Source organism: Argentina silus, assembly GCF_951799395.1.
Source record: "Argentina silus genome assembly, chromosome: 19".
In the NCBI taxonomy this organism is placed as follows: Eukaryota; Metazoa; Chordata; class Actinopteri; order Argentiniformes; family Argentinidae; genus Argentina; species Argentina silus.
The window spans coordinates 3,714,989-3,829,988 of record NC_139673.1 but is presented as its reverse complement, the minus strand read 5'-3'; the positions used below and the strand labels follow the sequence as shown (position 1 = coordinate 3,829,988).

The window sequence follows — 115,000 nt, the reverse complement described above, 5'->3', positions numbered from 1 at the left end:
CTGACGGAGCCAATACAACGACGGGTGAGGTTGTGTAACAGGAATAGCGAGCTTGCCACACACACACACACACACACTCACTCTGGTACAGCACATTACACACACACACACACACACTGGTACAGCACAGTACACACACTAACACAGTCATGAATCACTCAAGCATTTGCATCCCTCAAAAATCACGCTGGCATCCAACCAGGGGCAAACAAAGCGGGGGAAGTGAGTGTGTATGCAGGCCAGGCGGGCAGTATAGACGTTGTGTGTGTGTGTGTGTGTGTGCGCGCGCACCCCCCTTCATGCTACTCCCTCCTGCTATGACTATGCGCTGTGCGGTACCAGTCACTCTAGGCACACGCGCACACACACACACACACACACACACACACACACACACACACACACACACACACACACTTTGGCCTGATTTACCCAGGGCCTGGGAGCTGCTAACAGTAAGTGACAGGTCTGCTGAGCTGGGGAGAGGCTACAGCAGATGCACTTTTGTTCCTCTGCAGCCCATGTGAATGGAGATACGAGCTCGCTGCAGTGCATTCTGGACCTCATAGTTTTGAGAGAGACAGGACAACTGTTACCTCGCGTCGTGCTCAAATGACTTCGCCCATTTCACAACGTAGGGGGAATCCCTTCCGCCTGCACGTCCACAAGCTGACACACAAATCACAACGTGATCAAACGTCACCGTAAATCAACCTCAACCGCACCGACTTCAACTGACATCGCGAGTCTCAAACGTTTCCCCTTATCGGACAATCCGACTGCTGTCTGTGACGACCGCAAACCTTCTCTGACAAGAGACAGAACCCCCCCCCCCCCCCCCCTCCCTCCTACCGTGGCCAGGTCAGAGTCTGCACTGGATGTCTGCAGTGCTCTTAGTCGTACTGCATTGTCTGCAGGCTGCAGAAGGGCTGAGCAGAGAGCAGAGAGCAGAGCTCTGATTCTACACACCTAATGTATTTACATAGCAGCGCTGCCTCTGACCCCATATCCTGCTCTCTGTGCTTCCGGCCCTATGGATCCCCCCCCCCCTCCTGCCTTGCCATACGCCGCCATACTGCAGTGGGAGAGTGGCTTTCCACTAAAGTGAAAAACAGGAAATTGGATGACATTGTTCGGTGCGCGGACGTCAGCAGAGAGATACAGAAAGAGTAAACAGCTTCCTCCACCCCAGAGCTGGGACCAGGATGCAGGGAATCTTGGGATTGCTTCTCTGGCTCTGTTCAGCTTTCTTGTGGAAATGACTTCAGTTACAACTTACAATCCCCCCTGATCCATGGACGTAGCTCTCTCTCTCTCTTTTTCCCTCTCTCCCTCTCCAGTGAATGTGTTGTGAAATATGCCATCAATTCAGTTTCTCCTGCGTCGGGATAAACGTAAACATTCACAATCTGCAAGCGGAACGTGACCGACAACAAGTCGGAACATCACACCATTCCTCCCCCCCCCCCTCTCCCCCCTCTCCCCCGCCCCCCATTCCACATGGGCATCTCTCCTTCTGTCTGTGGAGCAGGGGAAGGAGACCACGGAGGGAGCCATGTGTTTGTTTGTGTTGAGGGAGAGAGAGAGAGGGAGAGAGAGAGAGAGAGAGAGAGGGGGCGCGCTGTGGCGGCGGTGTGTGTCTGTGTGCATGGCCGTCCATCCGTGTGGTCCAAATGGAGATGAATCAATGTTCCTCATTAGGGCTGATTAGGGATCAGTCCCAGCCTCAGGTGTGGGATGAACACTGTGTACCAGACGGCAGGGGAACCCTCCACCGGCTCCTGCGGTTCAGGAGGAAACAACCCGGGCGAACCTCCAGTCACACGGCCGCCGCCGTACGGCGCTACACCAGGGGAGGCTGGCGGAGGCCGGAAATCGGAGGATGGCCTCATGGGACGTGTGTTTGACACCATTCCTCATGCCGCTCCACGCATTACGATGAGCCTGTCGTCCGATTTCTACCTCCACCAGCCTCTCCTCTTGCTGTACACACACACACACACACACACACACACACACACACACACACACACACACACACACACACACACACACACACACACACACACACACACACACACACACACACACACACACACACACACACACACACACACACACACACACACACACACTAGAGGCCGGTATCTCAGTCAGTCCATCATGGGAGAAGCCATTTGTTCTTCGACAACACATTTTTACTTAAAAGGGCATTCTAAATGGGTTGTAAAGGCTATAAATGGCAGCCAGTGACACTCTGACAACGACAGGCAGAGACGGTCGGGCAGCGTAACCATCCAGGTACCGGCTGTGTGTTCAGCTCAAAGAGAATAATTCACATTGATATGTGGCTGCTCACATCTACTGCCTTCAGAGGCTCGCTACAGCAATCAATCAATCACCAAAGTCTACAGTGAGACTGTTGTTTCTTCCCCCCCCCCCAACATGATGGAGCCCCATCCCCTCCTTGTGTGAATTGGTGACAATTCGTCACGTATGTTTCGTGGATTAATGAGAAAGAGAATAGAAACGATTTCAGTTTTGAATTTCAGTTGTTGCCATAGCATCCCCCCTTGGGCCAATCAGTGTAGTTTTGGAATTTCAGTAGTTTACTATAGCATCCCCCCTTGGGCCAATCAGTGTATTTTCGTAAATGCCGGATCTCTACGGCAACACGCATCATTCATCCAAGTTTGGTAAATATTGTCCCAGTGGTGTCTGAGATATCGCGTGTGACATAAGAACATCTGAACGGACGAAGGCGGTTCCTCAGTCCCCTCTCTGACATCATGGCGGGGGACAACAGTGTGGCTCCCAGCCTCTACCCAGGGTCCCTCGCCAGCTGCCATCCAATCACTGACCGGCCACTGCCAAGTAACCAACCAGGGATCACAAAAAACATCTGGCCCTCACTATGACCAAGAACCACACAGGATCCCAGTTTGGCAGTTGCTTAGCTGTCGTTGTTCCTACGTTCTAGTCAACTACGGTCACTCTACCTTACAGTGGAGTTATCGGTGTTGTGAAAGTTAAACATGGGTAAATACTGATGAGATCACACAGATAATCTGCAGATGCTGAGAGCCAATCCACCATGTTGTTCTCTGACGCCGCCATAGCAACTCCACTATGGTTTACTGCTCTGCAAACAGACCCATTCAACTGAGAACATATTCCAAACTAACACCACCCCCCCACCCCATACCCCCCACTCCCACCACCACAAACACACACACACACAGTCAAATTACATAACACGTGAAACGGCGGCTTTTCTAGCGTGTTAACATAATTACTGCAGTTTAGAGAAATAACGGGAGCGCAGGTAAGGGCAGAGAAACGTCATGCGCACATGAACATCCTCGTCCCGTCCAGATGCGTTACCCACGGTGACCAAGTCTACAGCCAGCGGAGCAGAAGACTTTAGGTGAGTCACCACTGAGGAAACTAGGCCACCGTGGGTCTGTGCGCACCCACAGAGAAACGTCACGTTATAGACCGCGGCTGGGGAATCACTACCAAACAGCCACGTTTAAGGTCTCAATGTGTTTTCTGAATATCATATGTTGGCAAACATGACAAAAGGTAATATATGAAATCTGAAGATTGTGAAGAACGGAATGCTTTAAATGTTGAAGTATTTCATTTGTGAAGATTGTTTTACTAGGCCTAGTGTTCAGCTGAAAGAAACCTAGGGTGACAGTACAGCTGAATCTCACACTCTAGACACAAACTCCTTTTGACCATGTTAGGTTTCTTTTTAGAGAGAGCTAGCTGACCTGGTCCCCTGTGTAGGGCTAAGTAAGGTCTGGGCTAGGCTAGGCTAGGCCAGGGCTGGGCTAGGCAAGGCTAGGTAAGGGCTGGGCTAGGCTAGGTAAGGACTAGGCTAGGTAAAGGCTGGGCTGGTCTAGGCTAGGTAAGGGCTAGGCTAGGCTAGGTAAGGGCTGGGCAAGGGCTGGGCTAGGCTAGGTAAGGGCTGGGCTAAGCTAGGGCTAGGTAAGGGCTGGGCTAGGCTAGGTAAGAGCTAGGCTAGGCAAGGGCTGGGCTAAGCTAGGCTAGGGCTAGGCTAGGTAAGGGCTGGGCTAGGCTAGGCTAGGCAAGGGCTGGGCTAGGCAAGGGCTGGGCTAGGCTAGGCAAGGGCTGGGCTAAGCTAGGTAAGAGCTAGGCTAGGCTAGAGAAGGGCTGAGCTAGGCTAGGCGTTTGATACCGTTCCTCATTCCGTTCCATGCATTACAATGAGCCCATCCTCCGATTTCAACCTCCACCAGCCTCCCTGGATTTACATGGCTTAGCGCTGGGACAGCTAGATGGATGTTCTGCAAACACTGTGTTCCAAAACGGATGAGACACTTAAGAAACTATTCACTGAACCATTCATCAATTCGACCATGAAAGAAAAAAACTTTTTCAGTCCCAAATAAATGACATTATTTGAAATTGTCGTAGCTAACTGCATGTTCCGATTAGGTGCACGCTGTCAGAACAGTTCCCTGCTGTTGCATTTAACAGAAGTCCACTGGAAGCAAAATCAGTAGACTATTCCTCAATCGTTTTTTGGGGGGGGAGTGAGTCCATTAAACATTTTCCCTGAATTGCTTTAGGCTACATTGGCTTAACAGCTATTGGATGACCAAAGCAGCCCATGCCATGGCTGAACAAGGTAGAAAGCCTGGTTTAACCCATTGTGTAATATGCATGGCTTCCTGTTTGGTCACGATGACACACACACACACACACACACACACACACACACACACACACACACACACACACACACACACACACACACACACACACACACACACACACACACACACACACACACACACACACACACACACACACACACACACACACACTTTATTTCATGCTGTGCCTGGTTATAGAACGGGGGGGGCTGTGAGAGAACACCCTGACCCTCATTCTGTCTGCCGTGCTATCTCTCTGACTCTCTGATACACAGCAACGCAAGCATACTGGGACGCTGATAGATACACACACTCGAGCGCACGCAAACACACACACATACACACACTCACACACTGGAGGAAGACACTACATAACTCAGGGGAGAGTGAACACATCATTGTCCTGGAATTTTAGTAACGAATGCGCTTGAGTGATGTTGTCTAAAAATAAGTTAGCAGAAGACTACCGGTTCATCTCCTCTGAATGGAGGCCGGTGCCTAGTTCTCCCATTCCGTGCATCACAATGAGCCCGTCCTCTGATTTCTGCCTCCACCGGCCTCCACAGATGACACCGTGCTCAAGGCTCACACTGCTTCTCATGAGAGGGATACACACGACACGGATGACCGAAGCCTGGATGACATCAGCAGTGATTGTTCCCATCAGCAGTTGCTCTGCTTGCCCTGTGTAAGTGTGTGCAAGTGTGTGTAAGTGTGTGTGTGTGTGTGTGTGTGTGGTCAGAGGACAAGTAGTGTTCCCATCAGTAGTGACTCTGCCTGGATGTGTGTGTGTGTGTGTGTGTGTGTGTGTGTGTGTGTGTGTGTGTGTGTGCGTGTGCGTGTGTGTGTGGTCTGTGCGTCACTGCGCCGTGGAGAGTAGCTCTGAGGCCTTGCTTTGGTGCATTTCCTGCCGACAGATCATGTGATGAGGGTTAGAGACTGGGAAAGAGAGCACTCAGAGCCCTGAGCTGTCTACAGGGACAGGAGAGGGAGAAGGAGAGAGAGAGAGAGAGAGAGGGGGAGAGAGAGAGAGAGAGAGAGGGAGAGAGAGAGAGGGGGAGAAAATGAATATCACTCACACACTCAGAAAACACAGACGCAAACACTATTTGACTTCTAGAATTTCAACAATCAACCATGACAGCAGCAACGGTTTCAGGATAATTGCGTTCTAGTTAGTTGGATAGTTTAGCTGTCACTGTGGCTACGGCTGGTGCTGCAAGCTGAAGCAGGGAAATACCCCCACCGATGCATGAAATCCGAAAAAGAAAAACGCCAAAAATTAGATAAAAAAAGAAAAAAAAATGTCACGTCAAAAACCCTCTCTAACATCACTGCTAAAAAATTATACATTTCAGAAACACTGCCACCGGCCCATTCCCACACCAGTCTGACGAGAGCATCTGCCATCTGCAAACAAAATCAATAGACATCCAACAAACCATCTCCAATCAATCGCAGACGTCTAAAATGTCATCGCTGACATCACAGCGAGCAGACAGGCCACCTCGAGACGCAGTCAGGTGACCGCGGTTGCACAACCCTCTCAGGGACGGTGGTATCAGCAGCGGGGTGGGGGGGGGGGGGGGCGGACCTCAACGCTGGTGATAACAACACTACTCTGGGGGGGGGGAGTGGCCCAGAGGACAGGTCTAGGATCAGCTCTCCCTTCCCCAGTCCTAACCAGAGCCACAGGGGAACATTGAATGCACAACTGATCCTAGATCAGTGTCTATCGGGGGGCAGCGTCCTCCTACCACCATCAGCTCACACTAACCCACCGTGTCGCGGCCTGAGACCGTGTGTCCTTCCGGAACAAAGGCAATATTGGACCGAGAGCAAACGGTACTCGGTCTGTTTAGACCTGGTTTTCAACGAGCAGCGTTTTGATACCGTTTATTGTCATCTTTACAGAAGCAAAGCGGCGCTCTTGACCCTTTCTTCTCTACAAAGGCAATATTGGACTTCAAAAGGCAGAATACCTGTAGACCATAATGATGTGAAGGATTATGATCGCACAGGTTTCTTAGTATAAGTAGGAGGTAGGTACAGTGGGTAATGCTCGCGTCGGATAGGGGTGCCACTTTGAGTGCAACAATACAGGGGGTTAACTTATCCACTTTGCTTCCAATCAATCAATGTGGGTCATTGTGAAATATGGAGGGCAGTCAGTCAATTTAATAAGAGCAGAAGTCAACAAGTAAACATGTCGTCTCCCGCGAATGATGTAGCGCTCCTCCTCGTGTGAATTGGTGACAATTATACAAACGTATGACCGGAACGTTACCGGAATGTGTCGTGCTTATTTCATTCATTAGGCCGTCAGTTTTGCTTCTTACAGCCAATTGCTTTTATTTGACGGCAGTCCGTGGATTTGAGGTGGGCTGAAAAGTTACCGGCGCTTGTCGAGCTTATTTGATTCATCTTCAAGGATTTGACTGAAGTATTATTTGAAAACAGTCAGTTGGCCATAAAGGTGCAGTCTGAGGTGCTCTCTCCTCTTTACACGCTATTGTGACGTTTTTAATGATAACAACTTATCAACCTTTAGCTGCACCGTCACCAAATTAATCGACGTCACCTCGAAACTCCTAAATAATCTCTATGGCAAGACACATCTTTCACCATAGTCGTTTTGTCAAAATCGAGCCAATCAATGTCGGAGATAAAACTTGTAAACGAATGGACAGAGACCGAATCATAGTCCCCTCCCCGATTTCATCGGTGAGGGACAATTAAATGAATGGATCAAGTGTAAACACATCCCTGGTAAGCATGGCCCTCTCTTCGCTGTTCACCTTCAAGGTATTTTTGGCCTTATCCAGATTACCCAGAAATCCCCCTAATGCGGGGCCAATCCTAAGCCTCCCACAGAGGACCCAGGACTCAGGGGCAGCCCTGCACTCAAACCTGCTCCACTCTCCATATCTCTCCCTTATTCATCTGAGAGACATGGATTAGTAATAGTGTGTGTTGTTCTCTCTCTCTCTCTGTCTCATATCACACAGTCAATAGGAATGCCCATTGAAGATGCTCTTTAAATCCAGGACTAAGGCACCAATCTGAGTTCAGGAAACCAGCCCTAAAAGTCTTAAATGACTTCCTTTCTTCCCTCCTTTCTCTCATGAGACAAAAAGTCTCATGATGACTCATTCAGGTCAGGTCAGCAGGTTCTGAAGGGAAGGAGATGAGGAAAGGGAGAGTCATCTATTTTAGGACTATTTGGGACTATTTGGGACACAGCCCAGCCCAGATATCCAGGCATGGCCCAGGGACACCACCACAGCAGCATGATCTTACCAGAGACGGAGAGCCCTCCACCCCACTCCTCCAACCCTCCTCTTCCTCCTCCTCCTCCTCCTCCTCAGGCCTGGGACAGGCATCCAAACAGTGGGACCTCAATAAGAAATAATAAGGCTCCATTCAAACCGAGCAGCTCCGAATCTAACCTCTACCCATAACCTCTGCGCCGTAGCCTAGCCAAAAAGTTTAGTATTAGCAAAATGCTAATAGCTCCGAGCCCTCAAGAGTTGAGGGCACCGGTTGAGTGTATGAGCGGGCATTAGAAGCCCTTAGCCTAGCCTAGCGTTCCCCTCCTCCACACCTGCTATAAGTGGAGCAGTGATGTCACCGTCGCATGAGGGATCATGGAGTGACACCAGCGTTAGCACGAGGCTAGGCAGGCCCAGGTTTGGCTGGCACACACATACTGTACAGTCACACACACACACACAGGCACGTACGCACGCAAGCGCCTGCCTCCCTCCCTGCCTGCCTCCCTCCCTGCCTGCCTGCCTGCCTGCCTGCCTGCCTGCCTGCCTGCCTGCCTGCCCCACAAACCCTCCTAGGAGGGATTCCTGCACTTCTAAAGGAACCACAACATGGGACACAAAAGAGAGTTGAAAGTTTGACATGTCAAAATTGAGAGAAAAAAAAAAAAACCTGTATGTGATAATGATATGAGGCTAAGAAAAAGTAAAAAAATAAAGTAAAAAAATAAAATAAAATAAAAAAATTGCCATACAAGTGTGCGATTGTCCATGGGTCAACTAGGTGCACCTCTGCGTCCTGAATGGTCAGGTCACTCAAGTCCATCAGAGCAGCTAACTGCCTGTTAGCTTCAAACGAAGCTACCCTTCACTCTCCAAGTGAAGGACCCGGACCCGGACCAATACCACTTACTGCTTGTCAAACAAACATCAGTACAATCTGGGCCACGACCCTCAGCGTCTGACTGATTTAATTCCCCCCCCTTCTAGCCGTCTCATACCACAGAGGTTGTGCTCTCGTACGTTTGATCCCGCTCAGCGCGTCGCCACGCCGTCGTCCTCCTGGGTGTTCTGCTCCGACTGTATGGGAACCATTGTGTGCCGAGGTGTGAAAACAGGCAAAGTACTCCGGTGACCGGCGGCTGTTACGGAGGGTTAAAACGGCGTGTCACGCACTGTTACAGCAGGCCTGGCAGCCAGCAAGGCTCGCAACACAAGGCCTAGCTCTGCTGTTGCTCCCTGGAAGAAGAGAAGAGAAGAAGAAGAACACGTGGACATTTCAACTTCTGGACATTTCAGGAACAGCATCGTAGACGCTGTATTGGAGACGGTGTACCGCTGTATAACCGCTGTATAACCGCTTCATAGCAAATTGTTATTAATTGACATGTAGGCCGCATAATAGTGCTGCAAGTAAGGTTGGTGTAAATAAAATCGCTTTCCACGAACACAGTATTGTACAACGGGTAACCATACCCAAAAGCATAGCACAGACCACAGAGACCACGCTTCACAAAACTGTCACTATACATCATGTGTTTTACTGTGCGCAGACTGCTGCACTTTCACTCTCGTTCTCGCTCTCTTCGGTTCTCTCTCTCTCCCTGTCCTAAGCTAAGTCTGACCTGTGGTGTGTGGTGTGTGTGTGTGTGTGTGTGCGGCTTCTGACTGTTGAGTGACAAAGGCAAATGTACAGGACATCTTTAAGTCGATGCATCCAAATGACCAGGACAAGAAAACACGTATTACGGGAAGAGAGAAACCCCATTTAACTCATGTGTCGGCTCAGACCTTGGATTAGCGTTTTGACAAAGGTTGGGAGTCCTCACTGCAATCAGCAGACACAGACAGGACAGTAGGACTAAAGCCTCATTGGCCTTTGACACGCCACGGCTTCCTTCCAGCACTGACATTGGGCGCCTTCGTAAATCCTCTCTGGCACTCAGCTCCCAGATCAGAGCACTCTGGTTCGAGCGTCACGGAGCACAGAATAATCAATGCATTCACCGAAAATCGAAATCTCTTTTGCTCTAAATCTCTTTGCTCATACACCCCTTCTGATACAGACGTCATCTCTCTAGCTAAACACCATTTAAACCGGACCAGATATATATAAACGATGCACAACTGTCAGACCTGAAGGTCACCAGCGGGCCTGGTGTCAAGTCAGATCCACATTCCTGGGGGCTTCTGAAACAGAACAGAGAGTCTGGCTACAAAGTAAACACTTGTGGTGCCTTGTTTTGGAAGAATAGCGTTTCTACAATCTTATGCAGCTATCACATGCCGCCCTTATGATTCAAAGTTCCTAACCTTGAGGGGGGGAAAGCACAAGCCTCTGAATGCAGCCTTATTTGTGAAGACTATTTCAAAAACAATGGGAAGGTCTGTTCCTAAAGTACACTCACCTTAGCTGACACCTCGCGAGTGAACCAACACTCTGAGCTAAAAAGAGACGGTTTGAACATATCCAGCATCCAAACTCTTGAATGCGTACTTCACCTTCTAAAAAGGCATGCGTCATACTATGCCCCTAATAATCACTTCAAGTTCTCCGACTTCACAACCAGGGACTAGTTAGTTAAGTTAAAACAAACGAACAACCGACCAAACACACAAAGAGTTGAACGCCAAAAGAGAGATCCGTTTCTCTGTGGGTAGAACAGCTGTAGCAAGTGAAGGCCTACAGTCCACTCGGCCCCCATCAACAGGTCTCGGATCAGAGCTCCCCACCCTAGCATCGCTAGCCTGTTCCATTGGACTTCCACTCCTAGCTCGACGAGTCTGGCCTAGTCTGTGTTCTTTGGACCTCCACTCCTAGCTCGACTGGTCTAGCCTAGACCATCACTGTGTGTTCTGTGGACCTCCACTCCTAGCTCAACTAGTCTAGCCTAGACCATCACCCTGTGTTCTTTTGGACCTCCACTCCTAGCTCGTCTAGTCTGGCCTAGTTTGTGTTCTTTGGACCTCCTCTCCTAGCTCAACTAGTCTAGCCTAGTCTGTGTTCTTTGGGCCCCATCTCGCTTCCTCTCCTCACGTCCTTCAGTTTATGTGCCAGCAGAGATAAAGAGCCAAGTATGACACGGCAAAAATACCCACACACACATGTCCATGTACTGCCACGGAAGATACCCCAGACAGGAAGGGTAGCACTGGGGCCACCGAGAGAAAACACGCAGGTTATTCTGTGTCATTCTTTTAGTCAGGTGCCAATACTTAACACTTTGGCTAGATGCAATACAGCATGGACACTTACTTTTGTGTGTGTGTGTGTGTGTGTGTGTGTGTGTGTGTGTGTGTGTGTGTGTGTGTCAAATGGTGACTCTCAGGCCTCATGAATGGAAACCAATTTCACACCTCTAATGACAGTAAGGCCAAACGCAGTGTGCAACACACTGGCAGTAACTGAAATAGAACAGGGACCACTATTTTCCCAGTGTGTACATAAATACGACACACTCTACGTACACACAACAAGCACTTCCTGCCCCCTGTTATGACACAAACGTGCAGGAACACCAAGGCACCAGCGACAGCATTCACTTCTGGTTGGTGGGAATTTTTCAGAATTTTTGTTTCACGGCTTGTTGCCGACGTGCGTCAGTTTCTGTGATGCTTCGGCGTCTGCGATGGTGATAACGCGCGGTGTCACTCACTCACTGACAGCAGTGTCAATATGAGGAGGAAAGCGCCATCAACACTGTTCAACAGGAAACAGCAAGGAAACAAACCCAGCGTTATGGCTGAGGGAGGACATCACAAAGACAGGCAGGAGAGAGAAGAGACAGAGAGAGAGTGTGTGTGTGTGTGTGTGTGAGAGAGAGAGAAGAAAAGAGTGTGAGAAAGACAGAAAGAGCGTGAGGACAGTGTGTGTGTGTGTGTGTGTGTGTGTGTGTGTGTGTGTGTGTGTGTGTGTGTGTGTGTGTGTGTGAGAGAGAGAGAGGGAGAGACAGTAAGAGAGTTAAAGAGAGAGGGATTGAGAAAGTCAGAGAGAGCGAGTGTTCAAGAGAGAGAGCCAATAAGGCCCGATCAGTCTCTCCTCTCCTCTCCTCTCCTCTCCTCTCCTCTCCTCTCCTCATTCCCCTCTGCTCTGAGAGCAGAAACAGCACAGTGGATTAATTCATCACCATGCTAAGCCTTTGCCCTCCTCTGGAATAAATTACCCAATGGCTCTCAACTTAGACTTGACACACACACACACACACACACACACACACACGCTCTATTCCACTGGCTAGAGAAGGCCCGAAAGAGCGCAAACTAGGAAGGGACGAACTATAAACTTCCCCTAAGCACTGGTCCAGGGTCAGATATATTTTCATCCCACTGATGGTTCAGGTTAGGACTGAAGGTGGGTTCATCTGTTCCAAGGTCTGTTGTTAACAGCCACGTCTACCTCGCGAGACGCCTTTGTAATACGAGGGTCTGCACCCCGGAGAAGAAAACTCATCCGAAAAAGTTCTGCGACGCAAAAAAAAAAAAAAAAAAAGTCACATTTATCAGAATTCCTTTTTATTTTACTAAAATAATGTTTGGTGCATAATGGTTACAGTACTTCTGTTAAAAGTGTGAATGGTGGGTTCACATGACAGACTGAAGTGACAGTGATTCCATAACTAATGGGTAAAATACACTGAACTGAGCTAGGAGTGAGGGGGGGGGGGGGGGGTTGGAGAAGTAAGATGAAATCACACTCAGACACTGATCTAAAGTCAGTTTTGCGTGCTGACCTCCTAATTGTTATGGTTAGGGTAAGCTGATCAGTATCAGTATCTACGAGCAACTTCTACTCAGAGCAGGGCAGTCAGGCAGTGTAGACCAAGGCTAGATAAACTCTGCTGTGTTAGGCTGAGCCCTCTGTCTGTCTGTCTGTCTGTCTGTCTGTCTGTGTCTCCAAACTGGGCTCTGTGCAAAGCCAGGAACGCCCACATACACACACACACACACACACACACGCGCACACACAGCTATCACTAGACCTTGTACTTGAGCCTTATCATCGCCAGAGCAGCCCAGATGGTAACTTACCCTTGACACAGCCTCACATCACTCTCACTGCTTCCATTACCGCTCCATGTTTAGGACAGTAGGGCTGCGGCATAGCCATAGAGAACCCAGCGCACACACACACACACACACACACACACACACACAGCTTAGAGATATAATTTCGTTCACAGGGACAGTCTTCTGAGGCATGATCATAGTGTAGTCCTTGTTGCGGAGAGAGACTTCAAACTACCTCACTGACACATTTACAACCTCCCAGTCCCAACTGAAACAGACCAGAGACCAGCGGTGGTCCAGAAGACATGAGACGTGTTCAAGACACCAGTGACGAGCAACCCTGACGTACATCTCTGTGAAGGAGGTGTACCTCAGTCAGACCTCAGCCTCAACCAGGCCTCAGCTTCAACCAGACCTCAGCCTCAACCAGGCCTCAGCTTCAACCAGACCTCAGCCTCAACATCAGACCTCAGCCTCAACCAGGCCTCAGCTTCAACCAGACCTCAGCCTCAACCAGACCTCAGCCACTACATCAGACCTCAGCCTCAACCAGACCCAAGCCACTACATCAGACCTCAGCCTCAACCAGACCCCAGCCTCAACCAGACCCCAGCCTCAACCAGACCTCAGCTACTACATCAGACCTCAACCAGACCTCAGCCTCAACCAGACCTCAGCTACTACATCAGACCTCAACCAGACCTCAGCCTCAACCAGACCTCAGCCACTACATCAGACCTCAGCCTCAACATCAGACCTCAGCCTCAACCAGACCCCAGCCTCAACCAGACCCCAGCCTCAACATCAGACCTCAGCCTCAACCAGGCCTCAGCTTCAACCAGACCTCAGCCTCAACCAGACCTCAGCCACTACATCAGACCTCAGCCTCAACCAGACCCCAGCTTCAACCAGACCTCAGCCACTACATCAGACCTCAGCCTCAACCAGACCCCAGCCTCAACCAGACCCCAGCCTCAACCAGACCCCAGCCTCAACCAGACCTCAGCTACTACATCAGACCTCAGCCTCAACCAGACCTCAGCCTCAACCAGACCCCAGCCTCAACCAGACCTCAGCCTCAACCAGACCTCAGCCTCAACCAGACCTCAGTGACTACATCAGACCTCAGCCTCAACCAGACCTCAGCCGCTACATCACCAACAAGCTGGTGACGAAACACAACTGATTCATGCAAAAATAGTTTGTGTTTACTTCTAGAAAAAAAAAAAAAGTACTGTACTGGTAATATTAAAAGCTGTTGTGACGTAAATGTAATAGGTTTCATGATGGTCCAGTGAGAGGGTAAGAGTCCAAGAGTAGGTACAGTACGCTGGAGAGTGGTAATGACACCTCAATGAACAAGGCTTAACCATTTCCAATTCTAGTAGATTTCCATGCCATTAGTCTAACTCAATCAGAAGACTAACGCAATCAGAGGCGTGGTTGGCGTCCTGGCGAGGCGACATCTGTCACACTGACTTCTCACTGGATACTGTGGTGACATTTGGCCACAACATTCGTCTTGACAGAGGCCCTCAAATAGCCTGCAGTCTGTCAAACAAACACACACATGCAGTGGAAGGGAAGGAGGCACGACTCCCGCACAATTCAGATTATTCATAGTTTTAGCGTCGAGAGACAAAATCGTGACGTTTCTGTCATCGCAGGCCTTCATCAGAACGGGTGCTGCGCTTCATGTTATTCTGATGAAGGCCTTTGATGGTCGAAACGTCATACTTTGATCTCAATAGCATAACAAGGGTATGAATTTTTTACTTTGAGCGAGAGTCACGCCTTCTTCCTTCAACGTTCCTGTCATTTTTGGATACATCTCGTCTCAGCGTTGGTTTAAGTGCTATCTCTCCCTCATACACACACACACACACACACACACACACACACACACGCACTTAATCAAATGTTCCTGTATGCGTCACTGAAGAAACACACATCGGAGAGATCTGACACATGAAATATTTCAGAAATAACATTTTCTGGGGCCAGCTAAAGGCTAACAGATGTTGGTCACTGACAATGATGTCCAGTGTTTACAAATAAACAGCCCTGTGAAGTCTCAACAATAAACAACAACAGATCCATGTGGCGGAGCCAGAGTGACCTGACCCACAGCCTGGCATCCTAACATCAACCGTTCTGGGTGAGCCAGGAGGGACTGTAGCCCCTGAAGGCTAGCAATATCACCCCAAACAAGCTAATTCCCTTGGCTCATAGGCTCCATTCCATGTCTATTTCAGTCAATTCAGGCATGGTTCGGGATTCAATCTTTCACTTGAAAATTGCGCACAACATTGTGGATAAAGAATTTTTCCAACTCATTCTATAGCGTGTTTCCTATCTGGGGGGGTTGTAATGTTGACCGTGTGCTGCCTCCGTGCCGTGAAGGTCTGATAGAGCCAAGACACTGGGCGGCAGAGCAGTTAGAGAGCGATCAATGACTAATATTGATCCCCGACAGCAGGTAGATATGGAAATCACATCCCTCTCATCTGACTCGGCTGCCTAAAATAAACACACAGACATTCATGCCGCTGATCTGAAAGGGCCCGCTGATGACGGGAGCAGACACGTACCTCTGAAATGACACTTCACACTTTTACGCATTCCAAATGTCGTTCGACAAAGGCCCCTAAATAAATATGAATGAATAGCTAAGCAATATGGATTTAAGCCCTTTTACAAAGGGATGAAATGGCAGCTGTACATTTCTCTCTTTCCCCCTTATTTGAATCATCATTTCATACAGCAGACCACCCTGGATCCAGTGCTGCATGTGGGGGGGGGGTGTACTGTATCCTAGATGTGTACCTACTCTTTGCCGCCCCCCCCAAGAAACTACTAGGGAATCTTCCCCCAAACGTCTAAGATCATCTGCTACGCATGTCCCCATGTGAGACGAAATAATTAAAAGATATGATAATTATAGATTCAAAAGAGCACATTACGTCACGTCTCGTGGTCCGACGCACAGATAAGGCTCGTCTTTGACTCTTAACAATAATTAAGTCGTATTTAGAGAAACAAGAGCATGTCAATTCACTCCCCTCCGACAGCCCAACAGCCACATCCAGTAGAATTAATGTCTCTGAAGATGATGTCCCATTGATATGACTAGGGGCCGGATTCTGTCAAATCTGATATGGCAACGTAATGCAGTATTGATATAGCCCACCTTTATTCTGACGATAGCTAGGCCCTATCCACAAATCTGTTTCACAAAGGGGGAAAGTGGATGTAGGCCATCAGCGATAGGTGTCACAGTACTGGGGTAGGCTGGGCGCAGGGCCTCTGCTATTTTCACAAAACCTCCAGTTCTACAATTCCATTTGACTACAGGAAAATGCTATGGCATTAACACTGGCGTACCGCAACGCGGGTTTGATTGAATTGCGACTTCAAAATCCTGACACACCCACACACAGAGTTGGCACAACCGAACGAAACGTCTCCAATGTATGCAACCAACAACCACAAGCTGTAAACAAATGCAGTCTATTCATTTTAGAAAATTGCCGGGAAACTGTGACGTGTTGAGAGATATGTTGCTCCTCAGTGCTGGCTGACGTCAGCTAGGCCTGTATGGTCTATTTAGCCTATAGAACAGTCAACAATACACAAGTTCAGAGGTTATGACCCCCCCGCTGTAGGGAGACGTCTGTGTGTCACTGGTGATCAGTTTTACTGTAATCCACTATATATATATATATCTCACATTGAGGATACATGAATGATATGAAAATATTGAATGGCACAGGCTTTGGACAATCTCTCTCTTTCACCTCTGTCTTTATCTCTCACACACTCACTCTTTCTCTCTCTCACACACACACACACACACACACACACAGACACACAGACAGACAGACACAGACAGACAGACACACACTCTCCTCCAAGCTTGTGTTGGTCCCTCACCTTGCAACTGGCGGGTTTTATCGGTAGTCCCGAGGCAGGATTTCCTTGCTGAGTGGTGTTGGTCTGTTGGGGTGAGTGGGAATCCTCGGACTCTTTTCCACTTTGGTAGACCACCCTATCAGAGATATGAATGCTTGAAGCACAGCCCATGCTTCAACCCCACTTCAGCCTATTTCTTTTGCTCAAGTTCGTTACTTATAGCCTACCCGGTGTCATTCGTTTGTCCTTAGTTATCTTGAGGTCCTCTTTCTTTTACGTTTTTTTTTTCTTTCGTTTAATCTTAATGCAAAACGCTCTCTCCAGTTTCCCTAACACAAACCATGAATAATAAAGCCTGTCTATCCTCTTCCCCCCACCCCCCGACCAGGAAGCTGATTTCCTCTCTCTGGCTTTTACATGAAGTCAATTAGAGATATTTTGTCAAATCGTTTTATTCTCGCAAACATGAATCCCGTTATTCTTCAATTCGGCTGTTCATTTCCATGGGCGATTTATCCATTGACACTGGTTCTTCTCCTGGCCTTCGTACCACATCATCATTTGCTCATTTTCAACTTTACTCTTTTCAAGTATACCTCAGTCCTCGCCAGTTCAAGCAATGGTTTTATCCATTTTTGTCCAAGGCTTCTACTGATGCCGTCCTCCCCACCCAAACACATCCAATTTCATGGGGAGTCCTCTATTCCTTTAACAATCTGGTTACCCACTTCAATTCAAGACATTGGCCACAAACCGCTTCTCACGACAGTTTGCTCCAGTCCTGAGCCGTTCATCATCAACAGGCTAAAATATTCACACAGCATAATATTCCTTTTGTCAGTCGCTCCGATGTCAAGACTCCTCCATGTAACAAAATTCGATTCAGTCCGACAAAACATTCCATTTATCTGACAAAAATGAACAAGTAGGCAAAATAGAAATCTTTGGGTAAAATCTCCATTCAGACACCCGTTGTCAGGTTGAAGAGGGATCGGCACGGACACAAAACCGGGTAAATTGGGTTACAATGTATCAAAGGCCCACGATTTTTTCCTCTTTCTGAAAAAAAAAGATGTAGAGGCTGTCAAATTATCTGTGGAGGTACCACCTCTGGATAATCGCTTAAAAACAAGACCGCTCCGCGTCCCCAAGTTTCGCGTTTCAAAAAGGAAGGCGGTCGGGTTGTTATTTATAAACACAAAGGCAGAAATTAGCTACATAATGGTGATTTCTATTAGTCTTTTCTCTGCCTTGCTAGCGTTTGCCCTTCCAATTCTTCAGCACTGCTTGACAGCGGCACATCCAATAAAAGCACCCGCAAGGATTGACCTACAGCCTTTACTGACGTTAATGCAAATGAGCTCTACTTGGCTAATCAGCGTCGTCCTGGGCGCAGCTGGGAGGACCCCGCTTTCAGAGGGAACTTTGAAAACGAACAGGGGACATCGGATGCCGCTCGGTTCGGATGGGTTTCGTGCGTATGGCACTGCGAAACAGGCTGCGAATGATCATCTGTGAAAATGCACATCTGTGAGGGATGCTTTTATTCTAAAATAAATAGAAATAGAATTCAGTTACGCGGACGTACCCTATCCTCGCGATGACAAATCATTCCAGGAGAAGTCTGTTTATTTCTCAAACACGCACACAACACACGGCACGCACAGACAGAGCGCGCCTGCGTGCGAATTTCTGGGAATGGTTTTGCTATTCATGGATGCATCTTTCTTATTATAATCAGCATTAATAACCTCCTAAACCACGTGTGACATTTAGGCTACCTCTTAACTTCAACATCAACAGAATCCTCAAATTAAGCTGAATGAAAATAACAAAGATGAGCCCACATGGCACTTATTACATACTCATTTATGATACGCATGACATAATGTATATATTATATTATCTTTACATTTGTCAATGTACTCAATATATTTGTCTCTGTCAAACTGTATTCGTATTTTATATTTTCTATGATAATGATATTTCCCCAGGTTACAGTAGCCTACAGTATATAAGCCCACCTAGCCTAAGTAAAAACAATTATTGCTTGTAGTGTAGGCCTATTATAATATATTGTAATGATGGTCCTTCAACCATGGCAGAGTGAGTCCCTGTGTAAATGCAACCTGTGATATTGGTGGTTAGGAGAGCAGCAAGCCCGGCCCTAAGGCACCACCTGATTGTTTTCCCTAGCCCCTACCCCTTGTTAGCAGATCTTAAGGGACTGGACAGGTGTAAGTAGTATGGCGATCAGCTCCACCTACTGTAGCCTTCCACTATGCTTATTGGAGCTGCCCCTATATTGCTCAGAGTTATACGAGGGTTAGAAATTGGGGGAAGGGGTTAGAGTTGTATTTTGCTCGGGTCTGTGGTAGGATATATTATCAACAGGTAACAAACCTGGATTGTCTGAATGACTCAAGACCGTGTGAGCCCAGTGAGTCTAAACGCTTAGGCGTGAAAAACTTTAGCAACCCTCTGCTCCCCTCGTGATTGAACCAGTGGGCTACCCTCTGGTGGACTGTAGTACTGCACTGACATGCTGAGATCACTACGTTGGAAAAAAAAAGTTGGCCAACCGGCCATTCCAGCAGTGAACTTAACGGTCTATTCTGATATCCTTTTACGCTCTTCTGGCTCCGCACTTTCCAAGATTTGGTATTCCCATTTTAAAAAGGTGCGCGCCTATTTCGCCAAACTGGCGTTCCAGACTTTACGCACTTGGAAAATCACACCCTCTGCCTCAAAATCATACCCCTGTGGTGGCCAAGAGTAATCATCTATGAGTTCAATTAAAGATAGATTTGTCTGAGGAATTCATATGTCATATGGCTATATGGCTATAAAGGGTTAGGGTTAACTAACCTAATCCTAACCCCCCCCCCCCCCCCCCCCCCATTAGCCTACTGCTGAATCAACAGTCATCCATAAAATACTGATAGCAAAACTGCAATTTAGAACCTTGCCAATAGTGTTGCTGGACGTGAGAAAGCGCCTATCTATGATATTCATGAGACACACCCCTCAAATGTCAGTTTCTCCGCCCCAAACGCGCAGTTGGCACCGTGGTACTTACTGGGCTGACATTAGAATATGCAATGCAGTTCCGCACGCACATTTGGCTTGTAAAACACATATCCAGGTGCTTAAGGTGTTGCTCACATCTGTGAAGAGAAAGGCCTACAATTATCATTGCGTTATGGTTTCAAATGAAAGGTAGTGCATACTTAAGTGAAGTCGCTATGCCCTTGCATAATAATAACCATTCAGGCAGTATTTTCCCCTCAAACATAAATAATTTGAAATGCACTAAAGACGATCAGTCTTCATATTATTACATCTAAACACTTGACCTGTACTGTGAATATAACATGTCATATAGCTAACATGTCACCTAACGTCCAAAGTAAGTAGAAGAGTGACATATTACATTAAAAAGTAAACCACAATTTACACCTCAGTCACCTACAGTGCCAACAAATAAAAAACGCTTATTTTATTGAGTGTTGAGGGAGTTGGGACAGAGCATACCACACGTACAGAACACAGAGAACATATCTATCTATCCAGTTTCTTGAACACATACACAGGCTACAACTGTAACTATAGATTTGTTTCCACATTTGCACTGCATATACTGTCATGTTCTGAATACGATTTGAATAGTGTATCGTCAACATTATCATCATATTCAAATATTTAGTCGTGCTTCAATGCAGAAATACAAAGGTATTATGCAAGTTTTATTTTTGGGTATCATGAATATACACCACAAGGTGGCAGCAGAGTACAAGCAGTAGGATAGGTCTCGCTGACTAAAGGCAGGAGAGCCAGGCACAAATACAGGGCTTTAGTTCTCTGTATTGGCCTTTTACAAGTAACAAAGTGATATAATCAAAAACAAAAACATGTAGACCCACTTACTTGTTGGTCAGCATTGTTCAGCAGTGAGCCTTGCATGAGTTTTAGGATTCAACAACTGAAGACATCAACTCAACTGAACAAGACATTTACATTTACATTTATGGCATTTATGGCAACATGGAATCTAAAGACAAGAGGACTTAACATAAAAGGCTCAGAAATTATGAAGTGACCAGGATTAACAATCCTGAGAGACTTTGTCCCCCACAGGCGCCTCAATCTGCCCCAGATTAAGAAAATCCACCATGGGTAAATGTACGTCTGGATTAAAGCCTGTTATGAGGAAAATGCCCTCATAACATGAGTCTTGGAGGTCGTCTATGCATGTTGAGGTCTGAAAGATGTCAGACAGGTGTGATGTTGAGGTCTGAAAGATGTCAGGCAGGTGTGGTGTTGAGGTCTGAAAGACGTCAGACAGGTGTGGTGTTGAGGTCTGAAAGATGTCAGGCAGGTGTGGTGTTGAGGTCTGAAAGATGTCAGGCAGGTGTGGTGTTGAGGTCTGAAAGATGTCAGGCAGGTGTGGTGTTGAGGTCTGAAAGATGTCAGACAGGTGTGGTGTTGAGGTCTGAAAGATGTCAGCTCAGTAAGCTCAGATGAAACAATGGAAGAGTTCAATGCATGATGAATTTCGACAAAAGTTTACAGAGCATTATCGTCACACAAACATGCTATTTCCATCCCACACGTTCAAAAGTGTTGCACACACGTTCAAAAGTGTTGCACACACGTTCAGTAAACTTGCACAAGTGCAACAAATATTACCACAGTGTGAATAAAATAAAGGGGAAGCCACTGACTGTTTGAATGCACAAACACAAAAAATACAAGTATTTGTATTTAGTGCTTTAGACAGGCTGTTGGGCTTCAATCACCCTCAGGTTTAGTTAAACTTAAAGATTGACTGACCAACTATGACTTGATTGATTAAGTTATGACTCTAACAGTTATGCACCAATGCTATCAGTGTATGCAGATTATTAATATCCCATCTCTTTACTTATCTGTACAGTACAGAGCAAAATATGATACCTCACGTCACATGCGTTAATAATTGACTACTGATATCAGGAGTTAAATATGGTTGCGCACACGGTAATATCATTCACAGGCTTTGCTGAAAATAGACCTTCATCATTATAACACCACCTACGTCAGGCCGCACGATCACCAGTGACCTAATAATTTAATGTGACTGACGCGGTGCATATGTAACCGACGACCTGCTATCGACCCTGAGCCGTCTGTGTTAGCCCACTTACTTAAAGCCTCCGCATCAGGTGGAGGAGCTTACTGGGATGGTACACTTTTGTAACATAATTTCCTTGTTTTTAGCCTGACCTTGGCTGTATAGTAGTTGATTAGCCCAGTGTTTAGTTACAGTGTAGTGTGTATTTTGCTTCCTTAGATACCGAGCAGCAGTCATATTTTGTTTCGGCAACATGGCCATAGTGCCCCATTCATTCTGGAAATGACGTCCAAAACACCTTGCAGACACGTCCAACCCATTTGACGACAGAAGCCTCCTTACTAAGGCTTTGTCTGCATTCGGTCTACTGTTGTGAAAATGTTTACGCTTCAATTTATTTACGCTTATTACGCTTCAATCCAATTGTGTCTGTTGTTGTTATGGTTCATAAAAACATCAAACATTCTAAAGTGAATAATAGTATAATAAAGTGAATAAAATGGTAAGGCTGAAGACTGTGTGTTTGTGTGTGTGCGTGCGTGTGCGTGTGCGTGTGCGTGTGGGTGTGGGTGTGCGTGTGTGTGTATACATCATTTACATATGCTTTTATCATAATTTTCCATGAGAACACATTCAAATAGCCAACTTCAACCCTAATTGCACTGGGTAAAACAAAGCAGTAGGTCTATATGCAATAGATTTGCCTTAACAATACACACAGTGAACTATTGCTTACATTCTCCTCCCAACCTTCATAAATCATGTAGTCATTTCAAGTGGGAAATAAGCTGTTCCATCGTCATAATATTGAACATCATCATGTGGAGGACATACTGTGGGTTTAGGTGAAGTCTCATTTTAAATGGATGCTCTCCCTTTAAATCCAATAACTTTTACTGCAAATCGCATTACAGTGACAGCCAACTGCTTCTTATTCTCGAAGACGAAAGCGTCCCCTCTGCCATCTGTCAACTTTAACTGCAATGTCATCTAGAGCACTATTATAGCGAGGTACGTTTGTTTTTACAAACCTCGAGTCGCGGTCCATTCTCCAACTCTTCTCCTTTATTACCTTGCAGTTTCCGACTTTCCATTTCGAAGTCCCCAAATCCTATTTAGCGTAGTGGTACATCCATCAAGAAAGACGGCTGAAGGGACGGATGAAGGGATTGCTCTTACCTGCACAGTTAACTTACCTGTCTAAACTGTCTATCTACTGAGCACCGTAATGTGGTCTCAATAACAACTTTTGTTTGAGTAAGATGATGCTATTGAAATCAGTTCACGCAATTAACCACTCCGTGAGCCGGTTCAGTAATTACTTTTCTATGCAAACGAGTTTATAATTCATATTTGCCCCTGCGCAGAAACCGATCAAAGTTTTCCTTTTTTTTGCACGACTGTACTTCCCAAGCACCGCCCCTAGAGGGCGATGTAGTGAAGGCTTCAGCCTACAGTCCCAGATCTGCAATGAAAGAAAAACCCCACTATGAATGGGTCCACACCGTATTATGAATGGTCCACACTCAATGATACAAATGAAACCATTTTCACACGTTATACGTATTTTATTTCATTTTAAGTTTCAAACACATTGCATCCTTGAGCTATCCCACTCAAAACAGTCATTTAACAATTATCACATTAGCATTAGTTCTACCATTTCACCTTGTACTGTGTCAAGCTCTTGTGAAACACCTCCAAGATCACATTGTATGTGCATCGAGGAAACTATTGAACAAAACCCAGATCAAAAATTAACAGAAATATCGAAGCAGCAAAGCAGTTCAGTGAGAATAACTAGCATATAACTGGCTCAGAATTGCCATTGTAGAAGACAGCTGAGGCAAAAGGCATACATACAGTATCTGATATGGACCTCATACTCCTTTTAAGCAAAGATACAAAAATGGTAATTGATGGGAAACAACGAAAAATATATAAGCCCAATAAAATTGATGATATAAAATATAAATATACATTTGTTTCTCGTGACTAATTATTTTCTTTACAAAATAGAACACCTGAGATAAGAAAACCAATATTGTTTATTGACCTACGATAATAACTTTTACACATCTTTTAGATAAAAAAGAAAAAAAAACTTTTAGAAAAATAATGGTACCATCAATTGAATGTGAATACACACACAGTGAATATTTGATCTTTTTTGAGTTCTCAAAAGGAGGAAACTAGTATAAAAAGCATCTCCTCTGTCCACGTCTGATGACATCATACCCTATGTACCCTGCGCTCTGGTACTGGTGACTAGTAGGTGTCGCACAAGTCACTTTGATGGTTCACAGTTCGCAATAACCAAGCCAGAAATGCAGTAATTATTGAGATTATTGAGTCTTCTTGTTTTCAAAATATTGTTCTCTTTCGATGTTGTTGAGCGTAAAAATCCCTGAACAGAGCTTTTCACAAAGGCACTGCTGTCATGCATAGCATTGTTAAAATCAACACAGTTCATTTCATACATTAATTGGTGGGAGAGATCAACAACGTGTTGTTGATTGGACTAAACCTTAGAAGCTCAATAAAAACTGCCTATTTCTGGCAAGGCTAGTGGAAGTAGGACTGCAGGGTACCGCGGCGGCGGACGTCAGTCGTCCAGCAGTGGAAGCCGCCACCCAGGGAGTTGGCATGACGGATATTCACTTTGATGGGTTTGATGCCTGGAGAAGGGGACATGACGCGTCAAACACCAATAGAACTGGGTTGAGGACAACTGCCATTGTTACGGGGTGCGTTTTTGAGATGGGTAAGATTGATAAGTTAGATAACCTGTTTCAGGTCATACATAGAGACTAAACTTGATAGATTAAGCTTTAACAAAACACAGTGGAGTGATTCTGAGAGGGAGGGAGTGTTGGGGCATTTTCAACAATCATTACACTAGAGTGCGCCGAGTGGCAGTAAGCAGTGATTCATGAACTCACCAAGACGCTCAAACATTTTGTGAATGGTGGATTCATTGGCGTCAACCATAACCCGTTTCTCATCCAGCATTAAGACATTCATAGACAGCCACTTGGAGGACATCCACAGAGGGTGATCTGAGAGGGCAACATATACACTATGTCACTTATACTAATCACGCTAATGACAGACACGTATAGTGTTAGATCAAATGCATGAAATGTTTGTAATGGAGCCTGACTTGATGTGAATGTTATTCTAGTATTAATTCACTTCAATATCCTGATTGAATAACTCGTCTTTTTGGAAACATACCATCAGGAATCAGGGGAGTTGGAGGCTTCACTATTGTCCAACCGGCTTTCTCAAACATCTCGATCTAGGAGAAACCAGAGAGAGCTCGGGTGAGACAAATTATTGTGCAACTGTAACATGCGGTTACAGAATTATTCCACAAGGGGGCAGTGCATGACAGCGTACAGCAAAGAAAATTGGCAAAGTGAGTTCAATTGAAAGAGGGAAGGTGAGGTGAAAGATTGTGATGTATTTGATACAGCGACACGTTCTGCATCTGAAATAAATGTGACCCTAAACCACTAGAGCATCGTATACGGTGGTATAGTTCTGTCCGTCTCACCTGACGGCAGGGGCGGTCAGGGTTGGACAGCACCAGACCCGGCCCGATAATGTTAAAGGTGGCATCGATGTGCATGGGGTTGGGGTCCTTGAACGAGATGATGTGGACTTTGTAGTCGGGGGCAAGGTGGCGACGCATCCACTCGATCCCCATGTAGTTTGTAACCTGAAAATGGAGACATAACATTGACATCAACAATGAACCCTTCACCACACGATCTGACGCTATGCTCTGCTGGACAGCAGCAGCGGAGGCTCCCAGGCCTTTAAGTAATTGTGGTAATTACGTGCAACAAATGACTGTGTTGATACAACTGGACCTTGAGTCATTAGGAAGGACGAGGGGCCTCACCGGAGCACAAAGAGAGCAGTGAACCACTACCCCAAAGACCAGTTCTTTGTTCCCGCGTGGGGCTTGCTTCTGTGCCATCAGCGGTTGATATAATTGTTGCTTTCTCCACTGAGTGTAGCTAGCCGTCTCAGCTGACCGTTTCAGAGCTCATGTGAACAGCATGGTCTTAGTCTTTAATAATGGGGGAGTTTTCCCCTGTGTCTCACACACAGATATAGACTGTTACCTTACCGGCTAGTCTGTAGCTGTGTTATCTGATACTAGAATATTGTGTTATGGGGAAACTGGGAAGTACCTGACTCCTCTGGACGAACAGGTCCCTGCCAGCCCTGATGAAGTCAGCAGCGTCGAAGCAGGGTTCGTGCTCCGTGGTCACAAACTTCCCCTGGGCAGCCAGCTTATGTCTGTCCTCCACGGTGCGGATGGGGTAGTCCTTCAAGATAAGAGGTCAAAGAGACAGGTGACGCTAAGGGCGGGTTTCCCAGACCATGAGTAAGCCTAGTTCTCGACTAAAACATTTTTTTACAGTAGAGAATGTCCATTGATAGTGTTATCTTCAAGGCAAGAGGTTGTACTTCATGACCCCATTACTGCCCCGGAGGGCTTAAAATAGTCCAGAGCTATTAGGTAATCATGTACAAATGATGTACTTGCCAAGTATGAATTGGATATCGGTCATAAAATCACTGTACTCATAATGTACCTAAGACGTCTGGCGGAATAAGAACCCACCTCAAGTGCACACATACGTGCATTAAAAATGCAAAGTGGGACACTGACAACAAAGTGAACATCAAGTCTTGCAGTAGGAAACACTTATTCCTAATTCGGTTGGTTTGCAATGCACTTTTCTGCAGAATGAGAGCTCACCTGATCGTACAGGTTATCACTCATGGTGGGTTTGGGAGCAGTGGTCCATTTGGCGCCTTTTCTGAAGTACTCCTTGATCAGAGGCCTGTAGGCTCGGTATTCAAAGAAGCGAGACCTCCAGGCCATGGGAGCCTCGATAATCTCATTGCCCACCACCATGAGGATGTCCCTGGGCATGGCTGCATACATGCCTGGGGGGGGGGATCCAGAGGAACACACACACACACACAGCGGGCCGTTGGTGCATTTCTACAGCAGATTCTCATTGTTAGAAATGATGACAAACAATATGTTCATGGTTCATTTTAATTCAACCAGTTTAGTCACTGGAGAACCAATCACCAATACATCAGTGGACTTCCTCCCTCTGCCTACCTGTTGATTTGAAGTCTGGAGTATTGTATTCAAAGGACCAGTCCATGGGCTCGGGCCTCTGAACAGTAACTCCCTCCAGACGCAGAATATTGCACATTTCCTCAATCTCAGCAACAGCTTTCTTCAAGTGGTCCTTAGGAAAGGTTTGGCCCCCATACTCCTGGTAGAAGGGCCAGTGCTTCTCATAGGTGTTGGCCTGCCAAAAGATTTTTACACTGTCAGAATAAGCCCATCATCGATATGTAACACTGGGTACGTTGGTTAATTTTATTTATTTATCCCTCATTCAACTAAGCAGATCACTTAGAGATAGAAATGTATCTTGCAAGGTTATCATGCTTTAATTCCATATGCAAATATATCATAATACATGCATTAATTTCAGTATTTTGAAAATACATATTTTGTTTTCATTATTTTGTAATTGTAGACTTCAGATTTGGCTTACCTTGACCTCCACAGTGAAGGGAGGCACGCGGGCGTCCTCGGCGCGTCCGACGATCACCTCCTCGAGCGGGTCCCATTCATTGTAGGCGCAGACGGGGCATTCCTGCGGCGCCTGCTCAGTAACAACGTCCTCCTCCACGGCGCAGCGCGGCTGTGCCGCTGCAACGGCAGCTGAACTCGAGGTGCTCTGGAACGCGCCCTGCACCCACCCAGTCACAGCGCGGCCAAGCTGCGGGGAACAACGTTTTTACCCACGCATCACAGTGACCTACAGAGCACAACATACTGTTCCGGTGTAAAGTATACAGTCAGTTTTTTTAATGGTATTGACGTAGAAATTAGGCTACCCTACACAGTAAAAAACATACAATACATTCTGATTTAATTCATTGAAAGTCATTGATTTGAGTCATTGAAACAGTTAGGCCTTAACTTAATTATTAAACAAATTACACTACTAATGCATTACAGCATTATATTGTACCATAGCTACCCCTCAGCCTTATAGTGGGCAGTCTGGCCATTGGTAACACATCATATCGGATAAATACATATGCCTCGAAGTCCAGCCTGAAAGCCTAGCAATTCGTTAAGTTAATTCAACGTGCGCTAGAAAGAGTCGCTATCTCGGGTCGAAGACAGACAGTAATTTCAAGGTTTCTGCAGCCGCTGCCTCAGCTCTCCTTGTCAGCTGCCCCAAACAGCTGTCCACTGTCACTCAAGGAGGCAAACTTAAGCTGGTTGACACATTCCAAAATTTTTTTTTACTCATTTCCAAAATATGCAAATAAATACATTGCAATATACTTTAATAGTTTTCCATGTGTAGACTTTTTGTAGGTCTACTTGGAGAAGCATTTAGACCAACTCCAATAGCATTTTGAGGAAAAAAATGTTTTATGGCATTCATAATTCTGCTCTCTTTTGTCTCGTCCGGGTGAACTCGATGGAAAAATGAAAACATGTTCTGTAGGCTATAAGAAAAATAAATGAAAGAAAAATAAATGTGTCCAGCAGCTCATTTTTGCAACTGACTGATAGTGAACAGCTGCTCCTCGCAGCTGCACTCCCTGAGCTCACCCTCTGATTTATTTTGCAGTACATGTGTGAATGAAAACAAAACAGCAAACTAAATACCAACCATTGCTCCGATCAGATGAGCAGCCTCGGCCCCTCTACTACCTCCTCTCAGACATCTTACTCGCAGCATTGTCCGATCTGATAATTAGGGATATGTGGGAAATTCTAGCGGCAGCTTCGTGGTAGCACAAGATCCACCTGTCACTTCTGAGAATGAATGAAGAAGCCTCCTCAGCACGACCAAGGCTTTATAGGCGTACGTGCGCCTCAAGGCATTGGTAGCTATTACAAGTTGTGGGGCAACGTGACTTGAGGGAAAAAAAGCACCCTGAAACAGTACCCCCGACGCAGCACATTCTTATCAGCTGGACAGTCAATCTCACGAAAAGGAATGAAGTGACGCAAGCAGCCGGTGTCCTTATGGTCGATTTTCATATCTGAACTGGTGCAATCGAGGCTTCCTGATCTCATTAAATGTCAAAGTGTAGTAGCTAATAACTAACACTTTTTTTACATTAGGACTTGACATTACATTTATAACAGGTAAGTAGGCTGTGAAATGTAAATGTAAATGTTGTTTTTTACGCCCCGCCTTGTGTATTACATATGTGTCAGTTTAAAAGGCCAATACACAAGTCTAATTAACAGTAAGACAGAAATACTTAGTTTTTGTTGCAGCACCGCATATAGCCTACTATTTTTGGGTCTGGACAGCGGAGCATAGGAATCTAACATATTTATGGTAGAAATTATTATGCAATGAATTTAAGTGGATACTTTTACCTCTACTCAAAGACTCTCTTTAGAGTAACAATACTTTCACTGAGGTAATATCGTAGGCTATATATGGTACTCTTGGTATGGTATTCTTTCCACCACAGGACACTGAAATTAACTCATGTATACAAGGTACAGTTAAGTTAATTTAAAGGTGTAACCTCACGTGAACACTGTGAGAAATTGACAGATTGAGGTTGCAGCAAGTAGGTTAGTAGCTGTCACCATGGAGCTGATAGTGAGTGCAGGGGACGTGAACTAATCGGAGAGATAACGCAAGCTGTCTTGTATAGGCTATCACCACACATTTCACTGGACTGTGCTCGTGGCGTTTCACAACCCAACAACCTCTGTGACCGCTGGCGTTGGCCTGCCAAGCTGCAACGGTTACAGAACGTAAAAAGTGTTGAACATGTTCAAGCATCCCATGGATCCCCCGGACAGACACCCTGTAAAACTGCCACAGTTGGTGCTGAGAGGACCATGTACAGTAGTAGTTTGTTTATAACGATATTAAATTAACACACGCTGGATTGTTCACTGTCTGTCTTCTTTTGGTCCCACTGATCCGTTCATCTGCAGGGCTTTTATTTATTTAAATATATTTTAGGGCATTTCTGTTTAATTGGGATAGAGACAGTAGAGATTGACAGGAGGAGTGGGTGAGAGGGAGGAGGGATGACATGCAGGACATGTCGATGGCCGGAATCGAACCAGGGACCTTGCATGCGCATATGGCATGCGCCTTAATGTGCTACGCCACTGAGCACCCCGTCTGCAGGGCTGTTGAGTGTGAGCTCAGAGCCTGAGCACAGCATATACGTAGACAGGTACTGACATATAGACATGCACACTGATATGCCCACACAATATACCCACAGAGAGAGTGACAGACACTGATAAAGAGACCCATTAAAACAGAGAAACGCTGACATAGACAAATAAAGAGATAAAGAGACAAACTGAATAGGTTCCATAAAACAGTGATGAAAGCCAAGGGATTGGCCCTGTTTAATTTCAAGGAATCCGGTCATACGTGGTTTTTGTAATGTCGTTATTTGAGGTTAATGTTTTGCACACCTCCACTCACATGCCATCTTCTGGCATGTTCTGTAGAGTTCAATCGCTCAAACTCCTGATCAGCTCTCCTGCCAGAGAACCGCCTCTAAAGCCGTGTGATGAGTGTTTGGAGGGTGGCAAGGACAGCATTCTCAAATATTTGCGAGGTGTGAACAGATGATGGCACTTTTGTGACATTAGGACTTTACATTATAGTGTAACAGGCAAGTAGGCTGTCACAGGGAAATGTTAATGTTATCCTTAGCAACATGTTGTGCATTACATTTGTGTCCGTTTTAAATGGAAATATACGAGGCCACATAACAGTGAGACGGAAATACTTATTTTTTTCTTGCAGCTCAAAACAAGGATGTTGTCAGCTCTAATAAAGTGCAAGATTTGGGCATTTAGCCATGATAAAACCAGATTTATTTGGTCGTTCCCGAACGAGACGGATCTACGTGTGTCACGTAGCGGTGAAAATGAAAGAGTAGCTTACACTTATGACACTTGGTCCTCCAAAGCAGTTTCATGATGATTAATTACGGTTATTGATGATACCATAAATATTGACTTTATCTTACCCAACCTTTGTAGTTACTGATAATAATTACTGATTCAGTGGTTGTCAATCATATTTTACCCATGTTCATCACATCTTTGTAAATATTATAACAGTGATTTTTATATTTCCATGCACTTTAGATCGGCTGTATGAATATAATTATGTATTCAAAATATGCAAATGTTTCATGTATTCTTCTGTAAGATGTTGCTGATGCTTGCAGATGACATATTATTGATTGCATCTATAATCGTAGGTCATTCAACTAATAATAATAATTGTGATTATTGTTGGTGTTAAATTGACAATTTAAACTAAAAATGCATGAAAACACTTGGAATGCTATGGTGACATGTAAGTAACCCATCATCAATTAAGTTTAGCCTTAGATATTTCTTAAAACCACAAGTAATAGAGGGAGGACACTATCTGACAAGGGAACGCATATTGACATATCGCATATCGACACCGGCTCACTGAAAAGACTCGGTATGCCTTTACTGTTCCCTCCTGCTTCTCCACTCTGAAAAACGCGGCCTTCTGCACTATTTTAAAGTTAGTGCCCCGCCCTTACTGCGATTTTGAGGCATTCCACGGTCCTGACCAACGCTTGTGCAATTTGATCCTTGTCGCGTATTGATCTGATGGTTTGGCCTATCTTTCGTTGCTAAAACCTCGGATTCAATCAAAAGCCTTGGAGCTGAACGTGGGCAACATGTACCTCATTTCAATACTCTTGGCTAGTCTGGCCATCATTCCGTTTGTCCTTAGAACTTTTTTCCCTTATTTTTGGAAAGATGTCCTCTACCTTGCAGACTTGGTTCGGATTTTGGTGACGTTCGTTTCGCGGCGGAGAAGGAAACCGTTGTTTCTAGTGTTGGACCGGTTTTTGGAACAGGCTGCTGCACACCCCGATAGGTCGTTTATTGTGTTTGAAAGTAAAACGTATTCGTATCGGGACACCGACAAAAGGAGCAACAAAATTGCCAATGCTTTACAAACTCACTCCCAGCTGAGAGCTGGGGACACCGTTGCACTGTTTATGGGGAACGAACCTGGGTTCATATTTACCTGGCTCGCCTTGGCCAAGCTCGGATGCCCTGTGGCACTTTTGAATCACAATATCAGATCTAAATCTTTGCTTCACTGCTTTAGTTGTTGCGGCGCGAAGGTGTTGATAGCAGCCGCAGGTATGTAACCTTCTCTGCAGTGTGTGCGCTTCCAAGATCAACCACTAGGGCGACATTGGGCGGTTTTAGTGAAAGGGGAAAAATGCATGGAGCTCACCCAATCTGATTTTACTCTTTGTTATTTTTCCTTACAATAGACTAAATGAGCAGACGTTGGACATCAGTGAAGCCATACAGCAGGCCTATGCAATAATGTTATAATGTCATTTTTGACCACATGCCTTCATATATAAGAGGTGGAAGAGTAGCTTTACTACTACGCTATAGCAACGTAGTAAAGATAGAGCTTTCTTATAAGATTGAGCTTAGAACTATCTATCATAACCCCAACGTCTATGGATATATTTAAAAATGTTGTATGTTTTTGTGATTTTGGAGTTTGTAAACAAACAATGTATAGCCTCAATATTAAAGAAGTAGAATCTCGTGGAATGTCACCCCTTATGGTTTTTGGGGTAGTTATTTCCCCTTGCCCCAACCATCAGTTTCCCAGACAATGGGCTCAGGCTGCCAAAAACACCCTTGTTTTTACACGTTGAATCAGGCTGTCAGAAGAACACCAATCATGTTTTTCTTCCACTATTGATTTGATGCTATTCAACCAAAACGGATATGTGCATTGAAGGCCAAAGTAACATCCCCCCACTAAGTTTCCACAACACAGCATTTATGCATGCAGCTGTTCCCAGCTGTGATTGAATGGCGTCCCTGTGTGTTTCTCAGAGCTGAGGGAGGTGGTGGAGGATGTGCTGCCCTCACTGAAGGAGCAGAGTGTGAGGGTCTACTTGATGGATAAAGACTGTGACACCCCAGGAGTGGAGAGTTTCTCTGATAAGGTGGAGGAGGCCTCAGACTCACCCCTGTCGTTGTCCCTCCGCTCCCACGTCACCTTCAAAAGCCCTGCTGTCTACATCTACACCTCAGGGACTACAGGTAGGGAGGGAGGGAGGGAGGGGCGGGGGAGAGGGGGAGGTGGGACCACGGGTAGGGAGGGAGGGGTGGGGGAGAGGGGGAGGTGGGACCACAGGGGGGGGGCACAGGTAGATAGGGAGAGAGGACTACAGATGTGGGAGACGGAAGGAGGTGAGGCCACCTGTGTGTGTGTGTGGGGGGGGGGGGGAGTGGAGAGAGGGACGCAGAGTTTTGGGGCAGAAAACAGTGAGCAGACATTCTCTTTTTCTTCATAGTTACTTACAGTTTGTCCAGCTAATGGCCAATAGCATGAATACATGTAATGTTTGACAGCAGTAGACAGTAAGAGGACATTTACTTTGCTAGTAAGTAAATGTCGTAGTTTAGATAGATAGTAGATAGTAGTCTCTATCGATGAGCATCACTCTGCTTGACATGGATGTGTACTACTGTGCGTATCTGACTCCTCTGTGTGTTGTTGTAGGTCTCCCCAAAGCTGCCTTGGTGAACCAGACTCGTCTCCTGGCAGCTCTGGCCGTGCTGTCGTCTAACGGGGTCACTGACGGTGATGTCATCTACCTTAACCTGCCCCTCTACCACACCGCCGGCTTCATCATCGGCTTCATCGGCTCCATTGAGACAGGTGAGATGTCATAGGTGAGGCTTCACATTGTTGATTGAGACAGGTAACTCCTCATAGGTGAGACAGGTAACTCATAGGTGAGACAGGTAACTCATAGATAAGACAGGTAACTCCTCAAACGTGAGACAGGTAACCGATAGGTGAGACAGGTAACTCCTCATAGGTGAGACAGGTAACTCCTCATAGGTGAGACAGGTAACTCCCCAAAGGTGAGACAGGTAACTCCCCAAAGGTGAAAGCCAGCTGTCACACATCTCATCTGCTCTGATGATCCCCCTGGTGGGATGGTACCTGTGACATCATAGGCTCCATCTAGACGTGGTAGGCGAGTAGATTGATCAAAATAGCACCCTGTTCTAAGTGCCTCAGATTATGATTATGTACTTAAAGCCATAACTAGGTCCTGTGTGAGAGGGTATTACTGAGGGCCTGCTGGCTGAGTCCGTGTCTTACTCACCCCACACAGCAGCTATGCCCCCGCAACCTTGAAGTTTGCTTCTCATCCACCGCCTCCCCCAGGAAAACCAAATGAAAGAGACCTTTGTGAATGTAAACCAGTAAGCTCAACAGAGGCAAGCCACCAATACTGGTCCTCCACTGCTTTGTAAAGGCATTCTCCAAGTGGACTAAAGTTCACAACATTGTTTGTAAGCAAAAGAAGAAGGCCACGGACATCTTTGTTACATATTAATAGGGGATATTCAACAGAGCAGTGAGAACAAAAACAATCAGTAAGGGATTTTAAAGGCATATCTCAGACAACAACAAATACAAAACAGGCTCTGGGTCATGACATGTGCCTCATTGGTCTAAGAACAGTGTTTCCTATGCCTGTGCCTGAGCTTGTACATACATGTATGCCAGTGGAGGCTGATGGAGGTAGAAATCGGAGGACGGCTCATTGTAATGCATGGGACAGGTTGAGGAATGGTATCAAACACCTTTCCTCATTCCATTCCATGCATTACAATAAGCCCGTCCTCCGATTTCTGCCTCCCCTTATGTCTGCCCACCTGTACGGGTTGTCTGTGATGATAGCTTTTAAGAACTTGCCTAAAAGGTGTATCTACTATACAGGTAAACCATTCTGTTATGCGAAACCATTTCCACAGGTAGATAGGGAGAGAGGACTACAGGTATGGGGGACGGAAGGAGGTGAGGCCACCTGTGTGTGTGTGTGTGGGGGGGGGGGGGGGTGGAGAGAGGGACGCAGAGTTTTGGGGCAGAAAACAGTGAGCAGACATTCTCTTTTTCTTCATAGTTACTTACAGTTTGTCCAGCAAACGGTATTCAAACGGTGTTTTTCATGTCTCCTCCGTGAAAGGCTCAACTATCCTACTAAGACGGAAGTTCTCTGCCTCTCAGTTCTGGGACGAATGCAGGAAATACAACGTGACGGTAGTCCAGTACATAGGAGAGGTGTTACGCTACCTCTGCAACACACCCAAGGTAACTATCCCCACATAAAGGCATGTTTCAAGTTTCAAGTTTCAAGTTTATTGTTACGTCTCGTGCACGAGTGCAGGGAGTAAAATTCGTAGGCTCGGTTCCATGACAATGCAGCATACAAAAATACAAGTAATACAAATGATACAAATATGCAGTAGTGCAATGGAATAAGGACCAGACAATAAGTGGCATAGTACAGATAAGTGTGACAGTTGGACAGTGACGATGTGCTGAGTAACCTGTTTTAACGTCTAAGAGCTAGTAAATACAGTAGATTGAAACTTGATATCAACCGGTGTCAACCGGTGTCAACCGGTGTCAACCGGTGTCAACTTGTTCACAGGCCTTGTTCTTCCACATTGCCATAGTATGTAAGCACCATACTAACAAACCAAACTGCAACATTTTACAATATCGTTCTAATCCAGGGTCACTATGAGAGAATAGCATATGTTATTACCATGTAACTAGTATGTAACTACAGACAAGTAGTGGGCTTCATCGTTTGTAGTAGAATACAAAAGGTGAGAACTAAATTGGGGGGGGGGGGAAATCATCCGGGGAGGGTCTTCTACAGAGACACTCTCCTGACAAATCATGAGTTTTGGGCAGGTGGGGTTCAGAATGACAGGGAAGAATCAGAGGAATAACGATAGCTGAATTTCCCGCGCGTGCACATCCTTCCCATTCCGTCTATAGGACGCGGAAGCCAATCGTTGAGCAGCCGGTTAGCCGGGAGCAGGTGTCATTTGTGGGAGGCAACACGTCTGATTTAGGAGGCTAGTCATTTAGCAGATGATTAGCCGAAGCAACTTTTAGTTAACACATAGATATTCAGTGTGTGGCCCATGTGGGAATCAAACCCACAACTCTTGTGTTTCAAGCATCGTGCTCCAACCGACTGTGCCATTCTGGTCCTAGACCAGTGTTGGCTTGATTGCCTAAGTCAAGTGATCTTCTTCTTCGTGACAAGACAGCTGCGCTGGAGCCACATGGAGTGGACAGCCTTTAATGTGCAGCCATTCAGACGGATCCACTCCCTCTTCCAAATATGTCAATTCAGACAGCTGGCACACTGAAATAGATACAATCATTAAGGTTTAGGATCTCAGGTTTGGGCCATCAATATCACAACCTGGAATGTTTTGAATTAAGTTGATTGAGTTCAAATCATATTGTATTTCAGTATCAGTGTTTTGATTTTGTGTGTGTGTTTTTTTTTTGTCTTCATAGAATCGCATAAAAGAACCCTTTTCCAAAATTGATTACCCCCATATTTCTGGGTTATCTGGGGCGTGGTTTGGAGCAATGTAAATATTCTGTCTTGGCCATTGAAACAGTATCTGCCTGCGTCACACGGAGTCATGTCTCAGGCTGCCATGTGATTCGCCGTCAGGCAGAGATGGTGGATCTGACTGGTCCGGATCTGGTCTCCTCTTGAAATAGCTAGTGGCCTTTACTTCCAAAGACCACGAGGTTCCTAGAAACTGTATCTCTCATATGATGGAATGTACTAGAGTCCCTGAGGTCGATCGACATTTCAGACAAAGTTATGTCCATCCCCCTTCTGCTCATAACTGCTTTTTACTCAACAGCAAAATCATTGTTGTACTCAGGTTATTGTATAAAAGGTATTAATACATTTCTGATTATAAAAAACACTGTCATTCTGAAAATGATTTATGACTCTACTCGGGCATGTTTAAGTCACATGATTTCCATTTCAGTTCAGCATACATATGGCCAGGAATTCAAACAACTTTGACACTTCAAGTTATTTATTCCAACACTCAGATCTCATACAGTATGGATTTATGTTTAATATTATATATATTAAATATTCTTGATAACTAGTTCACATATTCACATTTTCAAGCTTTAAAGCTTTAAAGAAAGAATTTTACAGGTCATACAGTAGTCAACATGATTTTTGTTATTAATCATGATTCTTGTTATTCAATGATTTTTTAATTAATCTCAGACTCTGCAGTGGTCAATAAGATAAATTGTGTTTTCATCATGTCCATCCAGAGAGACAATGACAAGGAGCACAAAGTGAGACTGGCCATTGGGAATGGTGTGAGAGCAGAGATATGGAAGGATTTCCTCAACCGGTTTGGGAACATTGAGGTCCGAGAGTTTTATGCTTCTACAGAGGGAAATGTGGGCTTTGTCAACTACACAGGGAAAATCGGAGCCATTGGACGAGTCAACTTTCTACATCGGGTAAGTACTGAATACAATATAAATACAGGTAAAGTATCAAATATCCACATTGGTTTCAACCAGTATAGTTCCTGTAATGATTAATGTATTAGTGTTTCTACGACTGTGTATATGGGGTCTTCCATCAGAACTTTGCCATTGTAATCTCTGGGCTCCAGTGTGCTAAAAAGTGCCAAAGGATTTGCAAAGTCGGCCATCTTAACCGTAATATTTCTAACACGTCAGGAGTTTCGAATTCTGCAACTGGTGTTTGCATGATACTGTATGCAGTGCACTTGCAGACTGTTTACTAAAACTCTGGTTGAATAATTTTAACTGTTTTCTTTGACAAGGTACATTAAAAAATCATGCTGTAGTAGAGTATTCTGAGTTGATTTTTTTGCTCTGCTCAGCACTATTTTCTCAAGCAAATTGAGGGCCTGTGTCTCTTGTCCTGTAGAAACTGTTCCCATACGCCCTGGTTAGATACGACACAGAGAGAGAGGAACCAATCAGAGACTCTAGAGGCTTGTGTGTGGAAGCGCCCAAAGGTGAGATCCTCCATCATTCAAAAACATCTTTATGAATACAAACGGATTGCACTATTCTTACCCTATAGTATTACTGTGGTATTAGTATTAGTATAGTATTAGTATAGTATTACTGTGTATAAACTGTACATACTGCATCCTCACTTGTACACACTGCTCTTATACTACATACTACTGCTCTTCTGTACACATCTGTCTATACTGTTCATAATGCACATATCCTTATTTTTTTAATGCTACTGTTAATACACTGCACATCTGTACATACTGTACATATCTGTTTATACTGTTCATACTGCATTCCATATTTATTCTGTTTATTTACTTTGCTTTAATGTTACTGTTAATACATATATACTGCTTATACTGCACTGCCTATACAGCTCATATGCTGCTTATACTGTTCATACTGCATTCTATTTATTCTGCTTATAATGTTACTGCTAACACATATACTGCTACACTGCACTACTTACACTTATACTGCACTACTTATACTGCTCATCTACTGCACTACCTGTATATATTGTTCACACTGCACTTTTCTGCTTTTTTGCACTTCTGGTTAGACGCTAACTGCATGTCGTTGTCTCTGTACTTGTACTCTGCACAATGACAATAAAGTTTAATCTAATCTAATCTAATAAGTACACAATATACAGCACATGGATCTCTGTTTGGACTTTTGTTTTTAAGGAGAGACGGGACTGTTGGTATCGAAGATCACAGATATCGCTCCTTTTGTTGGATATGCACAAAATGAAAAGCAGACAGAGAAGAAGAGGCTGCGTGACGTCTTCCAGAAAGGAGATCTGTACTTCAACAGCGGAGACCTCATGAAGATTGACAAGGACAACTTCATCTACTTCCAAGACCGCGTAGGGGACACATTCAGGTACATTGTTCCAAATGTTTTCTCCCAAGTTCCACAAGGAAATTGTGTTCTGTTGTTATATATCCTGTGAACGGTTGAGAGTTTTTTCTAACCTTTTTGTTTTTAGTTTTCTGTCACTCCCATCATTCATCTGTGCACAAAACATTCAGTAAAGACAAAAACCGCCCAACCGCCCTGATTCGTTGGTCTGTGAACTTCAACCACAGTTGTGTGACTCTGAAGCTCTGTCACATCTCACAGATGGAAAGGAGAGAATGTAGCCACGACAGAAGTAGCTGACATCCTCACCATGGTTCACTTTGTTGAAGAGGCCAACGTCTACGGAGTCCAAGTACCAGGTGATGTACGACTTCATCAGTGGAGGCTGGTGGAGGTAGAAGTCGGTGGATGGGCACATTGTAATGCCTGGAACATGATGAGGAATGTGGACACACAACAATGTTGTTTACCATTTTAATGACTGGAACATAATGACGAATGAGGACACACAACAATGTTGTTTACCATTTTAATGACTGGAACATGATGACGAATGAGGACACACAACAATGTTTGATCTTTGATACTATTCCTCATTCCATTCCATGCACTAAAATGAGCCTGTTTTCTGATTTCTACCTCCACCAGCCTCCCCTGGATTTCATGAATAATAATAATAATAATAATAATAATAATACATGCCATTTAGCTGACGGTTTTTTCATTACATCATTACATTTTATCTTACATTGCAGTGAGTGCGTACATTTCAGTATATATATAGGCTTACAGAGTTTGTTTACAGAAGTTAACATCTGTTTGTGGATAAATCTGAAAGCCTCATATGAATAGAAAACATTGGCACCATTTCAATTCTATAATAAGTAATCAGAGGGTACCAATATTTTCTATTCACTTTACTGACATTTCCAGATTTAATATAGTGCATACAGCAGAATTCACACAAAAGATGGCAAGGAATATGGCATGGAATATGGCTGACATGTACAACATATTTGATTTTGGGTGAATTGTGCCTTTAAGATGTATTTTCTGTTCTGGCCTGGTTCTCCTGTGGTCTGCTGGGCTTTGTTGGAAAGTCAGAATTTTGCGTTTTTGTCTCCCAAGGCCACGAGGGGAGGATAGGCATGGCTGCCCTCACTGTGAAAGAAGACACTCAGTTTGACGGCTACAAGACATTCCGTCACGTCGCCAGCTACCTACCAGCTTACGCAAGGCCACGTTTCATAAGGATTCAGGTAACTAACCCTAACCCTAACTACCTGTGAGATTCTACTGTTGAACAGTCTGGACCACGAATGTCAGGGAGAGAAGTCTTGATCTTTATTGTAGTATGACAGAAAACAGTACAGTCAACATATACATGTTCTTACTAGCTCTACGGCTAGGCTTCTCTGATTATCACTCTCAAAAGTGGCCTTTTTATACAGGAACATACAGAACCACCCCCCTGGTATTCTAGTTAGGGGAGAGGGAATAGGAGACAACCCCAGCTGTATCAGAATCAGAATCAAAATCAAAATCAAAATCAGAATCAGAATCAGAATTCTTTTATTTGGCCAGTATATTTGCACATACAGGAAATTGCCTTGGTGAGGTTGGCGCATGGGACATAAATAATAAATTACTAGTTGTGACTGACCCCCCACCCCCCCCCCCCCCCCCCCCCTGTGATCTGCAAACAATTCCAAGTCACGGTTCTATAAAGTCAGGAGGAAGCAGTAATGCAGTCCCTCGCTCAATACTAATATTAGGACCCTCTAACACAGTACACCATTTATTCCACCGAGCAGTAGTGACCTCTGCAGCTCTGTTCATTGTAAGCAGCATGTGTACAGCATGGGAACTTTTGATGATGAGCCATTGGTCCAAAACCAGTGGTAAAACCATGAGAATAGCTGAATAGGTAGCTTGCATTGCCCTGAAACATGGCCTCCAGCCGAGGGCCCCCTGATCTAGTGTCTGTGAATACGGTAATAACCAACAGGCCTATTTCTATCACCATGTTCTTGGGTTAAGACTGCCATTATATACCCTTCTCTTTCAGCCACATACAATGTGTACAGCTGAGTTGTGTCAGGAATGCCTAATGCAGGCACAATAGACAGTTTCTGATTTAACTTGTTAAAAGCTTATCTTTGTTCATTAGTGAGTATGACAGGTGTTTTTGACTCAGGGTCTCCCTTTTGTGTGTCTATTGTGTACAATTGAGTAATTGCTTGTGTGTGTGTGTGTGTGTGCCTTCCCAGAATGCAGTGGAGGTGACAGGGACCTTCAAGCAGATGAAGATGAGGTTGGTAGAGGAAGGCTTCGACCCCGCCTGCGTCCGGGATCCTCTGTTCATTCTGGACGACAGAGAGAAGAGCTACACCCCAATGAGCCCCCAGCTGTACAGCTCCATAGTGTCAGGGAGCTTCAAGCTGTGAAGAGGAGGAGGAGGAGGAGGAGGAGGAGGAGGAGGAGGAGGGCTAGTGCAGGGGTCAGGGGTCAGGGGTCAGCCACTGTCTGTCTGCTGGGTCTCACCTGTCTCTGTGGCACCTCATTGGTCCATGCATGTCACTGGTTGGACATGGAGAGAACCAACCTCTTTTCACAGCTCCAAATAAGTCGTTGAAAAAAAATAGGAAAACTATCAGACATTGTGGCTCCTAGGGACTGTTGTTGCCATTCAATGAGTTAAATCAACTTTTAGTTGGACTGATCTGGTATGAATAAGGACCTATTCAAGTGCATTAATCAATTTGTTTTTGAGACACATACAGTAGTGTGTCGGTTGTCCATCCAGCTCAGGGATACTAGATTTTAGATGGTTTACTTTTCATGGTAATCATTCTGATGAACATTGTTTCATTTGTTTTGGTAGGAAAAACAGACAATCATATAAAAAATGTTTTAAATGTGTACTGTAATGTGTTAAGTGCAACCAATATAGGCAACTGTTGAAAGCAAGTTTGTAGGTCAAACTCAGTGACTTTTAAAAGAAATACCTTTTAAAATGTAGTAGTTTAATTGCTGTCTTCACATGTCTAGCGTTAGGGGCTGGCTACAGAGGTGTAATTTCAAAACACATTTTTTTAGTTACTAGTTACTTTTAAAATATTTGCTGAAAATAGTTATAGTATAGTTTTTTTTTTTTAAAGAAACAGCAGGTCGAGAATTCATTCATCCACACATAAGACACGGATGGCTTTTCATTACAATTTGTACTTTTAGAAATGACTGAATATTATGTCCGGTAGAGCATAGACGAGTATAATGTAAGAAGCTGTTTTAAGGGCTGAAGGAAAATATTGACCAGAGACATTATAGAAAGGGATCAAATAAATAAAGATTCATATTTATGTGTAATTGTGCATGAAAGTAACCTCAATAAAATACTTTGTCACATTGCTCTGTCACATTGTATGGGAGTAGGAGGTCATGTAAACAAGCCAACAAGTCCAACTTTCAAAGACACATTACATTTTACATTTATGGCATTTAGCAGACGCCTTTATCCAAAGCGACTTGCAACAAATACATTTGTCTAAGGGAGTGAATCATCTATCCATCAGTCATAAGAAAATAAGTAATCTATGCAAGGACCACCTTTTTTTAAGACACGACTTGCAGCGGAGGTTTGGACTTTGTGACAGAATAGATTTGTGCCTCAACGGAAACGTAAGCTTGTCCACAATGCAAACTTTATTCAACATATTGTCTGGGGCTGTTATACTGCTCATCTTTCTGTATATTCAGTTCCCTTACTTTGTGCATGATTGCCGGTACATTCTCAAACTTACTGGCATCAAGTCTCAGAGAGTGGAGTTCCTAAAGAAAACACCTTTATACACTCTTCTGGATCGGTTCCTGGATCATGTGAGGACACAGCCTGACAAACCGTTCATCGTATTTGAGAACGAAGTGTATACTTACGTGCTTCGTCTGGTTATCACTGGGACTGTCTGAACTGGGATGTGCTGCAGCAATGCTAAAGTACGGGATCAGGTCCAGATCTCTGCTCCACTGCTTCTCATGCAGCGGGGCCAAAATCCTCATCGCTGCTGCAGGTAAATAGAACCGAACAGGGCATACGTTCAATTCTAAATTCTAATTCTAATTCATTCTAAATTCTAATTCAGTTCATTTAGAAGATTGAATTATTGGATTGAATTATTGGAGATTAATTGAATTATTGGAGATTCCAATAAGATTGGAATTACCCGACACACCACACACACACTGCTATTCTTGATTTCATGTTTTTTTCAATGGTTGCAATTTTCCATCTTTAAATTGTTGTTTTAATGATTATGGTTGAATATGTACATTTTTGATAAATGTCAACAGTTAGTAGTCTGGACCCCATGGACTTGCCTTACAGCCTAGTTTGATACAGCTCAGGGCAGAGGTCACCACGGCCGGCATCCATGCATGCTACTTTTACACCTCAGGCACAACCGGTAACGTAGCTCCTTGAAGCATCACCCAAACACCACACAATATGCTACATGGCTGTACTATTCTAGTAAAATAGATCATGGTCTGCACACTCAAATACTCAAATATAACACACTGTAACTTTGTTGTACTGAGAAGGCAATGTTTTGACCCAAATAGATGTCCGTCAGGACTACAACTACTGTATTGGGCAACTACACCCATACAGAGAGACATGGTGGTCTATTTCATCTGTGTGACTGGCTGCATATGATAATGTTGTAGCAACCTCGGAACGCACAGCACCGCCAATCTTCACATTGATACCTGAAGCAGAAGCACACAGTGAAACGGGAACGTTAACTCCTACATAACGTTACTGTGTCTTCTGTGTCCCAAGGTCTCCCCAAGGCATCTCACTCCATCTTGTGCTCTAGAGAATCTGTCCCTACGCGCTCGTCCAGTATAACACAGAGGAAGAAGAGCCGGTGAGAGACTCTAACGGACTGTGTGTGGAAGTTCCTACAGGTGAGTCTTAACGACACCTCGTTATGACAAAATGTTCCACTTAAGAGTGACCAGGTGACACCGTTAACGACCTCCATTAAAACAGCGTTTTGTGTTCAAGGTGAAACTGGGCTGTTTGTGTCAAAGGTCACTGATGGCAATCCCTTTAGGGGGCTACGAGGGGAACCCAGAGCAGACAGAGAAGAAGAGGCTGAGAGACGTCTTCCAGGAAGGAGACGTGTACCTCAATAGTGGAGACCTGCTGCGGATCGACAAGGATGGTTTCATCTACTTCCAGGATCGTATAGGGGACACGTTCAGGTGCTTGATAACTCACTTGTACTAAGGCAATGACATGGACATCCATCAGGCACTAACCACCACCTCAGTATTTATAATACCATCATTTTGATGTCTTGGAGACTGTTGAAAACAAGTGGCACTATGCACCATTTGGTACCATGTAGAACCAGGATGAAGCCACTGTTACCAAATAAAAACAGCTGAAGCATAGAAGATAGTGTAGAAAATATCTATTGTCGTGCAGAATTTAACCATAAGTGTTTAACTGTTGTAGGTCATGAGTGGAGGATTGGGATGGCAGCTGTAATATTGAAGGAGGGAGAACAATTTGACTGCACTGAGGCATTCATCCATACTGCCAATTACCTGCCCACATATGCCCGGCCATGTTTTGTAAGGATTCAGGTAATACTTAAACTCACCCCATTAAAGGGCTAGTTCACCATTTTACAATGTATAGTCAGATGGTTTCTTACTTTAAAAGTAGTCTATGGGCCAGGAGAAACAGTTATCCATGGTTCAGAGTTGTTTAAATAGCCACGGCTAATAAAATAACATGGTACATGGTGATTGGGGAACAAACAGAAAAAAGTTTAACATTTTGGGCCAACTCAAAGTCAGAGAGTTCATTTGAGGTGATTTGGCCACAACATTTTGAACTTTATTTGTGTTCCTCAATCACTCCCATTGTTTTTTGTTAGCAGTGGTAGCTGCAGGTAGCTGAAGTTAGTGGTGGCTATTTAACCAACTCTGAGCCATGGATTACAGTTTCTCCTGGCCCCATAGACTACTTTCAAGGTAAGGAACCATCTGACTATAAAGTTGTAAAAAACTATCCCTTTAAGCATCTTAAGAGTTGAATTAGTTGACTATTGATGATGTATCATGTAACAAGACACACTGTTCATGTTCATGTTTCCTACTGTGTCCTGCTTTAAATTTCAGAATTCTCTGGAAGTCACTGGGACGTTCAAGCAGATCAAAGTAAAGTTCGTGAAGGAAGGTTTCGATCCTGACAAATTCCAAGACCCTCTGTTCATTCTCGATGAGAGAGAAAAGAGCTACACACAGATGACACAAGACATCTACAGCTCCATCATCTCTGGGAGTGTTCAATTGTAAACGGTTGGGGCATGAAAAATGTCTGAGTCTTTATGTTTAAATACACATTTGTATACATATGTGTTGCCCACTGAGATACATGTGCTATGCCATTTTATGATCACACTTCGACATTGTAAAGTAGTTCACATAGTTTACAAATAGTTCACATAGTTTACAAACACAAAAAAAATGTTACAATGAATGATCTCACTCACTGAAATACTTGCTTTAGTCATCAGAAAAGGTGGATGACCACTGCTGTATATGGGTTAGAAGTATTTGTGTGCAACACTGTCTGATCGTCCTTGTGGCCGTAAGGATCATTTCAGGGTTGCGTTCCGATTCTCTACCCTTCATCCATATTAAGTATACACTCATTCTACACGCTTCCTCCCCCATGCATTTACAGTAAGAGCATTGGATTAATGGCAGGATGGCTGGAGAGAAAGAGCCGCATATTCCTTACACCAACTCCAAATGTACTTGTAAGTCGCTTTGAATAAAGGCGTCTGCAAAATGTCAAAAATGTAAATTTCATTCCTTGTAAATCCACGAGGGGGAGTGAGTGCACAGCAAAAATGATGGTTGAGAGTTGGACCGCAGCCTAGGACGCCGTGAATCTTTCACTTCAGTCACATGCTTTGTCCAATAGGAAAGAGCTCTTTAGGACTGATGCCACTGTCGGTTGACTGACACAGGCAACAGGAGAGGACATGATATTGACCAATGAAAGTATGATAGTGACAATGGCCAAAAAATGTCACAAACATGGAGCAAAAGCAATAACAATGCACAGAGGTCATTCTTTTAGTTCAGGCTGTCATGAAACTTCCTGATCAAAACTTCCAAAGATTGGCTGTTGGGATTCTGACGCGCACTTTGAGCGAAGGTCGCGGAGCGTAGTTCTTCTCAATAGAGTACTGTAATCTATTATTTTCTTTAAAAGCACGATCTAAAACATTTGAAGGCCCGAAGATTGTATAGATCTTTTAAAATATGTACTTATATACATTACTATCAGGATTGGCTGTTTTGCCACTTTTTCTTTACTTTAGAAATCCTTACTTTTTGCAGGACTTGCGATACGCAATCACTTGTCTCGTTCTCGCGGTTCGGCTAGGCAAATTCAAACATAGTAAACCTTTCTACAGTATTTTGGACTCATTTCTCGACAAAGTAAAGAAACATCCGAACAAACCGTTCATCGTCTTCGAAAAGAGTTCCTACACTTACAAGGATGCCGACAAAGAGAGCAACAAAGTGGCCTGGGCGCTGTGGGAGCATGTCAAATTGAACGAGGGAGACACAGTCGCGATCTTCATGGGTAATGAGCCATTATACGTGTGGACCTGGCTGGGTCTGTCCAAGTTGGGATGTACCGCTGCTCTCCTGAACTACAACATAAGGTCCAAATCCTTGATGCACTGTTTCTCCTGCTGCGAGGCCAAAGTGCTCATAGCTGCACCTGGTGAGTTGGGAAGCATTTAATGTTTTTTTTTCTTCTTTTTTAAAATATTTGCATTTTTCCATGTCTAAATTGTTGTTTTAATGATTATGGTTGAATATGTACATTTTTGATAAATGTCAACAGTTAGTAGTGTAGACCCCATGGACTTGCCTTACAGCCTAGTTTGAGGCTGTTGGCTACTACTTCTCTCTCTCTTCCCCCCCCCCCCCCCCCCCCGCCTCCCCCCCCCCCCCCCCGCCTCCCATACCCTCTCCCCAGAGCTGCGGGGTGCAGTGGAGGAGGTGCTACCCTCCTTGCAGGAGCAGGGTGTGCGTGTGTTTCTCCTCAGTGAGGAGTGTGACACTGAGGGCATAGAGAGTCTCTCCAACAGGATCCAGCAGGCGTCCGACCGGCCCCTGCCACCTCAGCTCAGGGCAAAGGTCACCTTAAAGAGCCCTGCACTCTACATCTACACCTCAGGAACCACCGGTGGGACTCAGTAACACTTCTGACCCCTTCTGAAAAGAAGTGTATATGAAAAACAGGGTTTCACCATAAAATGCATTCTGTGCTAGCTTGGATATTTTACATTCACATTGTCTTTTCCAGCACTGTTTCAGTGGGTGCGTAACCAGTGGTGGGTGTGTAACCAGTGCTTTACCCAGTACAGCTCCGCTCAGTTCGATTCTGTCATGTAAATTAGGGTTATGTGTCTGGCCAAAACTAGTGCACTTAATGGAGAATAGGGTGTCATTTGAGATCTACATCGGCCCTAATTCTTTGTTTTCTGACCTTGTGTCCCCAGGTCTCCCCAAGGCTGCTCTGGTTAACCATGAGAGGGTGTGGATGGCCTCATTTGTTCAGTCCATTGCGGGCGTCCGCTCGGACGATGTGATTTACATATACCTGCCCCTCTACCACACCGCTGGCTTCCTTATGGGACTGACTGGATCCATAGACAAAGGTACAAGAGAGGACAGGACATGGGACTCACCACCTGTCTCAAATCATACACTAGGATTAGGGGTACTACTTTCTTCCAGAGCCCTATGTGGAGCCCTAACTCTGGTCAAAACAAGTGCACTATACGGGACATAGAGTGACATTTCAGATTGATTCCAAACACAACTAAAGGTTCAATTAGATATATAACTGGAATGAATAGAATGGACATTCCCATTCAACAAACATATTGGTCACAAGTCATCGCTTTATTCTGATGTTGAGTTAGGTTCAATCAAGGTTGTTCAGGGTGCTATAATCATAGATCATTGTTTGAGAGGGTTTAATAAAGGTGGTTTGACTTTGATTTATTACGTTTGTTTTTCAAATCGAAGTCCTGGAGTTCAAAGCTGTTAATTATTACCTAGAATGTACTCTCAACCTTAAATACAGGTTACTAGACTAACATAACCTGTGATGGTCAAAGAGACACATGGCCGTTCGGATTGACGTGTACGATTTTCAATTTACTGTTGTTGTTTTTTACAGAGTGAGAATCTGACCTCTGACCTCTGTTTTTGCCCTTTTTCTTCTGGTTTTAGGTATCACAGTTGTTTTGAGGCGCAAGTTCTCTGCTTCCCAGTTCTGGGATGACTGTAGGAAGAACAATGTGACAGTGATACAGTATATTGGTGAAATAATGCGTTACCTCTGCAACACACCGAAGGTAACTCATAAAATGGATATAACTACTTCATATAGTCGTTATCTGCCGTTTCAGTCTTTTATGTTTAATAGATAGCATTGCAGATTATGAAACCCCATTGTTGACAGTCCTCTTCTCCCTTCTCTCTCTCCCCCCTCTCTCTCTCTCTCCCCTTTCTCCCCTCCTCTCCCCCCCTCTCTCTCTCCCCTCCTCTCCCCCCTCTCTCTCTCTCCCCCCCCCCTCTCTCTCTCCCCCTCTCTCTCTCTCCCCTCCTCTCCCCCCCTCTCTCTCTCTCCCCTCCTCTCCCCCCCTCTCTCTCTCTCTCCCCCCCTCTCTCTCTCTCCCCCCTCTCTCTCCCCTCCTCTCCCCCCCCTCTCTCTCTCTCTTTCTCTCTCCCCCCCCTCTCTCTCTCTCCCCTCCTCTCCCCCCCCCTCTCTCTCTCTCTCCCCCCCCTCTCTCTCTCTCCCCTCCTCTCCCCCCCCCCCCTCTCTCTCCCCCCCCTCCCCCCCCCCCCCTCTCTCTCATCTCCTCAGAAAGACACCGACAGGGAGCACAAAGTAAGGCTAGCGCTGGGCAACGGGATAAGAGGCGACACGTGGACAGAGTTTCTGCAGCGTTTCGGAGACATTTGCGTTTGTGAATGCTACGGGGCCACAGAGGGCAACGTCGGTTTCATCAACTACACAGGGAAAGTCGGAGCCATCGGCCGAGAGCATTTCCTTCACAAGGTGAGAGACAGAACATTACTTTATCTGTTACTGAGATTCTATCAACTGGAAGGTGTAAACATAACTAAACCTTCTGACAGCATGGTTTAATGGTTATTATAGATTATACATTGCACTGCATACGTCCTATGTGAGTAGAGTACAGTAGGCTATGTTTTATTTTGCAGAGAGGCTGTCCATACGCCTTGATAAAGTATGACACAGAGAAAGAGGAACCCTTCAGGGACTCCAGAGGATTCTGCGTGGAAGTCCCTAAAGGTGAAACGTCCACACACACACACACACACACACACACACACACACACACACACACACACACACACACACACACACACACACACACACACAGCCTCTACATTACCTCTCTAGTATCTCTCGTCCAGTTGTCCTGATTTCTTGTTTTTTTACGCGCAGGAGAAACTGGCCTGTTTGTTGGCAAGATAGGGGAACGCACACCTTTCATCGGCTACGCTAAGAACAGGCAGCAGACGGAGAAGAAGAAGCTGAGGGACGTGCTTGTGAAAGGAGACGTGTTCTTCAACAGCGGTGACCTCCTCAAGGTCGACCACGAGGGCTTCGTCTACTTCCAGGACCGGATCGGAGACACCTTCAGGTCAGTGGATTAAATTACATTGGTTTACTTGCCACTCCAGTGTAATAAATAGTGTAATTAATAATAATCCAGTGTAATAATCAGTGTAATTACACTGCAATAGAACAGTAAGTACTTGCATCGTCTACTCTATATGCATTCACATTCGTTGTGTCTCTTTTAGATTTAGTTTTTTCAAAAGTACAGTAGTTATCTGTTTGTACAGAACATTTGAGGAAGACCCTCCTGTTTGCGGGTCTGTGACCACTGAGACCGTTTACTTGATGCTTTAATCCATAGCGACTTACAGTACAGTGGGTGCATAGACTTTTAGCATATATGGACCGGGTGAGAATCCGCCCCACGACCTTGGCATTTCTAGGGCCGTGCTCCACCGAGTGAGCCACGTACTAGGTACAATGTAGTCTATCAGTAACATCCGTATGCGGCCGCCGTGTCCTGCCGTACTTGTCGTCACGTGTAGGTGGAAAGGAGAGAACGTGGCGACCACTGAAGTCTCTGATCATTTGAGTACGGTGGAGTGCATCGAGGAGGCCAATGTTTACGGTGTGAGGGTGCCAGGTAAGAAACCAAATTCTATCCTTTTCGAAAAACACTGCCTATATCAACAATGTTTAATACGTTTTTTATTCTGTATGTTGTGGCATGCATTTTGGCAGTTTAATGTGTGGTAATTTGTTGTTGTTGTTGTTGTTGTTGTTGACGTTGTTGTTGTTGTTGACGTTGACTTTGGGTAAACAGGACACGAGGGGAGGACAGGAATGGCGGCGGTCAAACTGAAGGACGACACGGAGTTTGACAGCAGCGTCACATTCCAGCACGTCAAAACCTACCTCCCCAGCTACGCCCGGCCCCGCTTCATCCGCATACAGGTAGACCTACAGGAATTTCCAAACTACAGTAACAATTATGTTAAAGGGAGTGTTCACCCAAAAATCTTAATTTCTTACTCTTTTGACCTACCTTATGTTGTCTGTTGACCAGTAGCGACACCATCTGCAAAGCGTTTGTTCATCGCTTAGGCTAACATGGATTCTCAACCTAGCTCAACAGCATTGTCTGCCATTACACAGCTAACTCGTTATCGCCCGAACAGCCGCTAGTGGTGGCTGTTTCATACCTGTCTTTTGACGTACCCAGGCAGGTGTGAAACAGTGACCAAATTCTGCTTCTTTTTGGGTGAACTGTCCTTTTAACTTTATCTATAAAGCAGTTTTCGTACATTTCACTCAATTCTTGAGACGCAACATGTTTTGAACTCCAAATCCCAGAATTCCCTCGAATTGACTGGGACATACAAGCAGATGAAGGTAAAGCTGGCTGAGGAGGGGTACAACCCAGCTGCCATCCAAGATCGCTTATTTTACCTGGACGACAGTAAAGGCTACATTCCCATGACACAGGAGATATACGACTCCATCTCTGACGGAAAGATAAGGTTATAAAAGTCTAACAATAACTAATTTACATGTGGTTTGATGTTTCAATTTGTTTTTAAAGAAATATAAAATTGTTCTGTTGATTAAGATTTTTATTGTGATACTGAATACTAAAAACAATTCAATTGTGATGTTTATAGTATGAGTGAAATATACAAATTTATTGAAAATTGATTATTGGGTATTTTACTCAAGAATATAATGAATATATTTTTGGTCCAATAGAGAATGTTGTAAATAAATATCTAGATAACATAACTTTGTAATAAATACCAATACCAAGGCACTCTGCCTGAGCCGTGGGTGTCTTTTTTAAATGTAGATGTTACAATCAAAGTTGCCCACAGAGATCCAGGCCCAAGGGGCTTCACATCATAATGCAAAACCCTGTCCCTGATGTTCCAGTGGCTGGTGGGTAGAGTATAGGACAGTGTCCTTCAAACCTGATCCTGGAAACCCACAATGGTGTGCAGGCTTTTGCTCCAGCCCAGCTCTAACACATCAAACCAAATCACAACTTGATGATTAGTTGAATCAGGCGTGTTATTGCTGGGCTAGAACAAAAGCCTGCGCACCCTGTTGGTCTTCAGGACCAGGTTTTTGAGGCACTGTGTTACAAGAGGTAGCTTTGGTTACAGTAGAGCAGGAGAGGCAACGGTGGAGCCGGACAGACAGCTGCTCTTCCTCCGGGTGGGGGAGCAGGGCCTGGGGACGACCTGCACACCGCTGAGTGGGCAGCACAGCTGGTACCTACCACACTGCACCCACAGGTGGCAGAAACTGGGCATGCTGTAGAACTTCCTGAGCTTATTCCCGACTCGTTTCCTCAGCTGGTTGGGAGGACCCTCTGGGATCTTGATCAGGAGGCCTCCCCCTGAGGCGGAGAGAGGCTTCAGCTTGCTGGGTTTAAAAGGGAGAAAGTCTGGGTATTTAGAGCCAGCCTGGGGTTCACTGTTATGGACAGAGAGGGGCCCGATGTTAGTGCTAGGTAGGGGCTCACTGTTGCAGCTGAGGGAGCGGACCGCCATCGGAGCAGGACAGATGATGTCAGCCTTCTGGGCAAGACAGGTGATCTCCTCAGCCCCTGTCTCTGGGCCGGCCTGTCCCTGGACACCCTCCAGTTCTGGCCCAGGGGGGGCTGGGGCTGCGGCTGGGGCTGGAACTAGGGCTGGGGCTGCGGCTGGGGCTGGAACTAGGGCTGGGGCTGCGGCTGGGGCTGGGGCTGGGGCTGGAACTAGGGCTGAAACTAGGGCTGGGGCTGGGGCTGGGGCTGGAACTAGGGCTGGGGCTGGGGCTGGGGCTGGGGCTGGGGCTGGAACTAGGGCTGAAACTAGGGCTGGGGCTGCGACTGGGGCTGGAACTAGGGCTGCGGCTGGGGTCAGGGTCTCCACAACCTTTGCTGTCCCGTTCTCGAAACCACTCTCAGACTCCCCTCGCTCGCCAGTTGATATCTCATCAGGATTACTGAGAGGCTGCTGCTCCTCGGCCAGAAGGGTGGCAGCCATGTTGCGGATGATGTCCCAGTCCCTGAGGATGTCGTCTGAGGTGGTGAGCTGTGACGTCACAGTGAAGCGGATGATGCGTTTGGTCTGGATTTCGGCAGGGATGAGATACATGGTGCCAGACCGCGTCACTCTCCTCAGCAACTCCTGGGTCAGAGCATTTCCTCCCTAGAAAAAGTGAGAGAAAGAGAGAGAGAGAGAGAGAGAGAGAGAGTTAGGGTGGACCAAGAGAGCAAGAAAGAGTGGGGGAGGCAGGAGGGAGAGAGCAAGGGGAAAAGTGGGACAAAGTGAGAAAAGCCATTTTGTTTTAGTTTAAACTTTCGCTCAATCCAGACTTTCAAGGCATGAGTGTATTTGTGAATAAGTGTCCTCATAAATATACCTATGAATGGACAAAATGTATTTGATTTAAACATTTTGAATATTTTGAATGTGATCTGTGGCCTAGAGGGCTAGGGCGTAGGTCACATTCAAAATATTCAAAATGTTTCGATCAAGTCGGCCAGGTATTTGATTAACCATCAAGGACAAAGGTATATTTATGGGTACGCTTGAGCCTTCAAAGTATAGATTGAGCAAGAGAGAGTGTGGCCGATATGTCCAGGCTTGCAATTACAAAACAGGATATTGCCTTCGACCAAAGACTTCTAACAAAGACACATCTATATTTCCATGTTTAGGGTTTCTTACACAACACCTTTTATTTGAAGGGCAGTTTAAGTGCCCTGCCATTCACCTCTGCATGATAACAGGTGCATCACATTCACCTTTGAACTACTGAATGTGATTGCAGTGGATGTGGCAATCATTAGCCAGTTCACCACAATCTACTTCTTTTCACGGGTTTATTTTGTACCTACACATACATGTACATTATGTTAGCATGTTCAGTCTGCTTTACTGTGTTGTGTGTGTGTTTCAGAGGGAGTAGGAGTCTATTTGTGTGTGTGTGTGTTTCAGAGGGAGTAGGAGTCTATTTGTGTGTGTGTGTGTTTCAGAGGGAGTAGGAGTCTATTTGTGTGTGTGTGTGTGTTTCAGAGGGAGTAGGAGTCTATTTGTGTGTGTGTGTGTTTCAGAGGGAGTAGGAGTCTATTTGTGTGTGTGTGTGTTTCAGAGGGAGTAGGAGTCTATTTGTGTGTGTGTGTGTGTTTCAGAGGGAGTAGGAGTCTATTTGTGTGTGTGTGTGTTTCAGAGGGAGTAGGAGTCTATTTGTGTGTGTGTGTGTTTCAGAGGGAGTAGGAGTCTATTTGTGTGTGTGTGTGTTTCAGAGGGAGTAGGAGTCTATTGTGTGTGTGTTTCAGAGGGAGTAGGAGTCTATTGTGTGTGTCATGGGTTGGTGTGTCCTTATAAGTGTTACGTCCTCAGTCACAGATACCTTACATACCTTCAGACAAAAGACCACCAAGCCAAGGTGCCTTTCAGCAGGAACTTCAAAATTCGGGTCACTCCTCACCAGTGACTCAAGTAGCTTTGCCATCTCGATGCCCTGAAATCACAAACACATTGCTCAGTGCTCGCATAATGTAGTGCACCATACATAGCTAGACATGCACACAATGTACAGTAGGGCCATTGTAACTAAGGGGGCCTTAGTTACACCATTGAGACACTGAGTAAGGGATGCCTCTTACGTGTCTGATGTGGCCTTGGAGGTTTTTCAGTCCAAAGGAGCGCATCACAAACCACAGCTTGATAGAACGGAACCGCCGACTCAGAGGGATTTGCCAGTGCTGAAACAGCGAGACGTGGGAGATTATGTAACATGACCAACATAATAGGCACGGGCATAATAGGGATCGTACCATAAAGTCAGTGGTAGCCTCTGAGTTTTCATGTCTGAGGTAGAGGGGGTCGACAGTGAAGGTCTGTTGGAACTTGTACTTGTCCTTGACCCTGTGGCAGCAGGGAGAAACACCTTGTAACCATTTCTCTTTAAGAAAAAGGGACAATAATCTACATAATCTATAAAATACAGCAGACAGTGCTGAGCAGTACCACTGCTGCAGTAAGCTCGTCAGCTCATTTTGAATATATCGACTGATGTCATATCAAGGCGACCGTCCCGTCACAGCTGTGTCATCATAAGGTGGCAGTAGGCAGGTGAGCCCCCTCATCTCTCACCACAAGGCAGTGCAGTCAAAGTGAACCATCATCCACTTGGAGGGGTTGAAGACGAAGGAGTCGACATACTGGATGCCTTCCAGACACCAACGCAGCTCCGGGCAGAAGAAGGCGGAGCCGGCGTACGCAGCGTCAACATGAAGCCACACCCCCTCCTCTGCACCTGGGGACAAGGTACACACAGTGACCATGTGAGTTAGTCCAAAAGAGACAAAAACAACGAGACTCCAAATGTTAGAATCAAGCTATAAGCTAATGAATATTCATACTTTCTAATTTTTTTTTTTTTTTTTTTTTTTATTCTTGGAAATGGTCTGAGAGTATTCTAAATAAAATACTTACACACTGGTCCCAGCTCTGACAGGTTGTCAAAGGCACACACCCCTGTGGTTCCCAGCGTGGCACACAGCTGAAAGAATAAAACACAATAAAAATAAATAAATAAAAGCATTCAAAGAAGGTGGCTGAAACAAGCATTAGGGAAACCCTTCAGAAGTACAGTGTGTGGATATGAATGACTTCAGGTGACCTACCATCACAGGGATCAGGCCCTTCCTCTTGTCCTCCTGGATGGCCTGCCTCAATGTCTCTCCTCTCAGGGAGAAGTGCTCGTCAGTGGACAGGAACCTGATCTTCACCAGGGAGATCAGCCCTGCCTTCTCCACAGAGGAATGGGCCTGAGGGGCAGACAATAAATTGTTTCTATCATTTGTATGGAGCTCTGTGTGTGTGTGTGTGTGTGTGTGTGTGTGTTACAGAGACACTCACCTGGTCTGATGCATAGGCAACCAGTCTGGAATTGAGCACGGAGTCATCCTGGTCCTGGTTCTCATAGGTCTTCTTCAGCTGAAGGATGCGGTCCTTCCTGGCAGCCAGCAGAATGATCAGGGTACTCTCACTAACCGAGCCCTGAGAGGAGGGTTGGAGAGAGAGAGAGAGAGACAGACAGACAGAACAGACAGACAGAACAGATAGGCCTTCCATTAAAATATACAGACGATGATGATGATGGAAATAAAGAGGAAGACTCCCCGTTTTTGAAATTCTGTGAGCATCTAAACCGTGTGCATCTGATTCTGGTGTGAAACCCGGAGCAGAGGATCAAGGTACCACAAACACAGGTCCCATACACCAGGTGGTGGCGTGATTGTGCAATGGTCTGATCATGGCTGATCGCTTAAACTGTGGTGATGTCTCAAAAAGCATTGGAGGAGAATATCTGCAAGGGGAGGAACCTAGAGCTTTCCTTCCAATGGATTTTGAGTAGGAAGCGAGTGGAGGACAGAGCAGAGAACGCAAGGAATCGAGTTCCTAACAATTGAGAAAGGGCCACTATTACACGGTACAACCCACCACCGGTGAGCCCAAGGCCCTGTTCCAACACTCTATAAATGCATCCTTCCTTCCTCTCCCTTCCTTGATGCGATCACTGATCTAACATGATTGGATTGGTCCAGGCAAGCTTTTCACTACATTGGTGGGGTGGTGGTGCCCAGGAGCCTACCTGTATTACCCCTCCGCCGATGCTGTTGGGGTGGTGGTGAAGGAAAAAGGTGGGCAGACCGATGGCTTTGCACAGCCAGTCCATGACGTTCATCTCCAGCTCTGTACATGCGGGACTGGAAGCCTGCAAGTCCACAACAGCATTCAGTTAGTTACTCAAAGAATGATGATACAAGTGGTACCATGGTCAATTACACTCGTTTGATAATGATGTTACGGTGTTTTGGTGTAGAATGGTGGTAATATCAAGGTTAATTTAAATCTGTAATTTGTTTATATAAAGTAGATCAGCTTTGACGACCATATTCAAGTTTTATCCAGTAGTGTTGCTTGGATCATATCTAATCCTTTTTATTTATTGATGCAATACATACAAAAATACACCCACATATACTGTAGCACATTGTTTGACATGATTTAAAAAAAAAAAAAAAAAAAAAAAAAAAAAAAAACTTGCAGAGCAGACTAGTCATATTCATTTGAGACAGATAGGTAAACGTATCTGTTACCCAGGTGAATCCGATGCAGTTAATGGCATCCGCCAGCATGTCTCCCAGCATGGATGGCCAGGAGGTTAGGCTAGGGTAGTAGGCATGCATCTGTGGGCTTTGCCAGTGCACCACCTGAGAATAAACACAACCCCGTCACTTCACAAACACACCTCTGGTAGGCTACATTAACTTAACACAGCAATGCATATGAACAACTACACAGCCGTCATCATTGTTGTCAAGGGAACAGCATTGTAAAAGAACAGCTCAGGAAACATCTGTCACAGCGCTTAGCCGCTAGCCAGACATTTCCGTGATTTGTAAATATGATAAGTCTGTAAGTGTTTTGTCTCTCGGAGTCTTAACGAGCGTATGACTCTCTTTATTTCAATTGAATGCAGTATTGTCTTTGTGTTACTCTCGCCTATGACTGTTCTGTACTGTATTGTGTGTTTGTTAGGGTTAGTGTGTGGACACCAGGAGGAGCAGCTGCTGCAACAGCTGATGGGAATCCTAAACTTGATCACCTCAGGGGTTAACAAATCTATCACTACCAATCTTCCGCCGTAGACTGAAGACCCATCTCTTCAGGCTACATCTTAACGGCCCCTCCTAATGACCTCTTCCCCCCCCCAACACCCCCCTGTACAAGTTTCTCTCCTGTTAATAAAAAAAAAAAAATAATAATAATAATAATTCTTCTTCTAGCATTGCGACTGCCAATGGCCCCTGGTCTGAGCATCGATTACTTTATCTTATGTTGACTGATGGATAGATGATTCACTTACTTAAACAAATGTATTTGCCATAAGTCGCTTTGGATAAAGGCGTCTGCTAAATGCCATAAATGTAAAATGTAAATGTAATGAGGGCAGCAGTCACAGTTATTTGGTTAGTTGACGTGTATGGTGTACACAAACAAGTCCCGTCCCTTATATGGGACTGACATTAGGAGGCGCTGGTGCCTTACCCCAGGCATGAGGACCTTCTCTATGTCTTGGAAGATGCAGTCCCACTCCTCCGGCTCAGTTGGGGCGCAATCTGGTAGCAGGTGCTTCATGTACCCCGGCTTCACATCTGGAGTCACCTTCCTATCCCTGATGGTGGTCAGGTACTCTGTGATGTAGTCCACCAGCTCCTTCCCTGCAGACCGACACACCATGGCCAGAGTGTTAAGTAAGCCTGGCTTTAGATATTACAAAGAAGCACCTGACCTAATGAAAAAGACTCATTTAAAGGCACAAATATATAACAGTTGTTTGATTACAGTATTATTGTAGTAGGAGTAGTAAATCAGTAGCTCTAATATTTTATTTTATATATTATATTATTATTATATATATATTTATTATATATATATTTTATATTTGTATATGTTATATTTATAGATAATATATAATAATAATAATTATTTTTAAAATGTTTTTGAAATGTAAAGTCATAATGCTGACCATTAACCAGTCACAAATTATATCTCGAGTAGCTTGTCTCCCAAAAGGTTAAACAAAAATGTAAAACATTACAGTAACTTTTACATTTACGAAAGCTCCCAGTCAGAGACTGAAGATAATTCCAAACAGTTAAAACATTGTTGTCACTGTTCTAAGTACAATGTAACCAATGTTACCAATGTAACTACAGGTACCATGTATGATATCTGAAATATGATCAAGTGTAATCCAGGATTACCTCTGCGATTGTATTCCTCAGCTTGCATCGCGGTGATGAGAGAGCTCCGTCTACTGAGAGATGAACTGACCAGAGTGGCAGGGATGTGGCAGGGCTGTGGCAGGGCTGTTTGACTCAGTGAGAGAGATCACAGGTCTTTAAAGACCCACTGGTGAAGAACACGCCCCTCTGAGGCCGTGATGCTGGAGGGGTTGAACAAATTCTCTCCAGACTCGTTTCCTCTTAACTGCAAGTCGTCACGGGCTGCAAATGTGTTAAATGTAAAAGAAAATGTCTATGCATCTCACTACCTGTCTTCCTCCGTAGACTGAAGACCCATCTCTTCAGGCTACATCTTGACTGTCCCTCCTAAAGACCTTTTCACCCCCCACTACCCCTATGTACAGTTCCTCTACTGTTTATAATAAAACAATTTTAAAAAGTAATCCTTCCTTCCTTCTTCTAGCATTGTGACTGCCAATGGCCCCTGGTCCTAGCATAGATTTGTTTTTCTTATGATGACTGATGTATAGATGATTCACTTACTTTAGACAAATGTACTTGTTCACTTTGGATAAAAGCATCTGCTTAAAAATGTCCAAAATGTAAATCTAATAACAAATGACCACATCGAATCTTGAAACAGCATGGCTATAAAAAATGACATGGTTAATTTTTTAAAACACACACACCTGTGTTAGAAATGATTAACTTTAATATTGAAAACACAAAGTAACACACACAAGTAAGCTCCAGCTGATCAGTTAATTTGCCGATACACACTCTGCTTTTAGGAGTCTTTCCCTTGTCATGTGTCTGTTTTCTGTGTTCATTCCGTTTGATAGTGAGTATGAATTTCGACACAAACGGTCAGGGGCGTCGGTCAGTACCATTTGTAGGTAGGATGTCTCATAGTGATTTTTATTTTTTTAAAGGTCTATGCCCCTAGAGTTGGAACATGTGTGATAGCATTGCAGCACTCATAGCTTCCTACGTGGTATCATTCATTCTTGCATCCCTCCATCTTTTCAAAATTGTTCTCTATTTGTTGTCATTTGACAGGAGCCACGTATAGGCCCCTCCCTAGCTTCCCTAACTATCACATCAAGGCGCAGAAGTCCTGGGACCCCCCCATACCACTCCAAGGCCTCCATGCATACAGCTTGCCAGGGTTCACTGTGGTGGACAGGGCAGGTGAAATGGGTTTCCTGGCCACGCCCCCCGAGATTGAGGTGGTGGCGTCTTATCCAATAGCAGTGGCGGCCAGGCGGCGTAATGGTTGAAAAACATCTCTGTACAGTGTGCAAATACATCATTACTTTAACGACTCCCTCTCATCTTCCGTTCCAGTCAGGATGTCAGTCAGCTATATCCTGCGTCCTGCCCACAGGGAAGGCTAACTTCAGATGAGAAACAGAGGGATTTAAACACGACAGAGATGGGTATTTTCACACTTGGTCCCTTTCAGCCAATGTTGTGAACTCAGACGTGCTTGCCAACATTTTCTTACAAATCTGAATGCTCCAAATGAACTCAGACCCCTCTGAAGTGAACTGAACTGATTTCGGTTCACTATTGGGTTCACTATTGGGTTCACTATTGGGTTCACTATTGGGTTCACTCTCAGTCCATTAGTCATTGGAACTGCTCAGTCCTGTACTGTCTTGGCCCTCAATTTGGCCTCCAACAGACAGTTTGTACCTACATGTCACGAGACCAGTTGAACCCACAGGCCAAACCGTTTCAACCCACAGGCCAAGAGACTGGTCCAACTGGTCCAGGGTCTAGAACAGTTTCTAACAGGAAACCCTATATTTCACAGCTCATTTCAAAGCCGAGTCAAGGTAATTTACACCTGAAATATGTGGCAACTTTTAGAACATTAAAAAAAGAAAGCACAAACAGCAAGTACATTCCTACATTCAATTATTTACAAGTGCAAAATTGACAAGAAGTGTTTATGGAAGAACATGTATTAAATACCATAAGCACTGAAGTCTTAAAAGCTTTTGTGACCAAAAGCAGATCGTTTAGTAGCAGACCGTTTTTCATATTTGTCCTTGCCTCCCTCTCAGCAAAAGAGCAGAGTTGTACAACATGCTTTAACTGAGACACCTTGCCACTGTATGAGTGTGCTGGGTTTCCATCTATGGGAGGTATCAATCCATCCATCCATAGGGTCCATATCGGCCATTTTGGGTCAAGCAGCCATTTTGGTTCAGGAGGTTTTCTTGCCCCCTTGGTGGCATGTCATGGCCTCCAGTTTCTGTCTGTAGGCCTCTGCCTCCTGCTCTTTCTTCAGCAACTGCTGCCGGTACTTCTGGGCCTCACGATTAGCCTCCTCTAGCTGCTTCTGTAGAGACTCTTTCTCCTATTGAGATACAGGAGGGTTGGACATCAAATAGTATTAAATACTGAGGGGCCAAAGTCTGAATTTACACTACTTTTCATAAAACTGTCTCTTTCTATGGCTTAATGTCAATGTTTAATGTCAATGGCTACACGTGTGCTGTAGGTATACAGTGCATTGTCACAGTATACACATAAGGTATACAAATGTACGTTTGTCTTACCTCCACCTCCTGGTTCTCAACATGACTGGCGACCATCTCAACGCGTTGACGCTTCACTGCCGGCTCCTCGCTGACCACCGTCTCCTCTGCCATGTCCGTGGCGGGCACTGTTAAAACTAAACACATTCACCCACCATTACTGAGGTGACAACCACAGCAATGGTCATGACATGCAGACAAAGATGTGTGTAAGGCCCTAACTACCTTTGAGGACACCAAGGTCATTAGTCTGTGGTGTGTGTGTGTGTGTGTGTGTGTGTGTGTGTGTGTGTGTGTGTGTGTGTGTGTGTGTGTGTGTGTGTGTATGTGATGGTTCTCTCACCTTGCTGCCCATCGGGCATGGTCAATATGATTGGCTGGCCAATGCCACCTGCTGCCTGGAGGTTGCCCAGCTGGATACCATCAGTTACTATGGTTATGACCTGCTGACCCCCGGAGCAGACCATCTGTTGGATGGCCCCTTCCACTGAGTCTGCCGTGATTACCTCTTCTGCGGACAACACAAGAAGAGAGTGTGAAACCAATACACATTATATCTAGGGGTTCACCAATGGTCAGGACACATTGCTGGGTCATGGTTGACTCCCCTCGGGTCAAAACTCTGAACTGAGAACCTGGTTGTGGAGATGTTGCTCTTCTTTGTTTATTTGGTGCTTCTGATACTTTGATGTCATGCTTTGAAGATTCAAAAAGGCCCTCGAGTGGAATGCTACCAGAGAGAGAGGTTATGGATGCAGACCCAATGCTTTCATCTGATACAAGCCTTTCCACTGCATCACATGTGATGACAATAATACAGCGCGTATTTCCTCATCTTCCGGGACTATGAAAAGATCAAGGTCTGAATAGAGTAATAACTGCGACTGAGTGCCTCTTGTCAAATCCTCCTTAAGTCCCTCACAGTCCCAGCCTACCCCACAATCCTAAACGTAGTGCGTCACGAATTAATCCTTAAAACAATGTATTGTTTCATCGAGGGGTGTTGTCAATGACGTATGAGACACCTAACAATCAACCACCTATTTTCCTCCCATGGTTTGGGCTGCTGAATAGTATTAGTAGTATGGACAGAACATCTCCCTCGCAGTGCCCTGCTGTTTGAGTTGTACGATGGGGATTTCAAAAACAAACCAGCGGTAAGGTGAGAGGGAGGAACATTACAGTGACCAAACACACAATCAGAAGGTGGAGAGTTGGCCAATGAAAACCCACCGATATCACCGCTGACTGTCGTTTGCCATTTCAACCAGGGACGCAAGTCCTGGGAGCACCTGCACCGTTCCCACCTTCTAACATTTACACGCCGCTCAGTGTACGCTGGCTCTCATCCATTTCGCGAGGGACGCCATGGACAGGATGGAAACCGAGCGATAGTACAAACACAGACTGTGCAAACACGGATGCTATTCCACCGAGGGGAACCACAATCATAGACAATAAACCGTACGGACCATAACACTGATTATTACTCCCACCACTGTCATTAATCATTTGAGACTGTTGACCTGATGACAATATTTGACATGAAGGTGGTATTACGCAAAGGCACATTAACGTGGTTAATGTGCATTCACATCTGATCTCCATACTCTTCCTGGGGCTGAGAGCGTGGTTAGCTCTGGCGGGGTTGGTGGACTGATACTGTGTAGTATCTCTGGAACTTTCCGGCACCACTGAATAAGCTGTGTGGTTGTAACGTTTTGGAACGGGGTCTTATCGCATATTTCACAGAACCCATTTCATGACTTATGATTCAGGATTTGATAATGATTCTAAGAAAAAACGTAATCACTTTGAATCATGTTTTTTTTCTTTCTTTTTTCTTCATGTTTAGGAACTTTACAGATTGTATAACAACAAATTATATCCTTTCTGGTAAGAACTCACTTTGGCACCTGGCAGAGATCTACACTGGTTTAGTTATCTCTGCTTTGGGTCTCTCTTCAAATGCAGTCAATGGTCATGATAGACTTAACTACCGCATGACTGAGTTGTTCATGAATGACTCAAGAACACCTAACCACAGGCTCAGAAGAAAAAAAGCCTCGATTTGTGGAACATGTGGGAATTTTGGGTTGCAGGTACAAATGGAGAAATACAGTTTTTTGTTAGGAGGGACTGGCCAACAGTACCAGCTGACTTTGGGTTCCCAGAGGACACCAGCCCAGCTAAGTTCACCATTCCTCCTGGTCCGATGATGAACTGGGGAGAGCCAGTGTGTATCATCACTGTGTCCGGACTCTCTGGGTTGGTGTTGATTTGATTCTGCATTGGCACCTTGAAACACACACACACACACACACACACACACACACACACACACACACACACACACACACACACACACACACACAGATATGCTCATACACCGATTATGATTTAATGATATTGAAATCTCTTTTACACCATTTAGTTGAAATGTTACCACTCTATGTTGTTCGATTGGTGTACAGTGCCTTCGGAAAGTATTCAGACTCCTTCACTTTTTCCACATTTTGTTGTGTTATAGACTTAATTCTCTTGATCCTGACAAACTCCCCAGTCCCTGCCAGTGACAAACATACATGAGGTATTTCTGTATTCCAATTTTAATACATTTACTGGAAGTTCTAAAAACCTGTTTTCGCTTTGTCATTCTGGGGTATTGTGTGTGGATTGATGGCAAATTCTTTTAATTTAATCCACTTCAAATTAAGTCTATAACACAACAAAATGTGGAAAAGGTGAAGGGGTCTGAATACTTTCCGAAGGCACTGTATGTACTGTATATCACACAATCTACACTTTAAACTATCATATCACACCTGCCTAGGGCCCAGAGTTCTTCCTGGTAGGCTCTACTTCTGTAAAACCACTGTAAACATGACACAGTGTAGCACAGCATAGCCTGAGTCTCTAACTCTGTAAACATCCACCTGAAGGATTTCAGCCAGCTCCTCATTGTAAACATCTCCCTGAAGCATTTCAGCCAGCTCCTCATTGTAAACATCCACCTGAAGGATTTCAGCCAGCTCCTCATTGTAAACATCCACCTGAAGCATTTCAGCCAGCTCCTCATTGTAAACATCCACCTGAAGCATTTCAGCCAGCTCCTCATTGTAAACATCTACCCGAAGCATTTCCGCCAGCTCCTCATTGTAAACATCTACCTGAAGGATTTCAGCCAGCTCCTCATTGCCATTGTCGATGGCGATGTCCAGGGCATTCTTGCAGAACTTGCTCTGAGCATGAACATCAGCTCCATACTGGATGAGGACCTCCACCACCTCCCTGTGACTGTGTTCTGTAGCCCAGTGGAGGGCACTCATCTTCAACATGTCCTTGGCGTTGACATCAGCTCCATGCTGAAACAGAGGGATCAACGACTCTTTATCCACGCATTAAACAGTGAATCTATCAGTCAATGGTATCAATCAATCAATCAAGCAAGCAATCAATCAGTAAGTATTGTTTATTATGCAGTAAAGGATTTACAATAGAGTTTGTCATTAGTGTTGACATCAGCCTGCTTAGAGATGCCAGGGACTAGCATTAATGTATAATGGAAGGTTACTGCATGTGTAAATGACCAGCATAATGTCACATAGTAACCTAGCACATGGAAGGCGTTACGTACAGAGGAATGTTGTGAGTTGCCACAAGACGAACAGAGGATAAAAGGATTAAAATTAGGGTTAGGGAAAAAATATTTAAATGAAATAACATACAGTAGCTTGATAAAAACAAACCCCTAAAGTATGTCAGACATCAATGTGACCATTGTGCTCCCTGGGATTCTAGGATGATGAAAGCATCTCATAGGAGCAGGTTTGGGAGGTAATTGCAGAGTGACTGATCTCTAATGGAGGGCGGAGTGATGGGGCTTGGACATCAAAGTCAATGTGATTTATCACAATTCTAAGTGCTTTCATTCATAACAATTCAAAAACAAATCAAATCAAATTTCACGAATAAGGACTGTGGTAGGAACTAACAAGTTTGTGAGCCACAGAGTGAAGGGCCTGACCTTGAGTAGCACCTCCACAATGCTCGCGTGTCCCTCCGACGCAGCCATGTGGAGAGGGGTACGGTCCACCTTGGTCCTGGCGTCCCGGCTCACCCCGGCCCGGAGCAGGACCTCCGTGGTTGAGTAGTGGCCGTACTGGGCTGACAGGTGGAGTGGCGACGTGCCCAGCTAAAGGTAAGGGAGATTGTGACATGAAATAACAACATGTTTAAAATCGTGTTCTTATACGAGTTTGTTTGTCAGATGTTTTCATACCTAAAAAATTGTTTGAATTGGAGAATGGGAATTTCACATAAACTATTCATTCAATTGGGATTGAGGTCTGTAGATTTCACTTCGTACACACGCAAACAGGAGTTATAGAACAGCCATGAAGCTTGGGCCCAGCTTTTCTTTAGACTACTTATGAGACAAGACAAGATAACATATCACCTGACAAACTGGTAAATTATTCCTTGAATGTGTCTTGTGCTATGCACATATGATCAATGGGTGTGCAGGGGAGCAACAGGCTGACCCACCCAGTCAGTGGTGAAGGGAGCTCCGTTGGCCATGAGGATCCTGACGTCATCATCCTGGCCTGACCGGGCCGCCTCCAGCAGCCTCTTACCCAGGTCCACCAGAGACATCTAGTGGTGAGAGAAAGACATTACAAGACATTGACACGCACACACACACACACGCACAGATACACAGACACAGACAGACACACAGACACACAGACACACAGACACAGACACACACACACACACACAGACACACACACACACACACACACACACACACACACACACACACACACACACACACACACACACACACACACACACACACAGACAGACAAACACCCGAGGGGGGTTTAGTCTCTACAGTCCTCACATGCTTTTACTGTTTGAACCTCCATCCTCTAAAGTTTTGTCTCATTGTCTTTTTAATTGTATTGTCTTTTCTGCCTTTATTTGTTATTTCCTGTGAAGCACATTGTGTTACCTCATGTATGAAATGCTATATAAATAAAGTTTAATTTGATTTAGGATGAAGGATGAAGTTTTCCATGTTTCCATCTGAATGATTCTAATGGAGGCGTTTCATTGTGTGGAAAAGGCAGGGTTTTGAATGTCTTAGGCTGGATTTGTTTAAGAGGTAGAAGTGTGATTTTCCTACTGTCATAGAACAGAGAAAACACTGGTTGATTGAGAACTATCCCCCCCCCCTAACCCAACACATTCCCATCTCATTTCAACACCAACTCTGTTCTAATGATGAGTTCTGAGGGGAAGTATTCCACTAGGTATTCACACCCCTGGACTCCACATTTTGTTGTGTTACAACTAGACTTTAAAATAGATTTAATTTAGATATTTTTGTCACTGATCTTCACAAAATACCCCATAATGTCAAAGTTAAAGTTATTTTTTAGAAATGTTTACAAATGAATAAAAAATGAAAAGCTGAAATATCTTGAGTCAATCAGTATTCACCCCGCTTGCTATGACACTCCTAAAATTAGCTCAAATGCAAAAATGTCTTCAACAAGTTACTTGAATTGAGTCCATCTGAGTGCAAGGATAATAGTCATTTCAGATTGAATATCTTTGTTTTTACAGGGTCTCTGATTTACATATGAATCAATGACACACTCTGTGGATTAGGCTGTCACTACCAACTCAGCAAATTTCATAATTTTCTCTTGATCCTGACAAACTCCCCAGTACCCATAACATGATGCAGCTACCACTATTCTTCACACGAGGAATGGTGCAGACACTCCATTGCATGTGCTGGATTTGCACTAAATTGAATGCAGGCTTCATTAATTGAGTGATTTGTTGGAAGACAGTTTTGCATTTGAGCTAATTTGAGTGTCATAGCAAAAGGGAGTGAATACTTATTGACTCGAGACATTTCAGTTTTTCATTTTTTATTAATTTGTAAACCTTTTTATTTTAAAATGTGACATTATGGAGTATTTTGTAGATCAGTAAAAAAAAATCGATTTTAATGTCAGGTTGTAACATAACAAAATGTGAAAAAAAAGTCCAGGAGAGTGAATACTAACTGAAGGCACTGTATCAAATAAAGAGAAATGAAAGAAAAGAATGAAAACCCACTTTATCACAAAACTCCATCAAAATGAGTTCCTTCCTAGTTGTACTACTGTTGTAGCAACATGGTATTACAATATTTGACAATTCTACAAAACACACAATCCTAACAATAGTCACAGGTCATGTGTAATACTACATTAACACACACTAACTGATACATAAAGGCTGTCAATATCACACCTATTTCTAACCACTGACGGATCAATTCCAAACATGAAGAAATTCACCTTCTCTCTCCAATGCACTTTATATCGATCCACTGACTTGAGTTTTTGTGTGGTTGACAAGTTGCACTTTATTTCATTCACTGTCCAACTTAGATTCTAGGCTCTATGTTAATGTATAATTGTGTTGTGTTCCTGTATGCCTGTGATGAAACATCTTTCTGATAAATTCCTATTCTATTGTGATGAAGACGTTCTCCACAAATCACTTCTAGTGGCAGAGGAAGTTCATTAGTTAATGTCATAGATGGTCAATTAACCTCAACAGATTTAGCCGACATTTTTGTCTCCCCCAGGGCTGATAATCGCTAAAAGCAGAGGAAGTTCCTCTTCTCGTTGCAGTCTCTGGTTCCCCAAAGCTCTCCCTCTTTGGCCAGTGTCCCACAGCGGAGGTGTTGGGCGGGGCAATGAGGCAGCTTCCCCCCAGTCCAGGCCTGGTTCTCCAGTTGGTCCCCGTTCACCCACAGCCAGGAGCCAGCCAGGAAGCACAGACCCATCCACACCTGATCTGTCTGGGCCCCCTTGATCGTGCTCTGCAGCAGGAGCTGCTCAGTCTCGGACAGCAGGCTGGGGAGGTCAGTGTCACGATCTCTGCAGTGCTCCAGAGCATCCACCCACGTCTTGTTCTCCTTCACCAAGGTCACAGGAACATCAAAGCAGAAAAAGGGGTATCGGACACTGCACTCTTCATCATTCATTTCATTATGCCACACACTAACACAGTTCTGATTGCCATGCTGATTATTTGGCTGGGAATGCCACCAAAAGCTATATGTTGAGGTCCACCCTCCAGACCACTTCCACTCCTCGCCATCTCTGTACATACCGATCCAAACATCATCACTGTGTGAAATGCGAAGGAGCCGCTCCTCTTCCTCCAGATTGCTGATGACGGCCAGGTCAGTGTGGTGCTCCCTGCAGTACTGCTGAGCCTCTACCCAGGTCGCTGGCGTGTCCAGATAGTGGTATTCTCTGCGCAGACCAGAGGCCACTACACACAGAGCAGTGATGAGGAACTCAGTGAAGCTGCTCTTCCTCTGCATGGTGCCAGTGCCTAGTCGTTGTGTGGCGCAGAGCTAACCCCGCAGCTACTCTTATGACCTCCGTCTCTCACCTGTACACTCCACCCACCAATCAGAGTACCCCAGGCAGGCGACCAATTGGACACACTGGACAAGACCATATATAGTCACCTGCACAGCACTCATGAACCACCCATCAGAGCATTGGAGTAAAATGACACCAACCCTCTAACCAAATCCACCCAGCAACATGGAAACTTATGTTTCATGGTTGAACAATTAATGTAAATCCCTTCAATCGGTAGGCCTTGGTTGCGTTTGTGTTGCTATGTTGTTGTTGAAGTGCCAAGACATTTGAGCAGCATCGGCTGCAACCTGCCATCTCTCCTGGACCTGTTCCACTCCAGGACCAGTAAGAGAGCAGGAAAGATCATAGCTGATCCTTCCCATCCTGGTCACCACCTCTTCCATAGACTTCCATCCGGCAAAAGGTTCCGGTCAATCAAGACCAAAACATCGCGTCACCTGAACAGTTTCTTCCCCATGGCAGTGGGGCTCACAAACAAGCTCCCTGCATCTCACTGACTCTGGGACCAACCTCACCAAGTCAATTTCCTGTATGTGCAAATATACTTGACCAAATAAAAAAAAATCTGATTCTGATTCTGATTTTGAACACAAGACTGTCACCATTAAGTCCAAATAACTGCAGTCAAGATTGGTGCCCTAATTTTCACTGTATAGCTGGTTAAAGTGCCAAATACTGATGAGGCTCAACAACTCGAGCAGGCGTAAAACAACTTTAAATCTGGAAATGTCTGTAATACAACAGCATTGTATCAACTCTGTTTAGAAATAGTAGTTTATTTTAATTTTAATTTGTGTTATAGTGTTACAGTACTGGACTTTGTTTTCAAATAAATATCAGAGATGAAAGAGGCAGCTCACTTCTGTTGAACTGAATACAAGGCTACATTATAAGCCACTTAAATATACCATCAAACTGTGATGTAGTATATTTCGCAAGAGGGTGCTGCCTAAAATGTTGTTCCTACCCAGTGAAAATGTTGCATATTACCTGTTAAACAAGCAATTCTGGTGACGAATTAGCCACATAGACTTCCACATACTGTCACACACATCATGACAGGAACTCAAGTTCTGTATAAATTCCACCCCCCAAAAAAGACACCCACTGCCAGGGGGAGCAGACACACCCCTCCCCTTCCTATGTGCCTGCCATCAAACTAGTTTGATTGCTGCATGCATGGGAAGAATATTTTCCTTCAAGGAAAAAATGAAATGCAGATTTCTGCCTCAAGATGTTGGTGCAGCAGGTGGGTTTTGAATATGCAAGGCTGGATTTGTTTGGCGGAACTCTGATTTGCTTATCTCTGAATACAGAGATGAAAATGTGATCTTATCTCTTTCACTGCGTGCAGGGCAGTCTGGCAGCAAGACTGGCAAGAGCAACACGAACAGGTCGTGTCTCGGTTCTTGCGCTGCATTGCGCAGGGCGTGGATGTATGTTCGGGCTCTCAAACAAGATCTCAGCCACCATTTTCGTTCGTACGACAGTACCTGAAATCGTTACATGTTAACTGTAAACTCATATTATTACAGAGTCACAGCCATATTCCGCATGTCTCGACAGGCAATAAACAGGAAATCACCGGAACGCTCGAGGTTCCGGGGGAAGTGGAAGTATTTTAGAAGCAAAAGAAATCACCTTCCACATCCGGTGGGGCAACAAATACGCTGTCCCGACAATGACCTGGAAAAGATTATCAAACGTCTTACCTTGTAGTTTTAAACAGTTATCGACGTCTGTGTTTTGAAAAGGCGCGATCACTCAGTGGGGAATCTTTTTTATTCGTGCTTGTCAGTGCCCAGTTTCTTTAGCCTTGTGGTCGCAACAAAGGTCCCCCAATTTTGAGCGGATGTATACAGTTCGGTGATGCTATTCTTTCATTAAACTTCTGATGTCGATCATTTCTGGTCATGTTTGCTCAGTTAGGTTTTAGTCTATCTGTTGTTTTGATAATGCACAAGTTGACATTTTGCTCTTGGTTTAAACATTCGCCTTACTATCACTGCACATTGGAGTCATAGGACCAGATTAATGGAGACCCTTGCGGAGGGATATGTGACATGCTGCATGCACAGCCGAGACCCCGCTTCTCTTCAGCACCACATTAGTGGACCAACACGTCACATAACAAACAAACTATCCAAATGTTCAATGTTTGTACTCTTTACACGGTCTTAATATAAATGTATTGTCTGTATTCCCCTGGCTATTGTTTCTAATGTTTGTATACTCCTTTGTATGCTATTTGTTTGTTTTTCCTATATTGTGTTTTGTAAATTGCTTTGCAATATATTATTATTATTATTATTATTATTATTACTATTACTATTAACATAAATTAAAGAAACACACTACTAGAATGTTGTTGTTAATAGTTTCCTAAGGTAAACGCATACGTTGTACGTGTACTGTTTACTATTGTCTTTGATATTTCTAGTGGAAAAAGAAATATGAATCTTATAATGTTGTATTATATCTGATACATCTTATCCGTATAGCCTCCCATCATAAAGGCATTGACATTTAGATAGGAGATTCTTCTGCAACATGTTAGTAGCAGCAGTGGTCCAGAGAAGTCGTCTCTACACTAAGTTGATAAAGCTGGGACATTTTGAACAAATACGCACCCTGAGTTCTTCCGGGAATCAAACATCAGCTGGCTGGAAAACCTAAACAAGTGTGTCTAACGTTGTGGTACGTGTTATTTATCTCGCTCGACGTGTTCACTTGTTATTTCACCATTTCTATTGCCGTCCGACGTTATATATCAGTATATCAGCCTCTGTGTTTACATCCTCTGTAATCAGTGTACATCTTACTAACTGTTAAGTTGCAGTTGGAAAGCCAGAATGCTAGCTAGCTATCTCGCTAGCCAGGCAGATATGATTTCTCGCTAGCTGCCAGTTAGCTAACTACGTACCGTACTGTACTTCCTAGATGAATATTAGCTAGCTGGCTACCTTTGAATTCTGTGAACGTCGGCAAGGCCAGTGTCAGTAGTGCCATGTTGGAGACAGAACTAGTAGCTAAAGTTAGGTTAGCTAGGCGGAGCTAACAACACAGAAGTACGCAGGTCATAACATAAACTGTGGACTAGACAGCGGTCTTGCTAAATTGTATCTAATGTCATTGTGGCTTGTCAAAGGGATGAGTAAGCCAGCCTTCATATGAAATTGTAGCTAACTGACATATCAGCTACACAGTGCAGTGTGAAATAGCAGAAGAAGGGGATTGGTGAAATGCCAAAAACATCCCGGGGAAATATCCTTTCCTGATTCTGATTGTTTTGGTAGCTAGCTAACTACAGTTACAAACGTTTATTTTTTATTTTTTATTGAAGTAGGTAGCGAACTCCTTAAGCTTAGCCTTGAACCAGGCTACTTCGAGAAAAGAAGGAACTAGCCAGTCTGTTACATGGTTAGTGGTATGTGGAAGTGACTAGTGATATAGCCTATGAATTGATCCCATTGTTGTTCTGACTCTTCAGAAATGTGAGGGGCATGTTTATAGTGCTGCTGAGCTTTGATTGAACACACCCGAGAAGATGCCTGCGGTGTCCACTGGGGTCAAGGATCTGTACCTGGCCACCTCTCTGGGTGACCTTAACAAAAAGGCTGAAGTCAAGCCTGACCATGTCAGCACCAAAAGGTATGTTTTTAAATGGCACCGAAGAGCTTGTCAATGTCAGGTCATTATTTAGCTGTAACACGTGTTGGGAGACTCACACTCTTATTGATTAAGAAAGCACTTGATGTCCAAACATAGTAGTAATGGATTTCTATTGACTATTTCTATTTACTATATAAATACACATGTTCTGAACTTGAACATATTTAAAGAACCGCCTTTAAGTAGGCTTAGTGACGCATGCAAAGAAGCCAGTATGACTGTAATTGTGATTCTAACAGTTTGCTGTGCTTTAGTTTTGTCCAGAGTGCCTGCAAAATCTTCAAGGCTGCGGAGGAGTGTCGCCTGGATAGAGATGAGGAAAAGGCGTATGTTCTGTACATGAAATATCTAACGGTTTATGACCTCATCAAGAAAAGGCCGGATTTCAAGCAGCAGCAGGTATGCCACTTGTTTTGCTATACTGTTCCTAGTGTAGGTTAAAACCATATGAGGAATTAATGTTTTTGTTGATTTTCCACATTTGTTATAGAATTAGGGGATGTAATGACTTTCAAGTAAACGAAATGTTTATAAATCCTTGCTAAATTACGCATAAACTGGATTCCGTCTTGTGAAATTGCATGCTGTGTGTGATTCATCTGTTCTTGACCAAAAACGTTTTCCCTTACCAATGTCTGAAGGAGTTTTTCCTGTCCATGCTTGGACCCACCAGCTTTAAAAAAGCCATAGAGGAAGCTGAGAAGCTTGCTGAAAGCCTTAAACTCAGGTTGGTACCCCTGCTGTTGTTAGTGTCTCACAGAGATTAGATGTACTTTGAGAACTTTATAGTTGTCTAATTATGATCACATCAAAACCATACTAATACTGTCAATTGGAAATATAGACATTTAATGTACTGGTCATCTACAGTATCTGATGTCCCTGGGTGGTTAAAGCGTTCCATGTAGAAGTTACTTGTAGACACAGATCTAGGATCAGCTAGATCCTCTTATTCTAACCTCAACTGTCAGGGGAAAATGTGCAAAACCAACAGTACCTTACTTTGGCTGAATAAGGTTGCTGACTTTGTCTACCTATGAACAGGTATGAGGAAATGGAGGTCCGCAAAAAACTTGAGGAGAAAGAGAGACAAGAGGAGAAGAAAAGAAGGGATGAGAAGATCACAGTGATGGACGGAGGGCAGGCCTCTCCAAATGGAATGAAGAAGGACAACAAGAAGGTAATCCTCCCTGCTTCTAAAGTCATCCTCCCTGCTTCTAAAGTCATCCTTCCTGCTTCTAAAGTCATCCTCCCTGCTTCTAAAGTCATCCTCCCTTCTTCTAAAGTCATCCTTCCTTCTTCGACCATTGTGACTGCCAATGGCACCTGGTCCTAGAATAGATTTCTTTCTTACGATGACTGATGTATAGATGATTCACTTTAGACACATGTAGTTGTAAGTCGCTTCGGGTAAAAGCGCCTGCTAAATGTCAAAAATGTAATGTCAAAATGTCTGTCAACTAATGAACTTCCCAGTGAAATTGATGTTCATGATATGATCGGACCTGACACAGCCATAATATCGACTTCACTGAAAGTTCCACAGGTCTGGATCCAAAGGTCAAAACACTACATAATCATAAATAGATTATAAATGGCTTGTAATGCAACACTGGCAATGCAATCAATTGTTAAACATCTGCAAGTGAAATTCTGATGCTTTTTAGACGTCACCATTGAATGACACCGCAACATATGTGTTTGTTGAACATAAAAAAATTATGTTACCAATTACACCGGTATTGGCAGCACCTTGGCAGTGAGGGTTCAAAGGTGAAACTCTTTGAAGTGAAAAATGCTGAGGTCTCAAGTTGTTGTGCTTTGTGTCCTTCTGTCCTACTGTAGGTAAAGGGTGGGCAGAACGAGTTGAAAAGTGTACCCTCAAAAGGTAAGATGGTGACCTAATCAAAGACCGGTAACATGGCTTTCTGGATGAGACTCCTAAAAGGTTACTTTTTTTGTTAATGTAACACAAAGTTTGACACCCCAGACAGTAGATATTTTTATATATTAAATTAACTCTACTCTTAAGGAACAAGAATAATACATTTTCCCCTCATTCTGAAAAGGCAGTAAGTTTGGCAGATGTTGCCACCAACCAGATATATGTTTGGATGGAATGGACCAGGGAGGATTGTAACCACCTGTGCATAGTTTTGAAGTTGGTCTCTCCATTGAGTCTAATGCTATGTTGTTGTGTTCCTCTCCTTGGCTCCACAGCGGCATTGCCTGCTGGAGGGATCACTGCTGAGAGGCTCTTCCACATGATGAGGGACCAGAGTATGACTCTCCTTGTCATGGACGCTCGCAGCAGCAGGGACTTTGAGGACTCCCAGATCCAGGTCCCGTCTCAGACCTGCATCAGTGTGCCTGAAGAGGCCATCAGCCCTGGGTAGGGAGGGAGGGAGGGAGGGACGGAGGGAGGGAGGGAAGGAGGTAATGGGAGAGGAGAGTGAATTGGGTTAAAGGGAGGTAGACGATAATGTAACTTTTTTTTTTCCACCTTTCATATGCTGTGCTTAGCTTAGACAACGTAACATTTTGACTGCATTGTCTTTTATGTTTTAAGAAAAAATCTGCATTTTTGAACTGTCATTCAAACAAGCTTAACATACCTGACAAGCTAGGGGGGTAGATGGGAACCTGATTGATGTCCAACCGTAATGGCTCCTCAGAATCACTGTGAACCAGATGGAGGGGAAGCTCCCAGAGGCCTCCAGAGAGCAGTGGAAGCGGAGGGGGTTTGTGGACTACATCGTCCTGATGGACTGGTTCAGCTCTGTCACAGACCTCAAACTGGGCACCACCCTGCAGAGCCTCAAAGACGCCCTCTATAAGGTAACAACTTGTGCGTGTGTGTTATATTTCTTGTGTGTGTGTGTGTGTGTGTGTGTGTGTGTGTGTGTGTGTGTGTGTGTGTGTTTTCCCCCTGTGAGATAATAAAGTGTGTGTGCTCCGCAGTGGGACAGCACCACCATCCTGCGCAGTGAGCCCATGGTGCTGGAGGGAGGCTATGAGAACTGGCTTCTCTTCTACCCCATGTACACGACCAACGCCAAAGTCAAACCCCCCAGACAGCGCACTCTGAACACCCTCCCTCAACGTGAGTCTCACCGCACCGCACCGCAACGCCGTCAGCCTCGCCATCACAGTGTCTCTGGGTGGTACACAGGTGAACAGACCCCTGATACAGCGCTGCACTGTACTGTACTTCATGATGTGCTCTTTCTGTGTTGAGGGCAGTGAACTTCAGCTACCCGTCACTGGAGGAGCCCAAGCCTCCGACCCCCCTTCCTCCAGAACCAGAGCCTGACCCAGAGCCCCTGGTCCCCCCAGCCCCCCTGCAGGTGAACGGGGGCCCCCCAGCGGAGCAGTCCCACCCTGAGGCCCCTACCGTGCGGATAGAGGCGCTGCCCGACACCACAGATTCACCCACCGTAGGGTTCACACACTCTGGGGTAGACCTCACCAAGAAGGGCTCTGGTCCGGGGACAGCCGCGTCCAGCCAGCCTGCTGCTACAGCCAAGGCTATCCCACAGGTAACCACATAACATTCATTTGATCGTCCATTAACCAAGATTTTCTTCTAGTGATCGAGTGCTAAATCCTCCTGTGAGACGTTTCAGAGTTTTCAGTTCAGTTTTTTTACTGGTTTCTATTCTCCTTTTGTCGTTGTCTCTCTGACGTCTTTTTTATGGTGTACCATACCCATTACACAGCCTCTAGCCTCGCACAGCCTACAAAATGTATTGTTTTATTGTTCTATTTTGTACATTTGTAAATTTGTTATTGCTATTTTGTTAATATTTTTGCTATTTTGTAAATTTCTTGTCAATATTTGCCTTTGTTTTTTATGTCCCATGCACCAACCTCACCAAGTCAATTTCCTGTATGTGCAAATATAGTTGGCCAAATAAAAGAATTCTGATTCTGATTCTGATTCTGATTCTGATTCTTTCCCCCCCAGATCGACCGCACCAAGAAGCCCTCAGTGAGGGTCTCGGATGGGACCAAACCGAACCCGGACGCTGCAGCCTCGTCCCAGAACGGTCCGCTGGCCCCCAACCGCACGGTCAAACCGCAGTTTGACCCCGACGTCCCGTTGACTGACCAGCAGAGGAGCCAGATCCACACGGAGACGGCGGCGCTGATGGAGAAGGCCCGGTACGAGCAGGAGCAGCGGAAGCAGGAACGCCGGGCAGACGAGGAGAGACGCCAGGAGAAGGAGGAGAGGGAGGAAAGCGAGAGGAGGAAGGGGAAGGAAGAGGAGGAGAAGAGGAAGAGGCTGGAGAGGCAGAAGGCAGAGGAGGAGGAAGAAGAGGAGAAGGAGAACAGGGTGGTCGGGGAGGAGAGGGAGAAGAGAGGGAAGGAGCAGAACCCGGACACGCCCACCAAGAGCGTGTCTCTGGACTCGCCGGCTGCCAACCGCATCGTTGCGGAGATCAAGGTCAGTGTTTTTCTGGGGTCAGTCGTTCACCCACCACTCTAGAGGGAGGTTTGACCCCCACACCCCAAGCCCCGCACCCTGGACACTCCTCACAGATCTCAAAGGATTAGATAGGTCTGAGGGATACTGGAATAGCACCGCTTGGCCCTACAGTAGGCTAGGTGGACTTTCCTATTGCTCAGCACCCATCCAGTCTTTTCAGATCTACAATGAGCTACAGTATGTGTAGGTGTCTAGTGGTCGATTTAGGACTGGGCGTTGATCACAGCAGATCTGACCCTTTGAGCCAGACTGGGAGTAGTCTCATGACCTGTGTGGACGTTGCAGAAAGGGGTTAAACGGAGCCTGATTCATAACACCGCATCTTCTGTGACCATTACACTCAACAGCTGCCAGCTGGCCAGCTTTACTGCATATATGAGCCCATCCCATAATCAAGATCATTTGTTACCGTGACACCCACCCATCGATCGCTTGACTCTCTCATATCTCACTGATGTCCATTAGCCAACGCTTAAAAGCCTAATGATATCAGCTCTCTTCTGTCCCCGACGCCAGGCTCCTCTGAAGCCTAGTAGTGATCTAAAGAGCGGCACCCAAAAGAGAAGGATTTTAAAAGATAGAACTGCAGATGACTATGACAGACCCAAGGTATACGTCAACACCCCACCATCGGTGTTGATCACGGCATGTTTCTTAACCGCTTTTAAGACGATTTTTTCCGATTTCCATCCCAGCCAAGCTACAGTAATGCATTTGGATCTGCATGCCGATCGCTAGGAAAGTGTGGGTCCACAAACGGCTCTCTTGGGACGCTTTGTCCAAGAAAGAAATAAGAAACAAACAGCCCTTTGCGATGTTTCGCCCACCATCCCCCCCCCCCCCCCCCAAAAAAAAAACGTAACGTAAACCGATAAAGAAGCCCTGCATTGTAATGCCATTGTTTGCTCCCCTTTGACAATAGTGTTTCCCTGCTTAATGTTCTGTCTTTTATATGCTTTACGGTCTAAGCTGTTGAAGAAAAGTGTGTGTGTATGTAATGTGTGTGTGTATGTAATGTGTGGGTGTAGTGTGTGTGTGTAATGTGTGTAGTGTGTGTGTGTGTGTGTGTAATGTGCTTGTGTGTGTTTGTCCCACAGCGCGAGCCCCTGACTAGAGCGAGGAGCGAGGAGATGGGCAGGAGTGTACCAGGCCTCCCTAGTGGTTGGATGAAGGTACTGCACAACAAGACTTCTTATCTGTTGAGGTTACAATGGCAGTTAACCTGAGCACACGAAATGGAAACCCAACGTTATGTAGCTACACAACCCTGCAATGATACAGAAAGAGAAATGTAGATCTGTTTTTTTGTTCTTTTCCTCAATATCTCTTTTGTAACTCTCCTCTAACCTGTCTCCACCAGTTCCTGGACACCGTGACGGGCACCTACCGCTACTACCACTCCCCGACCAACCGCGTCCACCTGTACCCCCCCGAGGTCAGTGTGCCCCAGACGCCCCCCTCCACCCCCCCGACGGCCAAACACAAGCAGGCGCGCGCGGCCGAGGCCGACCCCGACCAGGACCGGGAGCAGGACCGGGAGCGGGAGCAGTCCAAACTCAAACGCTCCTACTCATCACCTGACATCACCCAGGATCTGAGGGAGGAGGCGCAGAGGAAGGACACGGCCCCCACTACCGCAACCACACCCACCATCAACAGGGAGACCAAGTAAGTGACGGGGGGGGGGGGGGGGGGGTCCCATCATCAACCTTACAGTCACCCACATTGGCATGGAGATGGAACATGTACACGTGTGAATGTAAAAGCATTCATACAGCTCTTCCTGCTGGCACCATATATACTGAAAAATGTCTGCACTCACTGCAATGTAAGTCGCTTTGGATAAAAGCGTCAGCTAAATGGCATACATTATTTTGGTATCAATAATAATTATTATATTAGAAAAATAATTTAAATAATATTATCATGATATTATATATAGTATTATATTCGGGTCTCCGTATGGTTTCGTATTGTACCTGACTCTGGTGTTCTCTCAGGCCCGCTACCGCGAACGTCTACGCCAAAGTGGAGATCGCGCGGCCGTCGGCTGCCAAGATCCGCAATCTGAACCCCGTGTTCGGAGGTCAGGGCGCCTCGCTGACGGGCCTGCGTAACCTAGGCAACACCTGCTACATGAACTCCATCATGCAGTGTCTCTGCAATACGCCGGCGATGAGCGACTACTTCAACAAGAACTACTACCAGCAGGACATCAACAGGTCAGCACTACCCCCTAACCCTAACCCTAACCCCCCCGGGAACTGTTTATGTTCTTATGCTGGAGGTCCAAACCATGAAAATATAGAAAATAAATAAATAAAAATATTTAATGACATTTCTAATGTCATAACTGTGGTTAAGCTGTGTGGAGTTGTGTCCCAGCCTCACTGTCTCTGCCCCCCCTCCGTCAGGGCCAACATCCTGGGCCATAAAGGGGAGGTGGCGGAGGAGTTCGGAGTGATCATGAAGGCACTGTGGTCGGGCCTGTATAAGTGCATCAGCCCGCGGGACTTTAAGATCACCATAGGGAAGATCAACGACCAGTTCTCTGGCTACGAGCAGCAGGACTCCCAGGAGCTGCTGCTGTTCCTGATGGACGGCCTCCACGAGGACCTCAACAAGGTAGGAGGAGGAGGAGGAGAGGACCCACACTGTCTACGGTCTAACAGAGCTGAGGTTTACTGCAGGGTGATGCACTGGTCATCCACTACTAGCAGCAGAGAGGGAGGGAGCTAGAGAGAGAGGGAGCAGGAGAGAGAAAGTAGTTCCTTTAGCATGTTTAACTGTTGGGTAGGACATTTGTGTAATCTTTAACTGTTGGGTAGGACATTGGAAAACCCGGGGGAGAGGCTGTACCATGTAACATTGCTAAATAACTAACCAATGGATTTAGAAACTGTCTGAATGAACCAACAACACACTAGGGTACAGTAAGGTATATGTATCCCCCATAAGCACCCAGTCAGATGAATGATCAGAAACGAGAAGGGAGCTCCACCTAGTGGGGCAGCTAGGCCCTACCAGAGTGGCGCCAATGAGCTTGAAATAGAGCCATATAACCTGGTTAAATTTCCTGATTTACCCAATATACATTTTTGCCTGGCAACATGCTCTGCTGGTATAATGGAACTATTTGCCGTTGGCCAATAGAAAATGGACACTCTATAGGCCCTACTAGGACACTCTATAGGCCCTACTAGGACACTCTATAGGCCCTACTAGGACACTCTATAGGCCGTACTACCAAACTGTGCCCCTTGTGATAGGAGCACACAGCATGGTGACCTCAGGCGTTTCAGCTCTAGGGCTATCACAGAGTAGTTGCCGGGGGGGGGCACAGTTAGATTAAAATCTGCTGTTATTGTACTTATTGACGACATTTATTATCAATTTCTTCTTTCTTTTTTTGTTGGGTTTCATTTTGATGGTGAAATTAGAGAGTAAGTAAATTTGTTGTGTGCCTGTCTCTTCTTTTTTTTGTGTGTGTGTGTGGGGGGGGGGCGGGCGGGTACGCGTGAGTGTACGAGTGTGGTTGAGTGTGCGTGTGTTTGCGCGTTTTTTTTTGCATCTGTCCAGTTTTATGCTATGTCAGAACCCTTTTGCATGTGAACCCAGAACATGCCTCATCGCCTGTTCTGACCCGTCCTGTACTGGCTTCATGCTCTACATGGGTTCATGTGGTCGAGAGAGGAGGGAGTGGGGGTTGAGAGAGAGAGTGAGAGTGAGTGAGTGAGTGAGTGAGTGTGAGAGAGAGAGAGAGAGAGAGAGACTGTAATCATTTCTGACCTATTGAGCTAGCTGTTACCGTAGGTGTTACTGTGAGTAAACAGGTTTGGTTGTTTCTATAATCCAGTTCCATTTCAGGCCCTTCACCCCTGTGGTGATCACTGATCTGAAAAGACCGAATAGGTCAAAGCAACATGCCAATGGCTCCTAGCCCTAGCCCCGATAACACCGATTTAGAATCTATACGCCTTACACCTATCCAGTCATGTCAGATCTGTGAACCCAGAAGGGATAGGTGCCGGGGTGAGGTTCTTGGGGCCGAAATGGAACGTGGCCCTGTTGTGCATTTATTTGTTCATGACATGTGCTCTTCATCTCATACCATTCCCTGTCGTCTGACCTGTGGATGTGTCCTATACCATCAGCCTTGCCCAGACCCCCCTGTCTCTCAAAGTCAAGACTAATGAATGACATTGTCATACACACGTCTTCCCCCGTACGTAATGGACAGTATGAGCTCTGGCTAAGCTGCATGGCAGTGGGGCTGAAAGACTGGAGGTGTGGAATTGTACCGTAGTCGTACCAAAACGACAGGTCATTAGCAGTTGAGTTGACGTTATTGTGGCCTTGCAGCAGGGGATCTCCAGCGCCCCCTAATGTTCAATTCAACTGGGCAGTGGCTAAAACACCGACACTAATTCACACATTTATTTACCCTGTCACAATGTGGCAACATTTTCTAAAAAAATGCCGACCCTGTAGTCAAAAAGACTAGTCAACCATCAATATCTGGATTCAGGACACGCTAGAGAGACAGTCGAACTGAAGGCACTATGCGTTGGTAGCGTTCCTGCTGTTAGTTTTGGACAGCCTCACTTTGCATGTGCATTTACATGGTCTCCTGACTTCCCGGTGATCAGGCCGATAACCGCAAGCGGTACAAGGAGGAGGAGAACGACCACCTGGACGACCAGAAAGCGGCGGACCTGGCCTGGAGCAAACACAAGCTGCTCAACGAGTCCATCATCGTGGCGCTGTTCCAGGGACAGTTCAAGTCCACCGTGCAGTGTCTCACCTGCCACCGCAAGTCACGTACCTTCGAGACCTTCATGTACCTGTCCCTGCCCCTGGCCTCCTCCAACAAATGCTCCCTGCAGGTGAGTCAGAGGACGGACACACACACACACTCACACACACACTCACACTCACACTCACACTCACACAGACACTCACAGTCCATGGCCTATACATATTCAATGACTTCCTGGATGGCCAAAATGTTATTTTAATTGCGCTAATTCTATCAAAAGTTCAGCATTTAGTCCTAATTGTGAGTGAGTGGATTTGGACAGTAAAAGTGTGCTCCCTGCGGTGTGATAGGACTGTCTCAAGCTGTTCTCCAAGGAGGAGAAGCTGACAGACAACAACAAGGTGTTCTGCAGACACTGCAAAGCCCACCGAGACTCCACCAAGAAACTGGAGATATGGAAGGTCCCTCCCATCCTACTGGTGCACTTAAAACGGTATGTACACTTCAAAGTGTGGTGCGTGTGTGTGTGTGTACTTTCACTGACATGGGTCATCCTAATGCTACTGACTCAATCACTCATGACTGGCGCTGTTTCTCTGTGGGCCTAGATTAGCTTTGGTCATTTTGACCCAGATTTCTATGGTGTAACAAGCCTATGATATTAACCCCTGTGGTACTATGGTGTAACAAGCCTATGATATTAACCCCTGTGGTACTATGGTGTAACAAGCCTATGATATTAACCCTATGGTGTCACCTTGTGCTGTTGTCTCTGTCAGCTTCTCCTATGAGGGCAGGTGGAAGCAGAAGCTGCAGACGACGGTGGACTTCCCCCTGGAGACTCTGGACCTGACCCAGTACGTCATCGGGCCCAAGCAGAGCCTCAAGAGATACAACCTGTTTGGGGTCTCTGTAAGTAGCCTCTTAAAAACCTGGGCTGGCAGGAGGGAGGGTTTACAGAGAGGCTCCCTGCCGACCTGTTGAACCAACTGTTCACTTCACTCCTCTATTTCGTTCGTCTCGAGTCCAGTGGGTCTCATCGCAGTAGTTATCAAATTACTGTATGTTGCTAATGAACGTCCCTTTCAAGGCGCATTTCATCAATTAGAATAACTTGGAATCAATTAATGAATGTGCAAGTCCTCCTGAAAGGGTCCTAATGTTGATAAGGGGGGGGAGGAGAGGGAGAGGGGGGGAGACAGACAGACAGACAGACAGAGAGAGCCCTAACCCTCTGTTTCCCTCCCTGTTACTAGAACCACTATGGCGGTCTGGACGGGGGTCACTACACGGCCTACTGTAGGAACAACGTCAAACAGCGCTGGTACAAGTTTGACGACCACGAGGTGTCGGACATCTCCACCTCCACCGTCAAGTCCTCTGCTGGCTACATCTTGTTCTACTCTACCCTGTGAGGCCACCAGGAGGCGCCAGGATGCCAGATGACGACGCACTATACCCCTGCAGCCTTGCTACGGGCTACGAGCTACATACAGCTGCTTTCTCACGGCTCTGAGGAGGACCTGTTGAAGAGGTTTGCAGGGCTGGATGCGTGTGTGGATGGGTGTGTGTGTGAGACTGCGTGTGTGTGACTGCGTGTGTGACTGTGTGTGTGTGTGTGTGTGTGTAAGACTGCGTGTGTGCTAGAGTGTGTGTGTGAGACTGTGCGTGTGTGTGAGACTGCGTGTGTGTGTGAGACTGCGTGTGTGTGTGAGACTGCGTGTGTGTGTGAGACTGTGTGTGTGCTAGACTGTGTGTGTGAGACTGTGTGTGTGTGTTTGTGTGAGACTGCGTGTGTGTGTGAGACTGCGTGTGTGTGTGTGACTGCGTGTGTGTGTGTGTGTGTGAGAGTGTGATCGTGACCCAGACTGCCTCTGAGGGAGAGAGACGCCAGCTCTCTCTGAAATGCTTCAGCTCCTAGAGGATTCTTTAGCTGTTACTAAAACACGCCGTCTACTCATATTATTGACCGTAGAGACACACGGGAGAGTACCTTCAACACGCGCGCACCAACACGTACCAGACAAATCTAATTGCATAATAAGTCTACAATACCAAGACTGACTAACAATACTTTTTCCCTGACTTAAAATACTTTCATGGTTGTGTTGTAGTTGTACTGAAACCCTGTTTAACGACGTTCTTACTCTGTTGATTCTCGGTTTCAGTCAGTATCGACGGGCTTCTCGCATAACAGACATTGAGCTTCCCTGTACTGTGAATATACTAGAGCAGAGGGTTAGGTAATGTATGTACATACCAACTGCTGATCTTGCACATTAAACATGTACATATTGCTGAGAGGGGAGGGGAGGGGAGGGGTGGGGGGGGGGGGGTGTTTTGTTTATTTATAAAGTGACCAATTCTTTTTTTTTTTTTTTCCTAATGTGAAGCAGCTGTCATGCCATTGCTAACCATTTGATTAAGGAGTATTATTCACAGCCTTGATGTTTTTAGTGTGCTCTTAGAGATTAAATCAACCAATCGTATGACTCCCTGATTGACTGGACTAATTAGAGAGCTCTTGTCTTATACATAATAACCACATTGTATGAAACTCTGCAACACAATGCACTTCTTCAATATGCAACATTGTCTGAGTTGCTTGTTTAGATCACATTACTTTGAGAACGGTTGACTCTGATACTAAGAAACCAGTCAGTTCCTCTGACTCATGTGACCTGGACATTGACTTTGAAAGCAGAGCTCTTCTGTGTAAACTACACCCCCACTGAGAAGCTGTTTTTTCAATTCAATAGGACACTGAGTACATGACCTTAGCTTCAATACCAATGCGGAAGAAACACTTAAAGACAATTATTGGTTAATTGTACCAGATTTCATTTCAGATTGTGATTTATTTTTGACCATATCATTATGTTCGTTGTTGACTCTGTGTTCATACGGGAATGTTGTAAGTCATTTACCGGTAGAGCCTTACTTGTACTCTTCTGACTGCTAAACTTCCCTAGATATTTGTCATGGGGCTGGAAATAACATGAGTGACTTGAAGTGAATCTGAGGTTGTTGTGCTGTTCGGGTGAAGCACAGTGTGCTAAGGGGAGGGACGGTGACTAGCAAGTGACCTCATTCACTTCCATAAAAGCGTTTTAACATCAATACGACCCTTAGAGCCGGATGACTAATGCTCAAATGGGCTCCGAGCCAACCTTTTAGATCTGAGAGAACTGGATAGGTTTTTTGCAATATGGCCACAATTTCACCGAGCCAATCGGAGGACAAGGTACAGCGATTGAAGCAATCCTCTCAGATCTACGGGAGGGACTAGGGGTCAGTTTGGAATCCAACATGAGACCTAGAATGGCCCTGACTGGGTCAAGCACCAATTAAACTTATGAAGCCCTCAATAGAAGCCAACGATAAATATTAATATAAAGCGGCAAAATATGAATAGTATCTTCTGCCAATTATTTCCTCGTCTAGCATGAGATGAATATGTATTCCTTCTCTTGTAAATGTTGATTTCATTTCTATATTTTAATGCTCTGAAATTTTTCTTTTTCTGATATCATAACACTTGTATTAACCTCAAACTCATATAAGTAAAAATGTACGTATTTATTAAAATGCTCCAAATAAACCTTATGAACTGGTGTTGTTTGGTGTTTTTGCGTGTGAGGGAAGAGACCAAGTTTCATTTAGGTCCAAAGCTCCTTTTCCTAGCTCCTGTCCCTGTGCTGCTCGGAAAGGCCTGATTGGTGTAAGCAACATGGCGATGACTCAGTGATTGGCCAATGGATTGATCTTTATTCATGAAGGACAAAACCACTCGAACATTCTAGAACATTCCCTGTGTCTGTTGAGACTTATACCATGCGTCTGATTTCTGTCTCTCCATGGCACTCCATTGGTTTGTGCTATTGTTGTTGTTTTAGGGTGCCCAAACAGTGCATCTGGTTACCCAGGTCTTAGTCAGTCTGATTGAAAGGGGAGGATTAAAAACCCAGCAGACACATGACACTGCAACCTCATCCCTACCCTGAGACAACTCTTGGTGATGCTCATCATAGCACAGCATTGGTTAGCATCATGGCATAATCCTATGCAGACGGCATCATTGAGAAGCGTCGAGGGATGGGGGGGGATCTAGGAGTTGATGTGGCGTCTGGCGTGGGTCCCGGCTGTGAGGTCATATCCCGGGGACGATAGGTCTGTGGAAGGGCTGGCGGCTGTAGAGAAGCATGTAGGCGTTGGGGGACTGGATGAGGTAATCCTGCACCTTGCTCACGACCGTATCGTCAAAGTGGTGCCAGCTACAGGACAGGGCGCTGTAGCACAGAGTGGTGAAGTGGCCCATGTCCAGGTCCCCTGTGTGGTTCTGGAGGGCAAAGAGATGTGAACATTACACCCTCTGTACATAACAACCATGTGTACGTAGCTTATGGTAATAAATCAGTTGTATGAATCAAACCATCTGGAAATGATTCTCATAAGAGGAGTCAGTGTGTGTGCGTGCGTGCGTGCGTGCGTGTGTGTGTGTACTCACCACCACTGCGTAGAGAGAGTAGCTGATGTGTTGTGCTGAGGGACTGGACAGGAACGGAGTCAGGTCAAGGTTCTCCAGTGAGAACAGGACATTAGTCCTCAGCTTCTTCTTATTGCTCCCTTGGCAACCAAAACTGCAATTTTACATGGGGTCAGGGATTTTCTTGGAGGTAAAGACTACATTAGTTTGTAATAGCAAAATAATTGAAGTTGGATAGAAAACCGATTGCCAATGAGGAGATTGGTAGTCAATGTTATCCTTTCCAGCACGGCTACATATAAGACAAACAGTTGTGAGATGGAGAGGGTTGATACTGTAGCTTCCGCCGTAGGTTGAAGACCCATCTCTTCCGGCTACATCTTAACAGTCCCTCCTAAAGACCTCTTCACCCCCACTACCCCCCTGTATTTACCCTAACCCCAACCTCAACCCTGGAGACCTCTTCACCCCCACTACCCCCCTGTACAAGTTTCTCTCCTGTTAATAATATATATTTTAAAAAAATCCTTCTTCTAGCCTTGTGACTGCCAATAGCCCCTGGTCTGAGCATTGATTACTTTATCTTCTGATGACTGATGGATAGATGATTCACTTACTTAATCAAATGTATTTGTTGTAAGTCACTTTGGATAAAGGCGTCTGCTAAATGCCATAAACGTAACGTAAATGTACCCACCGTTTGAGGTGAAGCACGAGGATCTCTGGTGGTTTGGCCATGCTGGTGAGTACGGTTGTGTCTCTCCGGACCCCACACTCTGGACACAGCATCTGGTCTCCACGGGTCAGTGTGCTCTGCTGGAAGAACAGGGATAGGCAGTCCTACAGAGGAGAGGGAGGGAGAGAGAGAGGGAGGAGGAGGAGGAGAGGGAGGGAGAGAGTGTGAATGAGGGTGGGGGGATGTTCAATCAAATCCACACTACGGTATTCATGCAGTAACAATGAACACAGGCTCGATTTTGTTTTTTCCTCATATGAGAATAGCTTTGAGTGCTGTGAAAATAGCTGTTAAAACTCCTTTCACAGGAAAATGCTTCCAGTTTTCAGAAGAAGGCAGCGTGTGAATGGGCTGTACTATACTGGTTGTACCTGTAGGGAGCACTTGAAGGCTTCGGAGGGGATAGGCAGGGACAGCATGGTGAAGACCTGGTTGCTGTGTGCCTGGTGGTCACAGCGCATACAGAGAGTCACGTAGCTCAGCTGACCCTCAAACAGACCGGTGACGATGGTGGACTCCCCCGACCCGCCGGGGGACTTCCTGCCATGGCGCGAGGAGGAGCGCGTCTGACGCCTCTCACCTTTCTGCAGGACAGAGAGAATGAGAAACACACACACACACACACACAAACGCATACACACATGCTGACTTTCCTCTGACAGAGCTAAGAATGACCAATTATGTTATCATAAAAATAGTCTGTGAGAGAATTCCAGCTTTACCCAATTCTAAACAAACCACAACCTCAGCAATAACATACAAATCTAGCATTTGTAGTATAGGGCAAATCAACCGGCTCGGTCTGATCCTGGATATTATTGAGGTTGTATTTGACTGCGGTGCGTTTACCTTTTTGAGGTCATCGTGGAGGGCGTTGAGCAGGAAGAGAAGCAGCTCCTGTGCGTCCTGCTGGGAGTAGTTGTCGAACTGGGGGTGGAGGGAGCACACCATGGACCTCACCTCCCCAGGGGTACAGCTGTAACTCTGGCCTAGCCACACCTCCTCCAGGAGATGCACAAACACCCCCGCCACCACAGTCTCACGCCTGGGAAGCACAGGGGGGGGGGGAGGAGAGGGAGGAGGGAAGGGGAGACGAAGGTAAACCTATTTTATAGGCTATCATGTTAATGAATACACATGCATTTTTGAGTGGAATATGGACCAAGCTTTTTAGTCATTGTGTTTAGTCACCAATCCTTTCCGATCCACAGGAGTGGCAAATTTGGAGCTCCCCACAAGGGACATCTAGTGAGAGTGGGTCTTACTTACTTAGCCAGCTCATTGCGTGTCTGCGGGCTGAGGAGGTGTTCCACTAGGGGCACTGTGGAGCAGAGACACTGCAGAACAGCGTTCATGTAGCAGGAGTTCCCACAGTTGGCTAGACCACACACTCCTGGCAGCCTGCCCACGAGCACCTGCTGCACCCCCCACCCAGAGCTGCACCCCCCCTCCTCCATCGGGATCACCCGACTACTGCTGTTATTGGTTGACCTGCATAACCAATGACACATCACAAGATAGAGGTTAGGAGACAGACAGACAGACAGACAGACAGACAGACAGACAGACAGACACATAGGCAGATTTACCAGTATCTGATCTATTATCAGTATACAAACCAGTTGTATTTGGTAAATTAGTCTGTTCAAATGACATAGTGAGTGGCCCTGACATTGTAGGCACAGCCACACAGCTTTCCATGGCCAGCTGAGAGACCAGCGCTCTGCTGAACTCCCTCAGGCTGATGCGTCTGCCCTGGCCTGCCTCCTGGTACTGGAGAGAATGGAGGACGAATGCGTTGATGCAGGCGAGGTGCACTGTAACCCAGAACCCTGGGAGGAAGACATCAGGCGAGGCTCCTTTCACATCAGACTTAGACAAGAGGGCAGGTCCTGTCCAGCCCTGGAGGTGGGCCGTGAGCAGGGGAGCTGAGTCCTCCTGTGTCCTGTAGGGTGGGGGAGAGGGAGACGAGGCCTCTCCCAGCACCATCACCTCCGTCTCTGTCTCTAGGGGAGCCACAAAATGGAGGTTCACCCCCAGATCAGAGAAGAGCTGGGTCAGTCCGCCGTCCACCCACGCAGAGCTGTCCAGCTGGACCTGGTGACCGCGGCAGAAGAAGGGCTTCAGGAGCTGCCCGAGCACCTGTTCAACCACCGAAGTCCTGGAGCTTCTCTGGAGCACCTCAGGGCAGTACAGGTAGATGTTGCACACAAACCCAGAGCTGAGGTCACAGAGCAGGGCAAGGTTCAGCGGGCAGGAAGGCTGTGAATGACCTCTGACTGAGATGGTGTACTTCTTCACGGCCAGGTGTTGACCAGGTGTGTATAACGCCTGAGAACGACTGGCCAGGTTGGTCAGGAGGGCGGAGAGGACCTCCATTTTGTCCTCGTCCTCCAAACGAGACAGGAAGAGGAGTGAGGTGTGGAAGCTGCTTCTCTTCAGCGCTCCCTGCCATCTGTCCAGGGGCGGGACGAAGGCTGAGGCCGTGCCTGAACGCTGGGGGTGTTCCCCTGAGGAGAGGCCGTTCTGCAGAATGATGGTGATCCATGTGAGGAACTCAGAATACTGTTCCTCTGTGAGGTCCGCCCGCTCTCTGCTCTGACTGTGGGATGGACGACTAGTCCCTGCTGCTTTGATGTTACTGGCCTTCCTGCTCAGTTCCTCAACGCCTCCTCTGTCCAACAGCTCCAACAGAAGCTCTCTGGCTGTATAGTGGACCTGGGACGTGGGACCGGTTCTGGCCTGGTTGAAGGGTTTCACTCTCTTGGACCTGAAGAGGTTAGGGAGGCACAGGCTGTCCCTCTGAGCTGCTACGGCCACTGCATCCACCAGGGGGCACTCCTCCGTTGTCCACTCGCACTCAGTCACAGACACAGCCCTGGGCTTCATCTCATCTCGGTCTCACCTCGGGTCTCACCACCAGCTCTCTGCTTAGGGAGGAACCTCCATTCAGAAACCTCTCTCAGCTTTGTTTAATGGCTGTAAAATGTGCCAGTCTCAAGTGAGGCGCTCCGTGTATTGAGTGGGCTGTTGTCCTCAAAGGGTCCTGCCATTCCATTTGGGATAAATGATCTGATGGATTGCTCAGAGAGAGCCCTGTGCCATGCAATGTGTTGATTTCACGCTGCAGTGTGTGTTGTGAGGCGCTCTGAGGCGAAACACATTCTCAGAGCGCTCCAGGGGCACTTGGTGTTGAGGAAAATCACCTGTGTGTTTGTGTGCGACTCTCTCTCTCTGTGAGAAAGCAGCCAGACAACAGTCTCTTAGCAACCTGTCAACATTGACACCTTTAAAGACCACATTATAGTCTCTGGTGTCAAGAGGTGTTTTGTCTGCACTGTGTGAGAGTTCGTGTTATGAAATTCATCTACTGAATTTGTCTACTGAAAACACTCACAAAAAGGACGGTTTTGTGGAGTATTGTACATGGTAAAGTGAATACACCTTGCTTGGATATTCAAAGGAATCCCTGACGTGTATCAGTCTTGATGTGAACTCAACTCACCTCCCATCCTCATCATCCATGTAGCTTCATGGGCCGATGGGAATGTTTCCCTGTGATACAACTGAACTGGCCTTTATGACATCACATTCACAGGCCAGTACCCTCTCTGTCACAGGCATCCTGTCCAGGCTCTATGACATCACAGTGATCGCACGCATTCAAAAACGTTTCTTTCCTTTTCTTGATTGTAATGCCTGAGGTGTGTTGTTATCTGCTTTGGCAACATGGTAGTCATGCCAATATCTAAATGTGAAAAATATGGAAAACAGATCAGATCAAATAGACAGAAAAAGAGTGCAGTGACCCTTTTAAAGTGGAGTGTAGCCTATTACAGCTGATTTGGCTCCAGCAGCACCAATGAGTGGTGACCAGAGAGGTCGTGACAATGCACAGCTTTCTGAAAGCATGAAAGGAGGAGGGGATTCCACTCTCCTTACGAAAAATTCAATCCACAGCTATTCTTTCACGGGGGCGGGAGGACCACAAAATTACTCAGAGGCCCCCGCCAGCTCTGTTATATAAACCGAAATCTCCTTTCAAGCCAAGTTATCCACAAGCCGAGAATATGTTGATCTTTAGATAACGAAGCCGTGCTTCCCTTCTAACCCGGCGCTGCTGATTTGTGTACTATCTCCAACCTGAGAGCTATTGATTAGCTTTGGTGCTAATCTGTTTCTGCTTCAAATGCGCCAATTCTGTTGATTTCACGTCTGAGAACACAAGGCCACGGCGGTGGTGTTTATTAATGCAGAAACAGTCAGACACCCAGGCCAGCTGCTGATAGGCTACCGTCGTTATGAGACAGATGAGTGTGAAATGACTCAGGCTGTCGGTCTGACACACGCTGCCCACACAGTGACTGGGACGGAATAGCTGTGTTTGATCACATCCCCCGCTTAACGCAGGGGGCTAAATGACACGTGTAAGTCTTTATTCTGTCATGTGACACCAACCCAAAACCCCCTCTGACAGGGCTGTCCGTCGCGTTGGTCGGTGAGCGTGTCCAGATCACCAAGTCAATGTGGTGAAGGCGAGGTAGTCCAGAAGCCGGGTCCTCATAGGCAGAAACTGTATCCTGCACCCTGGTGGAAGGAAAACATATGGAAAGAAAGAAGACAGGAAGGAAGGAAGAAAGGAAGGTGGGGAAGGGGGATGGAAGAAATTCTCCCTGTTGGAGGCAGTGCTTTCTGTGGTCTCAGTGTGGCACTGTTCTCACTGCCTCAGCAAAATGGAGCTCGTGAAACATGAAAACAGTATTATATGTATAAATAATGTGATTTAACCATCATATCCTAACACTTGACGACTCATACAGCAGATGTGTGTGTCCCCCCCCCACACACACACATGCACACACACACACACACACACCCTACCACCCACATGCACACTGCGTCGTGCCCTGGGTCTAAATCTGTGTGTGGGGGTTGTATGGTGGATGTGGCTATTCCTGGCAGAAACTCATTTAACCGGAGACAGGAGAGGCGTGCCGCTCCATCCATCCATCCATCTCCCTTTTATTTTCCCTTTTATCCCTCTCTCTGGGTGGTTCACCTCACATTAGGAGGCTCTGCTCAGGCTGTCCCTCCTCTCTGCACCCACATTCGATTTGGCACCACTGTTTGGCATTTACTTCCTGTTGATGTACCAGAGCAGCAGTTAATTGGCTAAAAATAATACTGCCAGGCGGGTGGGCGGTGCCAGATGATACACTGTGGCCTGGTAATGGATCAGAGGGGGTGGGGGGTGCTGGGCGGAGGGTGGGCGAGGGGGGAGGTTGACGTTGTGTGACAGGTTTATTTCCTGAACCAAACCAAATATCATTTTTCATACGGTATTAAACCCTCGCCATCTGCATGTGGGAGTTAATTTACCCAAGGGGATGTCAGGAACCAACAACTCATAACTTAATGTTATAGTAGGTCCTACTTTGCTGGATATTACACTCAAATTATCATAAGTTCATACCAAGCAAGCATATACAGCAGTAACATTCTCTTACCTCAGGAGTCAGCAGGAACACTATCTTACCCCAGGAGACAGCAGTAACACTATCTTACCCCAGGAGACAGCAGTAACACTATCTTACCCCAGGAGACAGCAGGAACACTATCTTACCCCAGGAGTCATCAGTAACACTCTTACCCCAGGAGTCATCAGTAACACTCTTACCCCAGGAGTCAGCAGTAACACTATCTTACCCCAGGAGTCATCAGTAACACTCTTACCCCAGGAGACAGCAGTAACACTATCTTACCCCAGAAGACAGCCGTAACACTCTTACCCCAGGAGTCATCAGTAACACTCTCTTACCCCAGGAGTCAGCAGTAACACTCTCTTACCCCAGGAGTCAGCAGTAACACTCTCTTACCCCAGGAGTCAGCAGTAACACTCTTACCCCAGGAGACAGCAGTAACACTCTCTTACCCCAGGAGACATCAGTAACACTATCTTACCCCAGGAGACAGCAGTAACACTCTTACCCCAGGAGTCAGCAGTAACACTCTTACCCCAGGAGACAGCAGTAACACTCTCTCACCCCAGCTCTCGGCCCACAGTCATAGGGTCATACAGTACACAGTCTTCTTGATTCATGAACAGCAAATACAGTATTTATTACAAAATGTACAAAAAAATGTTCAGGGCACTTCATAAATGTGGGGGAAAGTTGAGCTAACTCCCGGCTATGTGATCTGGATTCAGAAGAAAGCTGCCAAACAAGTCCATGTGTCAGGAGGCTGTCTGACAAGTCTAGTATCGTTACTGTATCACCCAAGGGTGTCGCAGACGCACACACGCACGCTCGCTCTCACACACACACACACACACACACACACACACACACACACACACACACACACACACACACACACACACACTATTAGCTGTTCTTTTATTCTAAACAAGCTCTGAACTTTCTCTGTAATGGATGTTCTGTTCCTGAAACAGGATGTACGTTGACTAATGTGTTAGCTGCTGAACTGCCACAAGGGTATAGAGGCAAAGCAAAGACACAATCTGATGAACGTGAACGCTTACATAAAAATGTTCCACAGTCTTGTGGAAAAAAAAATGCATTTCTAAATGGGGGTATGCAGTCCCCTGTGTGTGTCTAGTGGAAAAATACATTATGTTGCGTTTGCACCTTGCAAACATTCTCTGACAACTTATGCAATCTAACTTATCATTCCTTTTCAATGATTGCCATGGGGATGGTTGCCCACAGAAGACGTGAGGTACATTGTGATCCTCTCACGTTGACGTTGTTGTTGAGAGAAGGTTGACTGGGTACCAGAATGAGACTGTTGTGCACAGCGGAATTGGTCATTGCCTGAGAAAAGGCTCAGTTTTGTTTTGGAAACAGAGGTAATTGTTATCACTGTGTAAACTAAACATATGCAGGCTCCAGTGTGATTGGAGCATGGAACCCAACCAAAATGGGGGAAAAAAAGGGAACGGTTTTACAGATCGGGGGCCAATCAGATAGATCGTTTTCCGCTTTTTCCTCCGCTGAGGCTGGTTTTCCATGTCCCATTCAGCCAGCAACCTGCATACATTACTCTATCCAGTGGCTTTGGTAAAGCTTGCTTTGGCGTGACCTCTGACCTCGTAGAATTCTGCCTGCCTGGATTTCCAGACGCTAGTGGTGTATAAAAGTTGTTTAAAAGAATAACATGGTTTATAAAACAATAAAGAATGTTATGATGTCAACAATACACAATCGGTGCCTCTGAAATACAGTACCAGTCAAAAGTTTGGACACACCTTCTCATTCAATGGTTTTTCTTTATTTTTTTATTATTTTCTATATTGTAGATTAATATTGAAGACATCAAAACTCTGAAGGAACACATATGGAATTATGTAGTAAACAAAAAAGTGTTCAACAAACCAGAATATGTTTTATATTTTAGATTCTTCAAAGTAGCCACCTTTTGCTTTGATGACAGCTTTGCACACTCTTGGCAAGTTTGTGCCCAAACTTTTGACCGGTACTGTATGTGTCAGGAGGAGAACAATTCAAAACAAAGACCTCAGACAGAACATTGCCCACCTCGTCCAGAAAGAACATGACGTCTTATCTGCATTGTGTGAATATTAATGGGAGCGGTAATGACCATCTCTGATATGAATAGAGATGAATATTCTCACTGCGAGTACTGAAATTACTGTTTGATTTGGAACGAGTCACGCTGATATCATGTGGGAGGCCTGGAGTATGTCCTGAAGGGGGAACAGTGTACCTATCAGCTGTTCTCTCTGTACCGAGTGGCTGTGAACACAGTCTGATGGGTTGTGTAATCAGAAGGGCTCATCTGAGAGGAGCAGACAAACACGTTGTGGTAGCTAGCTGCAGACCATCGAGTGAGACACACTCTTTAAAATATCATCTGTTTCTTGCCAGATGAATATCAATGGGTGAGGGCTGTTGGTGTGTCAATATACCAATCTGACAGCAAACTGGCTCTTAGAGATAGCAGGGGAGGCAGAAACCGGAGTTTCTATGGTATCACACGTGTTTGGTACCATTCCTCATTCTATCCCATGCATGACCGCGAGCCCGTTCTCCGACTTCTGCCTTCACCAGCCTCCCCTGGCATCTAGACAGGCTCTGTGTTTTCACAGGCCACAGAACTAACGCCATAGACTCTCCTCGTTTATTGTGTTTTCCGACTATATGTGCCCTCAATAAAGATGTAGGTTTATAACCAGCTATATAAACATTGGTTGGAGCTCTTGGTTGGACTTAGGAGCTCATCTGAAGTACATTACAGAAAACTGTGTGGAAATCCAAACCATGTCCTTTGATATCGAAAACCACAGATTGTTCGGAGGGCGTAGCCTATATCTGAACCATGCCGAGCTGATCTAATGTTATCAGCCGGTACGTTCTGTAATTTTGGCCCTCGGATGATGCATCCAAAGTTCAGGTCCCAGAGAGTTTGTCTATTTATAAGAGCACTCTGTGAATATAGTGGGAGCCAGGGAACGCTGGACCATCTCCAGACTCTCCCAGATACAATCAGTTGTACGGACACAGAGAGTGATAGTCACAATGTCGGAGTGATAGTCATGAGATTCCTTGAGACAGTTTGTAAATAGGTGGTTTGTCCACCCAATGTACAGAGAAATACACTGTATCATTTTTGATACAAATAAACTTGCACAAGCTATGAATATACATCACTTATGCTGCATTTGCTCCTCAGATCTAGGAAACTAGGAAACGTCCGACCCTGCAACTCGTTTACCTCAGAGAATTAGAAGTTTCCCACTCTGAGCTATCTCAGAATTAGCCAATAGGGACCGCTACGCAAAGTCCTGATGCTAAATCTGGGTGGGAAGCTCAGAGTTTCAGAGGAGCGATTGAACGCACCATTAGTCCCCCATATTACCAGCACCTCTGTGTTTCCGGGGGAGGCAATGGAAGCTGAAGCTATTTCCACTTCTGGCTATGTTTCCTCTCCCACCTTGGGTTTTAATTTGCCTTCCTGGAAAGAGAGGTGCATTTATGACCTTGAATTAGCGAGCGATGTGTTAAGCTTCTGTCAGCTGACTATCCGAGAGCAGAGAGGCTTATCCTTTTGTTCCTGGCTCTTATTTTTAACATGACAACACCTGACAGACCTGGACCTCTGGGGGACCTCTGAGAGAAAGGGGACTGAGACAGACAGACTGACAGACTGACAGATTGACAGGCAGGCAGACAGGCAGGCAGGCAGGCAGACAGACAACAGCCAGACAGACTGACTGACTGACAGCCAGTCAGTCTGACAGACAGACAAGGAGAGAGGGGTTGGGGCTAGGGAAGGAGGGGAGAGAGAGAGGGTGATTGGGGGAGGCTATGGAGGGGGTAAAGAGAGTGGGGTTGGGAAAAAATAAAAGGAGAGTGCACTTTGGGGAAGGCTAGGGAAGGAGGGGATCGGGGGAGAGCGGAGAATGATAGGGGGGGCGCTCAGGCGGAGATAAATGGGAGGCAGGCTGGGCATGTGGGAATGTGGTGTTGAAGACCAGGGAGGTGGGGGTGACACATTAGTCAGCCAGGTTGGTGTGTGGTTACTGTTGAGCTGTTGAGCTGCAGGAGGGCTGGGAGGGAGGGGGGGGGGATGAGGAGGTTTGATACGGGCTGGGAGGGGGTAGAGGGGGAGGCGAAGGAAGAGGGAAGGAGAGGGAGGTTCGAGGAGGATCCATTTGGGCAAGGCGGGGGGGAGGACATAGGAGATTGGGGAGACCGCAGGCGATTGCTTGTAGTGTTGACAAGATGTCATGACACCGGTGAGAGGTGTGTGTGTGTGTGTGTGTGTGTGTGTGTGTGTGTAATCCACGGATAACTGATACTTTTGACCCAGATTCAGTAATCGTCTCAGTCTGTCTTACAGTGAGCTGTTCACACACCATGTACCTTTGCTTACAACTGAACCTGAACGTGGCGTGACGTCGGCGGCGGGGTACTGACCCCGGGTGTTGTTGTCAAGAGGGCAGAGGACAGACATCATCATCAAGAGGCTGTAGCCAACTAGTTACTGTACAACTCGTGGGAAGAGAAAGCTATCCGATATCAAACGCTGCTAGTGTCTTGCTCCTTCTGGCTGTGCTGTTGCTATTGTGGCAAGCTGGCAGTAAAGTGTTGCTACACTACGTACATGGTGCTACACTATTGCGTTGAGTGGCCATGGCATGAGCCCTAAAACCGATAATAGAGGGCCTAATGGGCTAGGGTAGAAACATAGCGTGCCATTGCAGTTCCAAACACTCTACCCCAGTCCTGCCCTCTCCCTCTCTCTCTCTCTCTCTCTCTCTCTCTCAGGACCATTCTCTCTCTGCTGGTCTGTGTTGCTGTTGTCACGCAGGCGAGGCTGGCTTCTCTCTGGGCAAAGACAGAGAGCAACGCTGGCCTGGTGTCAGGAATGCTGCTGCTGGACATCCCGGCCACTGAGGGTCATCAACAACATGGCCACATGCCTCTCTAACTAACACTCGCACCTACGCAGATCGCTGATCCGCTTACCCGCTGACCCTGTACCAGTGGTTAGAGGAAACCTATTTCTACATCCCCAAACCCTCCCGTCTGCCGTGCACTCTCCATAATTGGATTAGTTGAAAATATGTTTATCCCCCGAAAACTGGCAGATTATATTTTTTTTAATACACATGTGGAAACTTATTATAGCATCAGAAAACATGAACCAGCGGATCCAGGTCGTGGCGAGAGGATTACAAACTACTAGGTCGTGGTTGTGTGGTACCGCTCACTCCCACTTGACTTAACAGGACAAACATCATAGAGCAAAGTGGGAATGTGTGTTCCTCGCGCTGTACAAAGTACACACCTACACTGATATATGGTTGTTCAGGCCGGGGTGCTACATTTAGCTGGTGATTCAGGGCCTGTGTGTTCCTCTGCAGTGTAATCTAGCCCTCCTACTGGGACAGTAAAACTGAGGGAGGGAGGGAGGGAGGGAGGACTGCAGTCAGCACATTCACCCAGGAGAGAGCGGAGTGGGGAGAGGGTGATCATCTTTTGGCTGCTGAGTTAAGTATAAAACCTTAGCGACAACAACCATGTAAGCACTGCACAGCGATGGCTGCAGTCATGATGACTGGACCAGCACATAGGAGCCATAAGGGCAGAGCCCTCTATAAAAGGCCCTGGCTGCATCTCCTTTCTCAACTAACTTTACTTAACTACTTCGAAACCAAGACAAAATACAAAACAGTTGCTTTCTTCCTTTTCTCTCACACTTTGACTGCTTGTGGCTGCTAAAATGTCCTAAATGTCCTCTGAATTGATTAGAACACATGGGATTGATCTGTTTTTTTGTGGTGAGTTTTTTTTTTACCATGGCTCCAGAAATAAAGACCAACAGTCCAAAATTCTTCGCTGGCAATTTTTATTGAGATATTCTGTAGAACTGGGGAACCGATGATTACAAAAAAATGGAGAGCCAGCATTTAAAGGCAAAAACAATTGTCCATAAATGTTCTACATGCTACACCTTTAACCTAATTTATCATGCTTGCTTGGAAAAAAAAAAAAAGTAGATATAAATTCAATAAAAACATACGATTAAAATAAAATTAATGACGTACAGAATACTTCACCATTAACTTTGTTTTAATGTACCTTCTGTTGCTTCCATGCACACAATTCTAACATTACATTTAGATTAAAAAAAAAATTAAGACTGTAGGCGCCTTCTTTAATCCACAAAGCAGTTTTTCCTCTCAAAAAAAAGAATGCACCTATAAATTAAAAAAAATAAAAACGAAATAAAGTGATTTCCTTAAGGACACAAATGATGGAAAATGGAAAGCTTCTTAACTTCTTAACAACTTAGAAAGGGATGAATTTGCATCCTACCAACCAACACACACACCCACCATAGTGCCCGAAATGAAAATGGAAGTACATCCAATGCCTCAGTCTCCAACAAATCACATTGAAATAACACATTTTGATAAAATAAATATCGCACATTTGCTAGAAATAAATAATGATGATTGAATACACTTCACTATGGCAAATGCAAAAAAAAAAAAATCCAACCGATGAAAAGGTCACTATGTCACTGCATGGTATGAGGATGGTAGTGTGTGTAAAGCACTAGTGCGGCTTCGAGTGAGACTCGCGGCTGTTACCTTGAGGTAGATAACACATTTACAAAGGTCTACATTTAATGGTTGCTGCTGGCATCATGTGTCAAATAAATTTACAGTATGAAAGGGTTTTTAAGGAAGTCTTTTTAGGGGGGAAAAAAAATTATATATACATAAATAAGTTACAAAGACTTAGTAAAAAAAAAAAAGAAAAAAAAAGAAAAAAAAAAGAGAATACAAAATAAAAGCCCCACCCCTTTTGCTTGTGTCCCCCCCCCCCCCCAAAGGCTGTTGGTCTGAAAGCACTTCCCCAGCCTACAGCAATGATGTCAGTGACAATGTCTCCCACTCTGGTACAGTACAGTACTCTCCACCCCCTCTCCTCAGCCCCCCCACCCCCACCTTCTGCTAGCTTAGCCTAGCATCACAGCTTTCAGATCCCTCTTCATCTCTTCCTCTCTCTTCCTCTCCCTCCCTCCCTCCATCCATCACTCTTCTATCTGTTTAGTCTACAATACTCAAGTGTGCAAATGACATGCCAGTTTTGCAATGAGGGTGTGGCGGACATGCACTCAAACCGGCCCAGTGACCGAGGCTCAGAGTGATGACCAACATGTGCTAATTCACCGACTTAACCCTTTACTTTGAGTTCATACATCTAAAAAAAACAAAAAAAACATGTTTTTTTCTTTTTTTCTTAAAAGTAACCGTACAATAAAAAGGTATGAAATGATTCAAGTAAAATAACATACTATCATAATAAAATAAAAAAACAACAAAATAATAACAACCAACAACGGAACAGCCTAGATCTTTCACTGCGAGAGGAGTCGTTTTTTTTCTTTTTCTTTTTTTTCCTTTCTTTCTTTTTAATTCAGATGCTTGAAGATGCTGCTGTATGTTTTATGGGCGATCTGTGGCGAGCATTTAACAGCGGAGGGGGCGAGGGACGCCTGGATGGATTTGAGAGGTAGTCGCCCGGGCTGTCGAAGCCGGGCAAGGCAAGAGAGTCCAGCTGCATGTTAAACATGATCTCTCCGCTCCTGGCCAGAAAGTCCTCGTCCAGCTCCCTCTCCCTGGCTTCCGAAGGCTCCGGCTGTGGGCTCTCGCTGGCCTCCGCTACCCCCTCCTCCTTCCTGCTGAACAGACGGTCCAGGTAGCTGGTGTAGGTGCTCTCCTTCTGGAGCTGATCCTCTTTACCAATGTCCCAGCATGCCTCGTCGATCAAACTACCCTCTACCCTCTCCCCCCCTCCGAAGCTCTCCCAGGGGTGAGCTGGCCTTCCCGCAGCCACGCTCCCTCCCCCTCCGAGCTGGGCCTGGTTGACTAGGCACTTCTCCTCCTTCTCCTTGCTAATGGACTTGGACATGGAGCCTGACCGCGGAGCCTCCATCTGAGACACAGACGAGTTGAGCTCGTTCAGGAGGCCCACGTCGTTAAGGAGTTCTACCTCGCCGAGGAGGCCCCCCTCGTGGCAGCGCTCCGGCTGCAGGCTCAGTTTGATGGTACCGGCGATGAAGGAGTCAAAGTCAAAGCCCTGGTTCTGTTGGGTCTGAGTCTGGGTCTGAGTCTGGGTCTGAGTCTGGTCTGAGCCTGAGGCTGGCTCTGAGTCTGATTCTTCTCCTGCTCCGTGTCCTTCTCCACCGGGCTTTGGATCTGGGTCTTCTCGGCCTCCTGGAGGGCCATCTGGGCCTTCACCAGGCCGTTCTTCTCACACTTGCTCTTGGCCTTGCGGTCGGCCTTCTCCTTGCTCTGCTGCTCCTTCCAGTTGGAGAGGTCGATGATGAGCTTGGGTTCGTGGTAGTGGTTGACCTCGCTGTCCCTCCAGATGAGGTTGTCCAGGTAGGAGGGAGACAGGGCCTTGTAGTTGCAGGTGTGGCTGCACTCCAGGTCACAGTACTTGTTCTCGTGGTGGTGGTCGTCGTGCGGGTCGTCGTGGCTCGTCCACGAGCGCTCGGGGGTGAACATGGAAGAGTAGTCGAACGACGGCTCGTCCAGGAACTTCTCCCGGTCCCCGTCAGCGTACTTGCGAGGGTCCACCTGTAGGGGGAGGGCGTTGGGACGACAGTTAGATCTATGCCAAAAAAACATCCCTGTCTATACGGCACTGCTTTCGACCTGTGTGTGTGTGTGTGTGTGTGTGTGTGTGATCCTACACACCTGGACCTCCTCCTCGTCGGTGACATCGGAGAGGGCCCGGGGGTCCACCTGAACCTCGTCTGAGTCATGTGTGCTGTGCAGGTGCCAGTCAACCTCTGACAGCTGGCTGTCGTGATACCTGAGAGAGAGAGAGAGAGAGAGAGAGAGAGAGAGACGCTTAAAACAGACCGCAACCACAACCACACACACTAAAACCACCACATCATCAACTCTGACAAGTCTCAACGCGAGGACAACACATGAAAGGTTTGCGTGCGAGTGAATGTTTAACAGGCAGTAGGTGTATTGTGTATGAGAGAGAGAGAGAGAGAGAGAGAGAGAGAGAGAGAGTGTGTGTGTGTGTGTGTTACCTGTCCCAGGTGTGGCTGTGGCTCTGGTCCATGAGGAGGATGTCGTCCACCTCGTCCTCGATGTGGAAGGGATGGAGAGACACGGGCTCGTCCAGGGGGAAGGAGTAGTCGGCCATGTAGGGGTGGGCCAGGGCTTCCTCCGCTGTCAGGCGGTCCATGGGGTTAAAGGTCAGGATCTTCTCCAGGAAGTCCAGGGCTGGAGGGGGGAGAGGAGGAGGAGGAGGAGGAGGAGGATCAGCCTTAGGATGCCATTGTATTATGATGGTATGATATTGTATGAGAGAACGAGAGAGATACAATGAGTGACTCATGATTATTCATGAGAATGGCCTTATATGCAGAGAAGTAGTGTGCTGAGGCATGAGTTTGTCTGGCGCTGTGTGTGTGTGTGTGTGTGTGTATGTGTGTGTGTGTGTGTGTGTGTGCATGTGTGTGTGTGTGTATATGTGTGTGTCCATGGGGACTAACGTCAGGCACCCGTTTCGCCAGCGAGTGTCAGTGAGTGTGGCTGGTACGTGTGTGTGTGTGTGTGTGTGTGTGTATGTGTGTGTGTGCGTGTGCGTGCGCTGGCGTATACTCACCCTGAGGGCTAACGTCGGGAAGCAGCTTGGCCAGCGGCGTGTGGGGCTGGGACATGTCGCTGCGTATGAAGACGGGTATGACACTGTGCAGCTCCTGCCTGTCCTCCTCCCTCAGCACGGGGATCGACTCCAGGATCAGCTGCATCTGCTCCAGCTCATGAGCCCCTGGACCGAGGGAAGAGTCACGGTTATTATGCGTGATTTGATGAGTCGTCTTCATCATCATCACGAGACAGTGAGGGGATTTGTGTCTGTCTGATGCACAGAGGATGACTCAAAAAGGTAAAAAAACAACAACACACACACACACACACACACACACACACACACACACTCGGCTGAAAGTGGCTCGGGAGCTGGCTGAGAAGTGAGTCAGTCATGTGTGGTTGTTGTCTGACGGAGGCAAACATGTTGCACGCTGGTATTTGCATTCTCTTCCTCTTGAGGGGGTTTCACCGAACCAAGGTCGGCCTGATCTGCCTGACAAACATTCCTCCTACATTAGGTCATGCAAGATAAAGCAGTTGGACATGGGCTCCTACATGCGTGCATTCAGTCAGTCACACCACAGCCTTTTACAACCTCTCCTTGGGCGGGAAACTAGGACCGTTCAGTCCAGACAGGTTGACCTGTGTGCTCTACCAGGGCGCGTGCCTAGCCTGTTCTCCTATCCTTCAGTTCAGTGGCACAGTCACCGCTTTCATGGTCATGGCCTGCCTCTGTGTGTGTGTGTGTGTGTGTGTGTGTGTGTTCTCTCCTGAGGGACACTGACCTGCGAAGAGGGTCTTCCCCGTGAGCATCTCGGCGAAGATGCATCCGGCTGCCCACATGTCGATGGCTTTGGTGTAGTTGTTGGGAGACAGCAGCAGGCGAGGAGACCGGTACCATTTAGTCACCAGCCCTTCTGATAGATAGCCCTGGGGAGGGGGGGGGAGAGAGGGAGGGAGGGGGGTTGTCAATGGGTGCTCAGTAGAAGACTAGCCTAGACAGGCAGGCTCTGACAAAGCAGAGCCCCTATTCATGTCTCTTTGATGCACAGAGAATGACTCAAAAAAGGGAAGAAGACATATTGGTCTGAAAGTGATTCAGGAAGCCTTCGGCTTGAACTATGAATCATGGTTATCAATCATCCTAAACGTGTCCTGCTTCCCCCAATCGTGGGTCAAAGTAACCGGTTCTCTCTTAATGCTCAGTCACGTTCTGCCCTGCGGTCCCAGTCTGCAACACAGGCGTTAACCAAGGACACGGACGTCTGTGCCCAAGATCCACACCTATTCCTTAATAGCTTTGTCCTGGTCACGCTTGTTGACTGACAGACAGACAGACAGACAGACAGAGAGACAGACAGAGAGAGGGATGAAAGAGAGAGATCAGACATGTGCAGGCCCTGTCAGCAGACCCAGAGAGAAGGATAATCCCCCTCCGCCTGACACACCCCTCTGCCTGACACCCAATATGCACTTCTGGGCCACTCTACTGTCAGCAACAATATGCAGCCTGCATGTCTGTCCTCTGGGACAGCAGCATCTATAGCACAAAGGGACCGGCCACCGCCGGTGTGTCTGTGTGCGTGGACACGTGTGTGGTGGGGGGGGGGGGAAGAGAGAGAGTAAAATGACACCTTTTCTGCCCCCCCACACTTACCCCTCACAAACCAGCATTAGGAGTCGTGAGGCAGCTGTTACTATTTACAGGGGGCTCCTTTTCCTGCCCTACTTTTGGCCCAGTTGCCTGATGTCATTGTCATGACGTTCTCATGAGAGAAAGAGAGAGAGAGGAGAAAGAGCATTGCACGCCCGCAAGTTTCGGTGGTGTTTACACAGGACCTGACCTGACCATAATGACCGACAACGTGGTGACACCAGCCTGTACCCAAAGCCTCCTTTCACATGGCCAGTCAACGAGCTGCTGCCAGGCCCAAAGATGACTTCATCACATCACATGAAGCTCGGCTTGCAGTTTTATAGACTAGGAAAGTGATCTAGGCAATAAAGGTATTCTAGGCAACGCATGCAAGCCATTTGGGCCCGGTTGACTGTGGATTTGCATAATATGAGCTCTTGGTACATCTCTTTAAGCAACAGGGGGTCCGCTTATGACCCGTCGAATGCTGTGCCACCATGGAGAAACACCAGAAATCACACAGTCTGCCGTTGCAAAAGAGATGAAGCAATTGCTCTGTCTCAGTCTCCTTAAGCAATGTCAGGAAACTGAGAGACTTACTCAGAAGTCCACAGCTAAATTATCGCATATTAGAACTTCCTATCAGGAAGTTGTAATAAGTGTCGTTGCAATAAGTGAACGTTCCAGTTACAGCTTTTTCCTAATACCACACACACACACACACACACACACACACACACACACACACACACGGGGAGTTAGAGCGTCTTTGACTACTGGGGTGAATTGACGCAGCAATCATTTCCACAAACTAGGCCAAAGCCACAGGTTTCTAGAGAGGGGCTGAGTCACCTGTTCCTGGCTGTGGTTGCAGCACAAGTTAGCTCGCAGGGACAACTCACCTGAGGGGGGAGGAGGAGGGGGAGGAGGAGGGGGAGGAGAGCAGAACCAGTTCAATCTCACACACAGTAAAGCAGCTAACCTGAACCACTCTGAACCTGTCGTTTCAGAGTCAGAGAACCTGGTGACACTTGGGGAAGCTCAGAGAGCTCACTGGCGCTGCACGTATTTATAAACAGCTTTCTTCCACACACCACCCACCCACACACACACTCTGGCTGAGAGGCAGGCATGGTGGCACTGGGGAGTCCAAATAAAACTCAAAACACGTCAATTACAGAGAATGTCAGGCCTGTTAAGAGACACTGGTATGAAAACAGAGAGGCAGGGAGAGAGAAAAAAAAGAAAGAAAAAGGCTTTAAACTTCCCTCACTTGAATCATTCCCTTGTTGTCTTAAGGTCCTCTGAACTACGCGGTGGCTCGTTGCTAGCAGGAAAAGTGGGTCAACGTGAGTATGTGAACCACTGGGAGGGACTGGGTGGTGTGATACGCAGGATGCACGTGTGGTGGGATGACTAGTGCCCCCCCCCCCACCCCCACACACCCCTCAACCCAAGTCTGCATAACATTCCAGGAAATTTCCACCCGCACACTCAACATACCAACTGTAAGCTCTCCCCATGATCATTCATACCGGGCTATAGGCTGGTCCCTTTCTAAGACGGAACGCCCCGAGGTCAAACGCCATAACCAGCTTACTAAATCTGCCTTATCACAGCACTGCCTGCCGTTCGGACCTTACCGGCATCCCCAAGAAGTCTGACTCAAGCTCATTCACGGCAGTCTTGTATGGAAACGATAATACATTACCATCCATCGATGATGAATCTGGGTTTTTTTTGTTTTTTTATGGGGATAGACAGTAGAGATTGACAGGAAGGATTTACTGCAGGCTAACAATGTTGGTTGGTAATTGTTCTAGGTAGGCTGTGATATATTCAGCTCTGGTCATATTGTGGGTTTGAGCAGCAGTTTGTCAACAGAATAACCGCCGGTTTCCAATACGCGCCGTGGTCAAAGCAAATAAACGCCCAGTCGACTAAAAGAAGCGTCGTGTTTACGACTTCAACCTCAGAAAAAGACAAGAGCCATTGAACAACAATGACCAAGGCTTCTGACCTTCTACAGATGGTTTCCTAGCTTTTGCCCTTCTACAGATGGTTTCCTAGCTTGTGCTAATGACCTCACTGAACCCACCTTCAAACTAGGTGGTCGTGCCGGCTCGTTGAGTGAGCAGATGTGATATCCCTCAGCTAAAGGGAGCACCGTCTAGAAGATAAACTATTGCTGGTTTACGGCCTTGTCCGAGCTAGTCAACCGAAAGGGCATGCTTTACACTAAGCTAATACTTGTATTTTGCCATCATGTTCTGCCAAGGGCTTATGCTAAGCTAGTGCCCCTGCCCTTCCCGCAGCGTGAAAGCAGACCCCGGTCAGAGGCTCCCAGGGCAGGACAAAGAGCTGGCTGGGAAAAAGAGAGGGAAGGTCGGATTCCTGCACGTGAATTCCTGTCATTCTTGAGACAGAGCCAAAGAGGGCGTCTGCTGTGGATCTCACACGGGCTAAGACGACCCAGAGCCTTTGAGGCAAAAGGCGTATGCACGCACGCACGCACACCTGCACGCACACCTGCACGCACACCTGCCAAACCTCCAGCTGTGCGTGTGAAGATTTCTGATCATGATTTATTTATTTAATTTCATTGTTTAAAACATAACTAGACAAATACAAGCCGATCAGAGCCAAAGACCTAGTAGCAAGTATCTTACTGTCTGCACATGGACCGAAGCACAACAATACAAATCTATGATCCATTCGTGCCCATATTAAGCCTTCCAGTAAATGCCACCCGTCATGTATGACACATGCATGTCTTTTAAGTTAGCAGCAGGTTAGCTGACTGCAAACGGGCTAGTCTTTATATAGACACTGCACCATTCAAATAGCACAGACCCAGCTGCCCCTCTACCCTCCCCAGCCTGCTGGAACTGGTGACTGCTTGTGAAAGCAGCTTTGCCCCCGATGACACTGGCCAACAGTAGAGAAAAGCGTTTTTTCCATCTCGGTCTGTGTGTGTGCGCGTGCACACTGACAGGTCACTCGGTTCAGAAGCAACAACACCTTTTGGTTCCACATTTCGAGGAATGTCCAGGGAGCCAGAGAGCCTAGATAAAGCTCTGCACCCCCATAGCTCAGTGGAGGCTGAGTAGGTGGGAATGCCCCCCCCCCCCCCCCCCTCCCCTCCCTGTCTGTTATCACAGCACAGACAGACGAGGGTAGGAACCGGGCCAGAGAGAGCAGGGCAAGGCAACACTGTGGCTGACACACAGCGTGTGGAGGTGAGCCTGTCTGCTTGGTTGCCACCATCCGCATGCGACCTGCTGGCTACACATGGAGCTATAATGAGTCACACACACACACACACACACACACACACACACACACACACACACACACACACACACACACACACACACACACACACACACACACACACACACACACACACACACACACACACACACACACACACACACACACACACAAATCTATAGCTAAACGCACAAGAACTAAAGCCAAACACAGAAGAGCTGACATTTGCAAAGGGGCTTTCAATGCACCCTTGCCTCCATTTCATCAATAAAAAAAAAACTGCTTGTATAAGGGAAAACTCCCAGCAGAGCATGACGGCTGTGGGGTAGGAGAGAGAGGGAGAGGGAGAGGGAGAGGGAGAGGGAGACAGTGAGAGTAGTGCAAAAGGGCAGTTACAGAGACTGAACAGCGTGAGAAAGTCACTCTTGACCTTCAGAGACACCTGCAGCTGGGGACAGACACACACAGACAGAGACACACACACACAGACAGACAGAGACACACACACACAGACAGAGACACACACACACACACACACACACACACAGAACCCTGCAATGCAGCCAATCTGCCATCATATTCCTGCTCAAATCAGCTCTAATGTTAATCATGTAGATAATTCTACTTTATGTAATTTCAGCCACTTGATGAGCCGTGAACAATGAAGTAGCTAATTGTGCATTTCCACACGGTGCTTTTAGCTGTCCCTGTTCTGCACCGTAGCATGATTGCTATTCAAAGGAGAGTCTCTCTCTGTTCTTCAGCAAATGCGACAATGGAACATAAAGTCAACATTTGAATTGCGTCACTAAAGAGACGCTACTTTGGGCTGAAGCCCGGCTGTTAGGAGGCCCTGTCTGGCGTACTGAGATGTGTGTGTGTGTGTGTGTGTGTGTGTGTGTGCGGTGCTGTGGCAGAGGCCTGGCGGTAAGGCTCCAAGTCTCGTGCCATGACTAATCTGAGACACGTGTAGACATCTGACTGCTCCACTCACTGGCCCTCCCTCTGCTTTAAAGAGGCCAACTAGCTGGAAAAAACCAACTGCCACCTATATCCGACTCCATATGGCCTTAAAACATGTAGCCATGTGTGAAATGTATATCACAGCATATATACCAGAATACATTGGGCAATGAGTAATCAACTAACAGTGATATTTTGCCATCGGAAGCAACCTACTTTGTCCCAATGCCATATCTTCTCCCTATATAGAGGAGACTCCTCAAGCTTGAATTAAATGTTAAATGTGACGTACTTGAAGGCACATGTACCAGAATAGATTTACCAAATGAGTGACCAAACAATATTCTGACTGGTGTGACTGACGCAGCCAAAGCTTATCAAAGCTATCCATGTCAAACTAAACTGACTGAATTCTCAGAAACACAGCGTCAAAATTGGCCGGTTACATTTGAAGATAAAACTCCTTAGCACAGAGACAGGATGCAGGTACGCCTCTCGGAAGCGGAAACTTTGGTTCCCACGACCGTTTCTCAGCAGAAATGCTCCCCCTGGGAAGGGAAACGGTGGTGCAACTTCAGGAAGTACATCCCATATTGTTTACTTCCTGCAGTGAAACGGCATCACCCCGGGGAGCGACAGGTTTCAGACCAGGTTAGGCAACCAACACACTTCCTCCTCGGCCACACAATACACAAACAAGGATGTAGTCTTTGCTCATTCTTTATCAACTTTACGAGTACACTCCTCTTAAAATAATCACTTCCTTCCTGGAATATTTACTCATCGATTCCGAATACCGATTCTTGCGCAATCTATTCAGTCCCACATTTTGTCCCACACTTGCTTCCCTTCCCCCCCCCCCCCCATATGTAGAGGCAATACTAAGAACAGCAGGAGAGAATGTTAGCCTCTACACCTACCTTGTGTGAGTAGTGTGGGTCCATGATACGAGCCAGTCCAAAGTCCCCTATCTTCAGGACCAGGTCTTCTGTGTTCACAAACAGGTTGGCAGGCTTCAGGTCGCGGTGCAGCACGTTAGCGGAGTGGATGTACTTGAGGCCCCTGAGGAGCTGGTACATGAAAAGCCTGGCGTGGCCCTCAGACAGGAGGCCCCTCTCCAGCACCTGGCACAGGTCTGTCTCCATGTACTCCTGCACGATGTACACCGAGTTCACCTCCGCCAGGGACACCACGTCCTCCGTCAGTCTGCGGCCGCTGGGACCCAACGTTTCGAACACCTGGCAGACAGAAGAGAAAAGAATACAGTGTTGTGACTTTTGAGTTGGTTCAATGTTTGGAAATGACCCGTTTTAGGGAGTGTTTCAACCAGGGGAGCGATGTTTTGGGCATGGTCATTTTGTACCTTGACAATGTTATCGTGGTCGAGGCGTCTGATGATCTTGATCTCTCGGAGGGCGTGTTTCACGCTCTGAGGATCCGTGAGTATAATCTTCTTCACAGCGACGCGCTTGTCACAGTCCGTGTCCACTGCCGAGAACACCAGGCCGTTGCCTCCATAGCCCAGGGGCTTCAAGTCCATGTAGCGGGGGCCCAGGTCAAAACCATGGATGTTCATCAGAGACTCAAACTTCTCTGCCATTTTTTTTATTTATTTTTTTAAGGTTTTACCACTGACTGAGCTCCTGCCTTCCAACTGACTCTGTCGTTGAGGTTTTTGGGTAGTGTTACAGCCTAATTTAAGGCTGGAGGAATCTAGGTAATGGATTTCTCCTATCGAAAATCTGAGTGTAGGTGATGTTCAGCCTGTTTTGGGGAGGATGAACTAACCCACCCAGGCAAAGAGGACTACTGTGTCCCCCTGTCTAGCCCTCAATGTCTGATACAGCGCTCTGATCTGTGGCCAGAGTGCCCTGTCATTGTATGCGAGAAATGGAGCAGCTCTTCAAAACTGAAATGCTTTTTTTCAAATGCTTGGCATCGGCTTCTACAATTCAACAGTCCTTCGACGACTAGTGTTTGAAAGACAGCAACGGAATGAAGTTGGGAAGCCAATTAAAAAGCGCTGAACGTAAGAGAAACTATAAAAGCATCTAGTTGCATCCTCACAGTGCAGATACATTCAGTGTATGACTGGTCCTGAGCAGCATAATTCTAATGTACCAAAAAGCACAAATTCTAAAGTATCTTCTTTTTTAGTCTTTTTTTCCTGTCTTCTTCCTGCTTAAATCGCTTGATCAAAAAAAGGGTCTGGCCTTAAGACTTCACAGAGTTTTCTCCCCCTCAATGATCGGGTGGCTCAAGCTCACCACAGTCGCAATCAAAACTATCCTCCATTTTACATGGGCGTTACCTGAAACACACAAACACAACAATGATCACAACACTGATCACAACACACTTCTGGCACAGTTTGAGAACATCACATGAACAAGCCTATGGGCTTAGCCAAAAGTGTCCTCTTATTAAAGCAGAGTAAAGGGATGGTACCAATCTCTCCCAGATTTTGTTTGGAACTGAGGCATGCCGATTTCCCCTACATACTGCCTGGAATATGGCGTGACCCAAGATATGAACACAGACGTGACGAAATATGACGTTGGGTAATGACTGTAATAGCCCAGAAATGTTGTTGAAATATATTGCCGTCATGCCAACCACGGCATGGAAACTCTCCCCTCCCCCGACTTCCTGTATTTGCTAGACAAGTCTGTTTCGGTGAGTGGTGCCGGTCGAGCAGAGCCTCCCTCACTAGACTGACTGATCGTCGTGGCCCTTCGACAATAAATGTGACCGGCGGTAGCTCGGTCTACAAATTCACCCACCGTGTGGATTAATCCAGATACACGATAAATATCACATCCTCCACACAAATACAGCATACAATAGTCTAGGGTGTGTTTTGGTAAATGTTCCACGCTAACTAGTACATGGCTGTGCAACCCTAACCCAGCCACGTTGCAGTAGGAGCTACAACGCTGAGACAGACAGACATACGTGCGATACTGGGCAAACGGACAGCCATTCTGGTACACTTTGGTCGTGTTGTCCATTTGAAAGACAGTATTGCCATCTTGCTTTAAGCAACAGACTCTCACAATAACATATGACTGGTACATGTGCCGTTATTAACGTTATCTAGCCTGTCCGGAATTGAGTCCGCGCAAACAGGCAAGCCAACAATACTAGCTAGTCATGTTAGCTAACTGTATCGGTAGAAGAAAAAGCTCACGGAAGATTGTTATAATGGTAATAGTACGAGCGGTAGTTGGCATGGCATAACGTCGGATTTCTAACGTATGTATACTGGTTAGTCTCTCTAACGGCCCCATTTCAATAACTAGTTCTCTACCGTCCCCCGATAGTTAGCTAGCTAGTTAGACACACTCGGGAGGACCGGAGCGAACGAAGCCCACTAAGGACGGGCATAAAGAAGCTAGCCTCACCGCTGACACGCCAACAAAACAAATGTCATTGACATTCATGCCGCTTGACTCCTTATAAGATCGTTCAGTGTCACATCGGGCGAATAAATTGACTAATGTAGCTAGCAAGACATTTCTTATACCAGCGGCCAATGATCCCGTGACATGAACAAAGGAGTCTGTTGTTAGTTGGTTTCGAGGGTCTTAGCTAGTCAGCTAGCCCCAGCGAGCTACGTGGTCTGTGTTCCCAACACAGACAAAGCCACCGTTAATCAGCCGTCGAAAATGAACATCAAATCCACGTCTATCAACAAAATACGACGCGTATACACAAAGCCACACAGAACGGGCATAATGTGGAATAACTTACTGTTCTCGTCCGTCTCATTTGATATATATTTTTTCACACCGAAACAAGCTTGGGCTGCGCTCCGCTCTCTCTGCCCTGCGAGTCTGTAGCAATCGCCATCCACACTACTATGGCAAGGCAGATGCTTGCGTCAGAGCCATTCAAGAAGGGTGGAGAATGGAGATAGGAAATCAGGCGGTAAATTCAAAATATTTAGATTTTTTTTTTTATACCTCTATATTGTATATAACTGTATATGCAGTCTTTCTTTCGAATAGCCTGGTATTGGCGTGTGGATCGTTGGTAGAAAGCCTATAGGCCTATGTGGAGGAAAAACCACAACAGTGCTTAAAAAAGAATATCTATGCAAAACAAGTAAGTAACTAAGGATATCTGACATGAAACAAATAAACCCCGCAGTGTTTTCATGCAAAATGTCAAGGGTAGGTTTGTTAGGTATATTGCATAATGTACAGAATTGAAGATCAACCATATTCAGCCTTAACCTAATTCAGTAAATTACGGCCCATGACATCATCAAGCCTATTTGGTTTTGTAGGCTACATACAATAAGTTAAACAAATAGCCTATAGACTTTATGGACCTAATGGCAACTATTATGTTATCATTCCTACCTGTAGAAGACTGTCGTTGGTGTGTTCCAGTTTCTATTTAAAATTCATCTGGCATATGGGTTTATGAGATGTGCTATGCTTGAAATTATAGACTACCATAAAATTGCACTGGCTGAGGGCTCTTCTTCTGTTGACTGCGGCAATACCGTTATTTTAGTGTCCCAGTCATGATCTGTTTTCTGAGAAGGCATTTAATGCTATTTTCAGATTATGGCACACAGTACTGCATTAGCCGCGTTAGTGAGAAAAATCCCTCGGACAGGTTACTTGTGCCGCTTGCGTTTTTAGATAGTCCATCTGTCATCGAGAGGCGCAGAGCGGATCGCCTTGTTTCCCCTTTGACCAGAGTAGGCTAGGATCTCCCTCTCTGCGACACACCTACATCTTCTTCCAAGTGAATATGCAATTAATAAAGATGAAAAGACAGAACGAAAAAAAAGAAAGATTTCTAATCCAGAGAGATTCGTGGCTTTTGGACCTCGTCCCCTGTAATCAGTCTGTGACAGAATTATGTAACAACGGGGGGAGAAGGAAAGGTGCACTGGTCCCTCAATATGGGTGATGAATGAACGCCAGCATCCCCAGCTCCGTAAATGCGGAGGCGGGACCTGAGGCGGTAGGCTGTTACATTAGCTGCAGTGCATCAGCAGTAACAGACCATGTGAATACCCATGTGCCCAATAATGCAGCAGAACACTAGCCAGACTGGGATGCAACAGTGGGGAAGAACCAAGGAGGAGGCATCTTATGCGACAGGCAGTGCTGAGCAGCTGCCTGCAGTCAGGTTATGATAACGTGTTTTGAGTGCAATGCGCGCGCGCGCGCACACGCACGCACACACACACACACACGCACGCACGCACTCACGCACGCACCTATTTTTGCCCATCTACCACTACCCTCAGGTTGGTGTTCTTGCCCTTCTTAAAGCTAGTGCAGTTAGGCCTATTTAATAAAAAAAAAACACGTGGAAACATACTTAGCTATTTTATCACTCAAGTCCGCTGAGAACAATCCTCATTTTCACATGTTTCAAATCAAAGGTCGGATCTGACCGCTCACTGAGCATTGCTCAATTATCATTATTTTCTATACCTTCACCTTTCGGTGACGTTGTCTGCCTTGTTCAAGAATGAATAACTGACTTGTGGAATTAAGCCAGCTATTTAAGCCTACTTCTCTGAAATGGTAAGAGGAATGAATAGGCATAAGACGATTTGAGTGACTGAAAATAGCCTTCTAAATCTACAATCAGTGACCGTTTGTCAGTCTTAGAACAAAGACATGTTATGCATTTTAGTGACCGACTTGAATCCTCCTGGCCCTCTCCTCACACATAGCATTAATGGATGTGGGTCATTGGGTTAGGCAGCATATTTCTCATCTACTCATTAGAGTTGAGATAACAACCTCATCGCAGCCTGTGAATGGCCCACTGTTGTGAAACAGGCTGAGCCTATAATCATCTTACATAAGAGTCAGACTAGGTACATACTGTTGATAACAGTCAATAGTAATATGTGGTCATGTAATGGGTTTGTCAATGCCTGAGGGCTCTAATTTGATAAGCAAGTGAAAAGGGGATTGCATAAGTGATCAGGACTCATGGACAGTTCCACGTCATGGAATTATAACATACAAAATGGAAATACTGTAATATGTTTTTAATTATGAGAAATAGGACACTGATCCCAGGTTATTGCTAGAGACAGCTCGTGTGCAAGATTATGAGAAACATGACACTATCCCCTACTCCTTTCGAAACCTAGAACTGAATATTTCTGATTCGGCGAGAATGGTCTTATCCTGAATAACATTATTTTTTGATAGTGCCATTTTGACAGCCTTTCAAAGAACGATGATAATGAATTAGCATAGATTTCACACAAATTGTTATTATTAAATAAATACAAACCATTCTGAGAACCACAACAGCTTCTCTATGAAATAAAACTGGTCTGGTCACTCACATACTGTTGTGACCACACACCTGTGTCTGTTGCTAAGGAGATGGACTTGTTGATGCCCTGTGCTGTGGATTTGAAAAGTGCCACTCTCCAAGACCAAGACGGTCTTTTCTCTGCACAGAATGTTCTCTGACTGTAAGTTCTCTGAACATTCTGTTTACGTACAGTGCTGGATGGCACTCTGCTGATGACAGCTTCTCACAAGCATGTCTCAGTGCTGGTTACCCAAACATGACCACTGGGTCAGGCTCTCAGCCCTCGCCTCACCATGGCTGTCAACTCATCACAGAGAGAGAGAGAGAGAGAGAGAGAGAGAGAGAGAGCATTTCTACTATAGGATATCCTTCTGTGATCCAAAGTTCTTTCATCTATTATATAGTATCTGAATATCTAACTACTCTATTAGTATCTTCTCCTCGTAACAAACCGCTCACTTCACTCACCTCTCCTACCTACAGTCAAGTTACACCACTATGCCCCTTGTCCCAGTCCCCTGGTCTTAGTCCCCCGGTCTTAGTCCCCCGGTCTTAGTCTCCCTGGTCTTAGTCTCCCTGGTCTTAGTCCCTGGTCTTAGTCCCCCTGGTCTTAGTCCCCTGGTCTTAGTCCCCCGGTCTTAGTCCCCCTGGTCTTAGTCCCCGGTCTTAGTCCCAGTCTCTTACCATGGTTGGAATCCTCCTGGTCCGGCCGGGAGTACATGGTAAAGTACTTGTTAATCCATGCGGTTCTGCAGCAACTGGTACAGATATCAAACAGTCCAACAGAGGGTGAAGAGATCTTCACTTCAGCCCGTCAGTACTGTATGAATACAACGGTAACCGGTAAGACAAGGTACAGTATCTTATATAGCCTGTGTGTGTGTGTGTGTGTGTGTGTGTGTGTGTGTGTTCTCAGAGCCTTGGTGATGTGTTAGCCAGCTCCATGTGCCTCTGGGTGTGAGGTGGGGCTCCATGGAGAGTAGATATAGGCCGGGCCAAAGGGGGGAGGAGACTGCTCTGTTTATGGTTTGGCATGTCAGCGTGTCAGATCCAGTACCGTTACAG

The 115,000-nt window shown here is 45.9% G+C and overlaps 9 protein-coding genes across 9 annotated transcripts in view; 3 read left to right on the top strand and 6 right to left on the bottom strand.

The window, feature by feature from the left end:
- The window catches only part of pde8a (phosphodiesterase 8A), a 41,273-nt gene extending 23,144 nt beyond the window's left edge, over nucleotides 1–18,129 (bottom strand). Inside the window, exon 1 of the mRNA XM_083691547.1 lies at nucleotides 16,898–18,129. Within this exon, the coding sequence (XP_083547673.1) occupies nucleotides 16,898–17,047 (150 nt within the window). The 5' untranslated portion in view covers nucleotides 17,048–18,129. The remainder of the gene's footprint in view (nucleotides 1–16,897) is intronic.
- Nucleotides 18,130–24,489: 6,360 nt separating this feature from the next.
- gatm (glycine amidinotransferase (L-arginine:glycine amidinotransferase)) lies at nucleotides 24,490–28,801 on the bottom strand (the record flags this gene model as incomplete). Its single annotated transcript, XM_083691550.1, has 9 exons — nucleotides 24,490–24,667; nucleotides 24,932–25,048; nucleotides 25,227–25,290; nucleotides 25,549–25,713; nucleotides 26,195–26,332; nucleotides 26,770–26,960; nucleotides 27,145–27,340; nucleotides 27,593–27,820; nucleotides 28,733–28,801. The coding sequence occupies 9 exons, from the start codon at nucleotides 28,799–28,801 to the stop codon at nucleotides 24,555–24,557; spliced, it is 1,281 nt and encodes a 426-aa protein (XP_083547676.1). The 3' UTR covers nucleotides 24,490–24,554.
- A 2,986-nt stretch (nucleotides 28,802–31,787) lies between these two features.
- Nucleotides 31,788–41,343, top strand: LOC310820054 (long-chain fatty acid transport protein 2; the record flags this gene model as incomplete). The annotated part of the gene is made up of 10 exons (XM_083691549.1): nucleotides 31,788–32,262; nucleotides 32,986–33,195; nucleotides 33,659–33,817; nucleotides 35,142–35,266; nucleotides 37,298–37,492; nucleotides 37,932–38,022; nucleotides 38,719–38,917; nucleotides 39,158–39,255; nucleotides 40,025–40,155; nucleotides 41,167–41,343. 10 exons carry the CDS (start codon nucleotides 31,788–31,790, stop codon nucleotides 41,341–41,343), a joined length of 1,860 nt encoding a protein of 619 aa, XP_083547675.1.
- Nucleotides 41,344–46,245: 4,902 nt separating this feature from the next.
- Nucleotides 46,246–51,155, top strand: LOC310820059 (long-chain fatty acid transport protein 2-like). Its single transcript, XM_083691554.1, has 10 exons — nucleotides 46,246–46,718; nucleotides 46,977–47,186; nucleotides 47,503–47,661; nucleotides 48,242–48,366; nucleotides 48,879–49,073; nucleotides 49,241–49,331; nucleotides 49,488–49,686; nucleotides 50,150–50,247; nucleotides 50,428–50,558; nucleotides 50,958–51,155. The coding sequence occupies exons 1-10, from the start codon at nucleotides 46,247–46,249 to the stop codon at nucleotides 51,129–51,131; spliced, it is 1,854 nt and encodes a 617-aa protein (XP_083547680.1). The 5' UTR covers nucleotide 46,246; the 3' UTR covers nucleotides 51,132–51,155.
- A 602-nt stretch (nucleotides 51,156–51,757) lies between these two features.
- hdc (histidine decarboxylase) lies at nucleotides 51,758–58,459 on the bottom strand (the record flags this gene model as incomplete). Its single annotated transcript, XM_083690834.1, has 13 exons — nucleotides 51,758–52,231; nucleotides 52,520–52,795; nucleotides 54,012–54,113; nucleotides 54,259–54,357; nucleotides 54,430–54,520; nucleotides 54,749–54,911; nucleotides 55,091–55,157; nucleotides 55,282–55,425; nucleotides 55,517–55,657; nucleotides 56,253–56,375; nucleotides 56,761–56,874; nucleotides 57,713–57,885; nucleotides 58,432–58,459. The coding sequence occupies 13 exons, from the start codon at nucleotides 58,457–58,459 to the stop codon at nucleotides 51,758–51,760; spliced, it is 1,995 nt and encodes a 664-aa protein (XP_083546960.1).
- A 707-nt stretch (nucleotides 58,460–59,166) lies between these two features.
- On the bottom strand, nucleotides 59,167–65,618 carry gabpb1 (GA binding protein transcription factor subunit beta 1; the record flags this gene model as incomplete). Its single annotated transcript, XM_083691551.1, has 7 exons — nucleotides 59,167–60,781; nucleotides 60,984–61,099; nucleotides 61,306–61,473; nucleotides 63,116–63,260; nucleotides 64,133–64,327; nucleotides 64,990–65,157; nucleotides 65,511–65,618. The coding sequence occupies 7 exons, from the start codon at nucleotides 65,616–65,618 to the stop codon at nucleotides 60,629–60,631; spliced, it is 1,053 nt and encodes a 350-aa protein (XP_083547677.1). The 3' UTR covers nucleotides 59,167–60,628.
- Nucleotides 65,619–66,958: 1,340 nt separating this feature from the next.
- On the bottom strand, nucleotides 66,959–68,792 carry LOC310820058 (snaclec 27-like). The gene is made up of 2 exons (XM_083691553.1): nucleotides 68,148–68,792; nucleotides 66,959–67,950 (listed from the first exon to the last, which is right to left on the bottom strand). Exons 1-2 carry the CDS (start codon nucleotides 68,160–68,162, stop codon nucleotides 67,630–67,632), a joined length of 336 nt encoding a protein of 111 aa, XP_083547679.1. The 5' UTR covers nucleotides 68,163–68,792; the 3' UTR covers nucleotides 66,959–67,629.
- A 2,288-nt stretch (nucleotides 68,793–71,080) lies between these two features.
- Nucleotides 71,081–83,687, top strand: usp8 (ubiquitin specific peptidase 8). The gene is made up of 19 exons (XM_083691546.1): nucleotides 71,081–71,128; nucleotides 71,922–72,082; nucleotides 72,358–72,502; nucleotides 72,745–72,830; nucleotides 73,148–73,283; nucleotides 73,949–73,991; nucleotides 74,324–74,495; nucleotides 74,779–74,941; nucleotides 75,065–75,206; nucleotides 75,347–75,642; nucleotides 76,071–76,550; nucleotides 77,690–77,764; nucleotides 77,953–78,260; nucleotides 78,593–78,814; nucleotides 79,007–79,217; nucleotides 81,242–81,478; nucleotides 81,702–81,844; nucleotides 82,131–82,263; nucleotides 82,608–83,687. Exons 2-19 carry the CDS (start codon nucleotides 71,979–71,981, stop codon nucleotides 82,764–82,766), a joined length of 3,255 nt encoding a protein of 1,084 aa, XP_083547672.1. The 5' UTR covers nucleotides 71,081–71,128; nucleotides 71,922–71,978; the 3' UTR covers nucleotides 82,767–83,687.
- Nucleotides 83,688–97,953: 14,266 nt separating this feature from the next.
- On the bottom strand, nucleotides 97,954–114,869 carry mapk6 (mitogen-activated protein kinase 6). The gene is given in 10 exon segments (XM_083691548.1): nucleotides 97,954–99,649; nucleotides 99,652–100,284; nucleotides 100,287–100,716; nucleotides 100,837–100,954; nucleotides 101,187–101,382; nucleotides 101,768–101,932; nucleotides 102,540–102,684; nucleotides 108,547–108,864; nucleotides 108,990–109,937; nucleotides 114,620–114,869. Coding segments are annotated over 9 exon segments (2,346 nt in total). The 5' UTR covers nucleotides 109,227–109,937; nucleotides 114,620–114,869; the 3' UTR covers nucleotides 97,954–99,545.
- Nucleotides 114,870–115,000: the final 131 nt, after the last annotated feature.

Bases quoted from the DNA above. Each gene is read 5' to 3' on its own strand.
- LOC310820059 (XM_083691554.1), top strand. From the start codon at position 46,247: ATGTACTTATATACATTACTATCAGGATTGGCTGTTTTGCCACTTTTT. The intron at 47,662-48,241 runs GTACAAGAGAGG...TTCTGGTTTTAG, and splicing joins GACTGGATCCATAGACAAAG to GTATCACAGTTGTTTTGAGG. The intron at 49,687-50,149 runs GTCAGTGGATTA...CGTCACGTGTAG, and splicing joins CGGATCGGAGACACCTTCAG to GTGGAAAGGAGAGAACGTGG.
- usp8 (XM_083691546.1), top strand. From the start codon at position 71,979: ATGCCTGCGGTGTCCACTGGGGTCAAGGATCTGTACCTGGCCACCTCT. The intron at 81,845-82,130 runs GTATGTACACTT...TGTCTCTGTCAG, and splicing joins CTACTGGTGCACTTAAAACG to CTTCTCCTATGAGGGCAGGT. The intron at 82,264-82,607 runs GTAAGTAGCCTC...CCCTGTTACTAG, and splicing joins ACAACCTGTTTGGGGTCTCT to AACCACTATGGCGGTCTGGA.